At 38.8% G+C, this 129,032-nt stretch overlaps 5 protein-coding genes and 1 pseudogene across 6 annotated transcripts; 1 reads left to right on the top strand and 5 right to left on the bottom strand.

Moving 5' to 3' along the window:
- Positions 1 to 11,381: 11,381 nt before the first annotated feature.
- Positions 11,382 to 12,828, bottom strand: LOC143876541 (zinc finger protein ZAT9 pseudogene; annotated as a pseudogene).
- Positions 12,829 to 30,795: 17,967 nt separating this feature from the next.
- On the bottom strand, positions 30,796 to 32,710 carry LOC143876540 (zinc finger protein ZAT9-like). The gene has a single exon (XM_077378249.1). The coding sequence runs from the start codon at positions 32,375 to 32,377 to the stop codon at positions 31,013 to 31,015; it is 1,365 nt and encodes a 454-aa protein (XP_077234364.1). The 5' UTR covers positions 32,378 to 32,710; the 3' UTR covers positions 30,796 to 31,012.
- Positions 32,711 to 39,002: 6,292 nt separating this feature from the next.
- On the bottom strand, positions 39,003 to 45,968 carry UMAMIT7 (Nodulin MtN21 /EamA-like transporter family protein). The gene is made up of 7 exons (XM_077379314.1): positions 45,639 to 45,968; positions 45,457 to 45,522; positions 44,864 to 44,977; positions 43,618 to 43,861; positions 42,321 to 42,482; positions 41,006 to 41,157; positions 39,003 to 39,476 (listed from the first exon to the last, which is right to left on the bottom strand). The coding sequence occupies exons 1-7, from the start codon at positions 45,836 to 45,838 to the stop codon at positions 39,344 to 39,346; spliced, it is 1,071 nt and encodes a 356-aa protein (XP_077235429.1). The 5' UTR covers positions 45,839 to 45,968; the 3' UTR covers positions 39,003 to 39,343.
- Positions 45,969 to 55,497: 9,529 nt separating this feature from the next.
- Positions 55,498 to 110,597, top strand: MIM (P-loop containing nucleoside triphosphate hydrolases superfamily protein). Of its 2 annotated transcripts, XM_077379312.1 has the most exons (28): positions 55,498 to 55,837; positions 55,930 to 56,035; positions 58,862 to 58,995; positions 59,399 to 59,454; positions 60,997 to 61,083; positions 61,283 to 61,603; positions 64,257 to 64,376; positions 66,032 to 66,166; positions 68,893 to 68,969; positions 69,073 to 69,148; positions 72,548 to 72,622; positions 72,909 to 73,013; positions 77,547 to 77,716; positions 77,850 to 77,952; positions 85,358 to 85,470; positions 86,391 to 86,595; positions 86,964 to 87,095; positions 87,190 to 87,304; positions 87,562 to 87,647; positions 87,722 to 87,817; positions 102,196 to 102,332; positions 103,961 to 104,063; positions 108,739 to 108,818; positions 108,991 to 109,069; positions 109,206 to 109,263; positions 109,608 to 109,705; positions 109,810 to 109,904; positions 110,177 to 110,597. In XM_077379312.1, exons 1-28 carry the CDS (start codon positions 55,681 to 55,683, stop codon positions 110,232 to 110,234), a joined length of 3,177 nt encoding a protein of 1,058 aa, XP_077235427.1. In that variant the 5' UTR covers positions 55,498 to 55,680; the 3' UTR covers positions 110,235 to 110,597. The 2 variants fall into 2 exon arrangements, with proteins under 2 accessions (XP_077235427.1, XP_077235428.1); XM_077379313.1 differs by lacking the exon at positions 60,997 to 61,083.
- A 2,013-nt stretch (positions 110,598 to 112,610) lies between these two features.
- On the bottom strand, positions 112,611 to 115,793 carry LOC143876329 (expansin-B15-like). The gene is made up of 4 exons (XM_077378052.1): positions 115,631 to 115,793; positions 114,726 to 114,838; positions 113,418 to 113,611; positions 112,611 to 112,944 (listed from the first exon to the last, which is right to left on the bottom strand). The coding sequence occupies exons 1-4, from the start codon at positions 115,791 to 115,793 to the stop codon at positions 112,611 to 112,613; spliced, it is 804 nt and encodes a 267-aa protein (XP_077234167.1).
- Positions 115,794 to 122,366: 6,573 nt separating this feature from the next.
- On the bottom strand, positions 122,367 to 123,892 carry LOC143876538 (cyclin-U2-1-like). The gene is made up of 2 exons (XM_077378248.1): positions 123,176 to 123,892; positions 122,367 to 122,756 (listed from the first exon to the last, which is right to left on the bottom strand). Exons 1-2 carry the CDS (start codon positions 123,571 to 123,573, stop codon positions 122,471 to 122,473), a joined length of 684 nt encoding a protein of 227 aa, XP_077234363.1. The 5' UTR covers positions 123,574 to 123,892; the 3' UTR covers positions 122,367 to 122,470.
- Positions 123,893 to 129,032: the final 5,140 nt, after the last annotated feature.

Below are 129,032 nucleotides of genomic sequence, written 5' to 3'. Positions count from 1 at the left end.
GTGGCTCCAACAGATCAAGACATTCAACTTCCTGTACTTGTTTGTTTGTTTGTTTGAGAGAGAGAGAGAGATAGTAGAAGATCAATTTTTAGAAAGAATATTGCTATGAACATCGTTTCGTTTGGTCCACATTTGCCAGGAGGGACATAATCGAGTCCGTTGATCACACCGCAAATACAAGTCGGGCCCATTGTCATTGGTCCCACTGTCATTTGATGATCCTAGCCTCTCGATGTACTATACCTCGTTAAGAATTGATTTTGAGTCCAAAACTGATTGTTGAACTCAAAATTAATGAGATTTAATTTAGTCCAGTATCATTTTTGGACTCAAAATCGATTCTCAAAAGATCCAATGCCAATTGTTAAGGCTATGTTTGTTTTGTTGACTCAAAATAAAACGTAATTTTGAGTCCAATAATCGGTTTTGGACTCACAATCAGTTCTAAAAATCCAAACTAGGCCTAAAACTCAATTCTAGGATCATCGGATCAAGGTATTCTCAATGGAATTTGGCAGAGAAGGATGATGCATATGGTACCATCGAGATCCATGGTGACGGAAAACTCTAGGGTCTCTCATGGGGCATGTATGTGCGATCAAGACCATTGGATCTAGGATCATCCTATCAAGTTGTTTTCAAGGGCATTTAGCCAGACTTGTCATTGCCCGTTCGATCAACGGATCCGATCACATAGATGTGGCACAAGCGGGGCCAAAAAGTGCCTATTAGAAATGAGCCTAACAGTAGACCTGGCAATAAGTGACCCGGACCCGCAGGTCGACCCGGCCCACCCGTATTTTCGGGTCCAAGTCACTAATTTGTGACCCGTTTGAAAATGACCCAGGGTCCACCCGGCCCGTAAAAACTGAGCTAGTCCGGGTGGACCCGTGGATGCCCATAGAGAAGTGAAACAAAGTTTTATTTCCGGCCTTTTCCCGTAGTTTTTAGATTTTCATGCATTTTTCCGTAGTTTTTCTATAGAGTTACCTTCTTTCAGTAGTTTTTTACATAGTTTTTCTAATTAGAAGCCTCTTACCCGTAATTTTTCTCCTAGACCTTACCCCGTGATTATCATGAAGAGATTTGCTAGTCACCTTTGCATAAAGCTACTTCCGCCCATCCTTTGCATATGATGACATCCACGTCAATGAACAAGACAAATCTGCCAAAAAGTCAGCATAAATGACTATCATCACAAGATCACATGCAAAGTATCCTTTTGCGAAGGTGGCTAGCAAATCCCTCTAAAAACAACAAAATTCTTCAAAAAAAACAGAAAAATAACAATAAAATTTGATTAAAAAAATGGGTGACCTGTGGGTCCACCCGGCCCGTATGGGTGGGGTCCAGGTCAACCAATTAGTGACCCGTACAGGTCGGGTGAAACCCGGCCCTGCCCACCTGGTTGCCAGGTCTAGCTAATAGACACCATCATCTTAACATTTTCCTTAAATTAAAGTGTAACAAGTGGGGATCATGTTCATGTAGCCCAAGTAAACAAGTATGTATTCTCTTTAAAATAGTAAGGAACTGCTAATGCGATGTTAAGCAAACCATGTGCAAGATATTAATTATGATCCGCCTTTCTTTAATTGTTTCATCACTAGTACACTGGATCCCATCTCTTCATTTAACTTGGTACCAGGTTTTACTCATTAAATGCTCCTCAACTAACTCTCACAGAAGCATCTCTCTTTCGTCCTAATCAAGTAATTTTAAAACCAAAGGGCTGCTCTTCAGCCAAAAATCACCAAACACACACAACAAGCTTAGCTGGTATAATCATCTGGCATATCTCATTAGAATTTTTTTTTAAAAGATCCTTGGACATGACAGTCTTTGTGTTCCAGAACCGTCAATGGGAAGAGTAAAAAGGTAAAAGGGGCGCAACTCTTTCTCCTCAGCAGCATCTCGTTCCCCGAGGTCTCGCCGGAGGTGGCCTCAACAGATCTCCGGCTGCCGGAGATTCCGGCCTTCTACATCTCCCTCTCAGCCTAGGCAGCGCAGATTCTTCCGACGTTGAACCTCCGTTCAGATCTCCCACTACTGGGGGAGAAGGTTCTGTTCAAGGTCTGTACAACGGATTCACACTCAGGCAGGCCGGAGAAGCAAGACGGAGAGAAAGAGGGGTATTTAGCTGGCGGCGGAGGAAGAGGAGGTTTGGGTAGATGATGGTGCGGTGGAAGTAGTGGAGGAGGAAGAAGGAGATTAGGGTTAGGGCAAAAGGGTGGGAATGGTTTTTGCCAAAGGGGAAGAGGAGGAGGGTTAGAAAGAGGGTTGGAAAGAGTAAAGGAGGGTCTTGCCCGGTCAAACGTGGTAAGATAACTACTAGTAGGCTAGGAGGTGGAGTAGATCCCGCCGGAGAAGGAGGACGGCCTGAGAAGGAGGAGGATATCCCGCCTGACGGCCTGAGAAGGAGGAGGAGGAGGAGATCCCGCCTCTGCTGTCTATTAGGGAAATCAACAGTTGTGATTGTAGCAGACTCGGCATTGAGGGGAGAGATCTTCGCTCCAAGATCTGTAGATCTGTGACCCACTGGAAGAAAACCCACTGGAAGAGCGCTCAGATCTGTGACCAGCGGCGGAGCTGCCTTTCCAGCGGCGGTCTGGAGAAATCTTACCGGAGAAGGCATGTGAGAGAGGGAGAGGGAGCGGGAGAAGGGTTTGGTGGGTTTGGAGGTTTCATCTTTGCCTTCTTGAATCCAAGCCATTTCCCGACCGGAATCTGGTGAGTCTCAGGATTTTGATCTCATCGGGTGGAGGGTGACCGTCCATTTTGGAGTGTGAGAGAGATCTGCGCCTCTGTTTTTCTTAAGGTCAAATGGAGGGCCTTGACTCTTCTCATGATGGCTCTGATGAGGAAATTCCTCCCCATTCTTTTGGGTGTCTTAACTTCTGGTCTCCTGGCATCAATGCTATCAAAAATTCTGCTGCAAGCGATTCCGAGATCGAACCTCTTTCTTTCTCTGATCTGGTCAAGCACAAGATCGACCTGATTCCTAATCCGAATAAGACTTTGCTGGACCTCCGCGCTCTCCGTGATGATGAAGGCTTTAATAGCATTCGGCTATCAGTTCCAGAGAAGATGCGATATCTCAAGCTTATAGAAAAGGAGCTCAGCTCTCCTACTTCGAAAGCTTCTTCATCGTCCAAAAAGAGAAAGAATGGGAGAAGAAAATCAAAGGCCCAACCTCAAATCCATATTGAGGGTGAAGAAGATTTATACTCCCTTCTCAGCTCAAAATTGCAATCTCAGAAGGAAGCATTACTCTTATCTGAATTGGATCCGTCCTTCTCTTCGGAAGTCCAACCTTGTGAAGCTGAGTCCCCTCTTGGCAACCCCTGCTCTCTGAGTGAAACTGCTGGACATGAAAACCTTTCTAGTCCTCTTCTTGAGAAAAAAGCTTCTCCCCCTGATCTCATGTGTAGTGACTGCTGGCCTCTCCTAGCTGGTCCTACCCCTTGTACCTTTCGTCTCCCATCCCCCTCTATCAATCAAATTGCTAGTCCAATTGGCTCCTGTCAGATGCTGGCCAACTGTCCTCCCAGCAGCTCCCATAATCCTGCTAATGGATCCATGGAGTCTGCTCCCTGTTTCATTTCTTCCAGATCAGCCCCTTCCATCTCCTCAATCCCCCCTCCTGTTAGCTTATTTTCAGAGGGCAAATGGAATGAAGTGTTTGGAAAAAGTCGAACCAAAGCAGTTGATACTTCTGTCCCTTTTTTCAACCCGGTAACTACTGAAGATGGTATAATAAAGGCAGCTTTCAAGGAGGGTGATTTTAGTGAAGCAAAGTCTAAATGGGAAAACTGTCTTCTGGGTTATTTTCTTGGTCGGAGGCCCTACTTCACTGCTCTTAAAAATCACTTATTGAGAATCTGGCAGCTGAAAGGGGACTTTGATCTAATTGCTCTCCCTAATAGCTTTTTCTTGTTCAAGTTCAACCTGGAAGAGGATTGCATTAAAGTCATGGAATACCCCACCACCTTTGGGGGTCGTGCTCTCATCCTGCAGAAATGGTTTCCAGGCTGTTCTTTGGAGAAGCTGAAACTTTCAACTATCCCAATTTGGATTAAATTCCCTGCTTTGCACCTGAAATTCTGGACTCCTACAGGTATTGGAAAGCTATCTAGCATCATTGGCAAACCTTTATACATGGATTCTCACACTGCTGAGGCCTCAAGATTACAATTTGCTAGAGTTTGTGTCGAAATAACTGCCGAAAGCCCCCTTCCTGATGTTGTCCACATCCAAACCCCTACTGGAGATGAAACTCAGGTTGTAGAATATGAATGGAAGCCCAAACCTTGCAAAACCTGTCTTGACTTTAGTCATTCTTCTGAAGGATGCCCTAAGAACCAAATGCCTCCTCCCCTTCTCTCTCAGCCCATCTCGTTTCCTGTTCAATCCAGAAAGGAATGGAGGCCAATCACTAAGGATAGTGATAAAGCTGTTCAGTTAAGTTCTGATTCTCCAATTGCTCATAATAGGATCAGCTTGGATCATCCTGAAACCCCTTCTACCTATAGTGCCTTATCTAGAAATAAATTCTCAGTCATTGGCTCTGATATCCCCGAGACATCTACAAAGCAGACCAAGCCTCCGGACCTTTCTCTCTCTTTATCGTCCCCATCGTCTGAAGGTCCTTGGAATTTAGTTCAGAACAAGAAGAATAAAAAAGGAAAGTCAGATACTTCCCTCCTTAAGCCTCCTTCTTCCTGTGTGCTGCCATCCATCTCCCTGATCCCCACTACTGGAATAAGGTCCCCATTTCGTGGGCTCATTCCGGGAGGCTGATCATGATTTGGGGTCTGCTCTTGGTGCTGGTGTTTTTGGGTCTGCTGTTAGCTCTGGTGCTGTTTGTTTTTGTGGTAGCTGTTCGAATTTTGGCAGTGTTGTGGCTGTTGTTTTCATTTTGCTGAAGCGGTTAGGTTGTTCTCCTTTGTTTGTCTTTGCCGTTTTGTTGGATGGCCTTTGGCTCCCTTTTGATAGTTTGTTTGCCCTTCTTCTGATGTGCGAGGGGCTTGCTTTTCTGTTTTCTTGTAGTATCTTTATTGATCTTTCTTAATATATCTGGTCGGGGTCTGCCTAACCCCAGCTTACCTATTTCAAAAAAAAAAAAGATCCTTGGACATCTATACATATTCATTAATAGACAGAATATTTGGTTGTTTACTAGTCTAATCGTTTACAATTATGCCATCTATTGTAAAATTGCCCTCTATCCTACAGACTGCAGATTAGTTTCTCTAACATCTTCAATTCAGTTGTTTAGGGTTCCATCATGGCAATTGTATGCGTAGTGATATCCCCCCCCCCCCCCCCCCCCCCCCCCCCGCGGCAACCCACCTAACAGATATCATTAGGAAATACAAAGGGGTGGAGGAGCCACCGTTAACTCCAATAGGCTTAAAAGCTAACGATTTCTGTTTGGGGGGGTGAATCACTACCCAATTGTATGTCTGGATCGAATATAGTCTGAGATACGGATTCATTGCACTTGTTTTAACTAAATTACTTATCTAAATATTTCCTACTTATCAAAATATTTCATAGAATAGAGTATTCATCGCTATTACACACTACAAGGCTAATAAACATCATAAAGCAAAAACATCCCACACAATATGTAAAGTTTGGTGTGAGGATAGAATTGTCTAGGATGAGCTTATTTATTATATTAGCCTTCTTTGAAGATAGGAGGCAATCTACATTCCTTTTTCGGATTACACAAATCACAAACTGTGTGTCCCAGAATCTAGTGGCACAATCTCAGTTAAATCGCTATTCAGATTTTTGGGCTATCCTTCAGTGTATTCCTTTACTTGGTAGAATGTTTGGAAACCTTTCGTTCTACAAGAGTTCAGGACATTTGCAGGGCGACTTAATTACTTAAGAGTGTCAGCACACAAGATAGGTTGACAAATGCCATCTTCAATTGACAAACAAGTGTTATCTTTGCAAAGCTAATGAGGAATTCCCTTCACACCTTTTCATTCGATGGGGAATGACTTCTTTTATTTGGTGTCAGGTTCTCAGTTAGTATGGAGTCAACTGGGTATTTCTGAATTCGATCCTAGAGATATCATGGAGCTAAAGAATGTTTTGGCTCTCTCGATCTAACATTGGGACATCTCATACCTTTTGCTGTATTTTGGATTATTTGGAAGAAAAGGAATTTGCCCAATTTTGATGGTAAAAGGTCTTCCCTTGGTCAGAAGGCTTGGAATATAAAATCAACTATTATTGCTTGGGCTCTTCAACACCACTCTTTATCAAGATACCCAACATACATCATTACTCGAGATTGGAACACAATTTTGGGAGGTGGGGCTCCCAGAACTAAAGTCGTAGTGAGATGGAGGATTTTTTAGGAATTAATTTGGCGACACCATCTACTCCTTCGCGGGCTCAATTGGCATCACCGAATCCTCAAAAGCTAAGCGTGCTCGTCACCAAAGACTGACCATTTTCATAACCCAGTTGGAGAGCAGTTTGGTAGTGGAAACCGATTCCTCTAGTATATACTATTTTGTGTGCCAATGAGACTTGTACGGCCTGTGGAGACTAGCGAGTTTCATGGATGAGATTAAAGATTTGTATCTGTATGGTATTTTCTCTTTTTCTTAGCACTTCACTTGTGGCAATCTTTACTACCTGAAGTGCACTTGTAATCCTTTCTTTTTAATGAAATTGGTATTTATCTTTAAAGCCAAGAAGTTTCATGATTTCTTTTACAATAGACTCATCCTAAATACCTTGAACAATAAGCTTTATGATATACATTGTGGCAAAAATAAATTTGAAGGAACTTTGAAAAACTTTGGAAAAGAACTATGCGGTAGAGGCCTCAAGATCAAAGAAACTTGATGTAAGAAAATATTTTCAATTACTAATAAAATCCAACTGATTGCTGATGAGATAGCAATGAATACAATCACTATTGAGTAACAATTACAAGTAGTGATTATCATTGATAAATTGCCACCGTCTCGGAATGATTATGTCCTTTGAAGTGGGTTTGAAGGTGAACCTAACTGAAATACCGTTAGAAAGAAAACAAATATGCAAGCTCAAATTCATTTCCAATAAAAGATAAGATGGAAACATTAAGAAAAATAGTTAAAACTTCAAGAAAAAGAAGAGTGCTTGATTCACAAGTGGGAAACATGATCAATTTGCGGAGGAGTGTTGTAATAAAAGAAATAGAAATAAATATATAGCAAATGTTATCGAGATAAACTTGCCTCAAGCTAATGTGGCTGAAGACCCGTATCTGTAGGCTTAGCCTTATCGGCAGTATAAAAGTTTTTTAAGTTGATGACAATGAAATGTGTTCAAGTTGAACGAGGTGCTACATGAATAGTTCGCGATAATAATCTGGAAGGGCTTTAAGATAATCTTAGTGTTAGATAAAATCATCGTATCCAAGAATCAAATGCTCTTTGAAAAGGGGAAACCATTTTAACGGCAGTAACATTTGTGAGTTGGAGAATAGAATAACTGTTGGTGGTAAGAAACATTCCATCACATACGTAGATGACTTCTTCGATACTTACAACAAATTGTGAAGATAATATATTAATCCATGAGATTACTGCAACCTGCTCTCCTACATTTTGGAAAAAAATGGGAAAGTAGATAGAAAGAATTGGATTCTAGACATGGTCAATTCTATGCTACCAAATTCCAAGTCTTCCCCAATCTTGAAGGAGACGCACTTCTGTGGAAATATTATTCCTTAAGTGAAGTTTCATTCACAAACCCGGACAAGACTCCATCTAAAAATTCAAAAGTCGGGAACCCAATTATAAACTAATATTTCATAGAAAAGTATTCATGATTGCCAAACATGGCCTAATTGTACTATTTATTTCCATAATCACCCCATAAATAATAAACAATTTTCACTCATTGGATTGCAAATGGTTATAGCTTATAATGAACTACAGGCCCCACGTGATCAATCATAACATGCGATTTTTGGCCTACTAAGAGAACATGTATGCGTTGCCAATCACATAGAACATTACAAGGGAGACCCGCATAATCATTCGCCCTGTTCGTTTTGGATTTTGAGAATTGATTTTGAGTCAAAAACTGATTATTCTACTTAAATTTAAATGCAATTCTGAGTCGAATAATTAGTTTTGGACTCAAAATCCAGAACAAATATTGCCTTGGTCTCATCCCGAACCAACATCCATGCATGATATAAAAGTACTACAAAAACCAGTACTTAAGCTTTTCTTGGCCACGCGATCATCTGAATCTATGGCTCTGTCTGGATCGAATGATCTGATCACAAATACAAGGCAAAAGCCGAATGTCTTTTAGGAAGGAGCCTAACATCACATGTCAATTTAGCATTTTTCGTGTCTATATAACCCTTTGGAGAGGTTAGGATGTGGGGCCACTCACTTCTCTAATCCTTGACCTGCAAGAGAGGAATGGGATGATGCAATAGAGGTGGGGTTGCTGAAGAGAAAAAATGGAAAGAGAAACCACACGTATTTGACTGACTCTTTTCCTTTTGGCTTCGGTCTCCATGCCGACTTTGGAAGGTCTTTGTTTGTTTTTCTCTCTTCCTCCCTTGTAGACCTTAGAGAGGAATTAGTAGGCATAATTTAAATTGATTTTTTAGTGAATTTACCCTCCTAATTACCTTAAAAACTTTCTAAAAAGGAGAGAGAATCGGTTGGTAATTTGATTATGGTAAATGACCCACATAGCAAAATCCCATGTTTCATGGCATAGATATTTTGTGACACTGCTTAAAACCACAACTCTGTCAGACCCACCCATAAAATGTCAACATCATCTCTACCCTTCATTTGATGGGTCCTATCTTGTAGACTTATACGGCAAAGAATATTCTAAAATGGACGGTGAAGATTAGATAAGAAAAAAACCACCATTCCAACCCTCCAATCAAATTGGTCGTTTCATCATCCACACACTTGGGGGCCCACCAAGAAAATGAATTACACTGATAATTTGTTGTACGCACCGCACCACCGACCCGTTAAATAGTGGGGCCCATTACATCGTAATATTTATGGTGGGCCCCACTCATTTAGTTCAGTCTTTGATTCTTCCGTCGTGGATGGCATAAACGCGACTCCCCCATTTCTCGTGAAATGACCAAAACAGCCCCCCAAATCACGCAAAGGAAAAGGCACAGATTCGATAGAATATGTTTAGGAGTTAGGACGCAATCTAATATTATTAATCTCGAATAAAATCTTGCTGACGGAAAGGCTGAGAAGAAATTTTCAAAAATTCCAAGCATTTGGTTCGACGGAAGCCCCAAAAAAGTTTTACCGGATTAAGCTTTCTTACTAACACCGTGTTTGATTCTCTTACGCCCTGTTTTGATTGCAGGAATTTTCTGGAAAAGTTTGGAAAGGAAAAATATTTCTAAATATTTCAACTTTATTTACACACAAAAAACATAGCTTGAAGCAATCATAATCAATTGTTACTTAGAGGGCCCTTCAAATTCTCTTAATATCCCTCTAACTTAACCAAAGACATTATTTCCCTCTAAATCATTTTATAAAAAAATCCCGAGAAATCCGAAATTTAATGGCTAGGATCTAGACACGTTACTGGGATCTATGGACACATTTTGGGACCCAATTATAGGATTCATAATTATTACTGATCTTATCCGGACAACTAACAAAGGCCCGTAGGACAGTCCTAAATCCGATTCTACTATACTATTTTACAAAAATACCCTCTAATTTTTAAAACTTAAATGTTATTTTAGTAAAAATAAGCATATGCATTATTTCAAATGATTCCTAATTTTAGTATTTTCCATTAATCTCTCTAAGTCGAGAATCATCCTCTTCTCTACCTTCTCTAACCATTGACCTTAAGTCCCTAGTCCATTGCGTCGATGTTGCAGCTCGATGTTGCATTCCCCCACTTCTGAGAATTTTAACTATGTAAAATGTAAGTAGGACCTACTAGGACATTCCATTTGAAATGGATCGTGACCGAGATAGTGGAAGTAGGATCTGAAGAACAATTTGAATTCGATCCGACCAATAAAAGATTTGAATGGAACCATTCCAAAAAAAACATAGAGAGAGAGAGAGAGAGATTTGAATGGATTGTTACTAACACATAGGTAGATCTTATGCAAAGTGGGTCGGTTGACACCCCTAAGGGTGCCTTTAATTTAGGCTGACCCATACATTTCTCATAGGGATATATATTCAAGCCAGAAAGAAAATTTTCAAAATAGAAAATGAAGTATATTTATCTGAACAAAGGACGGTTAATTTCAATTCTCAAATAAGATTCCTTCTCCTTGTTCTAAGATTAAAATCCCTGAAAATATGGTTCATCATAACGGTAGGTAATTAGTATGTTTCAAATAAGATTTGAATTTTCCTGATAAAACTAAAACTTGGGAATCGGTAACTTCAAGAAATAAGAAAAGGTGGTCTTTCAGAAACCTCCCTCTTACTTTATACCTCATCAATGAGAGGAAACATTACCCAATTAGAATTAAAGCAGATAGATTAAAAAATTGAACCCTTTTTAGTCAACATGACAAAAGTAAGCAGGAAATTCAGAAGGCCAAAAAAAAAAAACCACATGTATATTCATTTCATTTGTTAGAATTTTAATAAATGCTACTGATGGCTAGATAAGAACACCAGTAGGCTAACCAGATCTTTCGGCCATTTCAATTCTCAAAGCAACAAAAAAGGAAGGGATTTTTCCAGTAAAACAGTAAAAGCCTACTTGCATAGAACACATTTAAGGCAATTTTAAACATACTCCGGAATCAAGTCTCAAATTTATTTCTTAATTTATGATATCAAAGCCCAAATGAAAAAAGGAATGAAAAGATGTGCTAAAACTTAGTGAAAATTTCCATTTCCAATACTCAGTAAGTGAGCTATAATAGTCCAAAGACAATAAGTAAGAAGAAACAAAAAAGAGAAAAGGGAACATGTAGGTAGCAGAGGAATGGCTTTACCAACTGTACAAAGGAGTAGTGTGAGATGTCAAGTTCCATTCATAGAGATTAGAGATACAGAGGCTACTGATATTGGCACTACCATGTTTTATAATTGCACTAACTCACCTTGTCTTTTCCATTTTAATTAGCTTGTGAGAGCTTCTTGGAAATTGTAATAACATTTTACAGCTGGTTAAATAGTAAAAGACAGGTAAAGTTAGTGCAATTAGTAAAACATGGTCGTGCCAATATCAAAATCTAGATACCTAGATATAAAAAAAGAAATAAAACAGTTAGCTATGAACAGCTGGAAACACCACCCCATCACCAAGACTCATCGGTAGTTCCAGAGCAACTTCATCTTTAGAGCATAGCAAGTATCAACAGAGGAAACTAAAAATAAAAATGCCTCATTTAGATCAATGGATTCACTAATCAGTTAAAGTAACAGGTAAGTAACACTGTAACAGCACTTAACCAGAACAAATTCAAAGAACAAAGAAAAAAAAAAACCCCATAAAAGAAAAAGAAAATAGATAAAGAAGCATAAAATTCAGAAGACAGAGACAAATCTGAGCTCTCCCAATTCCAATCAACCTTAAATAAAGGATCCCAGATAGGCAAAAAAAGTAATTACCTTGAATTGGCATTGATTCTGCAGAATCATCACTAAATGTAGCTTGAACTTGCCATTGATTTGGCCCCATCACTTTGCTAGATAGACCAATTCTGCATCTGAAATAGCCGATTCATCGTCTTCTATAGGGGCAGGAAGATTAAGATCTATCAAATTGTCACCAAATTTGGTAGGAGTAGGAGTAGCAGAAACAGAGAGATGAGATCTCTTGTGCCCACCTAGAGCTTGCCCAGATGAAAAAACCCTAAAACAAACAGGACATTCATGTATTCTAACTGCCTCTTGAATTTTAGCAATTGAAACAGAGGTATTTGTGAAGCATCTGATTTTCTTGTGACTAGCCCTATGTCCACCCAAGGCCTGGTAAGAGCCAAAAACCTTTTTGCATGTCCCACACTGGTACTTGTTTCTTCCTTTACTATTATAACACAATTTGAACTCATCCGAGTCATCCGATTCTTCTAACCCTTTCTCAACATCTCTCATCCAAATATCCCTAGACAACATCATTAAACAGAGAGCTACATCTTCCTCTGGAGTAGTATCCGAAACAGAACTCACTTGTTCTAGCTCGAGCTCGGTCTTCTGCTTCTGGTTGGCTTTTTGGTCTGACTCGGCCGAGTTGTGATTCCTTTTAGATCGCCTTCGAAAGGGGTTTTTTGATGACTCAGTCTCGCTCTCTCTGTCTTGAACTACTGACCCAGCATCTATAGCAAAGGAGAACTCAGGATCTACTAATCTAAAACTCTTCTTGGGGTTTTCTCTTAGTCCATAGTAAAGACCTTTCCCTTCATCTTCTTGTTCTTCTTCTTCAGAGGAAGATGAAGAAGAAGAAGATTCATTCTCGAGTTGGGTTTTTTGAGCTTGTGGAGATGGTGAAAGGGTCCTCATGTGAGACCTCATATGACCTCCTAGAGCTCTACCATTAGAGAAACTCCTTGAGCAGAGCTTGCAAATGTGTTTCTCCATGAAACCTAACAAAGAAGAAGATTATTTTATCTCTCTTTCTTTCTCTTCTCCTCTCCTCTATAGAGAGAGTGGAAACTAAAAGGAGTAGGTGACAAGCATTCCTCCACCAAAAGACAACACGCACCCAAAAAATTAAAAAAGAAGGTGAAAAAGATATTAATGGGAAATTATTTTCGTAATTAACCAAAACAACATTACTGCAAAAAAACAAACGCCTCTATCTAAAGCCCTTAAAGCGTGTGCTTGAAGGGAGAAACAGAGACATGCAACATGCAAGCCTTCCTTTCATTCTTAATTAAAATTTACTTTTCCTTCTAAATGTAGATTAATTACTATGAGGTTAAAAGGGGGTATTTTGGGAATATACTTTCAATAAAAATTTCGTGGCTTTCTTGTACAGGTCAAGAAAACTACTTGGTTGTTGTAACGACGAGGCAAGAAGATAAAAAACCACGTGGACGCCAAAGTAGTTGTTTTTTTTTTTAATAATTTTTTTTTCTTTTTTTGCTGTTACCTTTGCCGGTGTTATTTACGCCTCCTCTTGGAGCTTTTTATGCCGGCAGGTGGTTTCTTTTCTCTATTTTTATATTATTTTAATTACTGTCATAAGTATTTTATTATTATTATTATAAGTTTCCTTTTTTCTTGGATCTTTGGATATTAATGAAAGATAATGGATGGTGGAGATTGAAACTAACCATCCATTGAGAGTGGAGATTTCCAAGGAGTAAATGCCGTTTTGTTAGGAGGTTGGCCATGGACCGAGTCTTCATGCACCTTTCTATTTCTATTGCTTCTGCTCACATGCCACATGCATGTATTGCCCATATGCAAACATGCATACATACACATATACTATCGAATTTCGTTTTGGATAGATGATTGTGATTTGTGAAGCAACTAGAATGCCCAACATGTTCATGCATGCATTTATGCCTATATTCATTTACACATGGGCATATCATACATGCCCAAGTAGGATATGGCCATATGGGCCTTGGGCTATTATTAAGTTGGAGAATAATAAGATGACACAGTTGTCTTCTGGTTGTACAAGACTTGTCCTCTCAAAATTGCTAGGTATAGATTTATAGAGAAATGATAGAATGAAAGGCGCCCTTGCAAAAAAAACAGCTTCAAGGGAGCCCAGCCCCTATTCTATCATTCCTAAAAAAGTGGATGGCCCCTAAAAAAGTGGAAACTTTGTTGATTTTGCAGAATCAACCGATAGAGGTGCCCTTGAAGCTGATTTTTTCAAGGGCGCCCTTCATTCTATCATTCCTCAGATTTAGAAGGACATATTTGTCATTTCATCCAATGAAGCTTCACTATTCCTAGCTGTTATTAACAACCTAAGCCCATGGGTTGACCCGGGCCTAAGGCCAGCTTATTTGGAGGGGAGTATTGCAGAATTACCAAAATGTCCCTTATCTTCTCTAAAAAGATGACATAAAATATCTCGTATATTTACTTAATTTGATAAAATGAAATTTATTTAATTCGGAAGAAAATCATAAAAAGGTAACACGCGAATCATGCTCCAAAATATTAAAGGAATATTTGATGGAGCAGAGAAATATAACGTATAGAGTCCTTCACTGTGCGTGAAAATCACCATCATTATTTATGAAATGAAAAATGACGGAAATGCCCTTGAAATTCCACAAGTACAATTTTAGCAGGCACGCGAGAATACCTGAAAAGAAGCACCACCCTACCTACTTGTATATACTGATATACAAAATCCTGGAGTTTTTATATCCTGTCCGCCCGCACTTCCTCGTATTTTTCACAAATGGAGTGGGACCTACCTTGTTGGAAGATCCAAGCCATTCATTCAAAGTAAATAGGTTGGCCCCTGAAAATCATCCCCAAAGGATGATCTTAACCCTCTGATCACTGGAAGGAGGGCAATCGTTAGAGTTAGAATCATCCGTTGGAGATAATTTTAAGGGACCAACCTTATTTACATTGGGGCAATGCAAATGAACGGTTTGGATCTTCAAAAAGGTAGGCCCTACTATACTTTTTTGAAAAATATGCAGAGGCAAGTGGGATATCATATAAAAATTCAATAAATTATACACTGAAAATCCTTGACTTAAGAATCAATACCATCCAATTTCTACACCTCCCAATATGTCCATATGGCTCTATCAAAATCCCTGTCCCTAAAAATTGCGCCATGGGATGATCTTAACCCCTCATGCCAAATGTGCTTGCGTTTTATTTCTGAAATTACATGCTACTGTCTGTATAATCTGATTTCACGCTAGACTAGCACTGTCCGACCCTATGATGCGTTGTTACTTCTTCCTCATTTCTCAGATCTATAAGAATTACTGTTGTGTTTTCTCCAGCCGTCACCTTCCTGTTGTGACATTGATGCCTTTTTTATCGTGGTGCTTCCTCATCTTCGGTCACCGCCTTCCCAACGATCTGCTTGTCGTCCATTCTTATAAGCAACTCCCATTGACATAATGAAAACAGCAATCGCCAACCATCTGAACGCTAAGTTACATCATTCTTTTACTTCAATGTTTCGAGAAATGAACTAATCAACAGGGACAAAGGTTTTTAATGCAAAAAATCCGGTTGAAGAACTTGATCAGGTGTAAAAATACTGAAATTTAGGGCCGACTCGGTGAAAGTTGAGGCCGAGACAGAAAAAAGTCAGATCGGGTCAACGCCAGTTTTCCCAACTCAGCCTGACATTTAACGACAAGACCCCACTTTTCCCAACACAATCCTACACAACCCCACATTTCTTGACACAAACCAACTTCTTACCAGCACGCCCTAAATATTCACCGACTCGACCCCTAAGTTCACCTACTCAACCCGAAATTTAACTTGATTTTTTTTATAAAAACAAAATTTTCCACTAGTTGACCAGGTTTCTTCCATATTATTACTCAACTGACTTTCTTCGACAATGGTTTCAATGTTTTAAGTTAGGTTTGAACACATTTCTTCACCGATGTTCGGTGGTGCTCTCTTGCAGTTATATGTGCAACAAATACACACCAGAAGTCCAGAACCCTCTTTCGGAGAAGACGAATAACAAAAATGACTATATTCTCATTAGGGGTGTTCGTTCGGTTATAACCGAACCGAAAAGACCGAAATTTGATAACCAAAAGAATTTTTGTTATCAAATTTCGAAAATCGAAACCGAACCAAAATTTTCAAAAACCGAACCGATTAAAAATTCGGTTATTCGATTATAACCGAATAGTGGGAGAAAAAGAGGAAAAAACACAAAATCTCGGTTTGGATCGGAGGGCTAGGATCATCCTATTGAAATGATTTTTTGAGCACAACCTATTTAAGTTGTGATCAATCAAATGGACGGTTTTGATCATCCTACGGAGTGCCCGTATAGCACATTTTTGGAAAAATAATGGTTTTTATCCATAATTTTGGTTATTCAGTTAACTGAATTTTATTTTATTTTTGAGATAACCGAACTCGAATAACCGAATTTCTAGAAAGAAAAAAAAATTGAAACCGAACTGAAAAGGAAAAAAACCGAACACCGACCAAACCAATTCGGTTCGGTTCGGTTATTCGGTTATAACCGAATAATGAACACCCCTAATTTCAACATATACACTTAGGGTAAAAGGGTCTTTTGAGCCATCCATTAGTGCAAATAGCCGAAACTATGAGTCCCATGTAATTTTAGAAATAAAATATAATTTATGGGTAAAATTACTAGATTTTAATATTTGTAGGTGGCATGATAAATAAGCTTAAAATCACTTTTTTTTTTTTAAATCGAAAGAGGGGATTTTATGTGGTGTAAGCCCGTATAGTCCACCATTTTTCAAAAGGAAAAGGTATTGTATGGCTTACATCATAGGATGATCCAAACCGCCCATTTCCACAACGCAAAATAGCTTGGAAGATCCTAGCCCTTTGATCTATAGAGGAATTATAGGTTGTGCTCAAAAATTCATTCAATAAGATAATCATAGCCCTTCGATCTATAGAGGAACTACATATTATTGACTATAGATCGGAGGGTTTGGATTAGGGGTGTAAATGAGCCGAGCCGAGCTTGGTCCAGCTCGGCCAGGCTCACGAGTGGCTTGTGAGCCTTACCGAGCTTGGGTTATATTAAGGTCAATGACATATTCACACCCCTCATCTTCCCTGGACAGCCCTATCTAGTCTAATTTGACTACTCTTTTTACACCACGGGGGGTGGTCCAAGTAACAAATGGGGTACCAAAAAAGAAGTGACATATTTTGCTTACCCCTTTCACTCCCTGGACAACCCTTTTAGTATATAAAATAATATATCATATATATTTAAATATATTAAATCCTTAACGAGCCTGGCCAGCCGGCTTGGCTTGGCTAGTTAAGGATTCGAGCAGAGCTCGAGCCGAGCCAAAATTGACACCCTTAGTTTGGATTATCCTATGAAAATGATTTTTGAGGCACCACGTGTTTAGTTGTGACCCATCAAATGGACCGTTTGGATCATCCTATGGTGTAAGCCGTGTTGTACCTTTTGAAAAAAAAAGTGGATCATACGGGCTTATACCAAAAAGTCGTCTCTTTTTGGGCGCTGGGATTGAAGCTCCGACCTTGAGGTCAAAGAGCAAAGCCTTTACCATTGAGCTAGAGTCATCTCTACAGCCCTGTTTGTTTTCAATTTAGAGAATCCATTTTGAGTTCAATAACCGATTATTGAAGTCAATTATTGACCTCAAAATTGATTCATTAAATCCAAAACTAACAAGGCCTAAATATTGAGATCTATTCTGGGGTCCCCCACGGGCAGATCATGTGTGACTGAGACATTTGATCTTATAGAACATCATGAGACTATGCAGATGGTCCTAAACCCACGACACATGGGCATCGCATGTGAATGATTACAAATTTCACATAGCTCTTCTGTCAGAACCCTAAACAAAGTTTGATGGATCAAGGGGAAGGATCCTCCGATCACTGTGTCGGCATTGTGGTGGCCATCGGATCAATGGATTTGATAACGTACATGTAGCATATGTGGGGCCCAAAAAGTGGTTGTTAGTATGGTACAAGGTTTCGATAGAAGGTATTTTGGTCATTTCAGTGCGTTGGTTGTCTTTCCCCGTTGTTGTAAAAACAGAGGGGGGTATATTCTTTTGTATCGTGAAAAGAGGAGATGGGAATTCGTAGATCTTTCCCAATTAGGATTTGATGAAAATTGAGAAGAAACCGACTGTAGGGGAAATATTCGTCTTGAACTGATCTTGACCGTTGCTGTCTATAACGACATTTTAGAATAGGCCAAACACTATTTTATCGATTTGTTTTGGAAAAAAGCAAAGCAGTTAGAGAGGAGACCCTGAAGGTCACTTTCAGTGGGTGACCATAAACAGAAGTAATGATACTCACTCACCACCCGTTTGAACCATTGAGAGCCTTAATTCTCAATGCACGGTGGCGCATGTTAGCTAGAAGGGTAAAGATGAAAATAAAATATTTCTTTTACTTCGGTTGTGCCTTGTAATTGCCGGGATCTTGAATGAAGAAAAGCGAAGTGAGCCTGACTAGCTTTGACATTGAAGGGGGTTGGACCCAATATGCCAAAAGTTCCAGAGATGATCCACCACATTAGGTTTAGGCCTTTCAAACGGGCGATGCTTTTTTCACCCCCCACCAGTATTCATAACACTCGGCAACTTTAATGTTTTTTGACATCATATCACGTTAAGAGGCGCGGGGGGCTTTTTTCAAACCTGCCCCATACCTAGTGAGCCCTACACTTAGGACTGTAATATACCATGGCTGAGAAAAAGTCAGGTCGGGTTCGGGTTCGGGTTGAGTTTTCCCAAATTGGGTCGGGTTCAGGTTCAGAGCTTGGGCAACCTGACCCGAGTAAAGGCTAATTTTTATAACTATTTTTATTTTATTAAGCTTAAAAACTCAGGTTGGGTCGGGTCTAGGTTGGAAAACGGGGTTCCTCGGGTCAGATCGGGTCGAACCTCATTGGGTTGGAACTCGGGTCGGGTCAGGTTCCGGTCAAGTGAATGGTTCCTCGGGTGGGCGTGGGGTTAGGGTTGGCCTCAACCCAACCCAACCCGACCCGACCCGAGTTGCACCCTTACTCCTATCCAACAAAGAGGGGAAATGCCTCTATTTTCCGACTGTTGAAATCTCAACTCACAATTGAGATTTCAAAGTCCCCCTTCCCTTGTCCACTGCAACCTTGATCGACTAGCACTTACCATCACCTCTTTTTCGCTTCCCATCTTGGCCGACCTAGAAATAGGGGGTTGTTGTTGCACGAATCTCGTCTCTTCCCTATGTTTTCGGTGATCACATCACTAAAGAGGTAGTTATCATCATCCCGATCAGCCCCATCAGGCCATCAGAATTATACTTTGTAACCCGAGTTATAGCATTTTTAATTATAGTAACACAGAGATAAAGATTTCAAATTCATAGAAGGAATTGAAAGAGTAGGATGCCACCATGAGAAATGAATTCTAGAATGGTTACTTGCTTAATCATTAGGGTTTGCATTAATGTAAGATATACATGTAAGGGATTACAATAGAATTTATACATACTCTTTTACATATATAGATATAAAGAATGATATTTACACTTAGATTTACAATTCCTATCGCCCACAATAGTGGTGACAAAGAAGGTTTAACTTCAATGTTGCAAACCCCTTCTGTCAGCAACCTAATAATGTGTCAAGATCTATTACCCGCGAAGATCACCCACACCAACACATGTTTACTAATGGCAGTATGTTTAGCACAAGTTTGGTAGACCGGTTTAAATGCTAAGTATGTGGCACAAATTTTGTTACAATAAATCTCTGATGACAGAGTGTATGAGATACCCAATCAAAAAAGAAGATTTGCTCCATTCGTGGCAAGATACTCAGATTTCGTGCTCTAACACGAGGAGATATTATGGCTTATGGGCACGTTTGGCTACCATGAATTACACCATTAGGTGGCAAGATACTCACGCTTCAAATAAAGCTTGATCAGCGCACCTATAAATGGTATTATGATGGTATTGTTATGGTTTGGTCACACAACCTCAGTCTTACATTTGGTGTCAAAGCCCATCTAGATTGTTTTTAACTTTAATCAAGCATTTTCTGCCATCAGATTTTTTTACAAAAGCCAGGACATGTGCTATGCATGTCCATTAAAAATCTTACATAGAGGTGGTGGGCATATTTATTTAGATTAGGAATATTATAAAAATATACCATTGTATTATAAAAAAAATAGATGTTCAAGAAGAATTTTGTGATCAACAAGGAAGGGCAAAGTGATTAAGTGAGAGATCAAGATGGAATAGAAGAAAAATATATGTTCAGGGGATTACAAGAGAAGGATGTCAAGGGAAGAAGGTAAATTTTTTTGTCTCCATGATCTAGAGGGCAAGCCTTGGCACAACAGTAAGGTTGCTCCAATGTGTCCTAGTGGTTACCAGTTCGAGTCACGGAAACAACCTCTCTAGAGAAGTAGGAGTAAGACTGCGTACATCTAGCCCTCCTCAGACCCTGCATGGCAGGAGCCTTGTGCACTGGGCCGCCCTTTTTTTTATCTATAGGGAATTGTATAGTTAGGGTTTATTTAGAGGGTTGTCATATTATTTGTTTTCTTTCTATTTTCCTCTGTTTTTTTTTTTCCTCCATTTTAGATAGATCACGGATTTTGCACTCTCGTGGGTGAAAACTATAAATTTGATCATGCTTTGCTTGAAGCGTGAGTTGCGGAGAGATGAGAATGTGTAGAGATGGTTTATACACAAAACTCCGGTGTATCTTCTACATGGGTGATCAGTATCGTTTTATTATATTCCATGTACGATACAAGTACCTGATGACTTCTCTTCTAAAAACCAGTCGACTTCTTAGACTCTAATAAGTAAGACTCGAGAAAAACTACAGTCAACATACAACATACTAAATGCACATCCAACGGCCGCGGCCTCTAACATGCGCCGTGGACGTAAAAATCGACAAACCATGTGGTAGAAATAGTAGTAGTATGTGAAGCAAGAACCGAATGTCACGGGGCCAAAAATACAAACGACAAAAGAAATTAATGGCACATACAAAAGAAGATGTATATATACGTTCTCTAATAAAGCAACGGAAAAAAGAATCACTGGGCCTTTTCACCAAACAGCTACCACAACCCATGCCTTCCAATCTTCCATGGTGCTTAATCCGTACATGGCGCATGTTAGCATCCACCCCCACTAATTATAGCAATAATAATAGGGAAATGATATCAGCACAACCATATTTTGATAATTGATCTAACTCTTATTGTCTCTTATGATTTAAAGAGCTGTCAAAGGTTATTACAGTTCCCAAAAAACTCTCACGAGCCATTTAAAAAAGAAAAGACAATATGAGTGTGTGCAATTATCAAAACATGGTTGTGCTGATATCAATATATGAGGAATCATATGATATCTTGCCAAATTTTGTTCGAAGAAAAAGTAGAGGTGGGAAAATGATAGGTGAAGATCAATTTTCAATGATCATGCACCTTGTTCGGTACAAGTTGGAAAAATTTTAAAATATAAAAATGAGTTATTAAAAGAGAATTCTTTTTGTGAAACGTATTTTCATTCAAAAGTTACGAATGGGTACCTAGCTTGTTTCTTTAAATGGAATTTTTATATGGTGTGTCGCAGTGTAGTTCCTATTTCTATATTTCATTCTGTATTCTCCTTGTGTTTCTTACTTTGATCATTTGCATCTCCACAATTTTCATTCATCATACCAATGTGTCCCAACACTACATACTCTTTTAATGCCGAAAAAGCTTCAGATATAGCAAGGAAGCATGGTAATACAACGCATCTTGCCTACCTGTGATTACCTATATATAATGTGGATATAGTATGCAACATGGAGCGATTCAGCGAACTGGGGAGTAGCATTGAAATTTCAAGTTATAATAATGGTCATGTGGTTCAACCCACATGCCTTGTGGGATCACGAGAGACCTCAAAAGGGTCCGTGAATTTTGGATGGAATCGTATAAAGAACAAAAGCTAACATTGTTATTATATAGAGGGAAATGATATATTCACCCGTTTTCCTGCTCTGGGCCACCTCCTTGTAGTGTAAAAGAATAGTCATAAATGGTCGGGAGGGGTTTGGCCCAGCAAAGAAAAGGGAACGGATAATGACCCCACCCCCGTAAAATGGTGGGTCCCACATTATGCATGGCCTTGGGAGGAGAGAGAGTAAGACTCGCCAATCAAAATATGAGGTAAGATGGTCGGCCCCATCGATGCATGTGTTTGAGTGGAGATGGTGGGACCCACCTTATCAAAACATGTTTTGTAAACTTATGGGCCCCACTCATGCTATGCATGAGGTGTGAAAAAAAACCCACCATAGAAAATAGTCCATGAAATTTTAAAATGGAAAAAGTTATTCAACAAAAAATTTCCATGGAAAAATATGAATCACAAATGAAAGAATACCCTTAGTTAATATTACATGAGGGATACTAAAGTCAAGGTCTGCCTTGCAAAAAAAGGGATGAAAGGGCGCCCCCATTGGCTGCTGTCACCAAAGTACATTTATAATGTGACAGCAACCAATGGGGGCGCCCTTTCATCCCAATTTTACATGGGCGCCCCTGAGTTTATCATTCCTCAAATTATAGATAGATAGATATGAAGTGTGTGATTAGTAGGGATTCTGTCATTAGTTCCATTTTTTTTTTAAGAAAAAAACATGAGTCAAGTTTTCTCTGATTGGCATTGTGGTATGGTATTGCATCAACTGGGGCTGTCGGATAAGTAGCAAATTGGATGCTTTGGCTTTGTTCACTTGTTTTGGTTTCTCGGAAATCTAACGTGGCATTAGGAAAAGAAATCTAGGGAATTTGTCTAGGGAAAGGTTTCCCGAGAAACTGCTTTGGCCACCTTTTTTCACTAGTTTTTCCGGAAAAGCAAATCCGACCAAGATGGTGGGATTTGGTTTCCCACACTTATGAGCAAATAGACATTTTCACATCATTTTTGGCAATTTCCATGTCATTATTTGACATTTTCCACCTAGGCTTGTTACTTTCTCAGGAAAGCAAGTGAACACAGGAATTCTATCTTGTCAAGGTCTTGTCAAGGAAAAAGAGGTTGTTTTTCAGGGATTTGCTTTCCCGGGAACACAAGTGAGGTGAACAAAAAGGAAGCGAGGGAGAAGAGGGATAGAGAATGGTGTGGCGTGCTCTCATGAGTATGGTGTGAACAAACACCTCAGTACATTATCTATCCGTACCATGCATATAAAGAGAAGCAGTCACTTGTTACAACTTGCAACAGTTGTCCTGTCCTCACATTTAAAACTTCGCTACCCATTTCTTTTTGGAACTTAGTTAACGCTAAATTTAAAACATGTAACTAGCAATGCAATCTGACCACTTCTTAAAAAGCTGTTCACCATAAATGAAGAACACAAAAAAAAACTAGTTATATATTTTGTTATATTTATGTCTCGAACTCTATCTTATGCATATTTCTATGGTCTCTCAAATTACAATAGGCTCAAAGGGCCTCCTAATAACTCAATACAATGAGAGGAATTGATCCTCTAGCTCAAGGGAGTAAAAATGCAAAAATCTCTAACCCCATCTTATTCACTCCTGCCCGAGCAAGCTTTCTGCCTCTCCATTCGTCGATCTCCTGACGTCGTGGAATTGGACCAAATGACTCTCCACTTGGTTGAGGATCTCATCTATGAACTCTGAAAATCTCCATGGATGGAGAGCACTGTATAGAAACCTCCGCATCGAGGAGGTTTATAGGATCATCCTATGGAGAAGATATTCGGGGCACACCTTATCTGAAGTCAGGGCCCAACAAATGAATAGTTTGGATCGCCCAAATAATGTGGGAATCATTGTACTTTTGGGCTCCACGTGCATGGACAAACCATCCACTGTACAATTTCTCTAGTTTTAGAGGCTGTTTAACCTGTGTCGACTAAGTGCGTCGCCTCAAATCAGCCTTTCATTTTGTTTTTTGGAAAAAAGAAAGTATTTTTTGTGAAAGGCTGATTTCTTAACTCTGCATTGGGGGGGTTATTGGCCGATATAGCCCAATATGGTCCCCTCTCTATGTGGTCCCCTCTCTATGGATTATCTTCACCATCACCTACACTATACACATGTGGCATCACTCGGATAGACCATATATAGGCCAAAAATCTGAGAGATTACTGATTCTTTGCATTTTAATGTGATTATCTAGGCAATTTTTTGGAAAACTACCTCTCGCGCAGCTCACTTTTGCAGGAGAGAAATGGTAAACTAACCCATGTGGCTCCCGCAGAAGTAAGTCACGAATTTGCCCAGCAAATCCCCATTTTAATAATCAGTCTATAAGTGGTAAGCTGATTAAAATGAGTAATTTAATAATGAGCAAAAGCCCCAATGATTTATGGACCACGGTCGATCCACATGATGACCACTCTATAAATAGTTGCAATCTCATCTTTTATGACTATCCTATGTTCAGTTTCAAACAAAAAGGAGTGGATGTATAACAATTTTTTTGTGAAATACAATCAAAGGTGGATGGAAATGAAAATATAATTTTACTTATTATTATCATGGAAATTGTTACAAGGACAATGTTTGTAACAATTGGCGCCCGCAAGTCCCTCCCAATGCCTTTGAGAACACCTTGATCAGTTGATCCTAGGTCCTTGATCCTTGAATTGAAGACTCTTTAAGGGAACCACTAACAGAATCTAAACTATTGATTTTTGCAAGTAGTTTTTCTTATCCTATGGGATGTTCGTTTGGCATGGGACGAAGAACACATGGGATCAAGTCACATAATGATGCCCTACAAAGTCAATAATCTCAATGGCATACTCGTGCCCATGTGGGTCCCTAGAATTGATCGCCACCATCGATCCTCTCAGAGTGCTTTTGTTTTAAAGTCACTAAGAAAGTAGGCGACTTTATAGTTAGTGATTACCATGACCAAAAAGCACCTTGTAAAATAAGAAAGGGCTGTTTTTTTATGAGTGAGAAAGAAAGGGCTGTTCTCCTTGGGATAGCAAAACCAATTACTGCAATAGCTAAAGCTGTTAGACATGGTGTTATCTAATCATTTCTACTTCAACACTCTCCTCTCATATGAATTTTTTGGGTTAGCCGGAACATGTGGCCCCCTCTTTTGAGTTGACCGTACACGTGAAATTTTAATATCTAGAGTTATTAGCTCTGATACCACGTGAAACAACTAATTACCCCAAAAGCTTAAGCTGTTAGAGTTGGTGTTATTTAATCATTTATATTTCAACACAAAAGGAACACATTATCCAAGGATTTCTATGAGATAGCAAAAGAATCACTTATCCAATGGTTTATACCCTCGTGGGGAACAACCCAAAGGTGAGAAAGTGGGTTGCCCAGACAATGAAGATAGTTCATAGTAGTGCCAATATCAGAAGCATGTATATAAAAATATATAATGTGGATATCTCATTGTTAGAATCTCCTATTGATGGTAGTCCAAAAAAATTGTTGGCAGAAATTCTCGTGGCTATCATTTAATAGGGAAGATTCTACTTCTACTACTCTATAACTATAGATAAGGATAGGAATTGGCCTTTTCTCTATTGCTTGTCCTTGTCCTTAACATTGGAGGCAACAAGAATAGTTTGAACACTACTATTATCTTCTCTTCACTTCAATTTTAGCTTATATCCATTCTTTTTCTATCCAATTGCTTTGAAAAGAACGAGGTCTGTTTTAAAATACAAAAAGTAGGGGCATCTTCTAACATAAACCCTTTCTCTCTCAGCATTGAAAGTATATAAAGGCATTGTCTTGCCGTTTTGACATCCAAGTGTAATACACTGGGGTCATGAGTGTTGGACTGTCAAAATAAAACAAAATGAAAAAATAAAATAAATAAAGGGATTCAATAATTGCTTAAAATTCTATCAACAGTTCGATATGGGCAACTGAAAATGTGGTCCATATGACCTTTTTCTATGGTGTGTGCAAGTGTAGTCCACTATTTTTCGAGAAAGTACAGTGGGGCCCACTTCAAAGTGTAATTCAAACCTTTCATTTGTTGGGCCACAACGTAAATAGGCTATTAACCATAGAATGATCCTGAACCTCCGATCTATAGAGGAACAGCACATTATAGAAATCTAAACAGATCGGAGGGTTAGGACTTCATGCTCGCACAGCATCTAAAAACTTCCGGAGGGAATTAGTCCCACTCTACAAAGTGGGGTGGGGACACCCTACACCCAAAATCGATCTGAGATGTTCAACCAGCAGGCCCTACATTGGATCTTCAACAGTCAAAACATTGGGTTGATGGGAGGATCATAATCATTTGATTAACATCCCGCTGTATAAATGGATGATAAGAAAGAAAAATTAAAAAGAAAGGACAAATAGAGCCAATCAGGTAGATATAATCTTCTGATCAACCAAATTTTCTGATTGCCATTAGAGATGTTGTCATTTCCACCAGTTTCCACCACTTGTGGCTCTATATGTTTAGCTTTTTGTTAAAGATGAAATCAGCATTACTCATCGGATTTTAGCCATCAATCAGATGCGTAATTCTGAAAAGGAAGATCAAAACAGGACTTAGTCGCTTGAGAAAATCCGTTATTTTTCTTCTTGCCTTTTGATGGCATCCAACCCTCTCAATACATTGTTCTTTAGATTTCTAAACATAGTGTAGGCAATTAATTACACGCCCCATCCCTCTCATGCGCTAAAAGTGAGAAAAATTACAACGCAGTCATTTACCCCAAATGTGGGGAAATGGATGCTTTTTTACCATCAGAGGTCTACGATTTTTCCCTAGATAATTGCTCGGGAACGAACGATTAAGGGTGAGATCCACCATACATTGTGGCCTCTCTCCTTGAGTTTACAATGACTCCATGTGGTATTAGCGATCAATCCTAACGATCAATTTTTTGAACCCACATTGTGAAATATATGTGTAATTGAGATTGTCCTCTTGCATTGCCGAATGCTCCCACCCATAAGGCGAAAATCAGCAGATTGTCCTCTTGCATTGCCGAATGCTCCCACCCCAAGAATCATCCGATCAAGTTGGGGTCAGCAGAAATGAGCTGAACTTCTTGTGGCCTGTTAGATCAATGGGTCCAGTCACACCATCTGCCACATGTGAGCCTCAAAAGGTGGCTGCAGGGACATATATGGGGACACTTGATCTTGTGGAACATCATCAAGGAAAATCATAAAAGATAACCCTGAATAATTGAAGAAAATTTCAATTTTTTTTGGCGGTTTAAAGTTTAAAAAATTATGTATAATTCAAATTTTCTTTCATTATTTTTTGAATTATTCCTAAATTTTCCAAAGTAAACTTGAACTTGGAAAATAATTCATTGAAGTTCCTTTATTGTTTGTAAATCTTGTGTGAAATTTAAAATTATTGAAAAACCTATTATAGTAAAAACTGAACTCACTACCTAAGGCCATGCTTGTCTCGGTTTGGGGCCCACAATTGGTTGCCATAATCCAAAACAGACAAAGACTTAGAGCAATAGGAGGGATTTGACGATTTGTGATGGCCAACATATTGATGGACTAAGTCTCAATTTGGAAGTATTCAATTTGGGTGTCCTAGAATTCTTCACTATGTGCCTTTTATTGGACTGTAGTAATTTCCAGTCAAAGGGTATTGGTTTTAGTGTGAAACTTAAAGGCAGATTTCAAAGCATATGTATGATGCTTATCATGGAAATGGTGAAAATATTAGCAACCTTTCAATGCGGGGAGACATCGTTTTCGTGCTCTCCAGTCACACATCATTGGTGTTTACTAGAGTCGCCTTGACTTTAGACTGAGTAGTGGCCTGTGAGTCAAATTCCAGAGTCAAAACCAGCCCTCCAAATTAGGTCATTTTATGGGTTTACTCCGCTCAAACTAGGGGAAAAAGTAATCAAAATAAGGGATTTGCTAGGTGAAACATAACCAAAATAAGGGATTTGCTAGGCAGTTTCGCGGAAAGCCATTCGTGGCTGGTTTTTGCATAATAGAATAGCCACCTCAGCTGAAATAAATGAATAAGACAAAATCTACCAAAGTGTCAACCGGTAGTTTTCATGTGCAAAACTGCAAAAGCAAGCCGCAGAATGGCTCTCCGCAAAATTGCCTAGTAAGTCCCCCAAAATAATAATCAAAATGATATTTTGACTATGATTCTCGGAGTTGGGACTGGTAACTTGGTAAGTGAATTGGAGAAACAAAGCGATAACGAAGTATTTAGTAAAGAGAAAATATGGGAATCGAAAACCTAGTGAAAAAGTTCATAAAACAATATGATTATAAAAGGTAAGGGAAGAAGGGATAATGTAGGTAAGGATTACATCTAGTAAGTAAGACTTCGCCTTATTAGAAATACAAATTTTAGGAATTTATAGCTTCACATATTTTATTCGTGTACGTTTAAAGTTGAATTCTTAGAAAAAGATCCACATAAGTTTCATTTGAAACTTAACATGGGTTTAAGAATTTTAAATGTACCCTTCTTTAAATACGCATGTTCGGCATTATCAAAAGGAGAAAATGATATTTTACATTAAAATAATCACCTAAATAGAAAACATATTCTTAATTAAGAGAAAACATGTGGAAAGCACACTTCTCCAAAATTAGAAAGCGAGAAATATTCACGAAAACAAGACACATATCCTAATAATCTTCACCTTAGCTTGTTTTTCAGCTATCCTTAAGATTTTTTTATAAGATCTCCAGTTGTTCCCCATCAATTGGCATTCTCAATTACAAGCACGTATAGCATCAAATCATTCTAGTTCTAACTCTACCTGACTCGAACAACATTCTCAATTACAAGCACATATAGCATCAAATCATTCTAGTTCTAACTCTACCTGACTCGAACAACATGACGAATGTGCATGTATAGCTTCCCCGAGTCAGATCAACTAATCAACTCAGAGAGGGATCTTAATGTGTCCTTTCCAACTCATCATCTTTTACTCCAACTTGTCATTGTTTTTCTCTTTCATGACTTTATATTATTTGGCTCCTTTTCAAAAAAAAATATTATTTGGCATCCTAGGAGTGTAAATCAATGATCCACTCATTAATAATCGGGCCGATCGCAGAACCCCAACACAAGTCGACATGCATATCATAGACATTCATCATTGATTATAGAAGTTATCTACCGATCTCAGAAAACCCATCCAAAACCCGAGAGTGTTGATTGCCCTTCAAACCTTGCCAATCTTCTGACCAACATCAATGCAATCTAAGCCTTTGATCGCAACCGACATAGTGTTGGGGGCCCTCTAGATATCAATTTTTCTGGACATCTGCAAGGACAATTCGATTCAATCAAAACCAGTGCTAAACCATCGCTAATCCTTTGGAACCTCCTCCAAATCACCTCATCTCTTTTCTAAACACCAAATGAAGAGATAGAATGCCCCACCTGCAATCATATCAAACCGTGTGACCAATCCATACGAAAAAACAAGGAAATTAAGAACCATAACAAAGATAACAAGAGTATTTTACATGGTTTGGCAATGATGCCTACGTCCACGTGCAATGCTCTGATCTGATCGCTACGAGAAATAGATCGACGAATATTAAATGAGCTATTGGACTGGTCCATAAGTACTTTCCGAGATGAGGAAGTAGTATTGCTATGCAATTCTTGTTATTCACACTAAATTACTATCTTCCTCAAAAGATTTGGACCTAATAATTCTGAAAACAAACTAGGCTTTATGGTTGTAGATATTATGGTTTGTAGGTATCTCTCAATTCTTGTCTTTGTTTAGAGGAGTGCCACTTCATGGGCACCCTGCGTCTGTGTGTTCTGCCCCGCATGTAGAGTGGCTGTCTCCTGCATCCTCAAATCTTGTCATTTTGATTAAAAAATCGACCAGCAAACAAGAACTTAGACTGACAAAAGTAGTTTGGGAAATTATATAATCGCTCCCTTTTCTTCCCTGGGCCACCCCCCTTCAAGTGTAAAAGAGTAGTCATAAATACATTAAAGGGGGTTGCCGAAGGAAAAAAAAGGGGGCGAATGTATCACTTCCCAAGTGGTTATTTCTAAATTGAGAATTGATCACTCATACTCAATTTAATAGATTAGATGGTATTTGCACAATACAGAGTTAATAATAGTTGTTTTTATATCAACTTTCCAATTTTAATATAAACGACTTTACTACTTGCATTTTGACCTTTTCACATACTTGTTTTTAGCTAATTTAAGTGGCTTGACCTAGTCTTGGGTGAAAAGTTAGGCGCATAGAGTATTTGCACAATACAGAGCTAATTTAACGACTTTACTACTTCCAGAAGGGAACAGTCACATTTTTCATATTGGATAGGTTTGCCCCTCTTTTATCTGAGCTAAAAATAGGAGGAAAAAAAAAGGGGCCTCAACTGGTGAAAAGAAGGGAGAAAAACACTCATCACCAAAGCGTTTTCCAACTACCCTCACCCATTAATGTGTAATAGGTCATCCAACTCTATTTTTGTATGCTGGTAACCTCAAACCAGCTTTACCAGTGCTCCCTCTTTTGACAAAAAAAGCCATCAATGATTTCATTAACTAACATTTTTGAAGGTTTCAAGACAGTTTAATCATTTAAAGAAATTGTTTACTTCATATTGATCATCAACAGGATCATATCCTAGCTTGTTAGTTTCAAAATTCAAGGACATTTTAGTCAATTTATCTAAGAATTAGTAGAAATCAGTTGGTTTTATGAAGGGCTAATGTGGATTAGCTTAAATTTTCCTTCAATGGAAGTGATCAAACTACCCTTCCCCTACATCTATATACAAAAATTACCATTGCCAATTTAATAAGTGATCAAAATGCAAACTTTGGTAAGATATAACCAAAACACCCTTCTGATTTGAGTGGAGTGAAGTCCAAGGCATCACACATAGGGGTTGGAGGGAGGGTATTTGGCCCTTTTCTTATTTTATTGGGTTTTTTTTTTTTTTTGGCGTGGGATATAATAATAGTATCCATGAAAAGGAGGGTGGAGTGAGAATTGTGTGAAGGAATCAAAAGAAGAATAGAGACAAAAAATAAGCAAAAGGCCAAACAAACACTTCAAGCAAGGAGTACACTACTTACCCTCAACTGCTCTGCAACACCTGCCTTTCAACCACAGTGACACTAGTTCCTCATTAGATATCCATTTTTATTTAAAAGTAATTGCCTGAAATTGCAAAAAGAACTCAAAAGATAGGGCTTCCTCCAAGGACCCATCAGAAAAAAATTACAGATAGGGATTAAGAAAAAATTAAAAAGAATCATGGACTTGGGCTTCTTGAATCTGTAATTACAGTTGGCTGAAACAAAATACAGTGTGGCTACCCTCTTTCATTTATTCTTCATGGGTCAGTAGTTCCATTAGCAGTTGACCCAATCCCCACTTGCAGCCATGGAGAAGAATCACCACCCAAATTCATGTCCTTCAGTTCACTTAGCTTTGCTAATTTTATTTTACTATCTGCTTCATCATCCACTTGTATCATAGGAGTAGAATTGTTGTTGTTATAGTGGTTGTTTGATTGCACACCTATCCACTGTTGTAGATAGCTAGTCGTGGGGACTTCGAGGTGTAACAGGTTCTCATTATCCGGTCTAGTTAGAGCAAGATCATCATCCGGTGCCGGTAGATTAAGATCGAGTGGCTCGGATTTGTAGAACTTGGGCCTCTGTTGAAGCAATTGGCTATGGTCGTGTAACCTCTCGAACTTTGTAATTGAAATGTCCGCGGAATTCGAAGTCACCCAATGACACCTCTTGTGCCCACCCAATGCTTGTCCAGACGCGAAAATCCGATGACATATCGAGCACTCGTGCACCTTTGAATTCCTCTTGCAAGGGACGATCGATGAGTCCCGAGTAGGATTTTCGAATAGAACAATGGCAGTCTTTGAAGGGATCATGAACTCATCGCGTGTGATTAGTTCCTCATCAGCTAGGCTCTCATCGGGGTCATCTAGTTTCGCAGCAAAACACCCCTTTACCTTCTTGTGACTAGCCCTATGTCCCCCAAGTGCTTGGTGAGAATTGAACACCTTCTTACAAGCCTTGCATTCAAACATACCTTTTGAAACTGTCTTTGCCTTCTCGTAGGCAAACCGGTTAGCATCAGTAAGAAGTATTGGGCAATTGTGTTGTCTCTCCTCCTCTTTACTAGCTGACGCGCATGACTCCTCTGTCTCAACAACCAATGGCCCGACCCGGGCTGTGGAGAGCATCACAAGGCAATTAGCCAAGTCCTCCTCCTCGGTCGAAGGGCAATTCGAATTTGAATTCCCCAATATGATCACCCTTCTTGACCTCTTCCCCTTAGACCACCCGCCGCAACCTTTCCGGCCATCCTCATCATCAGATTCCGGCGATGAGACGAGGGTCTCGGCATCATCAAAACTACATTTTCCATGCTCGAGGAACGACTTCCATGACGAGAATTCCTTACCACAATTCTCGCAGTTCCGGCAGCTCTTTAGACGGTTAGGATTGGTTCTAAGCGCGTACATACGCTTGTTGCACGCCGGGGGATTACCGCCGAGCTTTTCTTCCCACTCGCTAGCCGGGTCGTCGTCGTCCATCCGCCCCGTCTCATCTCCAAGTCCATGGGCTCTCATGTGACCCCCTAGTGCTCTCCCACAACCAAATCCTTTCTTGCAAATCCTACAAAAATGCTTAAAACTCTGTGGTTGATCCATCACCACAGACACAGACATAGAGATAGATAAATAGACCTCTTAAAAAAAATTAAGAAGAACCCAAGAAAGAAAGAAGAGAAAGAGAGGAAGAGAGTGAAGGGAGAGGGGTGTTGTGGGTGTTCTTGTAGTTGTTGGTGTTGTTGGTTTGTACGGTGTATGAGTTATTCTCTCTATCTCTCTTACTGTTCTCTCCTAATTTTTAGTTGAGGTGTTGGTTTGTTGTGGATGAGGGGAAATGGGAGTGTAAGTTTTGGTTTTTGACAAGTGTAAGGAAGGAAATAGGGTGGGAGACTTTTTCTCACAAAGGGAAGTGGTAATGCCACCGGTCAACGGTCATTTCACCGGAAGAGTGTGTGTGTGCGCGTCAGTATTTCCCGGCGAGAGGGATGATGCATGGGTTCCAACTGCCCACCTATTAATGTCCCTTCAATTCCAAGCCAAGAAAACAATGAAAGGTTGGTCCTTGCCTTTTTTCCCACAAAATATTTAAGTATACACCTAAACTAAATAAAATTAACTGTTCTATTTATATATCTGCCTTCTTTTCTTTTCTTTTCTTTTCTGGCTTGAACTTGTTCTTAATTTTTGGACAGAAGCTCAGACATAAAAAAACTGTACCTAAATTTTTATGCTTCTTATATTTATAATGGGAATTTGGTAATGAGACACAACAATTAAAGGTTTCTACATATCCCTTGTTACATCAAAAGTATGAGATTTTGGTAGCTATTTAATGTTAGAAATGATACATATCCATCCTTTTTCCAATATTTGAAGAAAGGTGTTTATGTGACGTTGGCATGGATGTGCAAGTACACCAAAAGAGGACAACAGGCCCATATTAGCGGATGATCTAAACCATTTATTTGGGAAAATGATAAATGCGCCCTTTTTTATGTGGGACACCCAACCGTAGTGTACATGACAATCAAATCTGTTGAATCCTTCTGACGTGAAGTACATCAGTCCCTCTGCGGTCATAGATACACTGCTGTTGGGTGTCCTAAGTGATGAAAATTGGCGCATTTATCATTTCCCTTTATTTGTTGGGCATTAACTTAAAAAGTCAAAGCCCTAAAAATCATATCCATAAGATGATCTTAACTCTCATACCTATAGAGGTTTAAAATAGATAGTGTGTTATAGTAATTCCACAAATCGGCCTGTTACGATCATCTTAAGTCGGGACCAAACAAATAAATGATTTCGATCAGAGAAGTGATATATGCACCTCCTTTTTAATTGGGAGAGTCCCCTCTAGTGAATTTATTACTACTCTTTGACTCTTCGCAAATATATCATTTCCCCTTTGATCTATTATAACTTAAACAAATTAATCCAAGTTCACTTCCAACTTCCAACTTCCAAATCTACTCTTTCAAAATCTGTTAACGCCTTTCTCCAAAAAGCTTAAGCTATTGGAGAAGTTGGTAAGTTAACATGGTATCAAAGCCAAAGGTCTCGAGTTCAAACCTCCCGAATAGCAAAAATCCACATGTAATGGTCAGCCCAAAGTGGGACCACATGTGCCGCGTGTTTGCCAAGTGAGCCACACGTGTGGGGGACTGTTAAAGTATAGAAGATAAATAACGCCTTTCTCCAAAAGCTTTAAGCTATTGGAGATGTTGGTAAGTTAACAAATTCCCACTCTGTCTAGTTATTTAAATTAATTTATAGTTGTTAGTAGTTGGAGTCGTGATGGGAAGGGAGTTTCTTTTTAGTCCAACAAGTCATGTGGGTGATGGGTACACGGTATCCACTTTATTAATTAAGGTTTGTTAGGATAAGGAAAACACTTTCAAACATGATCACGTCCGTTTAAAAAAATGAAGGTGAAAATAATGAGAATATTCTTATCTTAGGGTCCAATTTTCAGGCATATGAATTAATCAGTGATTATGCAACAAATTCTGGGTCTTAGCCCCCTGTTTGTTTTGGATTCTGAATACCAAGACCAAAACTGATTATTGGACTCAAAATTACTAGTTATAACATAATACTCTTTCATTACACGTTTCACTATTAAAACGGGTTCTCTCCCACTTGGGAAGAGGAGGTCTCGTCTTCGGACCGTGTCTCCTGGAACAGTGATTGTAGAATGGCAGGTGGGCCCACAAAGCTGCACGTGCTCATTCACGTGCCCATGTGAGCTCTTACTGGCAAATCGTTCCTTTGTTTTTTAACATGTTTTCCTAGTCTTACTCGCTTGGCTTGGCCCCACCAAGTCCTAGCCTTTTGTTTAACATTCTACATAGTTCTCTTCTTTAGGGCAGTTTCACTACTCTCCCGTGCTTTGTCCGCACCGCATGTAGTGGTAATTTGTTTGGATAAGGTTCTAACGTGCGCACTTACGTCGTGTTGCCACCTTGCTCCGATGAAGTGAGCCCACTTGTTGTCAAGGAGACAAGGACTCTTAATAAAGGAGAACCAAGTGGGTCGAAGTTTCTAAGACTCTGTTTTGCACGAGATCATTTGAAACTATGTATGAAACCCATGATAATAAGGCGATGGATAGTCTGAATCCGAACTTTAATAGACAGGATCTAGGCATATTAGAAGGATCCATAGACATATTTTGGATCCTCTTCATAAGATGCTAAAGATTTCTGATCATGATCAAGACATGGCAAAAAAAATCCGATGGATAGTCACGATCCGAATTCCTTTTACTAAAATACCCTCAAAATAATCCATATTTTAAGTCTTAAAAAGAGGGGTATTTTCATAAAAATGAATAGCCTACGACTTTCCACTTGCCCCCTTTTCCAGACATCATTTTCTCCTCATTTCCTCAATCGGTTTTTCTTCCTGTAAACATGCCACTCACCCTCAACAAGGATTTATTACTACAGAGTTTTATCGTCACGCACCCTCTAACACTGGAGCTCTTCTTAATAATAAAATCCTATTTTTCATCAAAATCATGGGTTGTTATTAAATATAGTGACTAATTTTTTACTGAATTGAGGAAGTTTTGGAGTTCATTTCAAATTAGGAAGGCTGAGATTTTTTGTGGTTTTGTAAGTAAGACCTACTAGGACACTTTGATGGACGGTCCGATTTGAAATGGATCATGACGAAGACAAAAGTAGTAGGATTCGAAGAACTCTCCGAATCCGATCCCACCGATAAGAGATTTGAATTGATCCGGACTAAGACATATATATGTGGATCCGATCCGAAGTGGATCCGTTGACACCCCTACATGAGAAACCTGGCCCTGTTTGTTTTGGATTTTGAGTATGTGAATCCAAAAATGATTATTCGACTCGGGTTTATGTTTAATTTTGAGTCCAATAAACAGTTTTGGAATCACAAGTCACAACCGCTTCTCAAAATCCAAAACTCATTAAAAGTGCAACACCAATAACCAACCGTGTAGCTAAGTCCACGAGAATTAAGTTAGTATGCGTACTAGTTAGAATCACAGATGTTGCTTGCAGATTTAGAATTTAAAACAAAACTATGTGTGAATACGAAAATGGGAGTGAAATTTCCTTTCCCTACTCAAATTAGAGATATTGAGTGTAAGGTACGTATGAACTCAGAGGTCTTGGTTTTAACCTTTTAAGTCTTTATACCATGCCTAACCACACGTAACCTACCTTTAACCCTAATTAAGTCACCAACCCACCCTAAAAGATTCATCACTCAATAGAGGAGTGGTTGAGGTTGACTAAGATGCCAGTTAGTTCTTTACATGATGGAGTGCTCAAATGGGCATTTGATCATTTGGGTTGATCTAAGCCTGCCAGACCATTACCAAAAATCATAATACTAATACTAATAATAATAATAATAAGGGTACTGCTATTGACACTACCATGTTTTAATCATTGCACAAACTGAGCTTGTCTCTTCCTTTTAAATTGGCTTTTGAGGCTTTTTGGGAACTGTAATAACCTCGAATGTCTGTTTAATTAAATAATAAAATGACAAAATGAGTTTGTGCAATTATCAAAAAATGGTAGTTCCAATATCAGTAGCCTAATAATAATAATAATAATAATAATGATGCTAGACTCACAAGCGGGGGCGCCCTTTCACCCCTTTTTTGCAAGGGCGTTGTGAGTCGAGCATCAATCTTATTATTATTATTATTATTATTATTATTACAATATTTATAAAAATGATAATAATAATAAAACATGGGCAATGATAAATTCACACCCCCTAGAGGATAATTCGCACCCCTCAGGATATGTGACAGACTTTAATGCTTTTTAATGTAAAAAAGGTGTGAATTATCCTTAAGGGGGTGCGAATTTATCATCGCCCTAAAACATTAGTAATAATAATGATGATAATAACAATAATCATACATGATAGAGAAAAAAGAAAATTCATCAAACTTGTGTTGATAATATGAACAAAATTAATAATGATGATAATAATAATAAGAAGTATGCTAAACTGAAGGGCGCCCTTGCAAAAAAAGGTTGAAAGGGCGCCCCCATTGGCTGAAGTGTAGTTGATACTCTTTGACTTGAAGCCATTATAAATATATTAAATGCATTTCGGCTAATTGGAGCCCTTTCTATTGGGGTTCCACACAAAAGCAAATAGTCCCACATCGGATAAGTGAGATGGGTAGGGATGGGTTATAAGTTCCACGCAAAAGCAAATAGGGGTAGGGATGGGTTATAAGTTCCACGCAAAAGCAAATAGTACCACATCGGATAAGTGAGACAGATAGAGATGGGTTATAACGGAATGGGCACCCTCCCTCTAATGGCTAGCTTTTAGGGGTGAGTTCTATATATCCGGTTAAATTCCCTACAAATGGTATCAGAGCTTAGGGCGTGGTAACCCAGTTTCCCTCTAAGGGCGGGAATGTTTCTCGTGGAAGATCTCGGAAACCCCGGTGTAGTATCTCGTGTCCCCACGTTGCTTCCGCATGGAGGGGCGAGATTGTCCACATTGCTTCTGCGTGGGGGGAGAGATTGTTTTACGTTGCTTCCGCATGGGTGGGGGGGAGATTGTTTTGTCCACGTCGCGTGGAGGGGGAGATTGTTGGGGTTCCACGCAAAAGCAAATAGTTGCACATCAGATGAGTGAGATGGATAGGGATGGGTTATAAGTTCCACGCAAAAGAAAATAGTCCCGCATCAGATAAGTGAGATGGATAGAGATGGGTTATAAGGGAATGGGCACCCTCCCTCTAATGGCTAGCTTTTAGGGGTGAGTTCTATTTATAATAAGAAAAACATCAGTAATAACAAAATAATGATGATGATGCATGATAAAGGAAACAGAAAAGTCACCAACCTTGTGTGTATTATTCGCTGATGGTGCAGGTGTGGATGTCAACACAACAATGATGCCACAAGAAGCTCTTAATATTAGAAGGGCGTTGGAAGCTTGACCTTGGCCCACCCGAACTTCATGCCATAACGTGAAAGTCACTCTATTTGAACATTTTCAATCATTTGATCGTTAAACTTGATGTGAATACAAGATTGTAGCTCATTTTTTCTTAAGCTTCCATTTGCATGCCTTTAATTTGGTAGTTGGTATTATATGATAAATGCGATCTTTTCGATATGGGAACGGTCCAGATCACTTTGCTGTCACATGGGAGGGCCCAGATCGAACTTCTTATGTACCCTTCTCATATTGAGGCTTCTCTCATTCCATTCTATACATCTAAACAACTAAGGGGGTGGGTGTTAGTCGCGCGGTGTTAAATTCAAAAGGTTTGGGGACTCTAGTAGTATCAGTGACTCTTTGGGGACTGACACTTTGAAGACAGACAACTGGGGGCTCACATGGACTTCTCTAGACTATAAACAGGGTTCTTATATAGTGGCATGGGAAAAAATAACCATACCCAATAGAAGATTATAAAATCCCTATCTCATGGAAAATGACCAAAATACAAAAATACTCATATCTCATGGAAAATGACAAAAATACTCATATCTCATGGAAAATGACCAACATACAAGTCTCTTAGAAAATGACTAAAAAAACACAAATGCCAATACTTTTTAGAGTCGGAAGACTATCCATATAATGAAAAGGGAATTGCAAGCCAATTAAGAATAAAGTTCCGAATGGCGCTCGCCAATTAAGAATTCCAATAGGACTTCGAACTTCCAATGAAGTGCACACAAAGCTTGCCGATCCATTCTAACACCTAATCCCCGTTTTCTATATAACTGGCGGGTCAATTCTTCTACCTGGTGTTCTAGTATATCGTTTTTTATCTGAAGATGTTCCTTAGGCGAAGTTCGCCGATCCATTCTAACACCTAATCCCCGTTTTAAATATAAATGGCGCGTCAATTCTTCTACCTGATGTTCTAGGATATCGTTTTTGATCTGAAGATGTTCCTTAGGCGAATATGGATGCTCATATGATCTTCGCCGAGTGATTCAGGCTCTCTAGGCGCTTTGAATTACATTGGAAAATGCAAACTTAAAGGAATGACAAATACAAGTGAGTGGTGTGGATCCAATGGGACACCCTTGCGTCTGTGTGTTTACAAGGGCAGCATTCGTCTCATTTTTTTATTTTTTTTTGGAATGGTAGCATTCCTCTCATTATGATGCTGAATTATGATTTTTTTAGCAAGACTATAAATTAGTTGATTTTATCACCTATGATATTGTGCAATATTCTATTGTTTGGGGCAATAATATGACAGCTGAGTTGGTAGCTTTTTTCATTTTATAACCCTGAATCATTCCATAGGGGGCACTTCTCTGCTGAAAAGGAGGGTTGCAAATCGAATCACCTCTATTTCGTCAAAAGAAAAATAAGAGTGGGTAATAAATGTACAAGTTGAGACCAGTTTTGAACTGGTCCAAACCAGTCATTTGTTGCTTCCCTCTATAATCTACGCCCCAAAAAAATCTTCTCCATTTAATGGTCTTACCTATTCATGCATGTTATAGGCATTTTAAAGGCTGTAAAAAATGGTTCTGAAAGTAAAGCAAGTAGCTGTACAAGAACTTGAGCTAATGATTAATGGAAGAGAGATTAACTCAAGAGAGGCTTCTCCGTGTCATGAATTTGCAGTATCTCATCATCCTCAATGACTATGTACCCTTCTTTTTTCTTAGCCCACAGCACGAAATACAGGCCGCTGAACATGAGGAACATCCCCGCGATGCTGCACAAATGGAGAAAGAAAAGGCATAGAGATTCAGTTAAAAGTCTGGTAAAAATACTAGTTATCCAGAGATAATTAAGTAATGAGATGGTGGCTAGCTAGCATATTACATGAAATTTACACCTATATTTCTTCAACCTAATGTCCTGCTAATTATACCTAGGAATATAATTGGGAAGTAATATCTCCCCTTGCTTTTTCTGATAATGGCACATCACACTTTATTAAAAGCAATTCAGATTAGTTTGTTCATGGGTTTCTAAAAAGGGATTTGCTAGGGACCAACCATCGCAGAAGGCATTTTGCGGACCTCTGCATTTTGCGGACCGGCTGTTTCATGAGAGAGCAACCACATAGGATCGCTTTTTGTCTTATTCATTTAATTCACCCTATGTGGCTGCTCTTTCATTCAATAGCCATTCTGCGAAATGCCTTCTGCGATGGTCCCTAGCAAATCCCCCCTAGTCGTCCTCTTTCCAATATTTCGCCATTATCCTAATCCTTAATAGAGGTGAATTTATCACCACATTTTTCGTATAGATAAATCTTGATATATGTTGGGATAGTTATTCGAGGAATTCTAGATTGAAGGGAGCTCTTGCAAAAAAGAGGTGAAAGGGCTCTCCTATTGGCTGCACATCACCATCAAACAATAGGAGAGCCCTTTCACCTCTTTTTTGCAAGAGCTCCCTTCAATTTAGACTTCTAATATTCAATTACTATAATAACATGATGGTGATGTGCAGTCAATAGGAGAGCCCTTTCACCTCTATTTTGCAAGAGCTCCCTTCAATTTAGACTTCTAATATTCAATTACTATAATAACATGATGGTGATGTGCAGTCAATAGGAGAGCCCTTTCACCTCTTTTTGCAAGAGCTCCCTTCAATTTAGACTTCTAATATTCAATTACTATAATAACATGATGGTGATGTGCAGCCAATAGGAGAGCCCTTTCACCTCTGTTTTTGCAAGAGCTCCCTTCAATTTAGACTTCTAATATTCAATTACTATAATATGATCTAGAGAACTATTTAGTTGTGTGGATTAATTACAAAAGGTGGTCTACGTGTTGTATACCTGATTAGTATATTTTAATTCATCGATATCATACCAAACTAAATCCAAAATTACAGTTAGTATGTCTCTAATATATTACCATGATAAAGCTGATAAATCAATTTAACGATAAACCATGTTACAAATAATTTCTAGCTAAAACTTTTAGCTAGGGAAGACGTGGACATATCATTAGCTATAGGAAAATGATATTTCCCCCCTTGGTTTGCCTTGCTTTAAAATAACTGAATTCCCACTCCTGTTTACTTCTCCGAAAAATTGAGTCATTTTCAAGAAAAGCCAAACAAAAGGGAGAGGGTGGAAATTATCATTCCCCCCTAACTATATAACTATTAAAACTATTATAATCATTACCCATTATTTAACCTCAACGCCATATGCATGTGAGATAAGATTATATGCAAATAATTTTTAGGGGCACCCAAAGGGCATGTGTATCTTAGACATACCGTCCTATGGTGAAGGCTTCGCCGAGGGTAAAGGCGGAGAGAATGGCGGAGGTTACAGTCCCAATGGGGCTGAACATGGAGACAAGGACCGGCCCTCTTTTCTTCACTGACCACATTTGAAATGCGGTGCATAACCCACCCACAGTGCCTCCCTGCATATGCAATAGATTTTTTTTATCAATTCCAACAAAAAAAATCCGGAGAGAGAGAATCTTCCATTTTTGGCTAAGGCGTGAATGGTTAAAAGTTATAACATATGAAAAGAACTCAACATAAGTGAGAACTCCTCTAGAGATTGCAGGGTTAGGATTTTCTAATAAGAGGGGGTTTTAGAACATGGCTTATCCAAATTCGGGCACACATATTGAACAACATACATTACCGGGAATTGCTAGCGTCCATCGCAGAGGCTTTTCGCGGTGCGACAGACCAGCTGCGAAAAGCCTTTTGCGATGGACCTTAGCAAATCCCTACATTATCACATAGGATTTGCTAGGCAATTTTGCAGATAGCCATTTCACGGCTCACTTTTGCAGGAGAGAACAGCCACATATGCTCACTTTTAGCAGATTTTGTCTTATTCTTTCAATTAATGAAAGGTGGCTGTTCTCTCCTGCAAAAGTGAGCTGTGAAATGGCTATCCCCGAAATTGCCTAGCAAACTCTTTACAACATTAGATGGTCTCCGCCGCTAGTACTTAGTTTGAATCATTCCAGTGCTTAGGCCCTGTTTGTTATGGATTTTTAAAATTGATTTCAAGTCCAAAACTGATTATTGGAATCACATTAAATGAAATTGAGTCCTATAATCAGTTTTAAACTCAAACACAGGGCCTTTATATACCACATATATAACGAAAATGTCTGCTTAAAAGGTTCCTTATCAGCACCTAATCTTTGATCAAACTGTGATAATAAGCAGGCCCCATTTGCCTTTGTCATCATCCAAGTTGGGATCGACTGGGACCCATCTTCTATCAACGGGATTGTACTGAGAAAATTGTGCACTTAACACTTCTCCATGTGATAATTTCACACCAAAGAGATATGGTGCATTACAATGGCTACGGATAAATACGGTACACACATTGAACTGTATTTTGAACTTGGGGGAAATTTTCCATGGAAAAAAATCCAGTCTTGGAGGATTGCAATTTTCCTTGAACACAGGGAAAAACGGTTGACCAGGCTGAAAAAATCATTTTCTGGGCATTCATTTTCACCAATGGGATATAGCTAGTGTAATTAATTCGATCATCCAACAAAAGACCAAACCAGACATTGAAGAAAATGTGAATAAGGAATTTGTGACTTACCATTATAGCATATGCAACAAGAGATCCGGCGCTCATAAATTCAGACCCAGCGTCCAAATTCCCTTGTTGAATTAACTGTAGAATTCCAGTTAGGATCGAACCAATCAAGGAGGATACAGCACAGAGAGATAGAGGTGCAGGGAAATCGCCCATGGCTGCAGCCTGTGGGAAAAATGGAGAACAATTAAATAAAGCTTATGTTTTGATTGCTCTTTGTTAACTTACCAACTTCTCCAAAAGCTTAAGCTGTTGGAGAAAGGCATTATTTATCTTTTATACTTTAACACTCCCCCGCACGTGTGGCTCACTTGGCAAACACGTGGTCCCACTTTGGGCTGACCATCGCATGTGGAGTTTTGTTATCTGGGAGGTTTGAACTCGAGACCTTTGCTCTGATACCATGTTAACTTACCAACTTCTCCAAAAGCTTAAGCTGTTGGAGAAAGGCGTTATTTATCTTTTATTGTTTAACACTCTTCAACCAGAAAGCATAAGATATATGAACACATGTCAACCTTTTCTCAATTTCACCCCTTTTCCTAAAATTAGAGTGAAAGACATACAAAGGAAGGTGGAGATGCAACCATTTTTAGGAAAGGACAAGCAAGAGGTGCGGAAATGCTAGAAAATGGAAGTGGAAATATCATTTCCCTAAGAATATAATGGAGGAGCTAGTATTGCCACCGGTATCCTATATTTTGAGTTCTTTTAATGGATTCTACTAAGGCAACGAATGAAAGAGAATGGTTGGAACGTGCCAAACAAGTAGGTGGTAATATCATTTGCACGACGACAAGAACAATAAAAATGATGCAAATAAATCCAAATGTATTTATCTATGGCTAGGATTATGCAGACCAGATAAAGGCCCTGATCTTTTTGAGTCCAATAGTAGGTTTTCGACTCACTCTCGGTTGTCAAAATCTATAACACGAACAGGGTCTACGTTTGGGGACATAAATGTGAAAGAAAAAGATTGATGACATTCAGAAATCTGAATATTTTTGCATAAATCATTGTGCTAGAAAATAAATGTAGTGGAGCTTATGTAATTCCAATAACCATGAGATGCATAAAAATATGGAAGTGATAAATTAAGCAGAATGATAATGATCAAAGATGATCAGAATCAGATCGCAGAAATCTTTGAGGTGACCAAGTTGGTGATGACCATTCTGCTACACTTATATGATGTATTGTAACTATGTACTAGATGTGTAGGATAATTCCTCCATGAACAAGTAACAAGAAAATATAAACCCAAATAGATCTAAATCCAAATTTGGAATCAAGGTACCTGCAAGACCACTGTACATGATATTACAAACACTGCGGCTAGGAGATACATGCAACCCATCAACCTGGTCTTGTCGATGGCCTCTTGTGCTAGGTTGCTCGCTGCGAGAGGTTCGGGTGTGGTCACCACGTGTGCGGATGGAGGGCCCTGCAAGAAGCTCATAGCCAGGGCCCCAGTAAGACACACCAAAGTCCCCAAGATCTTTGCTCTACTGTACGTACATTTTAGGTCCACCTTCTCAAACCTACAAAAAATGAATTATTTCAGAGAACAAGATTTATTGATATTTATTTTCCCCATAAGTAAGGAAACAATTCATCAAAGCTTATTCAGAAACAACAACACAGCCTGGATGTCCCATTAGGAAAACTTACAATTTTAGAATAAGATGTTTCTTTTGGTGCGACCATCCTCATACAGTAAAAGGATACTTACAAACTCTATGAACCCCATTGAAGAGCTCTTTTTATTGGGTTTGTTGGGAAAGTTGCCTTGTTTCCCATGGATTTATGGGATTCGGCGAAACCCAAAATATAAAGATTCTCTAGTGTTTTGGAAAACCTAGGTATAAAACCTTCAGGGTGGACACCCTGAAAGGTGTGGGATGCAAGAGAGGGTTTTCTCTTGGACGTGAGAGAGGACATAGGAGGGAGGGAGAGAGAGAGAAAGAGACGGTTGTTTCTTCTCTGTTTTTTTCTCTTGGGTCTTTCTCTGGGTTTCCTCTCAGGTTCTTCTCGGTGTACAATCTTGGGTGAGAGGAGCAAGGAAAGAGTTGCGGGTTCATAGGTCTTGTTTTAATCCATTGTGATTCACGTATATTGTTTTTCTCATAGTGGAAGATCATGTAGTCACCCATTGATGTAAAAGTTGGCCGAACCACATAAGATTTAGGTCTTCATCTTGTGACTAGTGTTTATCTTTTTACTTTTCCGTTTGCTTGTGCACGAATCGGATAGGAATCGCCCGGCGGAATTTTCTCAACAGGGTTTATCACTTTTTTTTTCTTGTTTTGATAGGTATGATTACGTACCAAGTCATACTCCCCATGACCATTTAAAGAGGACTAGACAGTAGAGATGTTGTCATACAAAGATATCCATGGCAGTATGCTCGTCTAACACTTTATCATTGCTCTTAAGACTTAAATCAATATGTTAAAATTACTTTGTAAATGCATATTTTTCTAATATTAATCTTTTACTTAAATATATGTTGTGTTATCATTTGAAAGAGAGAGGGAGAGTACCTGAGACACCAAGCTATGATGAAGATAAATCCTGGAGCAAGGTTGGGCATGGCAGAAGCAATTGCTGGAGAAGTATCCTTGATACCCAATAGCATGAGGCCTTGGAATGCAACCCTAAAAGAACACCAAAAAACCCATTTGTAAGCAATAAAAATAAACTATTTATTCTAGGCTATTGATATTGGCACTATGATGTTTTGATAATTGCACTGACTCGGCTTGTCTTTTATTATCTAAACATCTGTCAATGGTTGTTAAAATTCACAAAAAACTCTCAGATGTCAATTAAAAAGGAAAAGACAAACTGAGTTTATGCAATTATAAAAGCACTGCAATGCCAATATCAAAAGCCTTATTCTGTTAACATTTCTAAATTATTTTACCTAACAAGCCCAGCGCGGCCCAAAATAAATAAATAATCCATATCGACCAAAATAAATAAATAAATAATTCCTATCGAAGAAAAAAATCTAGGAAAAAGTAACCGTGTTTAATTATGCTTGTTTAAGGAACATAGAACCCATGGTTCTCCCATGAAGAACAAGATATCACAAAAAATGAAATTATATGTATGTATTCTTGAAATTTCTTACCCTCCTAAGGCAATTAAGATGACTTGGATCAACAACATGGAACTGAATTCTCTTGGCCACTTGCTCCTGAAAACACCATAAAGGAAATAAGGAAAAATACATGAAAAAATAAAAGTCCAATTAAAAATCTAAAGAAAAAAAAACAGAAAAAGTAGCAATATATTTCCCTGGTTTTCGCGTACCTTTCAAAGAAAATGGCAAATGGGGAGAGGATGATGGCAGCGGCGAGGCTTCCATAGGTGATAAGAAAGAGAGAACTTAAGCCAATGGCTAGGAGGTGACTCACAAACACTCCATAGATTGCAAATATAACTTGCACCGTTATTAACCCAACAACGATTGCGAATTCCTCGAAGAACTCGGCTCTTGAGGAACTCAACATCTCTTACAAGGGAAGAAGAGGGGAGTCTAAGACTCTAAGGAAGAGGAGAAATGGTTTTGAATTTCATCTTCCCCTCTCAACTAACGTTCATGGTTCTCTTATTCCCCTTCCCTCTACCAGTCTTGTCATTGGCCAAGGAAAAAGACGTCCCCTTTTGTTTTTAGCTTTGGGGCATATCGTTTCGTTGGAAATAACGGCCTCTGTTTCTCCGTGCATTTGGTCTTCCTTTGTCCGTTGTTTGAGGAGTTAGTGGATGGTAGACCTGGCAAACTCGACCCGTGCCCGCGGGTCGACCCGACCCACCCGTAAATTTGCGGGCACGGGTCTGAGTTTTAGTGAACCGTCAAAACTAACCCGCGGGTGACCCAACCCGCAAAAACACAGGTCGGGTCGGGTCAACCCGCGGGCACCCGCGAAAAAGACAAGGGGTCATCACAACGGTTCATACTGTGGGTCCTACCATTAAAAAGGTCAAAGTCCCACAAATTGCTCCAATCAAACAATCTCAATCCTTCAACAAAATCCAGTCTTCTATTGTGTGTGGGCCCCAAATGGATTACGTAGAGATACTGAAAAAGGCACGCACTATTGGTTGATCACTTGATCCTAACCCTCTATAGATCGGAGGGTTGGGATCAACCTATTGAAATGATTTTTGGGGCACAACCTATTTAGGCTGTGGGCCATCTAATTGACGGTTTGGATCATCCCACGGTGCCGGCCATACCCTACTTTTAACTTTTAACATTTTCCTAAATTAAAAAAATCGTTTGAATTTAACCACTGTTTGAATTTGCGGGTGACCCGCGGGTTGACCCGGCCCACCCGCGGGCCTCGCGGGTCACGTAAATTCTGACCCGCAAAAATGCGGGTCATTTCCTGACCCAACCCGTGTGACCCGCACCTGCATCACCCGCGGGTTGACCCGGCCCGGCCCACCCGTTTGCCAGCTGGATGGTAACGAAACCCAAATATATACACTACTAGTTCGTCCCTTGAAAGTATAAATGTCATGGCTCCTATTTTAAGCAATTTTTTAAGGATAGCTAACCATTCATTTGTTTCGCTACCCTCTGCGAGTAACCTCCCTCTTGACCATAGTTAGCAGACAGTGATACCGCAAAAAGAAGGGCAGGAAATCTTAAGTTCAATATTAATAGGGTTTTGCTAACGAATGCCCTAAGGGCACTCTTTAAGCATCATTTAAATGTTATTGGGAACATGAACTTGCACAGATTTAGAGGAAAAAAACTCAAGACATATGTAGAAATCTCAAAGTATGGGTAAATTCATGTTCCCAATAGCGATTAAATTATGCTCAAATCCCGTTAGCAAAACCCATATTAAAAAAGGGCACTGATAAATCAACCCCCATATTTCTTAAATCGACCCCCATACAGGGCAGTGCTTAAGATATATATGGGAGTCGATTTAAGATATTATGGGTCGATTTATCACTGCCGGATGTGATATATTCACCCTTTTTATAACTTTGGAAGGGAGGGGGGATTGAACATTCGTCCCCATATTTTATTTAAACACAAACTTTTAAGCATTTGTCATTTACAAAATATAGCATGGGTAAATTTGGAAAGTTGGTAAAAGGGGCATATAATTGGGGATTTAAAACGCATTTTACATGTTTTTGTTAAAAAGGGGAGTTTTTTCATCTTGAAGAGTTTAAAAAGAAGTATTAAATGTTGAATCCACAAAACACGTTTTTTTTTTTTTTAAATGCCGTTTGAAATTAAGTTTTGGTAACTAAGCTCATGACTAAGTGGGTCGCCTCTAAATCACCCTTTACACTTTTTGTGAAGGGCTGAGATTAATCTCACTAAAAATCTCGTGAAATAGTGAAAGACCAATTCCCAGGTGACACACTTAATGCTCTGTTTCGTTGCCGGGTATTTTTAGTTCCTGGGAGTTATGTGGGAGAAAAAAATACCCTGGGAGATAGGTGGGGAAAAAAAAGTCCTAGAAGTATCCTGGTAAAATAAAAATCCCATGTTTGGTTGACCGGATTATGGTGGGGAAAAAAAACCTTTGTTTGGTTGCTTGAACTGTTAGGTAGAAAAAATTCTTCTCAAGCTTATTTTTGGTTCCTGAGTTTATTTTCGTTCGTGGGGTTATTTTGGGATGGGATGAAAAGGCAATCATTACAAAAGTGGGATTAAAAAAATTCACCACACAAGCAATCATTACAAGAGTGGGATTAAAAAAAACCTAGTGCTAAAAGGCAACCAAACATAGGATGGAACCAAAATTTAACTAACTCTTCCTGGGACCAAAATTTAACTGGCAACCAAACGGAGCCGGGGGGTGAAATTTTCTCTTAAAAACTAAGATAAAATGCGATTCATTTCACGTGGAACCCTCAACAATTAGGATGGGAGTGTTTCACGTGTGTCGCAACTAAATGTGATCAACTAGAAATCAGCCTTTCATTAGTCACAACGGATGTGCAAAAAAAAAAAACCTTCCATAATTAAGGATAAACTACAAAGACTTTACTACACTAAGTTTTGAGAATAAAAAAGACAAATACTTAAAAAAAAAAAACAATTATGATCCCGTTCCTTCACATCTTTCTCCCGCACATGCTCGCTCTGTTGAGAGTCGTCGCCGACTCTTAACTGTGCCGGAGGGAACGGGCCGGCGCGGAGTGATACGGGCCCACATGAGTGGATGTAGAACTAACATGAATGCTTATCCTAGTTAGAATCGGTTTGTGTTTGGCAATTAAATCCTAGTCGCACTTGGAAATGGTTAGCTAAAAGTTAATAGTAATCCGGATGAAAAACCGTGTATGGGTTTAGAGGTTGACTCCTAGTAGGACTTTAGTTGTTAAGAAGTACTTAGAGTTACAATAGGACTTTTGAAGTATGGTCTGTTAGAAGTTGAAATAGAGTAGGTTTTTCTACACGCTCTTTCTAAGTTCATCCTTATACCTTGAGAATTAGGAGAAAATATCGTAACCTCGATCTTTTTGGTATATGCATGGTTCTCGAAACTCCATGATTTTCATTCATAGCCACATGGAATAAAATAACTAGGATATTGGGAAAGGATAAAAGAGATTACAATATTAATATGCATTTTTGCTGTGTTCCTGATCCCTAATATCTATTCACATACATTAACGATGTTCAGTTTTTTATGCATAGTTTCGTAGTGTTGAATATATTTTTTATGCTGAATAATGTATGTAATCAATGTATACGCTAATTTGCTAACTTCAATGGGGGCAACAAGTTGCTTAATATGAGATAGGAGAATGTGTTACATGCTTGTCCCTTACTAACAATGTAACTGTCCAAACTATGGTGAACAGTTAATTTTAGGGAAAATGATCAGAAAAATGTACCTTCTCACCGAAATTGTCAGAAAAGGGGGCTGTTTTCTACATTACCAAATAAGGGAGGAGGGAGAAAACTTAGCCCATTTCCGGACGACAATGCCCTCTGTTAGCCTTTTTCAATGTATTTTTTTACTTTTTCATCTTTCATCTTTTTACCCCATCTTCTCCAACTCCATTTTCCCTATAGCTTGCCTCCTCATCTCCGTTTTCCATCGGCAACAACGGCAACGAGAACCACCCCCTGGAGCAATCGAAGTTGAGGTTAGTCCCTTCTCATTTTATATTTTCTCCAGTTTATTCGATTTTCCATATGGGTTTAGGGTGAAGTTTGAGACCCTCCATCTCCATCTTCACCTCCTTCCTCTGGTTCTCAACGAACATATTTTCGTGTGCCGTTTTTTTTTTATTTCCTCTGGCTCGGAACTACTATTTCTGGTTCAGAACTACCATTGAGCCTCTTAGAACCACTATCGACACACTTGGAACCACTATAAACACCATCTGAACCACTATTCAAAGGGTTGCAATAGTGGTTCCAAGGGTGTGACAGTGGTTCTGAAACTCAACAGTGGTCCATAAAGCCTCTAATAGTGGTTCTGAAAGTCAATAGTTGTTCAGAAAGCCTCAATAATAGTTCAACAGTTGTTCCAAATGTCTAATGGTGGTTCAAAAGGTCTCAATAGCGGTTTCATGGGTCTAATAGTGGTTCGAAATGTGTAATAGATATCTAATAGTTGTTCAGAAGGCCTAAATATTGGTTCCATGGGTGTAATAGTGGTTGCAAGGGTGTAATAGATGTTTCAACAGTGGTTCTAAGGGTGTAATAACCTCTCAACAATGGTTCTAAGGGTCTAAGAGTTGGTTCTCAGTGTATAACAGTGGTTCCTTTGGCATAATAGTAGTTCAAAGGGCCTCAACCATGGTTCTGACATTATAATTAGAGGTTCAAAACCTCTCAAGAGTGGCTCCCAGTGTCTAATAGTGGTTTAGAGGGCCTGAATAGTGGTTCCAAGGGTGTAATAGTAGTTCCAAGTGTCTAATAGTTGTTAAGAAGGCCTCAATAGTGATTCCAAGGGTCCAATAGTGGTTCATATGTTCTCAATAGTGGTTGAAACACTGTAATTATGTCTAACAGTGGTTACTAAGGTATAGTAGTAGTTCAAAGGGCCTCAACAATGATTCAAACATTATAAATAGTGGTTGAAAGGGTCTAACGGTGGTTTCAAGGGTGTAATAGTGGTTCAAATGGCCTCGGCAATGGTTCAAACATTGTAAATAGTGGTTGAGAGGGTTTAATGGTGGTTCCAAGAGAGTAATTGTGGTTCAGAGGGTCTGTTAATGGTTTAGAGGGTCTCAATAGTGGTTCAAACATTGGATTCATTGGGTTGGATTCCATTTAAATAGGTCTAGTTTGGATTCATTAGTTTGGATTCCATCTAAATAGGTTATAATTTGGATTGATTGGATTGGATTCCATGTAAATAGGTCTAATTTGTATTCGTTAGATTGGATTCCACCTAAATAGGTCTAATTTGTTTTCATTTGATTGGAATCCATCTAAATAGGTCTAATTTGGATTTATTGGGTTTGATTCCATCTAAATAGGTCTAATCTGGATTCATTGCTTTGGATCCCATCTAAATAGGTTCTAATTTGGATTCATTGGATTGGATTCCATCTAAATAGGTGTAATTTAGTGTCATTGGGTTGGATTCCATCTAAATAGGTGTAATTTAGTGTCATTGGGTTGGATTCCATCTAAATAGGTTCTAATTTTTTTCATTGCATTGGATTCCATCTAAGTAGGTGTAATTTAGTTTCATTGGGTTTCACTGGTGATTTGAAGATATATAAACAATGTAAATTAAAGGCGATCTCTAAAGTTAGTTAATGCAAATGTGTGGTACCTTTTTGTGGGATCTATTTCTGGCATATATTTCTCCCTTTCATCTTTGTCTATTTCATTCTTTGTCCTTTGCACTTGATGTCAAATTAAGTAGGATACATCAATGTGATTTATTTATTTTTTGAACAGGTCGACCTCTTTCCGTCTTAGCTCGTAAGGTTGTAATTGCATTGAATAGGTCAACCTACAAGTCAACTATTTTTCCGTTTTAGCTCATCAGGTTATAATTGCACTGAAGAGGTCGACTTTCAAGTCGACTTCTTCCCATTTTATCTCACTAGGTTGTAATTGCACTGAACTGTTTTAACCCTAAAGGACTACTATTTAACACTAAGAACCACTATTTAGTTAATTAGAACCACTATCTAACACTCCCAACTATTGTTTTAACAATAAAGAATCACTATTTAATGCAAAGAATCATTGTTTTACACTCCAAACTACTGTTTGAACACTAAGAACCACTTTTTAGCACTCAAAACCATTATTTTAACACTAATAATTACTATTTAGATAATTAGAATCACTATTTAACACTCCCAAATACTGTTTTAATACTAAAGAACCACTGTTTTAATACCAAATAACAACTATTTATCACTTTAAACCAATGATAGTTAGACCCACTATTTAACACTCAGCACTGTTTTAACGTTAGGGAACTACTATTTAGCACTTTGAACCACTATTTCAACAGCAAGTACCACTATTTAACACTACATACATCTATTTTCAAAGAACAAAGTTAATAGGGAGAGAATACCCTAAATTTGATGCCAAATGGAACCAAAACCCCTTCATACAGGGAATAAAGCATGCAAATGAGAAGATGTTGAAGAATGCAATAAGACACTAAAATGGGTTTTTTATGGGACTTTGAGAAGAGGGGCAATACAAGTTTTTTAAACTATGGCTTTGAGAAGATATTGAAGAATGTAGTGCAAATGGGTTTAATGCCAAATTAAAGAACACTAAAATGGGTTTTTCATGATACTCTGAGAAGAAGATACACGGTTTTTGAGAAGAGGTTGCAGAAGGTAAAAAGTAAGTAATCATGACAAAAAGGTAAAAATGTGACTTTTGGAAAACGTGCATAAGGGATGATTGGATGGGGAAACTTCAAGAGGGAAGGGGGGTATTCTCGTCCCGAAATGGGCTAAATTTTTTCCCTCCTCGCTTCTTTTGTAATTTAGAAAACAACCCTCTTTTCTGACAATTTTAGGTAAAAAGTACATTTTTCTGGTTATTTCCCCTTAGATTTAATATAATTTTGTTTTTATGACCTTTATATATCATTTCTGTAGTATTTTATCAAACTCCATCCCATTTGGGAAAGGTTTGTCTAGATAATGTTTTATCCAAGCACAAATGGTCAATGTGAATAAAAGAAAACAAGCATATGGAAGTTTATAATAAGCACACTCTAGGTGAACTCCCCCAGTATTATTGTTTTTACTAGTGTGAGAGTAAGAGCAAGTTGGTATGTAGGCTGGGATCTAACCTCTGACATCTGGGTTGAAGAACAAAGGCTGGACCATTGAGCTAGAGGCTTAATTCCTGAGTGCTTTCATATTGTTACCACTTTTGTATTTTACTTTTTAAGTTGTGTGCTATCCGCTCCGGCCCTTATTTTGATCAAGGTTTTAAATTTCGGTTTCGGGTAGTTATTCTATTAACAACTATATCACAATATCATTATTCTATTGACAACTATATATATCACCACAACCCGCATTATTGTGAGCAAATTTTTCTTCTTCTTGCGGATCCTTCACTCAAAAGTATTGTAATTGTTATGGCACCTCCACTCAAAAGCATTGCAACTGGCCTATCTACGCATTAACACAAATGTGATACTTGGCGTGTCAGTTGTGGGCCCCATTTAAGGATCTTTTCAGTTTGGACCCTATACACTCTATTCTAATCGGGGGGAAGTCACTGGGTCATTTTAATTGCGAAGGAACGCTTCACTGGGGCACGCCTCATTATGTGTATACATGCATAGTGGGTCTCACCTCTGATTAATCTGAGCCAGCCACTTGGTATGGGATCAAAAAATATAAAAAATACACATTATTGGATCTTCTGATTGCATAAATTACCTGATTTGTGGGACATATGAAACCCTAGCAAATGGACGATTCGGATCAAACAGTGGTGGGTACGTCTCTGTCAATTAGAAATTTACAATCTGGTCGAAGCATTCATCTTGCTCGTCAAAACTGTGGTCTACAAATCGACAATGTTCACTGTTGATCTCGAGAGTTATTGGGGGAAGTGATATATTCTCTCCCTTTTCTTTTTTTACGACTACTCTCTTACACTTAGGGTCCGTTCACTTGTTTTCCCGGGAAAGGAAAGGAAAGGAAAGGAATCTGACGTGGCAGAAAGGAAAGGAAAGGAAAAGAAACTGTGCTGGAAAAGGAATCCTGCGGCTGTTCACTTGCGCAGGAAAACCTAAGAAATCAAGAGAAAAGGTTTCCTATGCTTGTTCACTTGCCAGTTAAACTGTAGTGGGAAAGCTAAATTGAAATCAATTGTTGGGTATTTGCCAAAAAATCGAAATGAGTTTTTCAAAACATGGGCAAAAAATGTTTTTGAGCTTAAAATAAACTAAAATTAGTTTTTTGTAATTGAAAAAGAAAAATCAGAAACCCTAATCAGCATTTGTACATAATCATGGACAAATATCGAAAAAAGGAAAACATTTTTACATAATCAGTTGAGAAAATGAAGCATAAATCAACTAAAATAAACCATTGGATCTTTGAAACCCTAGATGTAAACACAAAAAATCACAGAGAGAGAGAGAGAGAGAGAGAGAGAGAGAGAGAGAGAGAGAGAGAGAAAGAGGTGTGGGGGTTTTCGTACCTTGCTAGAGAGGAGTCTCAGAGGAGCCGAAGAAGATGCCAAGTTGCCGGAGAAGATCGCTTTGAGCAAAAAGAAAACCCTAAAAAAATTAGTAACAAGGAAGAAAGAGGAGCGGACAGAGTGAGAGAGAGATAGAGAGAGAGGCGAGGGCGTGGGAGGTACCTTGTCGGGGAGAAGCCGGAAAGCTCGCCGGAGTGGGTTTCTTCTCGCGTGGTTTTTCCTCTCTCGTGTTTTTGCCTCGAGGGGGTGGATGAAATAAACCCGACTTTTGATTTCTCGCATGGGAAAGGAAACCAAATCCTGCCAATCTGGTCTGATTCCAAATCCCGTGAGAGCGAGAAAATGCTATTTTCCACGTAATTATTTTTGTTTTCCATGTAACTAATTCATCTTTCTCGGAAAAGCAAGAGAACACTGCAAAAATGACATTCTCGGGAAATTAGGCTGGTTTTTCCTTTCTCGCGCTCACGTGGGACATCAAGTGAACACTGCCTTAGGGGTGGATATGGTTCGGTTCGGATTTGGGGTATACCCAGAACCGAACCATATGTAATCGGTTCCGGGAATTTGGAACCATAACCGAACTTGATCGGTTCGGTTCGGTTCTGGGTTTACCCAGGTCAATGTATATCCACAAGAACCCTAATCTCAAATGTATATAGCCACAATAATCCTAATTGATGAAAAAAAAAGAGGAAACGGCGAGAGTGGGAGCTTGCGCCTTGCGAGGTTGGAGTCTTGGAGAGAGTTGGAGACGGCGAGAGTGGAAAATAGAAAACTAGGATTTCGTTTTTTACGATTGGGATTTTATTCGTTTTTAACTTTTTAAGACTAAAAGACAAAGCAAATTGTTAAAGGGAGTGAATTAAAAGGCTGGGGGTGAATTAAAAGGAAAAGCAAAACGTTAAGGGGGTGGGGGGGATTTTCTCACGGAAAATTGGAAACCGTTCAGGGGTGGGGTGATTTTATTAGTGTTGAGGGTCAGTTCGGTTCCGGGTTCCGTGATCCCAAACCCAGAAACGAACCGAATTTCCACCGGTTCCAGGATCTAAAAACAGTTCAGGGGTGGGGTGATTTTATCAGTGTTGAGGGTCAGTTCGGTTCCCGCTTCCGTGATCCCAAACCCAGAAACGAACTGAATTTCCACCGGTTCCAGGATCTCAAAACCGTTCAGGGGTGGGGTGATTTTATCAGTGTTGAGGGTCAGTTCGGTTCCCGGTTCCGTGATCCCAAACCCCGAAACGAACCGAATTTCCACCGGTTCCAGGATCTCAAACTGGAACCGGACCATTTAAATATGGAACCAAACCGAACCGGTGGTGGTTCGGTTCGGTTTGGTTCCTCGGGTTGAACCGGAACCATGTCCACCCTTACTTACACTACAAGGGGCTGACTCAGAGACGAAAGGGGCGAAAATATATGCTACTCCCTTTTTTTTGGCGCGCAGACTACCTGTCCATAATGCGCAGCCAGTGCACGGTATTAATAGTGTCTAAAGGGCTGAATCGTACATTCATGCCCGTCCTCGTTATTTAAAACCCTTTCGCAAAACCCTTTTCCCGCACTTGGGGGTCTGCTCGCTAGAGAAACCCCTCTTTCCCTCTCTCTCAATCGCTTCCTTGCATTCTCATTTTCTTTTCTCCGTTTTTCTTGATTTCCACATCCATTCAATTCCTGCTCATCACAGAAACCCTAGAGAGATCCGTCATGGGGGATTCTAGGGTTTTTATGGAACCTCGTGGAAACCCTAGCCGAACTGGAGCGGGGATTATTTCAAGGATTCGCTTGGAAAATTTCATGTGTCATTCCAGTCTCCAGATCGACTTTGGAGAATGGGTCAATTTCATCACTGGTCAAAACGGGAGTAAGCCCTAGAAACTCTCTCTACGATTGAATAAAACCTCATACAATCAAAAACCTAATTGCTTTTACTCATTTTTTTTTTTATCTTTGTAGGTGGCAAAAGTGCTATCCTAACTGCGTTATGCATCGCTTTTGGAAGCAGAGCAAAAGGCACCCAAAGGGCTTCTTCTTTGAAGGATTTTATTAAAACAGGTTGCAGGTATTGTTGATTTTCAGAGTTCTCGATCTCCAAATTACTGTACAAGTTTATATTTGGTTTTAAGTATGGTCTTCATACGCAAAATCCCATCTATTACTCGAATTACCTGTTGACATTGTCAGATGTATTGTTACATAAACATTTACCCTAAGGGCTTGTTTGGATGAATATAATTGTAAATTGGAGGTCCATCTACACAAAAATATTTTTTCTTTCCAAACTTTTCCAGTAAATTCCTGCAATCAAAACAGGGCCTAATTGCATGCATTTGCGTACGGTTTTATTCTATAGCTTTTCGATGATGCCCGTAGTTTCATAGGGTCGTATGGTTTCACTGACTGAAGGACCAGCAACTTACTGAATGCACCAATTTAGAAATCACATTTTCACAATTAGGAACAATGATCTTGGTAGTTTTTACCAAGGAAGCAAGAATCTTCCCATGCATCGAGGAATCGCGATTCCGCGGAACCTGATTCCAAATTGGGAATCTCAACGCTTCCCCAAAATGGGAAGTGTGATTCCCCGCCGCTTCCTATCATTTTAATCTTATGGGAATCACAAAAATGGGAAACCCGCTTCCCCGGCGCTTCGCTGGCGCTTACCCCGACCCTTCCCGCTTCCCGCTTCCCGCTTCCCTCCATCCCGGGAGCCTTCGCTTCTCGCTTCCTACTTCCCGCTTCGCTTCCCTGCTTTCGCTTCCCGCTCTGGCAACCCTGGTTTTTACTTTTTACTATGGTTGCTGATTCACTTTCAATATACATAATTCGTTGTTTGTTAAATATGTGTTGAGCTATAGCATAAGGTGGCCTGTTAATTTGCAAAATCAGTTTGTGATTCATGGGATTTTAGTGCAAACTTGGTAATCATATGCTGCTTTCGCATCTGCTAATGTTGAGGCTACCAAAGCGTATGGAAGTGACTAACTTTGACGTGATTGCTCTTATCATCCTTGTCATCTTTATCACGACCATCTTCATCTTTACATGTTACCACTTACCAGACACTGTAATAGTTTGAGGTTTGAGCTTGTTTCTTTCTCAGAAAAAAAAAGCTTCTGTTCCCATGTGAGAAGTATTCATGTGAATGTCTGGTGAGACAATATCTGCTTCCAATATCGTTTATCCTTATACATGTTATGACTTATGACTATGAGACTCCTTCTCACTCTATCCCATAGATTATTAGGCGCATTTACACTCAACACTTGACATTAAGCAACCGACATCGGTCCTAAGTCCTGGTGAGTGATTTTTCTTTTTTTGATGAGGAGAGCAGATATTCTTGTTTGGATCTAAATGCACAAGACCTTTGTTGTAGAACGTGGTGTCAAGTGCAATAAAACCATGGTCCAGGAGAAGGTAGACTTCTAGATCAGAAAAAAATGCAGGTAAAGGCCCTTCATTCCAACCATACAAACTTTATGGAGACGAGTTTGAGCGGTGCTTCCTTAATGTCATGGATAGCTCCTATCTGAGTCATCTTATCGTGGAAGGAGGCTTCCTTAGTGTCATTAGATGCCCCCCCCCCCCCCCCCCCCCTCCCCCCCTCCCCTCACACACACACACACACACAGATTTATTCATGTGCGGAGATCAGCTAACAGAGAAGCGGACCGCGTAGTTCGCTCCAGAGCGTCATGCTTCGGATTGGAGATATGAGTTTTTACCTTCTTGATTTTGTGGGATTGTTGCTATCTCTTATCAGTGTCATGTTCTTTCCCTGAAGATTTCGGTTGTGGGACTTTCTGCTTTCTCTTATTAATAAAATTATCAACAAATGTCTATATCCACTTACCTAATTGTCTTGCTGTAAAACTTTGTTACCCACTAATGTTATCCACTCACAGAAGCATTTTACTTAATTTATCCTAAGATTTATGTTGCCCATTTACCCTAAGATTTGATTTAATTAATTTGTTATTCACTCATAATATTATTATAAATAAAATAAATAATAATTATACAAAAGATGATATTGATGATGGATGTTCAGATTGTATGATTTATAATCGAGTCATTGTACATTTGTATTACTGTTGCTATGTATTTATGAATATAACTTGTTTACACTGCGCAATTGTGTGCCTTTTGACTAGTCGGAGAGTGGGACCCTTTAGTATTTAATGACTTTGCCATTATATTAGTATTTTATTAGTTTGTTACTTTGTTATATCATTTTAGTTAAAATAGTTATTTCTGCACTTTTGCATGAAGCGGTAACTAAAAACCTGATAGACAAGAAATTAGAAAACTAACAACAGAGCAATCTGCTTGCCATCACATTCCAAATTTAATAAATCACATTAAGAATATTAAATCTTGGTTTTTAGCATGAAATAAATGTACCAAAAATAATTTAAAATGGAAGTGAACACAAATAGAAAGTCGAAACATTGGATGTCACTTTATTTCTTTAGATCTTGAGAATTCATATTACCCATTTCTCTTTAGTATGACCTTTATGACTGATATGTTTCGCTAATATCACTGATATGTCTCGATTCAGCCTCTCTGGTGACTGATACTGATATTTTCAACCATGCATATAGCTTTTAAGAGTTTCCCTCTTGAAAGGTTGAATAGGGAAGCTGTGTTATTGTAAGGTTGGCTGTGTGGCTGTATCTTTCCATGGTTGAAGGGGATCAGTTTAGCATTTGTTTGCCAATTACCTTGTTATCTTCTGATTTTTTATTTGATTTGTTACTTGTCCATCTTTGGCTTTTTTGTATGAATGAGGTTTGTAAATTTTGTTGAAATTAATAGTCATATTTTTCCAGCATTTGTAAATTTTGTTGAAACTAGCCAGCTCATATTTTTCGTGCAGTTATGCTGTTGTGCTTGTGGAAATCAAGAATCAAGGAGAGGATGCCTTCAAGCCGGACATTTATGGTGATCTAATAATAATAGAACGCAAGATTACAGAGGCAACTAGCTCTACTGTTTTGAAGGACCGTCAAGGTTGTCATTAGTGCCACACTTGCATGTCTTGTAACATTTAGTTTTGCAGGATGCTTCATCAGTCTACTTATTTATGTGTAACATAATTTGTTTTGGAACTTCAAAAGCTTTTATGTAACTCTTCTTTGTTTGAGAAACGATTGATGTACATTATGTTCTCATTTTGATATTGTCCTTTTGTTTTTAAGCTGATGATATTAACATTTGGGTTAATTCTCAATACATCAGGGTAGTTTGCTTTATTCTTGAGTATGTGGGTTTTGAGATATTTTCCTGAGAAAATTTCAATCTGATTAGGAAGAACATTGATACTCTTCATTCATTTTTCCTTGTGCGGTCGTATTCTTGTTTTTTATGAGCTGTTTTAAGCTTGCATATTTATTGACATCACATTCTTTCACAGGAAGAAAGGTTGCTCATCGGAAAGACGAGCTTCGTGAGCTTGTGGAGCATTTTAATGTGAGTGTTAACCTATTACTTCTACAAAGTTCATGCACTCTGTATCTGTGCTTCTCAAGAAAGTTCTTGTTGGTCTACATGCTATTCATCCTTGCATTGACTTACCTGTTGGAAACTTATGACATGGTTGGCATCCACTTGGAAACTTATGACATGGTTGACATTATAAGCATATTGAGCAAGTTTTGGAGATTTACAATGAAACATCAACCGTGCATATAATTTAGAATCAATTTATTTATATTCAGTTGAAACCTCTCAGATCAGCATTATTTTCAAAGAAGGAAAAGCATCTTCAAACCAAGAAGTTTATCAAGGGTCGAATCATTTAATGGGAAATTGCTTTGCAGGGAATTCTGAGGCTTACTGGGTGAGGATTCATGGCAATTTTAGGACCTAACAAGAAAAAACCAAGCATCAATTGATAGGGTAGATGAGATGGAACCCTCAGCAGATTAGTCATCCCAAGCTCAATTTTGATTTGTTTCCCATGTGGAGTCTGGGAGTTGTGTGTATTTGCGGCTTAGTTAGAAACTGTGAGGGGGATGTTAGATTGGTTCCTAGTGAGGTGGATGTATTGGCTTCATGGCAAGGGGTGAAACTCCTATTGGAAGAGTTTCAACACCCTTATATGATTGAAGGGCCTCTTCTAATGTGATAAGGTGGATTAGTAGGGGTGGTTGAATTCCTTGGCAGTGAGTGGACCCACTTGAGGAGATTCTCAATCAGTATAACTGGATATAAATTGACTTTCCTTTGTTGTTAGGCCAGTCCGGACTTGGTCACAACCATTTGCTACGCCTCTAATCCACTAGTAGCAGAAATTGAAGCACGGAGTCGGTTTGCACCTTCTTTCAAGTCTTTTTTTCTCTCTAATCCTCATATGAAGATTGAAGCATCACTAGGATGATTTAGACACAGATTCCTTGGTTAAGACATGGGGAGAAACATGTTAGCTGTCAGTTATTACATTCCATTTATTTGATGTCATGTTCTGCCTTCTTCAGTTTTTTCTTAACAAATATTGTTTTTGCTAAGAAGAAAGTAAATGCAAAATAATACAAAAATCTATTTTAACAAATATTGTTTTTGTTTAGAAGAAAATATGAACAATCTCATCAAACAAAGTGTATTGCTGAATCACGTATGACATGGATCTCAGATCTTGTATTTTAAAAACTGGTATTTTAAATTTAGATTTACTGTTATTACCATTCAAAAACAAGATATTTGAGGTTAAGAGGAGACTTAGGAAATTCTCTTCTAAATTATGATGATCTTTGGACCACTATGCTACCTTTTCATTTGACATTATCTTATTTTGTCATGCTTTCATTTCATGTGTGTTTCATGCTGTCGTTCTTCTACATTCCCTTGACTACTTGCCTCTAAATTTTCCACATGCAGACCTTTTAATATCATCCTTACAAACCTTTTAATGTCATCCTTGACCACTAGTTTTCTTTTCTTAACCTCAGTTTCTTGGGCCTTTGGATTTTCAAGTATGTTCATGTCGGAGTTTCATGACATGCTACTTTGCAGATTGATGTTGAAAATCCATGTGTTATAATGAGCCAAGACAAAAGCAGGGAATTTTTGCATTCAGGGAATGACAAGGATAAATTCAAGGTGAATTCTTTGTCATACAAGTAATATGGATTGCATTGTCGGTGTACTGAGTTTGGCAACACTTAACCAGTATTTTTCCCATGAATTTGAAGATAATGTTTTTTGTTTTAATTGTAGGAACAATCCTCCATAATTCTATACTATTTATTTACTTTGAAGGAATCTATCTTGAATTGCCGTATTGACATTCTTATTACAGTTTTTCTTCAAGGCTACTCTTCTGCAACAAGTAAATGATCTTTTGCAAAGTATTCGGGGTCAGTTGGATGCTGCGAATGCAATAGTCGATGAGCTGGAATCTTCTATAAGACCCATATTGAAGGAACTTGATGACTTGCAAAGGAAGATTAAGAGCATGGAACATGTTGAGGAAATATCTCAACAAGTACAGCAGTTGAAAAAGAAATTGGCATGGTCATGGGTGTATGATGTGGACAAGCAGATTGAGGAGCAAGGTGCCAAGCTTGAAAAGCTGAAAGATCGGATTCCTACTTGCCAAGCCAAAATTGATCGACAAGTGGTAAGTAAAATTGATTTCAATGCTTAATCACAGTACTATTAGATTCCAAGATCATATTCCTACTTGCCAAGCCAAAATTGATTGACAAGGGGTAAGTAAAAGTGGTTTTAAAAAAAATGATTTCAATGCTTTATCCCAATGTTATTAAATTCGACCATGGTAGGCCAATCAGTTTCCTGGATAAGCCTCAGTTCAGCATAGTATCACCTGGGAATATATATATATATATATATATATATATATATATATATATATATATATATATATATATATATATATATAAATTCACTTGGGAATGATTTTTCACTGAAGTAGTATCCCTGGAGTACATGCCATTTGGTCTAAAATTGCCCACTGCTCATTTACATCCTCTTATCTTTGCATCCCCTTTTCCTACAACGAGTTCATTTTTGGAACAAACAACAACAATGTTATCTAAATGTAAGTTATGTAGGCCCCATGGAACATCATCATTGTATTATGAAGTCTCTATATGAATGTAAAAGGTGGTGATTTCTTAACCTCTTTATCATGCTCTCGTTCTAAATGCCAAGTACTACACTTTTCTGGATCTCCTATTGCAATGGAGTACTCAGTTACCTGAGGTATAAAACCATGCTTTTCCCCCTATCCATACAAGTTAAAAAGGGCTTGAATATCTGCAGTGGCATTGGTCTAGCCTTCCGCAAAAGCTACTTCATAGCTTCTTTTGCCTAGCATTCAGGTGTGACTATGATGGCAAACTGGTGGCATGTTGCCAAATTTTGCTTTTAATGGGTCAGCTCGGACCCAATTTGAATTGGGTTACACGCTCAGCCAAATTTTACATGATTGCAATATTTTAAAATTTGTCCTTTTATTTCATTGTTATTATTTATGATAAATTCTGTGGCACAAAATGTGTTTGACTGTATTGCTAAGTAAGAACAGTTTTTTTTTGTTTTTATATGTATACACGTACATGGCCGCATATATATATATATATATATATATATATATATATATATATATATATGTCATTAACATGTGCTAGGTTCCGTGTTGCTTCTTTAAGAAAATCAAATGGAAACCAGTGTAATCAAGTATTTAAGACTTGGAAACACAATTTGTTTTGCCCATTGGAAAACCGGTTTATGTTGGCGATTGGTGGTACTAATATGCGCAGGTGATATACAGTTTTTATTTTCTTTTCTGGAACTCTGGAAAATCAGGAGAAAAAAGTGACAAAATAGAAAGTTACGGTTTGCCCGAGTCAACTCCTTTTTGCATTTAATTGAATCAGAATATTTGAAAACTTGATTTTGTTGAAAAACTGGTGTCAATCTGAGTTATATACCGACTTGGTGACTAACAATGTCACAAATTTAAATGAGTCACGATTGTCATTTTATATTGTTTCAAATGCAACCCAATCAAGTCGATTCGTGAGTACGAGGGTCTTTAGCACATTTGCTTTCTATTTAAGTGCATTTTTAGATTTTTGTTCGATAAAATCGTGAGGGTTCTTGTGGTGGGGTGATGGTGTCATGATGAAGTATCTTCATTGACAATGATTTTTCTTCTCCGGCCAACTCTGACAAGAAAAACTGCAACCATGTTTCCATATTTGCTTTGCCACTCTCGTCATTCAGCATCATTTTAGCAATTAATTTGTCTTATTTTTTAAAACTCGGTCTTCTTTGTTCCTTTCTTTTTGAACTACTGCAAATTGTATTAGGAAAGATGGGTGAGCCCCAAGGCCGTGCATCAAATGAAATATCAGTAGTAGCTGAGCGACAGACACGCTGAAACCGAACCAAATGCCCATCCACACGGTCTCAAATCTCTTCAAAATAAACTCCATAATCTCCACGGATGAGGCCTGTTTCCATCCAGCCATCTAGTGGCATTTAAAGAGTTTCCCTCCATTATTAGTCTTTCCAAAATACTATCTTAAGAAACCCTGATTTCCTGAAGAACAGCTCTGACCTCAATCTCGTTAGGGTCCTTGATCCCAATAGTTTTTGACTCCAATAAAGAGGAGTCTCCCGCCTTGTTACTGTTCTTTTTGTTCTCTTCAGAATTTGATTATGAATTTGGAGTTTTTTTTAGTGAAATGATAACTTCACTCCCTTGCTTTGATAATGTTATTCTTGCTTTTAATTGACACTTGTCTAATTGGATGTTGATACCCTTTTGAGATTTGTATTAGCTTGTCGGAGCCAATTAGGAATTGGTAAATCAAAGGAAAGAGTCCCATTATTAAAATGCGAGACTATGGATACCATTTCCCTTCCTTTTCTTTTCTTTTTTCCACTTTGCCGCTATGAGAAGTAATATAATATTTCTATTTAGGAACTTTGGTCAATTGTTTCATATCTCAATATGGATGCTCGACTATTTGTATTTCTCTTATATTTGTTATGTTTTTGTTAAACATGCCTTTATTTTTTCAATTCAAGCTGCTAAATTAATTGCCTTTTCAAGCTTCCATGTTTGAAATGATGGTTACGTGTTATAGAAACCCCTAGTCGTGCAATTTGTAATTTATCTTGTCAAGCTGTACTTTTACAAACCCTAAGAACTTCATCGTTTCCTCTAATTTATTGTCACTTTCATCTATCAATTTTTTAAACTGTTCATTAAATAGCATTTTGTTAGATCTGCTTCACAGGTTAAGGTGGAGGAATTGACGCGATGCCTTCTCGAAAAGAAAAGTCAAATTGCATGTATGATGGAAAAGACTTCTGAAGTGAGGAAAATGAAGGACGAATTGCAGCATAGTCTTTCCTTGGTATTTGGTGCTCTATACTAGTACATGAAAGCTACCATTGTTTAGTTTTTGTTGACATATCGTTTGTCTATAAAATATTGGTCACGATGTGTAAATTTCATAATTATTCCATGCAACTTCTCAAAGACAGAAAAGATGTACTATAAAAGTAAATCTATCCCCCTACTGATATCTTGTCCTCTCTCGTCTTATATGTCAACTCACTTTCATTCAGCAGTTATTTTCTCTATCTTCTGTGGTGTCACTTTTATCTGGTATCCTTCTCTGATAATGGTTGAGAATTAGAATAATAAATCAATATCAGCCTCTATTTTCAGCAGATGACTTGCATCTAGCCTTTCTTTGCATCAGAGCAGTACAAGCTTTCACAAATTTTATCTTGTTATTTTCTTGTATCCTGCTTCATTCATTGTTTCTTTCGGTTTCTCATATATATTTTTTTGTTTCCTGTAAGAAAGATCTGCTACCCCATTTTTTTTTTTTGAATGGTGAGAAAACTTAATTAGAAAAGGGAAAGACTGAGGTGGTCAAAATCAAAGAGCAGTACAAGATTAAAAAGCAAGAGAAAAAACATCAAAGAAGATAGACGAGAAACAAGAAAGAAAAAAGAGCAAGCAAATCAAGGAGGGAGATAATCGAACTTCTCCAAACCCTCTTTAGCTACCCCCAACCTTGCTAGCCTATCTGCCTCACCATTTGCGGTTTGACATGATGAAAAAAAAGAGCCTCCCACTATGTCTTGAATCTCGTCGAAATATTGGGCGAACCTCTGAGGATGCACTTGAGAGCCGCTGAGCCATTGAATGACATTGAGGGAGTTGCCATCAACGATCACCATATTCAAAGAGTCTCTCGCTAGCAATTTTATTCCCTGATGGACTGCTCATATGTCAGCCTCGCTGGCATCTGCTAATTGGACCTGCAAATGCCCATCTAACTGCTCTGACTCATCACGAAGGACACCCCCAATGCCTGCGGGACTGGGATTATGCAAACTTGATCCGTCAAAGTTAAGCTTCAGGAAACCGAGGACCGGAGGTTCCCTAACCTGCACTATCTGAGGCCGATGCTCTTTGCTATAGCAAATCTCCGCCCATCCGTTCCATAAATCAAAAGCTGAAACAAGAGAGAAACATGGAAGGGATTTGGCCCACAATATAGGCAATGCTATGACTTTTATAAAAAGGAAGACAGAGGATTTAGAGCGACCATCAAACACCTCCATTCTTTGGTGACTCTGCCTTGGGACTTTATCTCTTCGGAAGTTCCAACATCTTTCTGAAGTTGATGGAAGCACATTTCGAGCATCTCCAGTCGCTGAAGCTTCCTTCCTTTCTGAAGTTGATGAAATGCCCTTAGACTAGCTTTATATGAGAATGAGATGGCCAAACACTATAATTTTAACTAGGCATTTCTAGTATTTCAACTGGATTGGTTGTTCTTGAGATACCTGCTTGTTTTCTTTGTGCATTTTGTTATGATTGTCTTTGAAAATTTATGTTCTTTTATTTCATTTAGTTATCTTTCGTATTTCTCTTTTCATTAAGTTGAACATCTTCTCCTAAAGCAGTTATTATTTTTCTTTTAGAAATTTTTTGAATCAACCACAACATGTTAAGATGATAACTTCAAGCTATGTGAATATTGTTTCTTAGGCGACAAAAGAAAGGCTTGAGCTAGAAGAAGAGCATACTCGCAAAGCTAACTTTGTTCGTAAGATGGTCAAACGTGTTAAGTCGCTGGAGCAACAAATTTATGATATTCAAGCGCAGCATGTTAAAAATACACAGGTTGTTATTATTTTCTACCCAACAATTTTATCTTTTTCTGTCCTTTTTCTTTCAATCTCCCCTTTGTTCTCTTTATTTCTTGTTATGGCTTTACTCGTAAGTTTTTTTTCACTGTTTTTTTATGTCCAGTAACTAGGTGTTGAAGTTAGTCTTGTTCTATTATTCTCGCTGAGTTGGGAAAACATTTTGAACAACATCCTTGTGTTTTGGTCCATTTTTTGTTGTTGATTGGAACGAAAAACTTCAAACACTGTGTAGAAAGCAGTGTTGAAATTTTGGATAATAGGAAATGACCTTTCGCTTTGTGTTATAATGAACACGGCCAAGAAGAGTGTCAAGGCAATGGCACTTACAATCTGTTAAGTTATCGTTTCGGTCAGCGCATAAAATCTTGTACTCGAACAATAACTTCCCTATAGTAAAACCGGGTTGACTTGGAACAGTGAGTGAGTAATGCCGTGATTTTTTTTTTGTAAATTTACTCAGTGTGTCAAAGTAGCGTTTGCTTAAGTCCAAAAATGAGTCTAGTCCAGTTGGTCAATGATTTATTCAAAATGAATCAAGTCCAAAAATCTTCTCCCGTGGACGTCGGCACACTTACAATCTGTTAAGAGAAATATAAGAATTACATGGTTTGGCAGTGTGCCTACGTCCACGGGAGAAGATTTTCACCTTTTCAGTCTAAGGTTACAGCTCTCTTTCTCGGTCAAGAAAATACAAAGAATACCTTACAAATTGTAACCCTAACATGTTGCTTATATATCAATGCCACTATATCAACAAAATTACTAAAATACCCTTTTGCAGTAAATGACAAAATTAAATTTTCCTTTCGGGGCGCTGCTTCAGAAACCTTGACATGGCCGCACTATCCCATGCATCCCCGGCTTGACCTGCATGTGCATCGTACTCATTAGTCCGGCAGGGTCCTTTATAATACAAGAATACGTTAGGGTCCTGTATAATACTAGAATACAAGACATCTGCACAATAACTTCTGATTGAAATTCCCAAAATTTTACTGAAATTCTAGAAATTCGACCGAAATGGTTGAAATGACAGTGTGGAAAGATGTTATAATCTTCATTTCATTTCATTAATGTAGAGAATGATATTTTGTCGGCAACGTCATTGAACTGCACATCAAAGTAGCCTTACTCTACGTCGCATTGTCATAGAGACGTAGAGTTGGGGTGTTTGGAGGGGAGACTGGTTGTTGTACTGTCGTACACTTCATTAAATTGTACTTCTTTTTCATATGCGACAATGCATGTCACTAGGCTCAATCTGAACCCGTTGGGTTCAACCCAACTTTTTCTTTGGTTGGACTGGCGGTTGTTCGGGTTGTGTCTTGTTAGGGTTGGAATAACACAACCTGAAGCTCGGGTCGAGTTAGGGTGAGGCGTCGAGCAACCCGACCCAACAAAAACCCATATTTTTTAACCCGATCTGACAAAAACCCAGATTTTTTTTTATCGTTTTTACTTGTAGGTAACTATAAAACTGTTCATATGTATTATAACTTGGGGTAAAACTGTAGAATCTAGTATAAAATACTAAAACATAAGAATCATAAATGTCTCTTTCTCATGAGTCTCTCATGATTCTGTCCCTAACCATCGCTCTCTCTCTAGATTCTCTCCCTAACCTAATTGACCTTGTTCTACGGGTGAAGCTGAATGAGATGCAAATTGTACCATATACAAATTTTAGGTATTTCTCTTCAACTCCTTTCCCTGCCCATCATTTTTCTGTCTCTTTTTGACGATTTTATCTCTTTCACTCTCCCTGTAATTTTTGGGGTGAAAATCTGTATCAATTCATGGGAAATTTTTTCCTTCGATGAATTTTTTTCTGTTACAAGAAAAAAATTTGCTCCCTCTGCCTGCCTCTTTGTGATCTCCATATCAAATCTTCAGATTTTTGACGGCCATCGTTCGGGAATTTATTCCCCTTTGTGATTTTTTATTTCTCTTGGTTTAGGGTTGGATTCACTTGTTTACCCCGTATAATGATTTTGGATTTTTTTTTTGGATTTCTCTAGGTTTAGAGTTTGGCTTGGGTCCTTCGAGAATAATCCTTGGGTTGGGCGGTTGGGTCGGGTCAGCTTAGGGTTGGGTTCGGGTTGACTCACCTCGGGTTGGGGCTCGGGTCAGGTCGTGTTAGGGTTTAAGTGATGCATCTTCGGGTTAGGTTCGGGTTGGCCTAGACCAACCCTACCCTACCCTACCCAAGTTGCACCCATACAGTGTAATGCTTTACATGCTTTAGAAGCAAAAGTGGATGTCCAAAAGTTTCTCAATGTGACTAGTTTGTGTTCCAACCACTTAATGTCCAGCTATAAGACACAGAACTGAAAGCAATAGTAATAAGGGGGCAGGGAATCAACAAACGAGAATGCTTTATAGCATGTTCGGAATGTCACCAAATTGAAGCAAAAAGAAAATATGATAAATGATCAAATTTTTTATTCCATTATATTATAGTGAAACGTTTTGTCTAATCTCCTTTTTATTGATGACTGGGAAACACAAATTCTATATGCAATGTAGGACTAGAAAGTATCTCGCAATATGATCATGTATCCGGAAATTTCTGTTATTATTTTAGGATTTTCTTGTGTTGGAATGCATTGCTGCAAGATTATTTGATATATCTTATATGATTCTGGAAGGGAGCATGGAAGATGTGATTTCATGTCCTTGTCTGTTTTTTTTTTATTGAAGGCTGAAGAATCTGAGATTGAGGAACAACTGAAGAGACTGGAGGATGAGGTGGATACAGCTAATTTAAGTCTGGAGAGGTTGTTTATTTCTATTTTTTCTTGTACTTCAAATGTAGCTCTTTTTGAAATGTTATATATTTGGGATATGTTTTTTTGAATTATAATAAACAAGGTATTTCAGGTTGAAGGAAGAAGATAATGTCTTATCTGATAAGCTATCAAATTCAATGAACATCATCAAGGAAATTTCTACAGAGGTATTTATAATGTTCAAATTTCTTGCACTATGTAACTATTTTGTTGAATATTATTACACTCATGTATCATGAACCACCTATTCTTAGTCATTGTCATGTAGTTCAAATGTTTTGCATTTGCTGAATCTTTTCTGTTAATTGTTCCCAGCCTCATGTGTTGTTTTTTTTATCATTTGTTGCTTGAGAATTATGTAACTTAACCTGTATATGTCTATTAAGCATAGTAGTTACAGCGGTAGCTGCTTAATACTTTTTCCCTAGAGCATGATGTCTACATATCGTGTATTTCATATATAAGAAGATATTGTCTCAGCTTTGTATATTTTTCTGATCGTTTAAGCAAATTTCTATACTTTCATTTCTGGCAGGTTGTTGACATCTCTTTGGTCTCTGCACCTTCCTTTGATTAATTGTCATGTTCAGTAGGCCACCACTTGTTAATTTTCTCCTTTTCATCTGCCTCTATCATGCTCAAACGTTTAAAGCATCTTGGAATGAAAAATTGTAACTAAAGAAGAGTCGCTTGTCTAGTATCTTGTCCATTGGAGACCTATTTGTCTATAGAGTCTGCCACATGGATCAACAACGTCGATGCCAAAGCTGTTGAAGTCTATGAAGATTTGAACTTGAGGGTGACTTCTTTTCATGTGTGGATGGGGGCAATTGGAGCGCGCACAAGCTCCACCAACTCGGTCTCATAAATAATCCAGTCCCCTTGAAGGTCTACAATAGTAAGAAGAAAGAAACAGTGCATTTCAGGAACAATGATGATGATTCTAGCACGGTGTCATGATGGCATCATTAGTAGAAAAGTTTAAGAGCCTAAGTTCTTCAAGGATCTAGTGTAAAGAGCCCTTGTTTCTTAGAAATCTAGAAGTGCTTAAACCCAATAGGATCAATAGTAGATAGAGTCTTACCCAAGTTTGAATACTTAAAGAGCTTAAGGACTCCTTGTCAAGTTAGGAAACTCAACATCTTTGTTGAAGTATAAAAGATTAAATAACGCCTTCTCCAATAGCTTAAGGTTTTGGAGTAACTGGTTGTTTGACATGGTATCAGAGCAAATGCTTGGGTTCAAAACCTCCTTGATAGCAAAATCCACATGCAATGGCCAAACCCAAAAGAGGGGCTACATGTGCCACGTGTAGGCCAAAGAGGGGCTACACGTGATGGGGAGTGTTAAAGTATAAAAGATTAAATAACGCCTTCTCCGATAGCTTAAGCTTTTGGAGTAACTGGTGGTTTGACAATCTTAAATGCTCAAAGAGCCTTTCGTATGTCAGGGGACTTCAACATATTAAGAGCTCAAAGAACCTTTTTTTGGTTAGAAAACACAACATCGTAAGAGCTCCAAGAGCCCCACTTAAGAAACTCAGTATCATAAGAGCTGAATGAGCCCTTCTTAAGTTAGGAAACTCAATTCTTCAGCTTTGAGAGTTATTTCTTGGTGAAGAAACTCAATACCTTAGGAGATCAAAGAGCACTTCCTTTGTTTGAAAGCTTAAGCCCTTGAGATAAGAAACTTTAAGAACTCATTTTTTTTAAAGATCTTTACATATAGAACCTACTCTACCCTAGGAAGCTTTAGGAGCTCAATTCTTTATTGTCGTACACCTTTCAGATAGAAATTTGTTCTAAAAAGTCGATTACACCCCCCAACACACGCACAGAGAGGAGGGATATTTTGGCCGAAATGAATTGTTTTGGACGAAATTTTAAACTATGCCCGTGCTGCTTACGGAACAAATCGTGTTCCAGGTAACATTGCTCTCTCTCTCTCTCTCTCATGATATCTCGCTACCCATCGAAGTCAAGTGAAGAGTTTTTAGAAGTCAAGTAAAGATAGAGAGCTAGAAAATCAATTTATTTCTTTTTTATTATTTTTTTGAAGTATTTGAATCGTAGGGAACCTCTTGATGTATAACCAGAGGTTTTCTTTAGAATGTAACTAATGACGTCTTTGCCAAAAGTCTAAAGTTTCCACAAATTAATAAAACCTCTTTTTCAAAGAGGGAAATGTATATCAAAATTTATGTTTCTTTCAGGCGTAAATTTGTTGTGAACAGTGGACCTATCTAGTTATAGTTTTAACTATTTACACTTATCTGTGTAAAGCTTTGCTGCTTCCCATATTCCTCTGGATGAACCATATTGGTTTGAAAAATCAGTAAGGCTGCTTAACTATAGCCCGGTGATACCATGATTGATTGAGCGGGGCAGGGAGGTGCGTGCTTCCACGCGAAACCCTTTCGGTCACTCGAATTAGGGCATTCCGATCGCTTCTCGTAGGACTCCCTCGCCCCTGACTGGAAAGGAGACATACAACATAGTGAGTCGGCCCTATTCATTCCATTTCTGAAAGGAGGAAGCAGCAAGCGAACTTCACTTGCTAATTTGAGTGGGGAGAGGGGGGTTGGTATTAGCCCTTATTAGTAAGGTTCTGTAAATCAGAATCGAATCATAAATTGTAACAGTGTTTAATTATAAATCGGTTCGTAAATCATAAGATTTTTTCACATTTATATATAAAGAAGAGAAAAAATATTGCCATAAAAAAATGAGAAAAAATGTTAAAAACTTTTAAAAAGTCAAAATAAGACTAAGATCAGTAATTTTCTATTTTTCATTCAAAACTATTAAATTAAATATAAAATTTCATGGTTAGTAATTCAAAATTGTACCATTAAAAAAAAAAAGTAATTCAAAATTGTGGCTAGTATTGGTAAAAGTAGGATGAATGGGTAGGAGGAGAAGGAAGGACGAGGAGAAGGAAGAGAAGAATAAAGTTAGGGTTTTCTTTACTTGTTTGTATGTTATAAGTTTTTTTGTGGGGGTTGGGGCGTGGGGTGGGGTTATATATGATTTATTTCTAATCGTTAAGGGGTCACCATAAAAAAAAAAGGGAAAAAAATCGTAAAAATTGCACAATTCAAAATCGAATTATACTTGAATCGCATGGTTTTATGAAAATCAATTCTTCCTTCCGATTTGAATTGTTCAACCCTCGATTCGAATGAAATCGTACATTCAAATAGTGAATCATACGATTTTAACAACACTGATTACAAGTAGCATTTTTTCTTAATTGTATTATTCACACGTATTTTCATATTTTGGTTAGTGAAAGTATATACCAGTGGCCATACAATTGCATAATACTTCTCTTGTTACTTGGAAAAGTGTTTAAGCTCATTATTTAGGGACTTTTATTTCTTGTATTTTATAGTACCTTGCAGGGAATTCATAAAACATTTCCCTTTTCTCTCCATTTTGGTTTATAATTTTATTGTCGTTACAGAGGTTCAGTTTTTTTTGTTGTCAATTTCAATTATTTGATTGTATTATATTCAAGATCTTACTAGCTTGAAATGACCTGTGTTTCCAATTTGATGTGTGTAGATTGAAGAAAATGAGAGGAAGTATCATGATATTTGTTCGCACGTCTGCGACCTCCAGCAACACCGAACCAACAAGGTTGGGTACTAATAGAAAATTCAGTCAGACATTTTAGTTCTAGATATAGCATGCACAATGGAACTTACTTTCATGTGGGGCTTTCACGCATTAGATGCATGCATACATGCTACATGCCACCAAATACGTAATGATACTTCATACATCCACATGCTCAAGAGGAAATTATTTGCGCTCATGCATTGATATAACTGTTTTCTTTCTTTGATAGTAATACTCATGCATTGGTATACATACTACTGTTACCATTAAAAAAAAGAAATACTACTGTTTTCTTTCTGTTCAGGTAACTGCTTTTGGTGGGGAGAGGGTGATCAATCTTCTACGTGCTATAGAGCGGCACCATAGAAAATTCAGAAGGCCCCCTGTTGGTCCTATTGGTGCTCATGTTGTGAGTATTTAAAATAAGCGTTATGTTTGATTTCTTTTTCTGTTTATTATGTTTAGCATAGAATAATTTTTTTAATCCTTTGATGTATTTAGCGTAGAATATTGATCTTAATGCAATCGTAAACTAGTGATATTTAGTAAATCACTTCTCTTATTGTCATATGTGAATATTTCTGTAGACTATACAAATAGAAAGTGGACATTCCTTGTCTTGGTTGAAACACAAAAACTCAACCGGTTGGTTGAAATCTTGGTTCCCATGAAACCTGGCAACCCATATCTTTTATGTCTTGGTCAAGAATTTAAATATTTGTATCGGCAAGCGTATTGTGTTCCCCAAACTGAGAGTATTTTTAGTATTGTTTGATAAGTCTTGTATATCAGCCATATTTTTTGTAGGTCAATATGCTTGCAATATTCTTTCCAATTCACATCTTCCAAAAGAAAAGGTGATAATTGGGAATCAAGCGCAAAATTCCTATGTCTTTTTAATATACTTTGTATTTTTTAACAAAAAAAAAAACTCTTTGCTTTAGTAATTTATTTTTGTAATGGTAATGTGTGGTATGCTGCTGAGCCCTTTTGTCCTGTCAAGTTGTTCTTTTGGCTTCCAGAGTCCTACGCTAATCCTGATTTATTGTTGGTTTCCAACTACTTATTTCGAACATGTACAAAATTTATTCTGTTTACTATAGCCTATACTACTCTAAAGTACTGCTAGAAGATGATTGCACAAATAATAATAATGAAAACATGGAAAATAATCATGGACAAATTGGAAGAAGAGCATTGAAGTGATAAAACAGAAAACTGAAAAAACATATGGGTCTAACCTCGACTTGTAGAAATAACACAATGAAGAATAATACGCATCATACAATAAAAGATGAAAAGTAGAAAAGTAGTGATCAGAACGTGGCAATAATATATATATATATATATATATATATATATATATATATATATATAGCAGAAGAGAAAAGGAGAGAATTATTTGAATTTCTCCCAAAATTCTATGAGAATTACACATCACTTTTTTTGACTTTTTTTAACGAAGGCACCCATTTAACCCACATATTTTCAATCCTACCCCCTCCTTTATGCTTTTTAACAAAGGCACCCATGAAAGCCACATAATTTCAATCCTACCCCCCTCCTTTATGCTTTTTTTAATTATGGAAACCTCTATAGATTGGAGGGCTAGGATCAGCCTATGGAAATGATTTTACGGGCACAACCTATTGATGTTGTGTTCCATCACATGGACGGTTTGGATCAACCTATGATGTGGTCTGTACAGTTCTTTGTCGGCCTGTGCAGCGCACGGGTTTTTTTAGTTGGCTGATCCTAGCCCTCCAATCTATAGAGAGGTCAGGTTCAGGTTGGCCTCAACCCGACCCAACCTGACGCAAGTTGCACCTCGGTTATACTAATTGCCAACCAGCCCATATGTATGGTATTGTATTATTATATATATATATATACTAGTGGGGTGCTCGTTTGGGCTGATTGGCAATTAGTATAAGTGAGGTGTTCATATCGAAGTCCCAATGACATAAACCAATGGCCCCAGATGTTGGTATATATTAGTAGGGCCAACATAGAAGGCGTAATAGCAAAAAATAGTGGCACATGTATACTAATCGGTTATCAACTAGTGATGCTTACATTGGTAGCTAATGGAAAAAAATAGACCCCAATAATCTACTAGTCGGGCTAGGATTGAGAGTTCAACAACCAAAAATAAATGGGGACCTACTTATGCAGTAACAGGTTAAATACTGATGCACAGAGGGCCTAATTAATAGCAAAAAATGATGGACCATTCAAGCCGGAAACGCCTTGGCCAATTGGGAAACCTATTTTCCCGGAAACATGTTTCAGAAACGTTTCTTGAAAAAGAAAGGGAAGCATTTTCCAAATGCAGGGGAAGCGTAGAAGAAGTACGTGGGAAACTTATGGGAAATATATCTGAAACATGTGTGAAATTAACATGGAGAAACGGTATTAGAAACACACAGAAAATGTACATGAAACGTCTGAAATGTACGCAAAGCATTTTGTGCAAGTCACTCCAAAAAAAAAGTAGTGGAATAAATATTAAAAATGGAAAACAATATTACGTATAGTAATGAAAAATAGAAATAAGTAAAGAAGTATGCTAAAAACTAAAATATGTAAGGACATACAAAAATCATCTATTTATGATTCTAATTTAAATATATATTATGAAAAAAATTACATATATAAGTATTTATGCGTGAAAGCTCCTAAATTTGAAATTAACAAATTCCAAATCTACAAAACACATTTCATGTTTCTCTTATGTTTCACATGTTTTCCTTGACATTTATCTATAGTTTCTGAAACATTTCTAACTCTATCGTTTCCAAAGAAGTTTCTCAATGCATTTCTCAATGCATTAATTCTCATACGATTTTTTATTGCTTTCACCTTCTCATTTCACGTTTATTAATTCTTTTTTATCACATTTCTCGCTTCCGTTTCACATTTCACTCTCAGAATTCACTTCTCAACATTGTAATTATGGTTCATCGGGTAGAACTTCATAAGGCAACCTATAAGCACTCATCCCGTACAGAATGTATATCACATGCCTATGATAAAGAACTAAAGACTTAAGAGTTAGTTGGCGAAACACTAATATTAAATTGATGGATCAAGGACCTAGAATCATCTAATTAAAGTGTTATCAACAACGACAATGGGCCTGAATTGAGGCAACTGACCAACGGACTTGGTAGTAGACTTAGCACAACTAGGGCCCAATATGTGTATGTTAGGACTGAGCCTAACAAGCACCATCTTTTAAAAAGGGCAATGATATTTTCACTCCCCCTCCACTACGCATTCGCTCCCCTTTTAACTTGATTTAACATCAAAAAGAGTTAAAGTTGCCCACTGTTCATGTTATAAGGGGAGTGAATGCATACTTCAGGGGGGAGTGAAAATATCACCGCCTTTTAAAAACTTTCCAATATGATATAAAGTCAAGTATAGTTCACATACCGATTCGTGATTATATATATTAAGAACAACTAACAAGATTATCTCGTTTGTCTAGATTGACAAATCTGTTACTGGTACAGGTGCATAACTTCAGCTTGAGGCTGACAAAGCACGGTTATGACCCTAATAAAACTTTTAGGTGAATATGTCTTTTTATTCTTGAAGTGGTGATATCTATTTCCGGCATATTTTGTCTGCGGTTCCTTGAAATAATTAATTGGTAATCCTGAAACTTTGGTTTGAAAATAGTTCACCTATGTTTGAAGTGACAGTAATCTGTAAGCGCATGATGCTTATTTCCAACCCCACAAAATGTAGTGTCCTACTTGGACAAGTGAGTTTGCTTATCTAGTTGCGTAACTCAGCTTAGATTCTATGACATTCTAAAGTTGTTTACATGGTTTTAAATTTCCCCGAAATGTTTCCATTTCCACCCCACCGAAACAAAATTTACATGATTTCCTTTTACGTCATTTTTCCCCAAAATTTTGACCAAAATTCTTGAATTTTGACTGAAATTCCTGAAATTCAACTGAAATGGTTGGAACGACAAAAAAAAAGGAAATATGTTATTCTTTGCATTTGATTTCATTTCATTAATGCACGGAATGATATTTGGTAGGCAACATCATTGAACTGCAAAGCAAAGTAATTGTATGTTATGCATGGGATGTCAGCTCGGCATGGGAGCAATAATAATTCATAACCGTATGTGGTATTGACATAGAGTTGGGGTCCTTAGAGGGGAGACTGGTCATTATACTTTCCTATACTTATTTTCATATTACTTCTTTATTGACTTTACTATTCTAAATATGTGCTACAACGCATGTCACTTGGTGTTTGATGTGATTAAGTCATTATGAATGGTTTTGTTGCTCATGTGATGGTTTCTATGTATGCATTTGTGCTTATTCTAGCATTTTCCAAAGTTTCATCTTAAAAGTTAATCACTTGCACATGTTTTTTTAAAAGATAAAAAAACTTTCATCATTTGCATATGTTTCCATGCCTTTCCATGATTTTATAAGATTTCCACCGAAACTGAAATATTTCCGTGACGACCGAAACTGAAATTTAAAACCTTGGTTGTTTGTATTGTATGTGGTTTTATCCATAGGTCTTTGAGTGTGAGGTGACAACAATCTTTAAGCACAAGATGCTTTTTCCCATCCCACAAAAATGATTCAGCTGTGCATGAAGTGAAAGGTATACCCCTCAAAATATGTGTCGTGTCCGACTTGGACAAGTGATTTTTCTTATCTAGTTACGAAACCTCTTCTTCTTCTTCTTTTTTTTTTTTTTTTTGGAATGGCTATCTAGTTGGGAAGCTCAGGTTGAATTCTGTGTCATTCTTCTCCTGTTTATATTGTATTTGGTTTTATCTATAGGTCTTCATGATAAAATTGGCACCCTTTTTTGTCAATGGTGAACACAAGTTATTGTAATAGTCATTTGCAGGACTAGGCTAACACATCACTATGGTCGTGTTTATGTTATGCAGACATTGGTTAATGGTGACGCCTGGGCTTTGGCACTTGAACATGCCATTGGAAGGTTATTAAATGCTTTTATTGTGACAGATCATAAAGATTCTCATCTTTTACGAGAATGTGCTAAGGAAGCAAACTATCATAATCTTCAGATTATCATATATGACTTTTCCACACCAAAGTAAGAGAACACCTTTTCTGACCTACAATTGACAAAATTTGCCTGCATCAGCTATGTTCATTTTCCCGACGTGCTGAATTTTTCCCGTAATCAAGTGTCTGTTTTGACAATGTTATTTTAATTACTTATGCAGGTTGAATATTCCAAATCACATGCTTCCTCGTACAAATCATCCAACTACTCTTTCTGTTATACACACCGATAATCCTACCATAGCCAATGTCTTGGTTGATATGGTTCGTATATTTATATGGCTTAGATACAAGCATTTACTAGATGCTCTCTTTCTTTAATCTTGCCTACCTTACTCAACTTATGTAAAGTGACTGGTACTTCCCTTGTATAAAGTTTCTGTTGTTTCTGGTGAATTGTTCACACATTGTGAGCTGTATAGTTTGGCTCATATTTAAGGGCTGAAGACCGGCTTGTTTTCTGTTGAAGTTTTTTGTATATCAAATTGGATGTACTTTTTTTTTTGGTCAAATGAAATGAAAATGGAGAACCTCGTGTAATGATTACCATTTTAGGTCGTAATCATGTTTTGAAGTAGGTTATCCACATAAAATTAGGCAAAATTTCCACTTAGATTTCCTTCTCTGCTCTCTTTATAAAGCGCATAATGTAGGGAAGATATGTTTAATTTCTTAAATTTTTGGAAGGAACTGCAATGGCAGGATGATGCAGATTTTAGGCCTAAATAAGAGGCATATTTGCCCTTTACATTTTCTAGGAATTTATTTTTCATGTTATTTAATTTTTAGGATTTTATTTTTCATTTTAGGCAGTTTGTTCTGTTTAGAGTTCTTATTTTAGTAAGCTTCTTTAAGAGTTCATGTTTTAGTAAGATTCTAGTTCTTAGGTTGTTTATTTGCCTATTTGCCTATATATAGGCCTCTTTACAGCTTATTTTGTAACTTTTTGATGATTATTGATATTGAATAAAGATTCTTCTCCCTGTAATTCTGGTTTTCTTCTTCTCTCTTCTGATTTTTCCTCTTCTCTCCCGAAATTTGTCTCTTCTTCAGGTTATTTTCGTCTCTTCTTCCCCTATTCTTCTAATTCTATCCCCTTTTGTCTATTTCTCTCCCCTTTCCTCAATTTTTCTTCACGGTGTTGCATCAATTTGGTATCAAAGCCAAAGATCCAAGTGTCTACGGCGAGCGAAAATCAGAGCAACAGATCCATTAGCGTACCCAACATCCAATTCGAAACCCCCTTCAAGGTACGCCACCATCTTTTCCCTTGACCCTCGTTTCTTCCACCTTTTCCTCACGCAAACCACAATCCTCAAAACAAGTTTTTGTTCTTCAGTTCCATCTCCAACCAGCCACCAGAGATCCCAACAACAGAACTACCATCCCATCTCCTCCTTAGACCAAACCCCGCCCAACAACTTTCATGTTACATCCGTAACCTACCTCATCCCATACCCTCTCTGTTTGCCTATCTTAATTTTGACCTAGAAACTTCCAACCAATTCCCATTGCCCCTCACTGTCCAGCCCAACTATTCTTTGGTGCCGTCCGTGATTGAGCTAACTTTCAGATTTTTCATACAAATTTTCCGGAATCACTTGCCACAGAGTCTCTTTCTAAAAGAAACTCATTCTTAGTTGTCGTGTGGAGGAAGGAAACATCAGGGCTTGAGATACCTTTCCTTTTGATACTTGTTAATCTTAGTAAGGATCTCCTTTAGTCACCTCCAGTTGCAGGTTACCAAAAGGTAATCTGTTTCTTTGCTTCTTTCATTGTACCTGTAACTTCCTATAGTAGGTAACCCCACCCCTCTTGTTTCAAGTGGTCACGTGAGTCTTCCCCAAGTAATTGACCTGCATAGCATGTTACATAACCTACCTAGTAGGTTTCTTGCAATTAAGAGGAAACTTGCACTGTAAGGAACTGCATAATAGCGTGTTTCTCACGTGGTATAGCACTATAGCCGTATAAAACGTACTGAAACTTGGAGCACAGTAACTTTGGTAAGTTACACTTCTATTCTGAAATCATTAGTTTAAATTTCACACCCCCCTTTTCTTTGGACACCCCAATCTTGCCATTCTTTTAAAAACAACTAAATTTCACACCCTCCATTCTACCTTTGGGCACGCACTTTCATTAAGGAAGATTAACTTTTACCTCCTTTTACCTTGGGCACCCCTACTCATTTTCTTTAACCCAATTTGACCCCCTACTTTACCTTTTAGACAACCCCCCCCACACACACACAAAAAAAATAAAAAAAATCAGCCCTGTTTCTCTCTCTACACTCTCCTCCATCATCCCATTTTCTCTCTCTTCACCCGAGCCGTTTCTACTCACAATTGGGTTTCGCCATCAACACGAAGTTGTTCGTGACAACTTTTAGAGCGCATCCAGCCTATTTTCAGCAGCGGACATCAGTCTTCAACACAGTTTCAGGAGCCATTTCAGCTGTTGATTGCGCCCCTTCTTCCGATCATCAGTTTTCACTCATCCGATTTCAGATCCGCGACAGACATTGTGCTTCTTTCGACATGCCAGATAGATAAGACAGTTGATTTCAGTTTTCGACATCGATCCTATGCCTCCATTATTCTATATTTTGATGGGTACGGCGAAAGCTATTGGTATGGACACACTCCCTTTAGCTATTATGAGGATGCATGTTTACAGTGGATTGATGCTCTAGACGCATATTATGAGTATAATGGGCATGATCACCAAGCGACTATCTACTGGGCTAAAGAAACTGTGTGATGACAAGCTCGATGTTCATGGGAGCACATGGAAACGTCCCGTCGTAAAAGAAGCGAGCCTCCAATCTGTCATTGGAAGGATGTTCGTGATTTTTTTATGGCTCTTTATACGCTCCACTATCTACGGAGATTGAAGCGTGAAGAAGCCACTCGACGAGAAGAAGTAGCTCGCCGTGAATAAGAAGCAGTAGCCCGTCGTGCACGCGAAGCTAAAATTGAAGCTGAGAATTTAGAGCGTCGCATGCGTGAGTCAGATTTGCAGAGCCGCTCCACTACTTCATCCGTCTTACCAGTTACTGATATTCTTACGGGTCCAGATGCTAGTATTTATGAGATCATTGATGCTGAGCCTTTGATTCCATCATATTCACTCTGAGATAGGCGATCCAGAGTTAGAGACTCAGTTGATTGCTGATATCGACATCGTTGCGCATGATGCTTCTGAGATTTTTGCCGCACCGATTGCCGATCATCTAGAGAGTGAGCTTCACTCTTCTGAGGCAGATATTGTGGTAGATCCACGTGAGGCTGATCCGTCGCCTGAGTCCGAGTCGAGTGACCAGATCATTGAGGCATTACCAGAGCATACACAGCACAAGCTGATCATTGAGGATGCCGATTCCATATCATTATATTAGCACACTGATAGCATTGCTTCTCCAGTAGATGCCCCGATCGAGATGATTATGGAGGTCGAGCCCGCCGATTTCAGTGTACAAGATGACCATCTTGATGCTGATCATGGATTGATACTACCCATAGCTGTTTTGCCAATCCAGGAGGAATACGTTGCGATCTTCCCTCTTCTTCTGCCGACCTTGCAGATGCTTCTCCCGATTGTCTCGAGCATTAGACATTATGATTGCTTTCGCCGGATTACGCGTTCTACTACTTCAGTGGATTGTTTACATCTTTTACCCAGGTGGACTAGAACTTGAGGGCGAGTTTTTTTTCAACCAGGGGAGAATGATGCAGATTTTAGGCCTAAATAAGAGGCATATTTGCCCTTTAGATTTTTTAGGAATTTATTTTTCATGTTATTTAGTTTTTTAGGATTTTATTTTCCATTTTAGGCAGTTTATTCTGTCTAGAGTTCTTATTTTAGTAAGCTTCTTTAAGAGTTCATGTTTTAGTAAGATTCTAGTTCTTAGGTTGTTTATTTGCCTATATATAGGTCTCTTTACAGCTTATTTTGTAACTTTTTGATGAATTTTTATATTGAATAAAGATTCTTCTCCCTCTAATTCTGGCTTTCTTCTTATCTCTTTTGATTTTTTCTCTTCTCTCCCTAAATTCGTCTATTCTTCTGGTTATTTTCGTCTCTTCTTCCCCTATTCTTCTAATTCTATATCCTTTCGTCTATTTCTCTCCCCTTTCCTCAATTTTTCTTCACGATGCTGCATCACGGGAGTTTCCTATAAGCTAGCAAACTACATTGACTGAATATGCTCCAATGAAAAAATTCCTCGATTCTATCCTTTGGGGAAGTCTAATCTTGTTTGAAGAAGAGAAGAAGAGCTGAACTTTACCATTTGAGAAGAAAAGAAGAAGAGCTGAGCTTTAATGGCATTGAGATACGAATTGGTTTATGAAGGCAACAAATAACCTTTCCATCTTCCTAGAAGCTGTAAGGACCTATCCTTCCTGAGATTCTCTTTGCCATTGGTGTCAAAATTTTAATTTCTTTTGGGGTGTGCTTTACCATTTATCAGTCAAACTTCAAAATACGGAGTAATCAAATAGAATAGAAAGATATATGGTGGAAAAGAATATACAGAGTGCTGAACAAAATTCATTCATAATAAATGAAAATCAATACAACTTATATATATATATATATATATATATATATATATATATATATATATATATATATATATATATATATATGAGGAAACTCTCACCAAACTTATGGTGAGCTAGCTTGCCCAATCACATGGGGGCCCACTTTGTTAGGATGATCCAAACCATTCATTTGAAAGTCCCTTACATAGATGGGGGGTGTACCAAAAATCAGCTCCATAGGATCATCCTAACCCCTCCATTTGTGGAGGACAAAAATGGACAGACACAAATCTGCCCCATTTTTGTCCTCCACAAATGGAGGGGTTAGGATGATCCTATGGAGCTGATTTTTGGTACACCCCCTATCTATGATAAGGCCTTGCAAATGAATGGTTTGGATCACTCCCCAAAATGTGGGGCCCATGTGATTGGGCAAGCTAGCTCACCAAACTTATGGTGAGCTAGCTTGCCCAATCACATGGGGGCCCTAAGCTCACCAAACTTATGGTGAGCTAGCTTGCCCAATCACATGGGGGCCCACTTTGTTAGGATGATCCAAACCATTCATTTGAAAGTCCCTTACATAGATGGGGGGTGTACCAAAAATCAGCTCCATAGGATCATCCTAACCCCTCCATATATATATATATATATGCACACACACCCACACCCACTTAAATGACCACTTCTATTGGTCTTCCCTTTAGCTATCATGTTCTTGAGAAGCATCTTAAACTTGTCAATTAAATAATGATTATCTACAATGAGTCCTTTTGTGAAAATGTCATCAATCTATTTAGGATTTGTAAGTTGTAACACGAGATTTCTCCATTCTCTACCTCTCTAATGACATGAAGTTCTATTCAATGTGTTTGGTCCTGGAATGATACACCATATTTTGCCACATCTTGATGGCACTTTGTTTATCACAATACAACACGAGTGCCTGATGTCAAATGAAGCTCTTGGATAAGATGTTTGAGCCATGTAAGTTTTGCTTCTGTCAGACCATAGGATCATCCTAACCCCTCCATTTGTGGAGGACAAAAATGGACAGACACAAATCTGCCCCATTTTTGTCCTCCACAAATGGAGGGGTTAGGATGATCCTATGGAGCTGATTTTTGGTACACCCCCTATCTATGATAAGGCCTTGCAAATGAATGGTTTGGATCACTCCCCAAAATGTGGGGCCCATGTGATTGGGCAAGCTAGCTCACCAAACTTATGGTGAGCTAGCTTGCCCAATCACATGGGGGCCCTAAGCTCACCAAACTTATGGTGAGCTAGCTTGCCCAATCACATGGGGGCCCACTTTGTTAGGATGATCCAAACCATTCATTTGAAAGTCCCTTACATAGATGGGGGGTGTACCAAAAATCAGCTCCATAGGATCATCCTAACCCCTCCATATATATATATATATATGCACACACACCCACACCCACTTAAATGACCACTTCTATTGGTCTTCCCTTTAGCTATCATGTTCTTGAGAAGCATCTTAAACTTGTCAATTAAATAATGATTATCTACAATGAGTCCTTTTGTGAAAATGTCATCAATCTATTTAGGATTTGTAAGTTGTAACACGAGATTTCTCCATTCTCTACCTCTCTAATGACATGAAGTTCTATTCAATGTGTTTGGTCCTGGAATGATACACCATATTTTGCCACATCTTGATGGCACTTTGTTTATCACAATACAACACGAGTGCCTGATGTCAAATGAAGCTCTTGGATAAGATGTTTGAGCCATGTAAGTTTTGCTTCTGTCAGACCATAGCTCTATACCCAGCTTCAACTCTATATCTGACAACAACCTTCTGTTATTACTATTTATGAGATCAAACAATTATTCATCATTTTTCCATATATAGTAACCAATCTGTGAATGTTAAAATTTTGAGCCTAGTCTGCGTGACAAACTTTGTGAAGTAGAACATGGTCCGCAATTCCTCTAAGATATCTGAAGGTGCATTTTACAGCCTGTGGATGTTCTTCTCTAGGACCATGTAGTTATTGATATAATTGGTTTAGTCCATTTGTTATACTGGACCTCTTAAGGGTACGATACTGCATAGCTCCTGCGTTGCTTCTGTAGATGTGGGGATCCTTGATTTTATTGCTCTCTCTTCCCTTGAACTCATTGTAAGCTGCAGTCCGATGGAATATCAAGTGGTTTGTAGTTCATTTTTATGAACCTGTTGAGCATCTCTAAGGGGTATTTTCTTTGAGTTAGTTGCATACCATCTTTTTGGTCTTTTAACTTCAACGTCAAGAAAATAATGCTAGTTGTCCAAATCTTTCATATCAGTAGTTTCCTTCAAGATGTTTTTGAGTCTCTGAATGTTGGCACTGTCACTCCAGATGTTCATCACCTCTACTTGGACCATAAAATAATTCTTGCCAATTGTCTGTCTTCTTGCAATGACCTAGTTATGTCTTATGACCATTGTACATCTATCACAATAAATATCCATGCAATATATTATGAGGCTCCTTATATGGATTTTATGTCTTATGACCATTGTACATCTTTCACAATAAATATCCATGCAATATATTATGAGGCTCCCTGCTTTTATGTTTGTATAGATAGACAATATATGTTTTCTATGATGCTAGATATCATATTTTACGTGCTAAGTTACTTGTAAAATTGAGATTCATAGATTCCCAATGTTTCTTATTTTGTGGTTCTTTTCATGTTTTTCTTCTTTTAACTATTTTTTTATTGATTAATAATTCATAATTCCATCAAATGATTTCAAATCATGGCTTACTAAGCTTTCTTGATTGTCATGATTCTGCTAGTCATGATTTTTTTGAAGTTGTATTCTGCTAGTCATGATTTCAATACTCTTTTGTATATAAATCTCCTTTACCTTATGTAATTGATAGACTAGAGAAGTTTTCATGACACATTGGTGGGAATTTTGCTATTAATGTTTCTTAACTTGTGGAATGACCATTACAACTTTTTTTTTTGAAATGGTGACCATTACAATTTATCTTCGCTTTTTATATGTATTTTCTCCTTATGTTATATGCTGTTGTCCATCACAAGCTTTGTAATTGTAAATCTGTTTGGCATTCATTAATTTGCTTATTTTGTAGGGAAGCGTTGAGAGACAAGTGCTTGTTAAAGATTACGAAGTGGGAAAGTCAGTGGCATTTGATCAAAGGATTTCAAACCTTAAAGAAGTATATACGTTAGAGGGATATAAAATGTAAGATAATTGATATGTATATTTAGGTTCTCTTCATCTTTTGAAGATCTGCCTCATGCCTGTTTTCTAGTCATAATCGCCTATGAGATAACACTAATGCTTTGTTATTATTATTTTTTGGCAAGCTGGAAGGAATGAAAGAAATACAACAACAAAAAAGAGGAAATACAAATGGACCTCCATCCGCAAACTATAAAATGAAGAAAATTATTTCATGTCAAACGGAAAAAAAACATTGAACGATATATGTTAATATGTTTAAATAAATGTAGTGAACACAATTTAAGCTGTGTAGTTGAGGAATAATTGCAATTGAAAAGGAATGAAACTCTATGAGAGGGTGGATTTCTGAAATGATGAAAGCCTTGACGACAATAGACATACGGCTGAATAAAGGATTCTCTTTTGATGCACTCGTGTGGTTTGTAGCTCTTTTCTCAATGGATCCAGTTATTGCTATCATTAAACAACAAGCAACTTATGGAACCTATGATAATAGATTAAATGCCTTCCATGCCTTCTCCGGTTATCTTCTTTTTGAGTCTGCACATGGATGATTGATGCGCCTGCTTCATATAACTCAGTCTTGCTCAGCCCATTATTCAGTATTGTGCTGATGTTGATCTAATATTTTTTTTTTATTAAATCTTATTTTTATGGTGAATTAAATTCTTTAGGAGCCGTGGAGTTGAACGACTCCTGTTCTTTAGATCCTTATGAGCGTAAGAATGCTGATTAGAAGAGTTTCAATTTCCATAGCTTTTGTGCAATGATGTGATTGGGTGTCTTTCTTGCTAAACCTATGTTTGTTGTTCTATTTGTATCCTGCAGGTTTAGTTACTTTGCTTTTCTGCCATTTTTTTTCAATCTCCCTTCCAAATTTTGTACGGACCTATAATTGTTCTATGATGCATTTTCAGGTTCTCTAGAGGTTCTGTCCAAACTGTTCTCCCTCCAAGCAAGAAAATAAGGACAGCAAGACTTTGCAGTTCCATTGAAGATGAAATTAACAGTTTCAAGAAGGAAGCTTCAAAAGTTCAGGAACTGGCTCAACAAGGTGGGCGAAAGAAAAGAGATGCAGAGGAAGCACTTCAGGATCTTCAATCTAGAGTACAGAATGTAAAGGTATTATTGTTGTTTCCTATGGACATTTCTGCTTTTCATTATGCGTGGAACTATCTGCGCACCTTTTGTGATTTATCTTCTATTCTGAAATAAAAAGAAAAGAGCACTGCTAGCAAAACGGGATCCCGTTTTCTGAAAAAAATAAATAAATCGGGGATCGACCATTGGTGATACGTCCACTAGAAGACAAGGAAGTGAGCTCAAATCCCCATAAAGCAAAAAAAAATCTTGGAAATGGTCAAATCGTTGGTCGTATCACTGCCGTCTTTATTTTCCATGTGGGATCCCGTTTTCTAAGTGTTTTCCAAAAGAAAAAAACTGTACATCTTCTCTTTGGTGTCTAATGGCATCCGTTTGTTTTATTTCAGAGGCAGTGTCGCGATGCATCAAGGGATCTGATGTCTAAGCAACTAAAGTTGCAGGATATAAAGACCACTCATGCTGCCGAGGCTAGCTCTGACATGGCACCTGATGTCAACGATCTTCATCAAGAAATCTTGGTTTGTAGTGAATTAGCTTCTGGTCAACAGTTCTATTCTGGCTCATGTATCTGACGATTGTATGTTGTTGTCTTCTTTTGGGAATGTTACTTAGAAATTAAAAGAAGAGATAGATGAAAAGGAAGCTTTATTAGAGAAGTTCCGAGTAAAGATGACTGATGCAGAAGTAAAGGCCAGCAATCTTAAACTATCATTTGAGAATTTATGCGGTAAGTAATTTTACATTTCTTTTCCTCTTGTTCTTCTACTTCTTTCACGTCAATACATTTTCCTTGTCGTATGCTGCCACTTAACAATTGAATTTTCTGTTAATTCAGTAGTTCATTGTTATGCTTTCAAATCAGGGAAGTCATGTGTACATACCAATGCCAAGTTCTATATGTTAATTGTTCTTTACAAGTTTAGTGCTCAAATTTGCACCTGTCATATTTCATATTGACTTAACTTTACATAATGAAAAATATAGGGTCCGCAAAAGGCGACGTTGATGCCTTTGAGGGAGTTGAACATCAAGTATTGAATGTTGAAGAAGATCTGCATTCAGCAGAAACGGTATATCTTACCACTTCACTTAAAGTTGTGGTAAATTTCTCTAAAACCCTAAAATATGAGCTCGCTTATCTCAGGAGAAGGCTCATTATGAAGGGGTTATGCACAAGAAGGTTCTTCCTGATATCAAAGAGGCAGAAGCACAGTACAAGGATCTCCAACTCACCCGTCAGGTACACGCCATTTGTGGTGTAGTTTTCTAAGTATTGTATGGTGAATTGCAAGTGACACATACCTGTCTAACTTGTAATTTTATTCTTCATCGAGCAAGCATGACTATTGTTATATGGTAATCTATATTATAAATTACGTTTTTTTCTTCTCTTTCTCTGAGAGGGCCCAACGAACGACAGAAAGAACTAGGAATGAAAACAAATGCAATTATTTGTGGTTGGAGGTGGGCTGGGATGGGGGGGATTATATAGAGCGAACTCCCAATATGAAGGATCTCCATGTCAATCCCCTCCTCTCTTGCTGGGGAAGTGAAACAAATGCATTTTTTTTGCTGGGGGTGGGGTGGGGTGGGGTGGGGAGTTATAATATAGAGCGAACTCCCAATATGAAATATCTCTGTATCAATCCCCTCCCCTCTTGCTATAGAAAGAGCTAGCTCATTCACACTCTGATATCTGTGATTATGTATAGGAGAATTAATTCTCTTATTGAATCTTGAATCTCTATAGTGATTTTAGCCGACTATCAAAGAATTAGTTTGAGTTCGATGTCAAAACGATAAGATTCTGAGTCCCCTTCAACACAAAGATCTCTCGATGAGTGTTGTAAATCAGTGTTTAAAAACGCTAATGTGACGTGGAACGTGTCCAAGAAAAATCCTTGTCGACTCGGCGCGGACATGGCCAAGAACGTGGTTAACACGGTCATAACTCGGGGGATTCAAAGGAGTTTTTATTGGCTCTGTAGGGCAAAACACAGATGCGGATGCGGTGCAACGCAGAACGCGGTCAAGGTAAAAGGGAGTCGAGCGAGTTCCGAGTCGAGTCAACGAGTTTTTTAACACTGCTGTAAACACACCACTCGGAGTGCACAAACTTCCTCCCTATCGATGTCTTGGATAATTGTAGGCCTGAAGAACAATTAAAAACCCCCTCTTTTCTCATCTTTAGAAACTCCAATTCTGTCATAACCCAAATTAACTCCAGAGCCCGTCAAAAGTTTAAAAATTCAACTCAGATGGGAGACAATATTGTAAGCCACAATCTTGTTTCCACCAGGAGAGTGATGTCAATTCAAAGATCCGAATACAAATCACTATAACTAGAACTTGGGCTAAAAAAATACAAAATGACGTGCTGAAGGGGATAAAGAGAATCACAATGTTAAAAAGTAAACAACTTTTAATATTAAACTTGAGGTTGGAGGTTCAATCCCAACTTACCTACCTTAAAAAAATTACTTTTATTAGTACCCAAAATTTAAATGGAAGATGGGTTGGCTGTCCACTCTATATTCCTTCGAAGTACAAGCTTCAAATCTTGGAATTGTCATCTAAATCAAAGATGCCTTACATTAATTAGCCACCTTAGCTTATATAGGCAAAGCATTAAATACTTGGGACAAGTTACAAAATATTGAAAAGATGAAAATTCAAGTTATGCAACCTAAAAACAACCGTCAATGGGGGTATTGTAATATTAAAAGGGAAATGATAAATGCACCCCTTTTCTTTACATGGGACAGCCAGTTGCAGTGTACGTGGCAATCAGGTCCCTTGAATCCTTCCCATGTGAAGTACATCAGCCCCTCTGCATTCATAGATACACTGCAGCTGGCTATCCCTGGTAAAAATAAGGGGTGCATATATCACTTCCCTATTGAAAGCATTCAACCTAGAAACACTCTACATTGCAAGCAGAGAATTAACGCTTGGTTCCAATGCAGTCAACCTTTAGAAGCAACTCCCATTGGTGTCCATTGGGTCTCCCAACATGTGGTGAAATTATACTGACCATCATTTTTTTCGTTTCCAAAAAGTGTCGGCATTCTTTATATTAATTTCCTTTCCTACGATTTCTTTTGGTCTTTCCGATCACGCCCCCTTTTATCATGATAAATAACAAAAACTGCCCTCCTTTTTAGGAGGTGCACCTTTGTTATCGACTTGCTCTGACTACATCATTCCCTCCCTGTTGTGAGTAACTCGACGTTGACTTTGATAAATCATTGGAATGATACACAATCAAATTAGATGTATTGAAAACGTCAGATGTTTCAATTCCATTTGGCAAATCAATCTTGTATGCATTGTTATCAGTCTTCAATATTTTGTAAGGACAAATATTCTTTAGCATTAACTTGTTGTAGGTGCTGGTTGAAAACCTTTCTTTTCGTTGACAGACCATCACCATGTCTCCTTCCTTGAATTTTTTTGTGTTGCCTCTCCTTTGTATTTGGCATTTTTCCAGATTTGGTGGGGGTACCAAATCAAGAATATCTGTTGGATTTCGACCATAAACAATCTCGAAAGGGATGCGTCTGGATGGACGATTCCTTGAAGAATTAAAGGTCAATCCGCTTGTGGTAAAGCCAAATCCTATTGCTTTGGCTTATCACCAACAAGTCATTGTAATAAATTTCTAAGTCTTCGATTGACAATCTTTGTTTGCAGTCTATTTGTGGACCATAAGTGTTGCCATATTTTAGGGTAGTGCCCATCCGCTTCCACACAGTTCTCCAAAAGCGGCTAAGAAATTTAGTGTCCCGATCCAAATTGATTGTATTCAAAACACTACAGTTTTACTTCTTTTTTGAAATACAAGAACACAACACGGGTTGTATCAAATGTCATTCGGCATGGGATGAAGTGTGCCATGTTAGATAATCAATCAACCACCTAAAAAATCGTATCTATAACCCTTTGTGTTCGTGGAAGTCCCAAGATGAAATCCATGTATACGTTCTCCCATAGTGCTTGTGGTACTAGCAACGATCTATGAAGGCCAAGGTTTTAAATTTTGGTTTTGGTTTTGGTTGTCATGGAAATGGGAACGTTTCGGTTTCGGTTTCGGTTTAAATTTTGGTGGAAATCCTGTAAAATCACGGAAACATATGGAAACAAATGCAAATGATAGAATTTAAGGATGAAACTTCAGAAAATGCTCGAATAAGAACAGATATACTTAGAAACTAATCACATTGCAAGACAACCATCCATAATGGGTTAAAAATATTGAACTTCTAGTAGCATGGCTGGCGTGCATGTCTTATAATTTAGTACACACCAAATTTCACATGTAATTCATATAAATATTTATACGTAATACTTAGATCAGATTTCACTAGCAATTCATATAATTATAATTATGTAATACATACTGATATAATATACCACTATTACACTTATGATATTGGTTTATGCATTTAGTCGTTTCGGCTTCGGTGAAAACAAAAACATTTTGGTCATTTCGTGTTGGTTTCTTTGGATAAGGTAAGAGAGGAGAAGAATTGTGAGGGAGAACATGAGGAGTCTCCACTAAGGAGTCCACCCATGTAAATGATGCGAATATTGGCCCAAGGTAGGGCAACCTTGTACAAAGACTACAATGCCCCTCATACAACAAGTAATGATCCTAGCACTCTTTTAACACTCCCCCCCCCCCCATCCTGGAGTGTATATACTATTGAACTCCAGCTCGGTACAAAGAAAACTACAATACCCATACAAACAACTATAAAACCCATACAACAAAAAGGATAATCATTTCATACACACATCCATCTTGGTACAACACTCCCCGTCAAGTTGGAGTGGTGAATACATATACATAACAAAAAAGAGCAACGGTCACTATGAGTGTACCAACAAGAGCAACGGCCACCAAAAAATTACGGTTACCCCTAAAGCAGCAATACAACAAGAGCGATCACAACAGGGCCTCCCCTTGAATGAGAGCACTACGAACAAATCCGCATACCAATGGGCAATCGAGGTGCTATCAACGATCCAGCGAGTAAAAAATAGGTACACAAATGGGGCGCTCAACGAACAACCACGAGTAGACATCAGCGGAACAACACATCGCCAATAGAAAAACTCCAACCATCAGAAAGGTGAGGAGAGCCAACAACCCATCAACAAACAGGGCGGTAGAAAATCAGCCCATCACAACAACGATCAACAACTAGCGCTCAACAAAGGGGCGCACGACAACCAACCAATGCCAGTCAAACATCACGTCGCCTGGACAACAACGAGACCAATAGCAATGCTAACGACCATGCATATAGCCACCACCACCAACAAGGCCGAAAGCAACGCTAAAGACCGGACATATAGCCACCACCACCACCAACAAGGCCGAATGCAACGCAAACGACGGGGCATATAGCCACCAACAACGTGGATTGCAACACAAACTACTACAACGACAATAAATGCGTAAAATACGTAAGGCAATTACGCACGTGTAGAAGCACCTACAAGGTGGATTCCAACACAAACCACAACAACAACAAAGGCGAAAAACTACGCCAAGCAACTACACTCACCATGTAAAAGCATCAACATACACGACTCGCAAAGCGAGTCAACCAACAACCAGCAAACAATCTAACCAAACAACCAAACCAACCAACCAAACAACACATCATCAAGAAATCACCAACAACGTCCAATACCGACAACACCAACCATCCACTAATGGCGCACTTCCACCCACTATAAATGCCACCAACAACCAATCACCACCAATAACAGCTACATACGCCAACACCAAATCACCACCACCAACCGACCACCATCAACACACAAATAAGTCACCAACGAACTACCAACAAAAGAATGGTGAACAACATAAAAGGAACCACCAACAACACATCAACAAACACCAAACGGAAGGAAACACCTAACAATCCGAAGAAGCAACTAACAATGCGAAGAAGCAACCAACCGTCCAACAAATCACCAACAAAGAAGGGTGAACAACATAAAGGAATCATACCAACAAAGACGGCTAAACTACATGCGGAAACGACAACAAGACAACAACACAACACGGTAACAAGACAACACTCCAACCATGGAACCTTCAACACTCCCCCTCAAGTTGAGGCCGTAGGCCTTCAACTTGCAACAAAAAGAATACTCCCAATGCACTACATCTCGCTTAGACATTCAATCAAACACTTGATATCCTTCTTTGATGTCAACTCAAACGCCATAGAACGCAACTATGACAAAGAAGGAAATGACAAAGATTGATGGAGTGGAGGCGGAGGTAGATTTCGAAAAAGGAAAGAAAGGAGGATTTAAACCATAAAGAAGGGGGTTTAAAGAACTAGAAAGAACCCAACATGGGTATAGATTTAGAAGAGAAAGGGATTTAGAACAAAAAAAGAAAGGGATTTAGGGATTTCGAACAAGAAAAAGAAATGGATGGAGAAAAGAAGGAAAATAATGTACGAGAAGGGATCTTTTTCTTTTCTTTCTTTTTCTTTTTGGAAAATGGATGGATTTACAAATGGTATTTACAAAAAAGAGGCTGGGTTTTAGGGACTCACAAGAGAGGTTATGGATTTAGGATTAGGGTTTAGGGTAATGGATGCATGGGATTAGGGTGTAAGGATGCACTAAGGAGGATGAACCCAAAAAGGGTTTTGGGAAAATCATGGAGGGAGTCTCGGCGCGTCTTCAGATTGTGTGTGTGTGTGGGGGGGGGGGGGGGGGTGTTGTGGTCTCGTCTCGTTACATCTTCAAGATACCATGTGAGAATGAGAGCAGAGAAGAGATAGAGAGATGTGGGAGAGATGAACTCTTCTTCTTTCCTCCTACCTACATGATCTTTGTTGTGCTACCATGTTAAAGAATGTGGATAAGGTAAGAGAGGATAAGAGTGAGAAAGAAGATGAGGAGTCTCCACTAGGGAGTCCTCCCATGCAAATGATGTATATATAGGCCCAAAGTAGAGCAACCTTCTAATCCTCTCTCGGATGGAACTCTTTGTGCTCATTTGGAATCCTTCTATATGTTGTTTTGTTTGTAAGACTTTCGTTCCTCTAAGCACAAAAATTATATATTTTTTTGGGTTTCTTCAACAAAGTTCACCATAGAAAGTATACTAGTACCCTTCCCTTTTGAAGGTTTCGATACTAATCCTTCTCTTGTGGGTTTAAGAGCCACCTTATTGCAATCTTTTGTGAAATAATATGTATTTTATGTTCTTATACCCATCATGGACAGTGCCTTTTGAAGGTTTCGATACTAATCCTTCTCTTGTGGGTTTAAGAACCACCTTATTGCAATCTTTTGTGAAATAATATGTATTTTATGTTCTTATACCCATCATGGACAGTGTGTGTATGAAATTGTCTTGGCCTACCAACCAATAAGTGGCAGGCTTCCATGGGGACAACGGTACACCAAACACCATTCTTAAACATTTTGCCAATAGAAAAGGAAAGAAGGCAGCCCTGTGAGATCATTACCTCATTACTCTTTTTTTTTTTTTTGAATGGTAACTGAATATATTAAAAAGGGATAGACCGAAAAAGGCCTCCCGCACCCCCACTAGGCCAGAATTACACACTGAAAGAAAGGAAAAAATACAAAAAGAAATTAAGGGGGAAGAAAGTCGAAAAGCTCCAGAGACTGCTTAACCACACCCGCTTTAGCCAAACTATCAGCGATTTCATTAGCTGATCGCCTAACATGAAGGAAATCTACCGAGCAACCGACCGATATATCCTTAATTTCATCGAATAAACGAAGAAATCACCAAGGAGGATTCACCGAACCCTTAAGCCACCTAATGACATTTACCGAGTCTCCTTCCACGATAGTGTTCGCTACCCTCTCGCTTCCTAACATCAGGAATCCTTGATAAGCGGCTCTGACTTCAGCTTCGGTAGAATCTGCGACACCTATAGGCCTGGAAAAGGCCTGCACAACATCCCCCTCTGAATTCCTTAAGACACCCCCGATCCCAGCTGGACCAGGGTTGCCCAAGCTTGATCCGTCAAAATTCAGCTTAGAAAAACCGACTGGAGGATTGACCCATTGCTGAGAGATTCTAGGAGTGGGTACTTGACTGTTGCATACCACTCTCCATCCCGCCCACAGGTCGAAAGCCGAAACAAATTTGAACATGGGCAGTGCCCTTGCCCATGAAATCGATAAGGCTACTATCTTGATATACATGTAATAGGGAGAGTTTGAACGCCCAGCGAAAATCCTATTGTTTCTTTCCGACCACAAAACCCACAGCATAGCGATTAATGAAATCGACCATAATACTTTACCTTTTGACCTCCATGGATTAAACGCCCACCCCTCAAATAGATCCTTAACTTGGGAAGGGAATACCCACTCGATGCCGAATCTCGCCAGAACCCTTCCCCATACCTCTCGCGCGACTTTGCAATGGATGAATAAATGCTCCACTGATTCTCCAACTTCGATACACATAGCACAATGATTGACTATGATCATATGCCTTGCCCTCAAAAAATCTACCGTTTGAATACGGCCTTGAATCACCGTCCATCCGAAGAAACAAATTCTACGAGGAATCTTCATCTTCTACACTTTTGCCACAGACCGATTTGCCGCGCACGGATACAGTCCTTTGTAGAAAGATTTTACCGAAAAAAAACCCGATGAGTCCCACACCCAGAGCCTTTTATCCGTCCCTGATGAACTGATGTAGTTGTCGTCCAAGAGCTGAAGAAAAGAAACCATCGAGAGCAATTCCCGATCGAAGAAATTTCTGCGGAACATCTGCTTCCATATCACCTTATTGGCCCGAAATTCAAAGCAATCTTTGACTAACGCTTGTTTGTCCCTGGCCACCACATATAAATCGGGGAACAAATCTTTTAAAGGGATGTCGGAACACCATACCATATTCCAAAAAGAAATTCTATCCCCCGAGTATACTCTATATCTTATGCCGCGGTCAAAACGTGGACTCAATCGCATAATATCCCTCCACAGAGTCACGCCTGGTTTGTTGAATCGGTTTAGGGATCTCCAATTTCCCACATCTGCGCCATATTTGCCACCAATAACTTTCGCCCATAACTGAGTCTGTTCTTCGCCAAACCTCCACAGCCATTTCCCCAAGAGAGCGTCATTTACCTGTTTGATCATACGGATCCCAAACCTCCGCCGAGAACCGGCTTACAAACATCTTCCCAGGAGACCAAAGAGAAACTCTTTTTTTCCTTTGAACCTCCCCACAAAAACCTCCGCTGAATTAATTCGATTCGCTTTGCAATAGAAACATGGCACTTGAATAATGATAATTGGTAAATAGGAATATTCGACAGCACGGCCTTTATCAAGGTCAATCGTCCCCCTTTTGATACCAAACTCCTTTTCCATGTATCTAGTCTCCTTTCGATTCTTTCCACAATGGGCGCCCACGAACCTATTTTCGGTCTGCCGCCTCCCAAAGGGAGACCAAGATAAGAAGGTAACCTATCCAAAAGGCATCCCATGAGATTTGCCAAATTCTTTGCTTCCTCCTCCCCCACATTCACAGCATACATTCTGGACTTTGAAAAGTTCGATCTTTGACTAGTGATGATTTCGTAGCACCTCAAAACTGCCTTAAGATTCAATATTTTAGAAATCTGGGGGGAACTAAATAAAAGTGTATCGTCTGCAAATTGTAAATGAGACACTTCGAAGCCGTTCGGGCCGCATTGGATCCCTTCAACTAATCCCACGGATTTGCCTTTTTCCATTAAGAGACTCAAAGCTTCAGCAACGATAACGAACAGGAAAGGAGATAAAGGGTCCCCTTGCCTCAAGCCTCGAGACGATCTAAAAAATCCTTTTGGAGAACCATTAATAAGGATGGAGAACCAAGCCGACGATAAGCAACTTTTTATCCACCCCCGTCACCGATTCCCAAATCCCATTTTCCCAAGGAAATGGTCCAAACAATGCCATTCAACTCTATCATACGCTTTTTCCATGTCAAGTTTGCACACAACACCCGCATAACCCGACTTAAACATCCAATCCACCGTTTCATTGGCCACCAGAGAGCAATCCAAAATCTGCCTTTGGCTTACAAAAGCACACTGATTCAACGATATGATTGAGGGAAGAACCACTTTTAGTCTGTCAGCCAATATTTTTGACAAAACTTTATAAAGACAACCAACTAGAGTAATAGGATGAAAATCCGAGACCTTCACCGCTCCTTTAATTTTTGGCAGCAAAGCTATGAACGACGCTCCAGTACCTCTATCCAACTCCATCCCATCGAAGAAGACCTTGAAAAAAGAAAAGATGTCCCCTTTAACATACTCCCAACAAGATTGGAAGAAAGCCAAACAAAAACCATCCGGCCCGGGACCTTTATCACGATCCATCGAAAAAACGCCAGACTCTACCTCGTCATCCGAGAAAGGCCTTTCCAGCGTACACCTGCTGTGCTCGTCTAGAACCTTAAAATGCACTTCATCTAATACCGGTCTCACAATGGCTTCCGAGGAATATAAAGACCTAAAGAAATCCAGAATTTCCTTGGTGATGACACCCCGATTGAATGAAGAAACACCGTCAACCTCAAGAGCCGCTATATGATTGTTTCGCCTCCTCGCACTAGCAATGCAGTGAAAATAAGCCGTGTTTTTTTCCCCCTCCTTTAACCATAAAGCTCTTGATTTCTGCCTCCAAGATATTTCATCCTGCAATAGAAGACTTCGATGTTCGTCCTTGTAACGACCCAACTCTAACAGCTCTTCCTCTGTAGCAGTCCCCTCATCCGACAAAGAGATCTCACGAATTCGGTCTACTAACCATAATTTTCTTCCTGATCGTTCCCCCAGTCTATTAGAGTTCCATTCTTTGAGTTTCTTTTTGACCGCTCTGAGCTTTTCCCCTATGACAAAATCCGCAGCCCCGGCTGCTTAGTGAGATACCCACCATCCCCCCATCAATTCCACCATCTTAGGAATTTCCAGCCAAGCCAGATTGAATCTAAAAGGGGATGGACCCCAAGAACCCAATCTCGGATCCAGCAAAAGGGGGCAGTGATCCGAAACCGAATGAATAAGAGCCTTTTGATAGGAGTCCGGAAAGATGGATAACCACTCTGGGCAAAACAAAAACCGATCAAGCCGACTCTTTCTGAAGTTTCTAGACCAAGTAAATTTAGCACTCGATAACGGAATATCAATCAATTCATGCCTAGCTATAAAATCTGAAAAGTCACCCATAAACTGATTGGATCTACTGCACCCCATCCTTTCTTCCACCCATCTAACTTCATTAAAATCCCCCCCCCCCCCCATGCACCATGGATGACCCCACTTATTCCTGACTACGGTTAATTCTTCCCATAACTTGACCTTGTCATTCCTCGCGGTTGGACCATAAATGCCTGTGAAGGTTACCAAAATCGGTTCCCCCACTTGCCTCAATACGATTGAAACTGAAAACTTGCCTATCCAAGAATCTTGTACTTCCCACCGTGATTGATCCCACATCACTAGAACGCCCCCTGCAGCTCCAATGGCGTCCAGGGCCAAGAATTCCCAATTCGCATTCACGCCTAAGCTCTTGATTAGATTCCTATTCACCCTCCCCCCCCCCCCCCCCCCCCCAACTTTGTTTCTTGAATACAGAATACCACAGGTTTATTTTCTTTTACAACTGCTTTAACTTGGGCATTTTTTTCCAAAGACCCCAAACCGTTCACATTCCAAGAAATTATCTTCATGGACACACCGGTTGAATAGGTAACAGACCCCTTGGACCTCCTCTTCGACTGTTTTTCCTGTTTGAAGATTTAGGGAGACTACCATGAGACCCTTCATAATTCACATCCGATTTAAGTTTAGCTAGTTCTCGCAGCATCTTCTTGATCCCCTCTAAGCTGGAAGGATCGGATAACATTCGCTGATCTAACTCTCTTCCCTCTGCAACCCTGAACAAATCAATTAACTGATCCTCGGATCCGGAGTAAGTTAAGCCCAGGGGCCTGCTTGTAGAAATGATGTGGTTAACAAACACCTCCAGAATCTGAGCTTTAGGATCAACCCAGGAAATGGGTTTTGGGTCGTCCTGCTGAGAAATAACCACCGCCAAGTTATTACTCTTGTTGACGGACCAAAAAGAGTCTTCTGGGTTCCTATGATCCTCCCCGCCGATACCCACCCGCCACTCCGTCGGCACGCAGCTATTGGATAAAGCATTTGAAGAAGGAAAAACCTCATTCACCTCCCCACTTTGCAACAGGAGCTGACCTTGCCTCCTCTTTGTCACTAAAACATCGCCCCGAAAGCCCGTCTCGGAGTTGCTTGCTCCCTGAGAGGCTTCTGCAAACTCGTCCAATAGATTACAGATAATATTAGATTCCCCCATGACCCCGACTTCCCCTCGGGTCCCCATACTTGGTGATAGAAAGGGCGAAAAACCCCTGGCTTGCCCAGACCAGTTGACTAGAAGCGAGGGAGAAGAAATTGCAGGAACTTGCAGCTGAATTTGAGAATCTTTCGCACTTACGATCCCGCTCGGATGGTCTATAGAGAGTCCATGGACCGAAATATCCATAAAATCCATCAGGTCGCGTGGGCTTTGGGCCTCCATACAACACAGGTTGAAAATGTCCGCCGATCGAGATCCCACAATACTACCCAACGGAAAGGATTCAAACGGAATGATTGAATGGCTAGATCCACAGAACGATGGGATAGGAGAAGGAAATATCTGCGAAGATGGGCCCTTCAACGAAACTAGCTCATCCTGTGGCTGAGATACTTTCTGCACAAATTGCTCATCCAACGGCTGAGGATCTACGATGTCTATCAAAGGGATAAGCGTCTCCACCTCTTTCGAGAAATCTACCTCTGACACATGCCGTACTGAAGACAAGAGAGCTCCCTCCACGCTATGCCTCTGCATGGCCATCTTCTCAACAATCGAATCGCCGACTACTATCCCTTTATAGCTCAAGCTACCTCTACGAACAGAGGACACGTCGCATTGCATACTATAAGAGGAAGAGGCGCAAGGAAGTATTTCTCCGCCTGACTTGCTAAACTGCACACCCCTCTTCTCCGGCAAGTCTCCGCCATTCTTCACTATTGAACCAACCGGTGTTTGAAAAAACAGTTCGGCCGTTTCCTCCGATTCACGCACATCATTTAGCCAAGGGCGAGTATAACATCGTTCTACCGCCACCCAGAATACAGTTTCGTCTATACACACCGGAATTTTGATGACATCGGGAGCGGAATTAGATACCATTAATTGTATCAAAGCAGTCACATACCCATTACCCTGTTCGCAAGACCCATCTGTCGCTAGCACTCTCCCGATTCTGCAACCCACCTTTCTGAAATTAACCGCCGACCAAGCGTGAGGAGGCAGGCCTTTGATCGACCACCACGAAGATGATAACTTCCCGGTGAATCTATCCTTCCACACAGATATCCTTTCGAAAGGACTATCTTCATCCTTTCCCCATTGATCCTTATACGAGTCCAGTAAGAGGATGAGAGAGGAGGCAATCGCAAACTCCCGATGAGCCACCTTGTAAACCTGTAAGCTTCCTGTGTTACCGGATGTCCTTTCCAACCACCTTTGAATCTCCTCTGCTTCGATAGTAATTCCTCCTTTAGTCTTTCCCCATAGAGTGTTCACAATACTGAACTGGGAATCTAAAGTGATAGATTATGCTCAAAGTTCTTCTGGACATAAGACTGAAGCCTCATTATCTTCTGGTTCACCAGCCCTGTTAACAAAAGCCTCCTCATTACGCTCTGCGTTGGAGAACACCCCTGTGAACTTGGACTCCTGCACTTTAGCCGCTACTTTCGGCGTGGATTTTGGCATCTTATCCTTGAAGGCGATAACTGGGGCGGCTTTTGCAAAGGAAGAGGGTAAGTCGATGTCAAAACCTGACCAAACTTTCCGGCATCTGTAACATTCCACCCGTCTTCTAAAGTTGATAAACTTGCACTTGGAACATTTCCAATCCCCTAAATTGCTTTCTTTTCTTCTTTGTGCCACCCGAACCAATCTCTCATCTCTTTTATTAAGTTTAACTTCCCATGCCTCCTGATGGATTTTCCTCCCTGATAGGAACTCTTTTGCCACGGTATACCGGTTGTTATTCCAGGGACGGGGTTGAAAAGCAAGCCGCCCCAGATTCCGCTCTGGCCAATTTGAGGTCATTTTCTTGACAAATTCCTCCATCAATAGAAACGGCAATCCGCACCGCGCTGAAGAGACCGCACTAAAACCTCCACCTTTCGAAAAAATGTGCAGACCAGAAGACAGATTCACTCCGCCGGATTCGGATTCCGATACCCACGAAGACACGGATATGGATAATGACACCGGAGCAGAAGATACAGAAGAAGAGGGATCGGAAGAAACAGAAGAGGAACACGATGAGCCTTATGTATACACCGTTGAAACCTCGACGTCGGAAACTTCAGTAACAGGATCGGAGAGGGAAGAGTTCGAGGCTGAAATGGCGAGAAATAGGGGACAACCAGTTTCGACTAACCTGAGAAGAACTCCCAGTCCGATACCACCCAACTCCGAATCTCTCCGAAGCGCTTACCAGCCGCCCATCAGACGCCAGAGAAGACGATCACCGCGACCACCAAGTCCCTTGGCCTTCATAGATTTATCCACAGAATCGTCCTCTGATGAATCTTGACCCAAAGCCGCCTACTGAATTTCAACATCAATTAAGCATTGTTATGTATAGGATTTACATTTACAAAACCTAAATTCTCTTCAGAAATACGCCTTGAAAGGAAGGGGGGCAACTTAGATAGGGATGCTGTACTTATATTCTGCATTCGAGAGAAAGCATCTTTGCGAAATGGATTCGATCAAGATTCCAACACAGACCCAAAAGGGTCCCTTTTTTAATGCAAGGGTCCTCCATATTTCATCGACAAACCCGAAAGGTTCCAAAATCACCTCATTACTCTTTTTGAACAAATGATATTTTGTACATCTTTGGGTGCTCCCGAGTCTTCAAGTTCACCGTCTCCTTCACCAATGATCATCTTGCACACTTTTTCTCTAATGGTTCATCGGGTGTGAAAAATGTTAATGCGCAATCAATCCTATCCGGTTTGATATTTGAGACTGTACAATGCTTTCTTGACCACAATTATGAACTCACCATGGTCCTTATAACTGACTTCATCAGCCGCAATGCCAAGATGTAAGGAATGTCCACATCTCCCTATGGCCTACCTTACTCCTTTTCCATAGCGTCTAAATCTCGACGGAGGCTTGGAGTCCTCTTTAAGCCATCTGATGGTGTTGAGTCTTTTACCCAAATCTTGTATGCCACTAAATGTGGGACAAGCTTAACCCCGCATCACTCTGCTCTGACTTTTCCTTCCGCTGCACCACTGTTCTTCCTTGGGCCTTCTATGCCAAAAAAGAAACAACCATCTTGACATTAATCCTTGCTGTGCCATTTGCTGGTTTTCTTCTTGCATCACCTCCAAGAATGGATGTTGTTTCTTCTTTAATTTGTAAGTGTTTAAATTAAAATGTGTTTAAGCATCATGCTTCATTTTCATTGTCTGCTTGATTACAATACAGGAGAGCTGCAAGAAGGCTTCAATTATTTGTCCCGAGAGTGAGGTGCAAGCTTTAGGAGGCTGTTCTGAGAGCACTCCAGAGCAACTCAGTGCGAAATTAAGTAGACTAATGCAGAGACTTCAGCATGAGAACCAGAGGTCAGTCAATATACAAACAACCCAAGTTTCTTTTTGTTATCATTAGTGCTTTTCCAAGATTTTTTTTTGTTGGAATACTTTTTCCCCTGTAAATTTGGTTACCATGGTTTCCTGCTACTAATTATGTCTTGCTATTTAAAACTTTTCCTCCTATAAATTTGGTTACCACTACTAAATCAGTTTCCCGCTGCTAATTTTTATTTTCCTTTTTTGGCATCTAATTCAATTTTTCCACTAATTTGCCGTTTTAAACTTTTTCCCCTATAAATTTGGTTACCAGAACTAAATTGGTTTCCCAATACTAAATATTTTTTCCCTTTTTTTGGCAACTAATTTGATTTTCCCACTAATTTGCTGTTTAAACTTTGTCCCCTATAAAGCCATTTTTTGCGACTAAGAATTTATTTAATTGTCCCAAATTAAAAATTTATGACAGGAATGAGACTAAAATCCACACTACCATATTCACTGCTCACTTTGTTTTACACTTTTTAATTAGCTTTTTAATGCTCAAGATGCTATCAACAACCAATCGTGGGAACATAAACCAAAGTTAGTGCCATTATCAAAACCTATGATTTGTGGACGCGGACACGGGTGTCGTGTGTCGACACGGACACGAAGTGTCGGGCACATACTAGTTAAAGAGCTAAAAAAGAGTATATAATAAAAGAAGAGTTAATAATAAAAGAGATAAAAACAATATGCAATAATAAAACAGAATGTCACACTTGACACGGCACAAAAATGTGTCCACGCACCCACATTAAGTCTAACACTTGCAGCAGTACATTTAAAAGTGTCCAAAGGAGTGTCGACACGGGTGCACACGTGTGTCGAGTCGGACACGGCCGGACAAGTGTGTCAGGAATAAATTCGAAGTGTTGGCTAAATCATAGATCAAAATATAGTAGTGCCGATTTCATTTCCCAGCAAACTTCTCCATACACCCTAGTAATATTTGGGTGCTGGTGGGCCCCATTGTGAATGTGTCACACATCCTTAGACAAAGGCCTTGAATTGGGCGTGAACAGAAGATCCCTTTGCTTGGTTTTTACTTGAAATGTCATCAATCTAACATTCATTGTTTCGGTCCACCATCTCTACCCAATCCTATGCATGATGGTGGGGCCTGCTATTTTACACCTCATGTGGTGGGGTGGGGCCCAAAGCATGCGTGAGGCCAACCATTTTACACCTCATGTTTTGATGTGATGGGCCCACCACCTCCATCCAAACTCTTGCATAGGGTGGGGCCCACTGTTTTATTTCTCATCTTTTAGTGGAGTGTGGCCTACCATTTTGCAGCTCATCTTTTAATGGGGTGGACCCCATCATCTCTACCTAAATCTATGCATTAGTGTGGGGCCTACCGTTTCACACCTCATGTTTTGTTGGGGTTGAGGCCCACCATTTTACACCCATGCATAGCATGAGCTCAGAATACTGGTCTTTCTGATATGAGGTTTTTGCAAAAGAAGTCTCTTACTTTGCCTTATTTTCAAAAGCAGTCTTTTAGTGTAAATACACACACACACACACACATATGTATGTATGCATCGTTATTATTTTGTGAATTAATTGAAGCAAAAGTTTTTTTTGGGTAACATGAAGGAGCTTCTTTGCAGATATGCTGAATCTATTGATGATCTCCGAGTAATGTATGAGAAAAAAGAGCGTAAAATTAGACGCAAGCAGCAAACATATGAAGATTTCCGTGAGAAGCTTAATGTAAGTTTTCTTCTTCATAGGATAGCCAAAAAAAGAACAGAAAAGTAGCTATATCACTATCTTTTTCCCATTAATTATTTTCTTTTCTTCTGATCTTAGTATTATTATTAAGGCTTTTTATTCATTTAGTTGATTCAATTTTTCGGAAGGTTAATGTGACCCAAATTTGTATTAGATGCTAAGAATGCCTTTCTTCTTGGTGACATACTAGAAGTCTATTTGTACCTGCCTCCTTGATATGTTTCTCACGGAAGTCTGGTATGGATAAGTTACAAAAGGCTATGTAAGGGTTGAAATTGTCTCATCGTGCTTGGTTCGATAAGTTTATGCAACATCCTATTATTGATCATTGACATGTTTTTCGAGGCATTCTGAGATACTTCAAATTGACATCTGATAGAAGAACTATTTTCAAGAAGACAATTGAACACATTATCTCCTTTAAATTATTTTCATATTGAGAATCGTCGTAAATTGAAAATTGTTTGAAAATTATGTGCATTATTAGAATTCAATGACTTGAAAATTCTATATATTTCTATTACATTATGTATAAGAATGTTCGCAGCTTTGGGTGAAAGTGATTGAAAGTAAGTATGGCTCCACGACAGGTAGATGGGAATCGGTTTACAATTATAAAAAGAAAAGTGCCACTATATGGCAGGATGTGATGAAAATAAAATCGAAATTTGGTAATGGCATAAAATTCAGGGTATATAAAGGGGGGATCGGGTTAGATTTTGGCTGGATGCATGGTGTGATTCTAGACCGTTATCGGATATATTTCCGGATTTCTTAGTGGTTGCAACAGATAAAGACGCTATGGTCAGAGACTATTTTTTCCGCAGTGAGAATGGGGCGGTTTGGGCACCATTGTTTAGAAGGGATTTTTTTTACAGAGAGCTTGAGTTAGTGGACACGCTGTTGGCTTTGTTGGAAAATGTCTACATCAAACGCTCTGGCACAGATAAAAGAATCTGGATATGGGACTCGGGGGGGATTTCTCTGTTAAATCTTTCTATCATCACCTAGTGCCTCTTGCTGCATCCTCCAAAGTAGCCAAGGTATGGAGCATCCAAGCACCACCCAGGGTACAAGCATTTGCATGGACGGCTATTTGGAGAGAATCCATACAGTGGATTTCCTTTGAAAGAGGAATATTATTATTGTTGATCACTGTGCTCTTTGTATAGAAGAGGGAGAATCGGTAGACCACTTGCTCATGCATTGCAAGATAGCTAGAGGTATGGAATAGATTGTTATCTAGATTTGGTGTCCCATGGATCTTCCCAGAAACATTATCACAGCTCTTTGAACATTGGGAGTGGTGTCCATGGAAAGGCAAGGGTAAAATTCTGTGGAGTATTTCCTTTCTAGCTATAATATGAGTGTTATGGAAGGAAAGAAATGCTAGGGTCTTCAAAGGTTTCTCTAGGCGTCCCTCTTTCCTCTTCAACAAAGTTGTAGCACTTATCATTTCCTGGGTGAGACTCATACCCAGCTTTGCTTTTGTATCGGCCTTCGATTTGTGGCATGGTTGGAGGGTGATATGTAATGGAGTTAGGGAAAAACCAAAGGTGGATCAAGTATGGGAACCACCTTTACAAGGTTTCTTGAAATTTAACCTTGACGGATCTAGCATGGGGAATCCTGGTCCATCTGGTTTTGGTGCGGTGTTAAGAGATGATCAAGGGAAGGTTATATGGGCCTTCTCGGGTTCAATCGGGATTTTGGACGCGAACGAAGCGGAGGTTCGAGCCGCACATCATGGTATAAAGCTTCTTATCAATGTCTTAAATAGGGTGGAAATTGAAGGTGATTCAAAAAATGTCATAAGTTGGATTAATGGGTCACACTCTCCTCCGTGGAGATTTGCGGCTTTCTTTGATGAGATTTAAGACATAATTGGAGTCTTTCACCTTCACGCATATCATGTGAAAAGATCGGCAAACGGGATTGCAGATAAATTAGCCAAAGAAGGAGTTTTCAGGGAGGGCTTGGAACAATTTGACTATCTTCCTCCTTGACTCCCCCGCTTCTTGATTACTGTACTCTTTCTATTTTTTGTTTTCTTTATTATATCTTGTACTTTGCTCGGGACTCCCTTGGTCTCGTTTATTAATATTATCTATTTGCCCTTTCAAAAAGAAAAAGAAAAAAGAATCCCATAACTTGAAAATGGTCTTTCCGCATTCCTATTACTTTATGATTCCTATTACACATGTTCGGTGCTTTCCTACTATCCCGAATCATTCTAAGAATTCAATAACTTGAAAATTGTCTTCGGTTTATTCTGAAAATTCTAGTAAATTGATATCTACTTTATTTATGTGTACCGAAGACCGGTTAGGTGTTATGTTTACGAAGACAATTGCACGCATCCAATTTGTAAGCATTTGATCCAAACTGGGCATTGGTGATATCTATCGGCCGAGTTAGTGTTAAAGAGTTCGAGTTAGATATGCAATAAGTTATAGTGTAGCTTCTATAAGTAGAATGCTTATTTTATGTTTGTTTAATTCTAATTAGATATGTGATGGGCCTAATGGCATAATTTGTTTTTATTCTTAAGTCATATTGCGAAAAGGGTTCAAGTTATTGGTTTGGGTATTCAACCTCCTTGAAAATTGTTTCCTCCTCTTCCGTCTTTCTCTCTCTTCGTCTCCTTTTGTGTTCACATGAATCAAGTGGCAGTGCTGATCTTCTAAGCTTCAACACTTTAGAAGGGCGGCCCAGTGCACAAGGCTCCCGCCATTGCGGGGTCTGGGGAGGCCTAGATGTACGCAGCCTTACCCCTGCTTTGCAGAGAGGCTGTTTCCGTGACTCGAACCTGTGACCACCAGGTGACAATGGAGCAACCTTACCATTGCGCCAAGGCTTGCCCTCTAAGCTTCAACACTGTAGTATGAGTAATTTGTAAAAAAAAAAAAAAGAAAAAGAAAAAAGCCATCTATTACTAAGGGAAAATGCTATGATTTAGCCGACACTTGAATTTACTGCTGAAATGCATGTCTACACACATTTCAACACTTGTAAACTTACTGCTAGAAGAAGAGTAAGACTTAATGTGTGCGTGCAGATTGCAGACACGCTTTTTTACCATGGCAAATGAAATAGTGTTTATTGTTGAATATATTGTTTTTCTCCTGTTTTATCATTAACTTTTATTTTATTATTAACCCTTTTTAACTACTATTTGCTGTTAACCCCCACCAACCCACCACCACCACAAAAAAAAACCCTAAAACCCTAAACAAACTCATGTTCCAATATCATGTTCATTGTGTCCTATTGGTCTCTGCTTCTCGCTGCATATTGGAGACTAAAGATGCATATTGGAGACTAAAGAAAAATAGATTAGATTGATGAATGCACAATAGATTAGACCATGGGCACAAGGCCATGGCATACCGGGCCTATCGGGGCATACGCATGTCGAGTCATACTGGGGCGTAACGGGCCTATCGGGGCATACGTGCGCATATCCGGGCAAAAAATGCCCCAAACTTGCGCATTCCAGTGCCCACCAGCGTGCATATCCTGCAAAAGCGCCCAAAACTTGCGCAACCTTGGCAACCGTGGTCCATTCCTCTCTATATGCCTAACCTTGGCAACCGTGGTCCATTCCTCACTATATGCCATGGCCTTGTGCCCATGGTCTTCGCAAGACAGCGTCCAAGGTGCCCGAAAGGGCCAAGGGAGCCCAACCCAGCAATGCCCTGCTAGGGCAAGCCAAGGCCAAGCATTCCGGTGCCTAACCTTGGCAACCGTGGTCCTTTCCTCACCATATGCCATGGCCTTGTGCCCATGGTCTTCGCAAGACAGCGTCCAAGGCGCTCGAAAGGCCAAGGGAGCCCAACCCAGCAATGCCCTGCTAGGGCAAGCCAAGGCCAAGCAAGCCTTACAGTTTCTTAATCCTAAGATTTATTACTCTATTAAATTAATACTATATTTATCTTGTTGCAAATTACGATTAGCAATCAGTAATTTTATGTGGGTACATATATGGGTGTGTCCCCATTTCTAAGTTTTTAGGGGTCGCCGTGTTGGACAACTCGTATCTGTATCTACACTCCACACACAAATCCGTGTCGGCATATCATGGGGAAAATGAAAAATCATTATGATCTCAATTTGATACTAAAAGCAACCTCGTTTAGGAGGAATAGTTGTTAATATTGTAGTTTATTAATCAGTTGGTAGCAAGTGTGCCCTAAATCCTGGATGAAGCGTTGAACCTTTGAATCTGACTCGATGTCCACTCGCTGAGCAAATCACCATATTGGCTGAAATATGCATTTTATTTCTCTGTTAGCAGAGGAGATTGACTAGCATGACAATCTCGTCTTGATGGCCTGTTGACCTGATGATCCATCACAGGGGTCTGGTGGTTCCAGGTCCAATGCCTACAGTATACATGGAAATTATCACCATGCACATGGAAGTGGGGTCCATTCTGTTCAATGATTGTTTTCTATAATGAAAACAAGGATTGTTCAAAAGGTTTTTCACGAGGACATATTATGTTATAGGGGCATTAATTAAGGTAGTTTTGGCTTATGGCAATTCTTTCCCACAAATGATGTGGATCTCTCTTTGTATGCTAGCTATAGTGTACTCAGTTATTTTTCTTTTTATTGGACCTCTCATTACATGGGTGTGTTTTCTCTTGTAGGCATGCCAGAAAGCACTTGATTTACGTTGGAGCAAGTTCCAAAGAAATGCAACTCTTCTGAAACGTCAGTTGACTTGGCAGTATGTGTTTTCTTTCTATATGAAACTACACAGCATTCTAATCCCTGGAGATGGGTCTGGTTTCCGATCATAAAGATGCTATTAGATGTGTTTCCGATGTTTTACACATGCTTGTTTCACATATGAATTAGTTGTTCGGCCTGTTTCTGAAGTCCTGATATTTATGTATCAGATTTAATGGCCATCTAAGGAAGAAAGGAATCAGTGGGCACATTAAGGTTAATTATGAACAAAAGACCCTCTCAGTAGAGGTAAAAAAAAAACTATTTTGTATGGATAGATTATGTGGGTGGTGGTTTCTTTACATTTGATGCTCGAATTCAGTGATCTGCTTACTGTCATCAATGTATACTGGACAATTATAAATCTTGTTTTTTCCCCTTACAGGTAAAGATGCCCCAGGATGCATCCAACAACACCGTTCGAGATACTAGAGGACTTTCAGGTTTCTGCTCAATCTTTAGAATCAATTTCGGACTCATAAGTCGTTTGATCTGGGAACCCTTACCTGTACATAGGCAGATTTTCATTTTATGAGGCTGTCTGATTATTTCCTTTTTATGTCTTTCGTTTTTAACTTTCTACTGTCCACCATCTACTTGATCTGTGCTGTTTCTTTTTCTTCTTCTTTTTTTAATTTTCTTTTTTGAGCCTAATGGTTACCATTATGGGTAGATTGCATTGCATACTAATGATCTCATGTGCTTGAGTGCGTTGGGCATCTATGTTTTTTTTATGAACAAAGTTGTTTGCATTAGATTAGTGATGTGTTGGTATGTGATTTATCAGGTGGGGAACGCTCTTTCTCTACTTTGTGCTTTGCATTGGCTCTTCATGAAATGACAGAGGCACCGTTTCGAGCCATGGACGAGTTTGACGTGTTTATGGTAATGTGATGAGATTATGTTTGTTGCTGTTGGGTTATGTTCATATCAATCAAGAATTACATGAGTAAGTGGAGAGCAATTTTAACAGTTGTGTTTGTTCTCAGGATGCGGTTAGCCGGAAAATTAGCTTGGATACACTTGTGGATTTTGCAGTAGCACAAGGATCCCAGTGGATATTCATAACCCCGCATGATATAAGGTGAAAAGTTGCATTCATGTGTACTTATATTCATAACTCCACATGATACAAAGCCTCAACCATTGAGCTGTTGGCCCAACCCATAAGTCTAAGTACTGACTGATGAAAGGCATAGTGACCCAAATAACATATCTCGTGGCAGTAAAAAAAATTGTTTTCTTGTAAGCAAGAACAGGAACTACTAATTGGAATTGTGCTTCTCATCATATGGGTATTCTTAAATTGGAATAGTGTTGTGGTCTGACTTTTTACAGTTTTTTTATTGCATTCAGCATGGTGAGAGGTGGAGAGAAGATCAAGAAGCAGCAAATGGCAGCCCCTCGGCTTTGATTACGTTGTACCAACCTGTAAATTAATTTGTAAATTGAATAGTAACTTTTTTCAGGCCTCTTATGCTGACCCTAGAAATTCCTGACTGATGATTTTCTTGGCTGAGTTAGAAATTTTGAATGTAGCATCTGTTGCTTCTAATGACATGCAATTCTTATCAATCTTCTGTTCTAGAAGGAATGGAAGTCATGAAGAGTTGCGGACATTCCAGTTTGCTTGATACAGGACTATTGCCTAGCTGGATCTACCTAGTTTATGCAGTAATTTCTAAGGTAGTATCTACCCATTGGAGGCTCTTTTGAAGTTGATAAATCTTATTTTTTGTACAGAAAATTGCTTGAAAATTGGTGTCTATTAGGCTTTTTTCTGACTGGGGACCCACTTTTGTGGTGTCTATCTACCCATGCATTTTTGTGGCTTCATGCGTGTTATTCGGTTGTGATTGAGAATGCTGATATAACTGGGGACCCACTTTCACATAGAACTAGCCCCTTGATTCATTAACCCTCAGTTAGGAATCCACCAGGAAAAGCCAAACCATATGAGATGCCCTTTTGACGTAAGTTAAAAGGGAGGGCTAGATATACATAGCCTTACCCCTGCTTTGCAGAGAGGCTGTTTCCGTGACTTGAACCTGTGACCGCAAGGTCACAATGGAGCAACCTTACCAATGGGCCAAGGCTCACCCTCTAAAAGTCAGTGGGTTTAGCCATTGGGATTTACGGATATGGGCAGAGCATACTAGGTATATTCTATGTTTTTTTTTTTTTTAATTTCATCCTCTGCTATCGAAGAAAACCTTAAGGGCCAGCGAGAAAAGGTTAAAGAACGTAAAACTCGTCTCTTGTGAGAGTAGTCGATTTTGTAAGTGTAGTCGGCTTCTTGGTTCAACACATATCCAGTATTAGTAGTCAATGCTCCCGAACTCACAAACTTGGGGCTTTTTGGGTACAAAGTAAGCGGGCACGTGTTTGCAAGCCGAAATATTTCGAGTTGATCTCACCACAAATGGGACATGAAGTTCTTTTTTGAAATGAAAACTCTGTATCGTTGCCAGGGTTTTTTTGGTTCCCGGGCGTTATGTGGGGAAAAAAAAAACCCTGGGAGATAGGTGGGAAAAAAAAAGTCCCGGAAGTATCTTGGTAAAATAAAAATCCCATGTTTGGTTATGTGGGATTAAAAAAATACCCTGGGAGATATGGTGGGAAAAAAAAAAAACCTTTGTTTGGTTGCTTGAACTGTTGGGTAGAAAAAAAATTCTTCTCAAGCTTATTTTTGATTCCTAAGTTTATTTTTGTTCCTGGGGTTATCTTGGGATGGGATGAAAAGGCAGTCATTACAAAAGTGGGATTAAAAAATTCACTCCAAAAGTAATCATTACAAGAGTGGGATTAAAATAATCCTAGTGCTAAAAGGCAACCAAACATGGGATGGGACCAAAATTTAACTTACTCTCCCACAAAACTCCAAGGAACAAAAAAAACCCGGCAACCAAACAGAGCAAGCGTTGTCTCGATTGGAGGGATTTTTCGGAAATATTTAGAAAGAAAGTTGTGTTGGAATTTCTCTTTTTCGTATTTTGATTTCACATGGAAAAAATAAAATAACTTGGGACCTTCAATTTGAAAATATACCTCTAAACAAGCATAACCATATCATGGCTCTGTAAACAATGGAAAGGGAAAAAAATAAAAATCTCCGAGATGTTTCTTCCTTCATTCCAAACAAGTCCTAAAAAACAAGGTATGTAACCTGAGTTTCTTTAATCTCAGCCCCTTATGGGAAAGTGACTAGGCTGTTTCGATGATGTGTCGGTCCAATATTAATACGATGGAATTTGCTAGGGACCATTGCAGAAGGACTTTAGTGGGTCGGCTGCTCTCCCATGCAAACTCTGTTCCTTTAATTCATCATTTTCATCTGAGTCTCATGCAACAGCCGGCCAGCGAAATGCCTTCTCCGATGGTCCCTAATCCCTAGCAAATCCCTTATATTATATGGATAGGCATGCTTACTACATCTTAGTATGTCGTACATCTCTGTGCATCTGATCTAGACCTTTTATTCACTCCAAAGATGAACCTATGCCCCGAATGCGTACTAGAGAAAAATAGAAAAAGTGGTTACACTATATTAGGATGGTAACACACTATGAACCGCGTACAGGGGGTGACTCCGGGAAGAAAAGAGGGCTTATATATCACTTCCCTTTGCTAAGCTTAAACATGGAGAGAGAGAGAGAGAGAGAGAGAGAGAGAGAGAGAGAGAGAGAGAGAGAGAGAGACTGTTGAGCTTAAAAAGGTTACTATTATTGATATTATTTTAAGGTTAACAAAGTAGAGGTTGAAATGTAACTCAGCATGTGATATAATGAACTTAGTGAAAGTTGACAAGAGAGCGATACGTTATGCCTGGGAGCCACCTGGCTGGAATTACATTGTGTGCCACTAGGGTTTTTCCGGATGGAGATATCAGCTTCAGAGAGAATGGAGCTTTTAACACTGACCCATAATTGAGTTTCCAAACAGCACCCCAAGACTCTTGCATGGGAAGCCATGAGTTGGATGATTGATCCGACGGCTGCTGTAGACCGATCCCCGCGACTTCCCCTTCCCCATTTTCAAATTCGACGACCACAGCAAAATAGTAAGGGTTTGATCCAGAATCAACATGGAAGGCAATATTCATTCCTCCATAGTTGCATGCAACTCTGCACCTCATGAACAAAATGAATTTTCATTAAGAAGTAAAAAACAAAAAAACACCCAGTAGAGAAAACTACGATTGTACCTCCCAAGGTGCCCTGAATTAACAATTCAAGCATCTATTTGAGACTGCATCAATTAAGGATTTTAGTATACAATAGAAGGAATTGTTCTAAGAACAAATATTAGCTATGTTGAAGTGTAAATGATTAAATATCAAGGACCCCTCCTTTTGGGTTAGCGGTATCTTTTTAATATCAGGGAGTTGTTGGGTTTTGAACGCAGGACCTGCCACAAGTGGCAATAGCTCTGTCACCATGCTAAACAAACAATTACTCCAAAAGTTTAAGTTGTTATTTAAACAATTATACTTCAACGGAACTGAACACCATGTTAAACAACCAATTACTCCAAAAGCTTGAGTTGTTAGAGATGGTGTTATTTAAACAATTATACTTCAACAGAATTGAATACCTACCGTCTATATTGTATGGGCAAAATTCCGACGTTGCGTAGTCGATCATCTCGGCTAGAAATTGCCATTCTTCCAAATGCAGTACCACTCAAGTCAAAGTGAACGGATTCAGAAAGACAAGGGCCACCAGGACACTCATCTGTAATCACTACTGTCACCGGATTCCTCGAGCACGCCGAATTTGATGTGCATTTCACCTGATATCAGATGAAATCCATCGTAGAGACTAAACCAAAGCAATCATGGGAATCTAATGGGTTTAGACATTTTTATGTTATGTACATTAGCTTTTTTTTTTCTCTCTGTGTATTGATATTGCATTCAGCTTGTTGTGAGATTGGTTTATCTCGACTTATTTTGTCTTACAGGTTAATTAAAGGGAGCTGATATTTCCGCTCCACTTATAGACTAATCCACTCCAACTTGAAGTGGATTGGTCTAAAAGGGGAGCGGAAATATCAATTCCCTAATTAAAGGCTGAATACCTAATCTACCGTCCCGTAATCCAACGGTCAGATCTCATAAGATCTTTTCTATTCTAACAAGAGTTGTAGTGCATATTATTATTTTATTATTATTTTTGGGACTTGCTAGCATATTCCGCCGAAAGCCATTTCGCGGCTGGCTTTTGCATGTGAGAACGGCCACACAGGTTGACTTTTTGGCAGATTTTGTCTTATTCATTTAATTCACGTGATGTTGTTGTTATCACATGCAAAAACCAGCCTCCAAAAGGCTTTATACAAAATTGGCAAGCAAAACCCATTATTTGTTCTTATAGAGGTTGAAAATCGTGTTAAAACCATTGGTAAATGTTAAAACTGGTGCACGCGAAAGGCCGTGTTGGCCATACTCACCAATATAACTTACAGCTATGTTTAAAATATGAAAAAAAAAACATTTATTTAGTTAAAAGACTAACAAATTAAGGCTTTTTTCAATGGCACAAATTAATGTAGCTTAGGGGTTAGGGCCTGTTTGGATTGCAGGATTTTTCTGGAAAAGTTTGGAAAAGAAAAATATTTCTAAAATTTCTATTTTTCAGACATAAAAAATAACTTGAATCAACCCTAGTTAATTTTTACTTAGGGGCCCTTTGATTTATGATAATATCCCTCTAAATTAACCATAATCATATTATTTAGCTCTAAATTATGGAAAGACGGCTATTATCGTATATAGAATTAACCAAAATCATTCAAACATAAAAAATAAAAAAAAAGGAAAAATTTTCCAAGAAAATTTTTTTGTTCACAAATGTTTTTCTTGCAATCCAAACAGGGCCTTTTAAGTAATGTGAATTTTTTTCACCTGGTAACAAGCCCCACATCCCTTGCCTGCGGAGAATAGAGAAGGACCTCCAGCAGATACCATTGAGTAGTAAGGAGTTTGACCCACTGCCCTTCCATATCCACAAGCTCCACCTATACCAAAAAAATTTATTATTTAACACACACACACACACACACACACACATATATATAACACACACACACACACACATATATATATATGATAGGGCCCATGAAATGAATGCTTTGGATCATCCAAACAACATGGGCCCACTGTGTTTTTGGTTGGCGGACTGGAGAAGCTTCTCTAGTCGGCCGACTAGAAAAACTTTCCTTATATATATATATATATATATATATATATATATATATATATATATATATATATGAGAAAACGGTTCCTACACATATGTGTAGAGAGTTCTTTACACAGTAGCTTAAAATACAATGGGGGCTCACATTGTTTGGGTGATCGAAGTCATCCATATTAAAGGCCCTCACATAGATAGGGGGTCTACAAAAAATCAGATCCATAGGATCATCCCAACCCTATGATTTGTGGAGGTAAAATGGATGTCTTTAAACCTTCACAAATTAGTCCATTTTTTACTTCCACAGTTCGAATGGTTAGGATGATCCTATGGATCTGATTTTTTTTGGACACCCTATCTATGTGAGGGCCTTAAAAATGAATGGTTTGGATCACCCAAATAATGTGGCCCCCACTGTATTTTAAGCTAGTGTGTAGATAACTTATCTACACATGTGTAGGAACCGTTTTCTAACACACACACACACATATATATATACACACACGCGCGCATTGTTGATGTTAATTAATAGCAGAATGAAATCAATAACTCTCTCTCTCTCTCTCACACACCACACACATCTCCCCCTCTCATCTACAGTTAGTAGCATTACCTTCACTTCCATCTCCATTGGGAGATCCATACCACGTGGCGGTGGCCGGAGACCAATTCGATTGGACGGTGGAGATATTTAACTGTGTTGATTTGAAGCCAAAACATGAGTTCAGGAGAGAGGAGAGAACAAGTAGAGCAAGGAAAGGGGAGAAAAGAGCCATGGCTAATGGTATGTTAACATATACTATTAGTATCTACACCAGTAGTAAGAAAATGGCTCTCTTTGTTGTGTCAATAAGTTGGAGAGAAAACTCGGTAGTATTTATAGATGAATAATCACTTTTTACTTTTAAACAGATCCTTCAAAATCATCTCGACCCTAGTTTTGTATATGAAAATGGGCTTTGGCTGGAAATGAACCTCGCAATTCTACTCAAGATGCGTGCGTACATGAATAGAAATCTACCTTTGTTAATATTCAAGAGTTTGCCTCTCTCAATGAGAAATTATCTCATTGTAACTGTCTTGATTGATTGAGTTTACTAAATCGGTTATCTAGCACCATAATCTTGTATGCATTCATATTATCTCATTGTAATTGTCTTGATTGATTGAGTTTACCATAATCTTGTTTTAATTCATTGTAATATTATCATACCAAAAATGAGTGCAGCTCAATCCCTATATAATTGGAAGCCTTCAACGAGGCAGAATTATATATATAACAATATTTGGTTTTCTCTTATTTTTCTCTTCTTACTATTTTTATTCTATCTAACCGTGAGCTTTCTATACTTGGACTCTTCTTTTAGTTCACAAAAGTGTGGGCTTGGCTTTCGGTGGGCTTAGCATTATATGTCTTACATTTTCTCTGTGATTAGTAGGGATCGTTTATACACCAAGCTTCAGTGCATATATACTTTATATATGTGCTCATTACGGTTTTTCTTTTCATGGCATTGCTCTCAGTAGTATCATTTGCAATGAGGAATGCTATAGAAATAGAAAGCGGTTTGCATTTCATAGAGGAAGGTTCTCTCAACGTGTGGGGCCTACTTACTGGTGTAGTTTCCTAGACCCACCTTTCAGTTGCGAGTACATGCATGTACTCTTATATCAATTTAGGCCCTGTTTGTTTTGGATTTTGGAAACCAATTGTGAGTCCAGACTCAAAATAAGTGATTTTGAGTCCAATAGTTAGTTTTGGACTAAAAATCTGTTCATAAATTCACATTCTAAGCATGATCTGACGTCTGGGATTGAACTCATGCAAGGAGTCTGACTGAAACAACGCTGTAAACAGCCCTAGCTGGGAAAGTAAGTTTGTTTGCGAAGATACCTAGAAGAGCTTTCGAGATTTTCGACTTTCACCCCCATAGGTATTATTGGGTCTTTTTGTCTTATTCTTGTTCTTGTGTATCTTGTGTTTTCATCTTTTCTGTGTTGATGGGGTGTAAAAACAGCAGCCTATTAGCTGCCGACACGTGGCTAGAGGAGGGCCTCCTGCAGACCAGCCTATTAGCTGTTGACACGTGTCTTGAGGGGGGGGGGGCCCACTGCAGACCCCGCGTTAGTAGGGGTAGTTTGATAATTACCACAGAGTAGGTGAACTTGGACCTATAGCTGGTCGACACCTGTCTTGGAGCATTAACTCCCCAACTACCCTAATTTTTCTATATAAAAGGGCTTCCAAAGCTCATAAACAGGGTAATAACTTCTTCACCTACCACTCTAAAACTAGCTCTGCACTCTTGCTCATACTGACTTGAGTGTCGAAGGGCCTGTCCGGAGTAACACTCCGGGTTGGTCATTCTGACCTCGTTTGCTTCTGTGCAGAGCACAGTTCCGCAGGACTCGCTTCCTTCACTTCGGCTCCTCGGGTCCTCCAGCTCGGCTCTTACGTCATTATCATATCTGTTACTGATTTTAGGCCTAACACGTGTCATTTCTTCTTGGACTGTCTTGATTGAGTGTTTTTTCAATATTAATAAATTTTCATCACTTCAAAAAACAAAAACTAGTATTTACTGCGGTAAAACATACTTTTAACACAGTTTTTGAAAACCGTTTTAAGGCAATTTCTTCAAATCATTTGGGAACGGTTTATTGTGTCGTTTAATGCACTTTAATCTTTTGTTACCATTATTGAAAGGTTTAATACATTTTATAACCTTTGACAAATAATGCTTCTTTTAATTCCTTTAATTATTCTTTAGCGAATGTGCAAAGGATATTCTTAGACATTATGCTTTCTCCCTTCTTAATCTCTTCCCAATTTGTTCTCTATTTGATCAAGGCAAGTGTAAGTTGTATTCACGAGGCTTCTATGCTCCTAGAACGGAGTTGTGTTATCTAACAAATGTTATATAGCTAGTAGGGATGATGGCTAAGGGATTCAGCCGGCCTCTAGCTCAATGCTGGATTAAGGCTTTGCTCTCCAACCTCGAGGTCAGAGATTCAATCCGGCCAGCTTTCCTACCCCAAAAAATGACAGGCCGTTCTTGGGCGACCTACTGGATTAAGGTATAATGCTAAACAGAAATCTCATTCACAAGATTGGGGCATAGGAAAATCAATGACTTGAAGACATCATTAGGATTATCAAAGGTCTAGAATCATCAGGTGATGTGGGATGAGGGTCAACAAGCCAAAGTTGTGATGGGCAACTGTCCATGAGGCAGTCGGTCCATGCCGCACATGGTCGTTTATTAAGGAAGTTTCCCATACAATACTGGACTCGATAAGGAAATCACAAGATCAGTGATAGTAAAAAGATTAGAATCTTTCCAAACTTAGAATCTAATGGTAGCCTTTTCGATCTCTCACGTTGATTTTGAATTGAAAGTAGAAGTTTCAACCCCCTTTACTCCTAAATATATGACATCTCTCCCAGATCACTCTGTTTATTACACAATTATCAAACTAAACTCTAAGGCATGAGGATAAAGGAGGACAATAATGTCCATTCTCTTCCAAAGAGGGAAGATGGCCTCTAAAAGTTTGCTACTTATCGCTCCCTCACCCTCTTATTAGTGAAACTAGGCTAGGCTGCGGGATTTTGGTGGAAATTTAAAAAGTCTAAGGGATAAAACCTCTAATAAAATAGATTAAATGAAATAGGGAGCACAAGAGAGATTTTCTTGGGTTAGAGCACTCCCTAGCTTCCGGTTTGTCTCAGCGCACGACTTATGGCATGGATGATCTGAGGTATGCACCAATTGTGAGCGGAGGCAAGTCAGTATGGGATCCTCCTAGCAACAGCTATTTCAAGTTAAATTTCGATGGCTCAAGTCTTGGAACCTCGGGCCTGCTGGAGTGGATGGAATTTTACTTGATCATGATGGCACAATGGTATGGGCTTCCTCAGGTCCTATAGGGATCGCAGACTCTAATGAGGCAGAGATCAAAGCTATGCATCAAGGGATCAAGATGATTGAGCCAAACATGCTAGACCAAGTTGTTGTGGGGGGTGATTACCTGAATGCGATAAAATGGTTGAACGGTACTCTCTCATCCTTGGCGATTTGATCATTGGATTAATGAGATTTTAGATCGACTGGCAGGATCCTCGATCTCCTTTCAGTATGTTCGAAGGTCGGCACATAGTGATGCCAATTGCCAAGGAGGGAGTTTCCAGGGCGTCACTGTTTTGGTTTGTCATTGTTTTTCTTTGTTTTTTTTCTTCTTTTTTCATTGGGTTGTTTTATATTTGATCAGCTCGATCGTCGGGCAGTCCGTGTTCCTTTTTTATCAATATAATTCTTTGCTTTTAAAAAAAAAGAGAGATTTTCTTTGGAAGAAAGAAAAAACAAGGAAAAACTAAGGCTGATGGAGGTATTCTCTTGGCATTCAATCTTAGACGAGAAGAAAAAAAATTAGTAAAACGGATTTGGATTTCTTGCACGGACGGGGGGTAAGAGAAATTCATTTATTCTAATGCATGAGAGAAATAAGACGGGGACCTATTATAAGAAAAGTCGCTGGTTCAATTCTCTCCGGGAGCTAGGAGTGTCAATGGTTCGAAATTAAATGGACAAGATCTAGACGCATTACCAGGATCCATGGACACATTCAGATCCCTATCATAAGAAACAAAATTATTTATGATCGGATCCAGACAACTAACAAAAGTTCAGGGGACAATCCTAAATACAAATTCATTATGCTATTTACGATATTGCCTTCCAATTTTTTATAATTTTAAGAACTATTTTAAGGGTATTTTAGTAAAATTAACCCATATGCATCCGACTTTCTCTCAAGTCCCAGAGTCACACTCTTCTTACTCTAACCATTGACCTAATTAAGTCCCTAACCTAATGTGCTACTCCGGGTGCCACTGGCTCACTTTTGAGAATTTTGATTGTGTACAATATAAGTAGGACCTACTGGGACACTCCAATGGACTGTATAATTTGAAATGGATTTGTGAGTGAGACAAAGGAAGTAGGGTCCGAAGAAAACTCCAAATCTGATCCCATAGAAAAGTATAATGAACGACAACATATAGTCCACTCTTATTTTTGTGACATCTTTCCTTGTTTTTCGCAGTTATAATGTATTTTCTCTTCAGAGTGGCTGATGTTAGGTAAGAAGGACCCATTATCTACCGACAAGGCCGTGGTGGGAGCTCTTTTAAGAAGGAAAAGACATTGCATTTTCCAAATCTCTCTAAAAGATTTGTGACCTACCAATATAAAGTTTCATATTTTTCTTTCTTTAAAGCAGTCTTTTCCTTTCCTTTAAAAAACAAAAAAATGAGGGCCATCGTTAGTGTTGAGGTTCCAGGAAAAAGCAAGAAATCCCACATTGGTAAAATGAAAAAGGATGTGGATGGTTTATAAGGGAACGGGCACCCTCTCCTTAACGACTAGCTTTTGAGGGTGAATTCAATCCAGTTAAATTCCCATCGAATGATATCAGAGCTAGGGTTAAATTCCCAACATCAATTGATATTAGGGCCCGTTTGGATACCTCCCATTTTGTATTTGAATTTGGAATTGAGTTTGGAATAAAAATTGAACAGATCCGGCAGCTCATGTAGAGGGAAGCAGAGAGGGAAGGGGGTACTTCCTAGTGGAAGGGAGAGGTTGAGGAGCAAAGAGGGTGAAGGAAATTGTCAGATCTGTGGATTTCCAATTTCTTATTTCTACAGCAAATTTAGAAATCTGATTTTTTTCACGGTCAGCTGCCGAATTAGAAATCCAAGAATTTGATCCAATCCAATCCAATCCAAATTACAATGCAAAAAGGGCTGCAAATGTGAGAAATCCAAATCAAGATCTTCTCGGCATCCAAACGGGTCCTTAGTGAATTTGCCAGAGAATCCTGAGGTGATTTTTTGTTATAAAAGTGATTATCCAACAAATGAACGGTTTGGATCATCCTATAAAGTATGCCCCACTGTACTTTTTGAAAATACTGGACTTCAGGCCGACACATCATAGAAACCTCAACAGATGGGAGGGCTTGGATCATCCTATGGAGATTATTCACGGGGTACAACATATATTTAAGTTATAGCCCATCGAATGAACGGTTTGGATCATCATAAGAAGTAGGCCCCACTGTACTCTCTGAACAATAATGGACTTCACAGCACAGGCACATAAAAAAATATGACAGTAGAGGACATGAGAGAAGGTGTTCGGAAGATGGTCAACGAATACCTTTTCCTTTCCGTCCGTGTGAACAGCCTGTCCTACCTCTTATTTTTAGATTTGGGTCGGTGGTTCCTTCATTTTTCATATATACTTTCTCTAGAGTGGAATAAAGCGGTAGGTGGCCTTTTGAGGCGGATGGTTTTGCCGTGTGTGTGGGCCCACATGATACACTTGGCACCCCCAACAAGTGACACGTGTCAATGAGCAGTTTCTATAGCTGGCCGAGTTCATAATGGATTTATGATTTTTGGACGGGAGCTTCCTTTTAATCAACATATTTTGTCCTAGAGGAGGACTAGGTAGAAAGTCATTGTCCCATGTCAATGGTAACATGTAATATTTGAGCGATGTTTGTGAGATCAAGACCGTTGATCTTGTAGACCATCAATGGTTTAGCTTTTCTTGGCAGAACCCTAAATCGAGTTTAATGGATCTGGCCCTAGGATCATCCCATCAAGGGTATTTACCCTACCTATGGTTTTCAATCAGTACAAGTGGGGGTGGGGAAGACTAGGACCCTTGAACGTAGACGGTTATTTCAGAGAACGACAGATGGAATCAATTCTAACCATCAATTTTTGAACGAGTGAATGACCCACATGGTTTACGTCCCATGCCTAGGACTATTGGTCAGGGCCGTTGATCTAGTGGGCCACCATATTGAGAGGTCATATTACAAAGATTATTGGGATTAAACCATCTCAACTGTTTGATCTAAGAAATTTTTGCTTTTTTAATGAGAAGTATTGTTTATTTACAAATTTGAACTCCACTTGTGCTCTCAGGACATGGCCAGGTTCCATCGGCCCCACCTTGATTCGACCATCATACCCTTTGATATTTAAGGCCTCATGATGGTCCATCGGATCATGGGTACATATTGTTTGCTCATGTCCTATGTGGGACCCAATATTGATCTAATTCTAATGGTGGTTCTTCACTCATTTCAAAACCAGTTTCTTAATTCATATCTTCTCGCTCTCTACTGCCCTGGTAGATTCTCTCAATTTTACTAATCACATAGAAATGAGCCTTCAAAAAAGATTGGAATTTGCCTCGAAAGTATGAGAACGGTTTCTGAAATGTAGAAATAATCCAAAAATATCTTCTAAATAGAATAAAAAAATTACGTTGAACTCTTAAATTGGCTCTTAATTTCTTCATTGTTAACAAGAACATATATACAATTACATTTTTTTTTCCCATGAAAACAAGTATAGATCCAGAGGAAGGAATCAATGCGAACCACATCCAACAATGCGAGCTAACCGACGATCCAAATCCCTCTTCTCCCTCTCATTAGAAGATATTTCTTCCCCACACATGAACCTCAGACTCCTCTCTATCTGATATCCTCCTCCTATGCTCACCTCTCTTTCCAGATGATTACAGTAGCTCTCAAATACACTCACATTCACATGTAACTTAAAACCCATTAGGAAAAGAAAATCAACTTCTAATTTGTTCATCTCCATCGTCATTAATCCCCCAACCTTCGCAAAGTAAGAATTCCTGTAGTTCCTGCATAAAAAAAGAAAAAAAATTTAGCCCTTTTAAACTTTGAAGGGATAAAATTGTGAAACAACCTGTTAGCCCAAGGGTTTGGGATTTCACAACCAATTACTCAAAAGGGCTATTGCTCCTCTATATGTAAACCCCAACCTTCCCTGAGGCAATTGCTCCGGTACCATGTGAAACAAAGGTTTTAAATTTCGGTGGAAATTTCGGCCGAAATCATGTAAAATCTGGTTATTAAGCGGATAATCATCCAAAATTTCGGCCGAAATATTTCTTTGGGCTCAAATTTAAAACCATGTGTGAAACAACCAACTACTCCAAAAGCATAAGCGGATAGAGTTGGTGTTATTAATCATTTATACTTCAACTTAACCTTCAACATTGCAATAACATCCACAAAGAAATGAGGAAAGAAAACTCACAAGTCCTCCACGAACTTTGAAGCCACCATAATTGTAGTGATGAGAAGTCTATGTACATTGCTAGATGAAATTCGGAATTCAGAGTGGAAGTGGCACAATCGATCAATATAGATGTAGGCCACGACAAAAACAGGCGGTGCGACATGGGTGTAACGGAAAATTCGCTCTAGAAAGGATTGGATGGTCATATCTAGAGTTTCATCACAATCGAAAACACAAGTTTTTGAAGAAATCAACCCACATTTCCTTGAGATCCTTGCATTCCTAGCCATGGTTCTTTCCAATAAAGAAGCCAACACTGAAATCACTGATGGGGTCGTTGATTCATCTTGGCAAGAGAAGCTATAGAGATCAGATCTAAGTCTACGTGGAGAAATTGGGATTGAAGAAGAATCCATAGCTAAGAGATATAGAGTGTGTGTGTTTTAGATTTTGGGTATGTGGGGGGGAGGATTTATAAAGGAGAATTGAAGAATTTTGGGTGTAGTTGTGTTGTGAATAAAATAAGGGGGGTGTTTATGGAATGGGACATATGGAAAGAGGTAGGAAGGAAGGATAATATAAGATTATGAAAAGTTGTCGCTTGTGGAGGGAGTCACGACAAAGAAGAACCTTTCCTTCTTCTTCCTCTCCGCCCTTTTTTATATGTGAAGAAAAGCCGACTAGTGGTTTGGCATTTGTGCGAGGGAGATGGGACTTAAGAAAACTAAAAACTTAGGGTAGATTTTGATGAAGGGGAAGTATCTAACGTGAGTCGGAGTGGGCTCTTACCCTGTAGCACGATATGGGAGCACGAAGATTTAACACATCTGTCCGGCCTAGTGATCTGGCCATTCTTTTCAGTTTTGTATATTGAGGTTTCAATTAATTAAGTAATGGGAAATGATATTTCCACCCTTCCTCTTAGAATTTTCACCTCTTTTGCTTGTCTTTTCCTGATAAAGAATGGGTGGAAATATCATTTCCCTAGTGTTTTGTGTTTCAAAATGCTATTATACGTGGTCAAGGATTTTATAAGCCAAAACCTGGATTTTACATCCTGAGGATTGTAAAATAGGTGTTTTAGCTCATAAAGTGCAAGTTTTAGCTTGTAAAATCCAGGATTATAAAATACGCCCCTTAGCTTTTTTGTTATTTTGACCGTCTAATGGTTTAATACTTGGGTAAATGGAAATACTACGATGTGTGGGTTGGTTCAAGCCATACTAGGTGTTACTTTGAAGCAGAGATGAAATATACTTGTGGGGGGGGCGTTTTGGATAGGATAAACATTAATTTTGCTTTCATTGAAAGTTTAAAATAAGGTAAAGTTCTTTATGAGAGATGGTGATTTGTTTTGGTGATCAAATTTAACGTAGATTTGTTTTTTTCTTGGAATAGACATTCTACAAAGGAAAGAAGAATAACTAGTGAGAGTTTTCTAGGTTTTTCGTTTTGTTATAGGTTTATCTTTTCTTTTCTTCTATCACCTGCTTCCATTCTTTTCGTTTCTTCCAATAGGTGCTTCCATTTTTAGTTTTGAGATGATTTTGCCTCTGCCCTGAAATATCATTTTCAGGCTTTGTTCGTTAAGATTTAGGCTATGCTCCTTAAGGGTCTATTCTTCAAGATTTACGCTCTGCTCGTTAGGGCTTTGTTCAATTTTTTGTTTTATGGCCTTTTGAATCTCTACAAATTAGGTCCTGTTCGTTTCTTATTTTGTGAAATGATTTTGAGTCCAAGGAAAGTGTTCCTGTGCTGGAGCTCCCTGCGCTTAGTGGCTTATAAAGCTTTGCATTCGTTCGTATAGCGGGTCCACATAAAGTGATGAATGGGAGGCTTTATAAGCCACTAAATCGCAGGGAAGCTCCTTGCGCTGCAGCGCAGGATCACTTTTCTCACCTGATTATTGGACTCAATTAAATCAAATTGTGAGTTAAATAATCAGTTTGGGACTCAAAATCAATTCCAAAAAAAAAAAAAACACACAAACAAACACAGCTTTCTAAAATCCTATTTCGTTTTTTGTTTTCTACGGTAATAGACGGCTGATTGTTACCATTATATTTAGCCATACACAGCTGCTTATTGCCATCATATTTATTCCCAAAATACACGGTTGAAATAGAGTAGCCATAAAGAATAAAGAAACCAACATAATACAATTTTATTTTTTACTATGAAATGTTGTTCTTTTTGTGGGTTCGAAGGAATTAATAAAGCAAGATAGATGTCCAGTACTACATGGATTGCTATCAAAGGGTTCTCCCCACTTGATTCTTCTGCTAGGATTATTACAACGATGTAAGATATTGACATTCTTCACTAAAATTGATGCCTTTCTAATATTGGTACTACAACCCTTGATTTGTGGTGCTTTCAATAGCAACTATGCTTTTGATGGCACCCATCTAAAGGCACAATTCAACAAATATTTGTTTAAGTATCAAGCAACCAACTCAAATCACATGTAAAATTCCCATTTTTGAGCAATGTTTAAACAGCTTTTTATGTTTTGGTAATACACGATTTTTGAAAAACTGTCTACCTTTGACATTTTGTGCACCTTTTACACACTTCCAAAATGTAAGTGGTTGTTTCTTTCACTATACTTTAATAGCTTCTATTTATATGTCAATATACTTCATCGCATATGTATTGAGATTTTACACCCAACGGTAGAATTTTACAAACAATATACCGAAAACAGAGAAATAGAAAGGGAGGGTTTAAATACTAGACCTGTTTCATTAGAGAACCTAAAGCACTCTCTCTGTTTCTTCCACATGCATTCACTTTTCCAACCTGGGATCTTTGCTTTCGTGTGCAACCTCCAACAATCTCCCCCTCCACACGGGAGCAACTTGGGAACTACAAGATCTTCCCCGAGCGATTTTCATCATCCTTCCCCAAGGGTACACCTGGGTTACCACACACCGGCTTAGATACCACTTGTTGGGACCCGGGTAGAACCAAGGTTTTAAATTTCGGTTTAAGTTATAATTTTGGTCCTCACCGAAACCGAAATTTCAGTCAAAATTCGGTAGAAGAAATCAAAATCCCAGATTTTTTGCCGAAATCACCGAAATTTGGTAAATTTTGGCAATTTCGGTTTCGGAACGTTTCGATTTCAGTCCTCACCGAAATCCAAAATTTCAAATTTCGGGTGAAATTTAAAACCTTGGCTAGAACTCACCCTCAAACGCTAGCCATTAAGAGGTGGGTGTCCAAGTCCTTATAATCCCAACACCATTATTCCCACCTATGGATGAAAATGACTACCTAATGGCCTTATTTATTTAGTTATTTATTTTTGCCGTTTAACATGTGGTTATCTGCTCATCCAAGCGTTTCCTCGCCTCCCCAATGGTTCCTATGAATACCTTTGCTAGACATAAAAGTGGGTACGAATATCTTTTCTGGACATATAAGTGCGTAAACATTATTCCCACCTACTGATGTGAAAAGTGTGTGATTAATTCTGGGTCCATAGAAAAAAAACAGAAAAAAAAAGAGAACGCCATATCCAACTTCAAAAGAAGTACAAATGGTAGGGTACTTAACATGACACCCTTCAAATCCAGATAAAGAAAAAAGTAGAGAGGACATATTACATATATTAGCTTTGGCAATCAAAATAGCAAATGGGAAATGATATTCTCGCATCCTTGATTAAATAATGACACTACACTCCTTTTGCTTTACTAATTAGCTTTTAAATGTCGTTGCAATCCCCAAAATAATCTCAAAAACCACTTTAAATCGTGCAAAGAGTCGAGTGTCACTACTGAAAGTCTGAAACAATGGGATGGGAATATTATTTCCCTAGAAAATGGCCAAGGGAAGTGACATATTTGCCGCTAATTTTTAATTGAGACAGTCCCCTAGTGTATATATGACCATGGTTTTAAATTTTGGCCGAAATCTGAAATTTCGGTGGATACCGAAACCGAAATTTGGGGAAATTTTGGATTTCGCCCTTTACCAAAATTTCGGTTCGAAATTTAGATTTAATGTAATTTAAAAGAAAAAAACATGTTACAAAATTTTGGAATTTCTGTCCAAAATTTTGGAATTTCGAAGTTTATTAAATACTATTTTTTAATTAATACCGAATTTTGGCCCGAAATTTTGGATTTCGGTGGGGTCCAAAATCAGTACTGAAACTGAAATTTAAAACCTTGTCTATGACTGCTGTTTTACACAAGAGTCGGCTGTTCTAAGTAAAAAAAAGGCGGTGAATTTATCATTTCCAATGGCCAATTATTCACATTCAATGGCAAAAGTACATAAACAAAATAGTAAGGGGCCGTTTGTATATATACGCAGATGATCTGCTACTCTCTTGCTGACAGAAAGAAGGACGATACGTCATAAAACGACGGCTGGACCGCTTCTTCTCGTCTCTTATCTACAATTTTGTAGAAATTTCGGATTCTAAAATCCGCATATCCAAACGGCCGTTTGGATACGTGGATTTTAGAATCCAGGTTTTTAGTTTGAAAACAGTGTAAAAGAGGGTTCATGATCAAGCTGATGTATGCTGTCCTGACAGCGTTTCTTGGATTTTAAGTGAGAAATTCATGTTTTAAAAATCTCTCTTGCATCCTGAGATTTCTAAAACCTGGAGATATAGGAGGATCTGCTACTCTCTTGATGTAGAAAAGAAGGGCAAGAAGTAAAAAATGGGTCAAAAACGACGGCCGGTCCGATTCTTCTCTTGTCTTTTAGCTACAAATTTGAAGAAATCTTGGATTCTAAAATCCGCGCATCCAAACTGCCCCTAAGTGTCTAATCGTGAATTCAAAAGACGTGAGTAGGTGGGCGGACGCTCACCAGGCGGAAACCAGGCTGGTTTGACAGCTTGCATAAAATGGCCAATAATTCACATTCAATGAGCATAAGTTCACAAACATATTACCCGAGTGTCTGATCGAGAAGATTTTAATTACAGGGAAAGGAAAATTTCAATTATTTACTTGTTTCTAATTTGGGATTTGCTAGGAAATTCCACAGAAAGGCATTTCGCGGCTGATTTTTCCATGAAAGATCAGAAAATGCTTAATTTTCAGCAATTGTTCACTTGAATCATCTGAGTTGGCTGTTCTCTCCTGCAAAAGTCTGCCGCGAAATTCCATAACAAATCATTTTTGCTTTTGGTAGGTAAGCTGGGATTGAACCTCCAATCTCCAGGTTGAAGAACAGAGTTTTGACCGTTGAGCTAGAGCCTCATTCTCCTAGTAAATCTGTGTAATAATTACATGGTGGCTTCAACACAAGTACATGACCTTATTTTAACAAAATATGGTGCTACATCATTCCATTATCCAAATCACTCATTTGTTGGGCCCCAATGTAAAGAGGCCGATCCCCGAAAATCATCGCCATAGGATGACATCCTAACCTTATACTCTATAGAGGAAGCTCACATTGAGGGTTAGGAACTTAGGATCATCCAATGAGATTATTTTCAGGGCACAACATATTTACACTATGGTTCAACAAATGAATGGTTTGGATCATCAAATAATGTGGGCTCTGCTCAATTTAATTAAAATACACGCAAGTTGAAGGAGGCTTATAATTTAGTCATCCTTGTATGTCATTAGGGGTGCAACTCGGGTCGACTTGCGTCTGATTGAGGCTAACCCTAGCCCAACCCAAGGGAGCATTCCCTCAACCCTAACCTGGTCCAACTTGAGCCTCAGGTCGAATAGGATCAACCCTAACCCAACCCGCCTCTAAATCTCTCAACCCTAACCCAACTTGTCTAACTCTTTTTTCGAAATCGGGTTGGGTTGAGTAGGGTTTGGTTCGACCGTTCAAGTTGGCCTAGGAGAAAAAAAAACATAAGCATAAGATTTTAAAAATCGTTATG

Source organism: Tasmannia lanceolata, unplaced genomic scaffold, assembly GCF_043159265.1.
Source record: "Tasmannia lanceolata isolate RefF3 unplaced genomic scaffold, GAP_Taslan_0.1 ptg000005l, whole genome shotgun sequence".
NCBI classification, from domain to species: domain Eukaryota; kingdom Viridiplantae; phylum Streptophyta; class Magnoliopsida; order Canellales; family Winteraceae; genus Tasmannia; species Tasmannia lanceolata.
Note: the sequence above shows the minus strand (reverse complement) of the source record. Positions and strands in the feature narration are given on the sequence as shown.

Coding starts and splice junctions, on each gene's coding strand:
- LOC143876540 (XM_077378249.1), bottom strand. CDS start 32,377: ATGTCTGTGTCTGTGGTGATGGATCAACCACAGAGTTTTAAGCATTTT.
- UMAMIT7 (XM_077379314.1), bottom strand. CDS start 45,838: ATGTTGAGTTCCTCAAGAGCCGAGTTCTTCGAGGAATTCGCAATCGTT. Junction 42,483..43,617: donor CATGTACAGTGGTCTTGCAG/GTACCTTGATTC, acceptor TTTTTCCCACAG/GCTGCAGCCATGGGCGATTT. Junction 41,158..42,320: donor TTGTTGCATATGCTATAATG/GTAAGTCACAAA, acceptor TTGCATATGCAG/GGAGGCACTGTGGGTGGGTT.
- MIM (XM_077379312.1), top strand. CDS start 55,681: ATGGGGGATTCTAGGGTTTTTATGGAACCTCGTGGAAACCCTAGCCGA. Junction 59,455..60,996: donor AGCTTGTGGAGCATTTTAAT/GTGAGTGTTAAC, acceptor GCTACTTTGCAG/ATTGATGTTGAAAATCCATG. Junction 69,149..72,547: donor TCAAGGAAATTTCTACAGAG/GTATTTATAATG, acceptor TGATGTGTGTAG/ATTGAAGAAAATGAGAGGAA.
- LOC143876329 (XM_077378052.1), bottom strand. CDS start 115,793: ATGGCTCTTTTCTCCCCTTTCCTTGCTCTACTTGTTCTCTCCTCTCTC. Junction 114,839..115,630: donor CAATGGAGATGGAAGTGAAG/GTAATGCTACTA, acceptor TTTTTGGTATAG/GTGGAGCTTGTGGATATGGA. Junction 113,612..114,725: donor GATGTGGGGCTTGTTACCAG/GTGAAAAAAATT, acceptor ATCTGATATCAG/GTGAAATGCACATCAAATTC.
- LOC143876538 (XM_077378248.1), bottom strand. CDS start 123,573: ATGGATTCTTCTTCAATCCCAATTTCTCCACGTAGACTTAGATCTGAT. Junction 122,757..123,175: donor TCAAAGTTCGTGGAGGACTT/GTGAGTTTTCTT, acceptor TTTTTTATGCAG/GAACTACAGGAATTCTTACT.